Source organism: Anser anser (genome assembly GCF_964211835.1).
Source record: "Anser anser genome assembly, chromosome: 13".
Lineage (NCBI taxonomy): Eukaryota > Metazoa > Chordata > Aves > Anseriformes > Anatidae > Anser > Anser anser.
This window is the reverse complement of record NC_139734.1, coordinates 15818226-15930857: the sequence shown is the minus strand read 5'-3', so window position 1 is coordinate 15930857 and position 112632 is coordinate 15818226. Positions and strand designations below refer to the sequence as shown.

The 112632-nt window shown below is 44.3% G+C and overlaps 4 protein-coding genes and 1 long non-coding RNA gene across 18 annotated transcripts; 2 read left to right on the top strand and 3 right to left on the bottom strand.

Annotated features, from left to right (window-relative positions):
* Positions 1–704: 704 nt before the first annotated feature.
* Positions 705–20769, bottom strand: SLC9A6 (solute carrier family 9 member A6; the record flags this gene model as incomplete). The annotated part of the gene is made up of 16 exons (XM_083797228.1): positions 705–4042; positions 4235–4340; positions 4947–5026; positions 6233–6263; positions 6612–6765; positions 7001–7112; positions 8654–8767; positions 8985–9073; positions 9298–9394; positions 9606–9771; positions 12843–12948; positions 13121–13233; positions 14144–14220; positions 14882–14959; positions 15322–15521; positions 20043–20769. The coding sequence occupies 16 exons, from the start codon at positions 20767–20769 to the stop codon at positions 3767–3769; spliced, it is 2526 nt and encodes an 841-aa protein (XP_083653354.1). The 3' UTR covers positions 705–3766.
* Positions 20770–20772: 3 nt separating this feature from the next.
* MMGT1 (membrane magnesium transporter 1) lies at positions 20773–25301 on the top strand. The gene is made up of 4 exons (XM_083797227.1): positions 20773–20907; positions 21072–21124; positions 21959–22062; positions 23025–25301. Exons 1-4 carry the CDS (start codon positions 20826–20828, stop codon positions 23182–23184), a joined length of 399 nt encoding a protein of 132 aa, XP_083653353.1. The 5' UTR covers positions 20773–20825; the 3' UTR covers positions 23185–25301.
* Positions 25302–35034: 9733 nt separating this feature from the next.
* On the bottom strand, positions 35035–72977 carry LOC310880832 (integrator complex subunit 6-like). Of its 6 annotated transcripts, none has more exons than XR_014571944.1 (19): positions 72564–72966; positions 72380–72457; positions 55255–55404; positions 54472–54561; positions 53973–54156; positions 53024–53152; positions 50818–50981; positions 49595–49747; positions 48068–48200; positions 42604–42698; positions 41744–41854; positions 39941–40156; positions 39347–39470; positions 38779–38921; positions 38413–38644; positions 37339–37731; positions 36457–36550; positions 35674–36051; positions 35035–35306 (listed from the first exon to the last, which is right to left on the bottom strand). XR_014571944.1 is itself a non-coding variant. In XM_083797212.1 (18 exons), the coding sequence occupies exons 1-18, from the start codon at positions 72672–72674 to the stop codon at positions 35952–35954; spliced, it is 2700 nt and encodes an 899-aa protein (XP_083653338.1). In that variant the 5' UTR covers positions 72675–72966; the 3' UTR covers positions 35035–35951. The 6 variants fall into 6 exon arrangements, 4 of the variants coding, with proteins under 4 accessions (XP_083653338.1, XP_083653339.1, XP_083653340.1 ...); XR_014571945.1 differs by having other exon boundaries at positions 35750–36051; XM_083797212.1 differs by having other exon boundaries at positions 35035–36051.
* Positions 72978–76541: 3564 nt separating this feature from the next.
* Positions 76542–94206, bottom strand: LOC310880837. Its single transcript, XR_014571946.1, has 6 exons — positions 93891–94206; positions 91371–91433; positions 83510–85662; positions 82570–82608; positions 80861–81019; positions 76542–77439 (listed from the first exon to the last, which is right to left on the bottom strand). It is a non-coding gene; the product is annotated as an uncharacterized lncRNA (long non-coding RNA).
* MOSPD1 (motile sperm domain containing 1) lies at positions 93996–108764 on the top strand. 9 transcript variants are annotated; one of them, XM_083797217.1, is made up of 7 exons: positions 93996–94424; positions 99584–99713; positions 100023–100098; positions 103349–103575; positions 105506–105667; positions 106253–106356; positions 108097–108764. In XM_083797217.1, the coding sequence occupies exons 1-6, from the start codon at positions 94011–94013 to the stop codon at positions 106330–106332; spliced, it is 1089 nt and encodes a 362-aa protein (XP_083653343.1). In that variant the 5' UTR covers positions 93996–94010; the 3' UTR covers positions 106333–106356; positions 108097–108764. The 9 variants fall into 9 exon arrangements, with proteins under 9 accessions (XP_083653343.1, XP_083653342.1, XP_083653345.1 ...); XM_083797216.1 differs by having other exon boundaries at positions 103349–103578; XM_083797220.1 differs by having other exon boundaries at positions 94270–94424; positions 99584–99841; positions 103349–103578.
* The last annotated feature ends 3868 nt before the right edge of the window (positions 108765–112632 follow it).

The window sequence follows — 112632 nt, the reverse complement described above, 5'->3', positions numbered from 1 at the left end:
GCTTGGGCCAGCAGGTGCCGTACGCCCGTGAGCCAGCGCTGCACTGCCCACCTGGACCTGCAGGGTGGGGGACGCCCGTGTATAGGCACGGCTGTGTGGTGGCATGGTCCTTCCCTCCGCTTGCCAAAATCAAACTCACGGCTATGTAAAGGAGGAAGGTAACAGACCTCTGCACTGCTATGGGTGGAAGACAAGGGTTTGTGAGATTTCTGAGGCTGCCCTCCGGCAGTGAAGCGGAGCTACAACGTACTGTAATACCCTTAGAAAAGTGAAGGTTGCCCTTTTAGAAACAAAGCCTTCAAAAGCAGATTCCTGAAGTTTCCCAAATGACCTCAGTATTGAAAGACTGTAAAGCATTTGAACAACAAACCTCTTCTGCTGCTCCCACAGCACTCACAAAACCAATGCAGAGGAGCGATGAAGGGCAGAATCACCTCCAGAGGACAGCAGATCTGCTGCAATGATCCCAGCTGCAAAATCGACAAAAACACTGGGCATAAAAGTCCAGGAGAGCTCAAGACCCGGTTTTGCAAACGCCCCTTGTACTGCACAGGTCCACGCAGGTCTGCAGGGCGGCTGCAAGCAGCAGCACTGCCCCAGTGGGTTTTTGCTGTCCGCGGATGAGCGTGGGGTCAGCAGCTGCTGCCTTCCCTGGCTGCCAGCAGCCGTGAGCAGAGCGGTCCAAGAACGTAAAGCGGCACGTCTTCACTTTGCTACAGATTTATTTCCATGTGAATTAATGAAACAGTACACACAATTCCAGAAAAAAAAAAATCTTTTATAGGCCCATAATCCTTCTTTCACAGTACAACGCAACAGTAAAGGATTTAGTCAGTGTAAACAGAAGGTCCAATAGTGATCATCAGCTATCACAGATCAGCTGCACAAACACCACAACTACAGGGTTAATGCCATTACCACACAAATCGACAGTACTAGTACAAACCATAACTTTACCTACAATGCTTTTTCGTGTGCAAAAACCATGAAAATTCAATTTACAGAAGGAGGGCACCTTCTCTAAATCTCCATGTGAGCTGTAAACTGCCTCCTTGGGGCCGTCCTATCTACTTGGCAAAGGGTCTCAGGGCCTGATTCTCTACAGTAACCCTTAAAATCAAGTGCAGCACACAAACCATCAGGGCTCTGCATCTGAAACCCAGGCAATCATGTATTCTCTGCTGCAGCAGAATCGAGAAAGTAATCAGCTGAGGATGAATCTGAGTCATTTATTAAAATGCTCACGAATTGCAGCTTACATTCATTCTTTCACCAACGCTATTTGAAATAGCCCTGCTTATATGATGTATGGATCATAGCAGAGTTCACAGGTACCCCATAAAATCATCTCTTGTTAACTTTTTTTTTCTTAAATGTACTAATTGAACTGGCATCAAAAGCCAAGGCTTCTGGTAACGTGCTGGCAAACTTTCAGGACGTGGACACATTATTCAAGCGGGAGGGTCAGAGAAAGAGGAATGCCACTAAGGCTATGGGGAGACCTTAGGCTGCGGCCATCGCGCAGCACTCGGCTCCAAGTTTGCACCTTGGTTGGGATTGCCTGGGATGGAGCCCCGCAACGCCCGCACGCTGCTCTCCTGCCTGGAGCCTGGCAGCTGGAGCACGGGAGCTGCCGGCGGGAGTGGGACCCGGCGGCTGCACCAGCGTCAGCTTCGTAAATTGAATTCATAGTCTGACCATACAGGAAAAAACAAGAGGTAGTTATTTATCATACCTCTTCAAAAAGGCAAAACAAAACACAAAATAAAGGATGTAGAAATGATGCAGTAAACCTAAAGTCAACATGTACCTACTTTTTTTTTTCTTTTTTAAACACGTGAAGTTAAGTTACAGATGTCATATAAAATGCACACTTTATGGAATTCCTGCATAGCAGGAAACAAAGAGGCTAGCGCTAATCCAACAGCTACGTTAACAGCGAGACTGCCATTTATTGGTGCAAGGAAGATTTCCTATCTAAATATAAACAGAGCGTACCCCCCTTCTAGAGGAGACCTATGGCAACACCTATACATTTTTTGTTCAGAAGGAAAAAGAAAGGATTTTCTTGGGGATAAACTGCCAAAATAATTAGTTTCACATCCGTAAATTTAAGGCAATGTTACTTAGACCTGAGAAAATGAAAAAAAAAAAAAAAAAAAAATCGATTTTCTCAACTATAAATATACACACAAACTTTCGGTATTTCCTGTCTTCTCCAGCTCTCAGGTGGTGCTGGGGAAAACAGCTGTAGGGAAACTGCTCTGCGGTCTCAGGATCGGATCCTAAGAGATGCAGAGTTTGTTGCAGGGAAAGCTAATGGGAGCTGGGAGAGCTCACCCTCACCTGGCTCTTTTTCAAATATTCTCTTTTTAAACACCTCTGTTTAAGCCTTCCGGAGTGGGTTAACTCCAGAACAGGCTACAGTGCACCAGTAACCCTGAAAGGTTTGTATAACAAAACTGCAGCTAAAACAGACAATAAAACTACATACAGTAAATTTCTGTGCTTCCCCCCTTTCAGGAGGAAAAGAAGGATGTCAGGGTTAACAATTTCACTGCACCTTTAGCCATTCCTGTAACTACAGAGTAAATCCTGTAACACTAGTGTGAAATCACAAATTGTTCTGTGCTCTTCCTTGGGAAAAAAATAACAAAATAAAATCAACTTGCAAACGCGTTTCATTAAATGGTAAGAGACATGAGAGAGATCAGGTGGGGATTACTGACACACAGCATGCTAATGCTAAGGAGTTATTAAACAAAGTGCAATGATTTTGACTATACAGGAGGACGGACAGATGGACAACTCCCCTTCAGTACTACCTAGATGCTAAATACCTCACCTCTGGAGAAGCCTGGAGGTACCGTGTCAGTCTGCAACCATCGAGGACTCTGCGGTCCAGCATGGGCCGTGGCAGCGCTGCACCTCAGCTACATCCATGGCTTCAGCAGAGGAGCTTCACTCGCACAAAGACACTGTCGCTTCCCAAATGTGAATTTGGTTGCCAATTCAGGATTTGATGGCTGCTTCTACAAAGCTGCTTGTGCTAGAACCGAAAGACAGACTCAGCCCTAAAATCTGTGCACACCCTGGGCAGCTTCTGCAGGACCAGCTCCTTCTCCCAGAAGTGACTACAGCACGACCCATGCCTCCATCCCACTCTGGGGGCTCCCCCACTCACGGCTAGCAGCTTGACTGATGTCTGACATTAGCCTGCTAAAGCAGTGGCTTGGGCAGAGCTGACGGGTCACTAAAAAGCAGAAAATCTCTGGATCCCAGCTCAGGTTCCCACACAGCGAACAAGAGTCTGCAGTCTGACTTTTTGCTGACATTTCAAACGCAACTATCCAAAGATCAGAGGCAAAAAAACAACCCTCATCTGAACAGAAAGCAACTCCCACTGTTCACCAGCACCTCCCTACCCCACTCTCCCACGTTCAAAGGATGAACAGGGAGACAGCTCCTTTACTTACCCAGCTGGGAACTAAACCCTTCATCAAATCACACATTAAAGAAGCTCACTGTGTGCAAAAGACTCTTACGCTAAAACAGTTCCACCCTACACAGTGCAGTCAACACAGTTTTTAACTTAAAATCGCAGCTTGTTCTTTACAAGTGCTTGGCAGAGAATATTTATATTCTTCTGACACCATATAAATAATATTTATACAGCTTAGACATTTTGAGACATGCATTAAACTTTAGGTAGTACACATTTCTTGATCATATATGCAAATATTACTGTCAATTAAACCGAGCAACCTTATGCTGGACCATGTCTTGCGCTATCCAGGACGTTTGAGGGTGGCTCCGAATCGTCCATGGGAAGGACCAGGCGTGTCCCCCGGATCACGAGTTCATGGTCCCCAAAAGCCAGCTCCCGATCGAGCGCATCTTCGGAGCTGTTTCCTACGAACCGCCGCGACGTGCCGCTGGACGCAACCGAATCGGTGTTGACGGTGGAGTCCCCGTAAGTCAGACTGATGTCCCCATCGTTCAAAATGAGGTCAGAGTCATCGTCCTTCAGCTGCTCTTGATTCTGGGCAACAAACAGAAGGACAGTGCTGTTTAACCCTTTCTGAAGGGCTGTGTTTGTTTGTCAGCCCGAGTGTCTGGCCTCCCCACAGGCTCCCAGCTCGATGCAGCACCCAAAGGCTACACAGAACTGTAAACACATCAAACTCCACTGACACCACGACAGAAAGGACACCAAAGGTGGCATCGGACTCACTTCGTATGCCTGTGGACTTGTCAGGCACCGGGCAATCGGCCCGCAGCAGCCGGGGAGCGTGGTCGTGAGAGGAGGACCGCTGTGTGTCAGCAGAGGCTTTAGATAGCTGCAGAGAGGGTTAAGGAAGAAAAGGGAAGGCGGCGATGTCGGGGAGTCGAGGGGTGGGATGCAGAGGCAGCAGCAAGGAACTCAGTGTCTTGAGGAAAGAAACACAAAACCCTGGAAGCACAAAAATGAAAGGGATGAGCAACCTGAATCAAATGAGCAAGAGGGACGCAAGTAGACCAGGACACAATTCTGTTAAGAGGTTTTCCAGCGTCACTTGTCCTGTCAAGCTGCACCCTCCGCCTGGCAAATTACTGCTCTGCTAGCTCATGACAAAGCATTTGAAAGGGAGGAGAGACACTGATCCAGCGAGAGGGCTATAAATGGAATGTCCCTCTGCCTCCCTGTCCTCCTGCCATGGGGAACAGGGACCAGAGACCTTTGGAGACCCTTCCAGCCTGAGAGCCCAGCTTTGAACTTGGCCACTGCAGCATTTCCAGTAAGTGCAGGTGCAAACAGCCACAGACACAAGGAAGTGCAAGTCAGAAAACAACCGTGAGATGGGGAAGCAAATGCTGGCTCGTCTGCGAAGCAGGGAGGGAGTCAGCGGAGCCCCTCAGGCACAGGGGACCTGGCACGGCACGCGCTGACTGCAGTTCAAGGATACTTGTGATCGAAGTTGTACCACATGCGGAAGAGCCAGGCGCTTTCTGCCTTTGTGCTCCTCCTCTCGCTCTCCGGGACACCCTGCGAGAAAACAAAACGTTAACAGCGGCAGAGCAACGTACTGAGACCGGGTTACCCAGGGGAATGTAGGAAAATGCCTTCCCACCAGCTCTTTGGAAGAGACCTTTGGGCTGCAGCGAGCATAAGGACGTCACTCACACCGCGACAGGCTAACAGTGCTCGCAGCACCAGGCGCTGCATTTAGCAGCATCTGACGGCCTTAGAGAGGTGGCATCAAACCAGGGCAAGCGCAGAGCGACTGCTTTCCTGCTAGAGCCTTCCAGTTTCTGGCCCCAAGGTTTTAAGTGCATCGGAGCCAGCAACTGCATCCAGACATCGCGCTTAATAGTGACTGACAGGTCCAACCTCCCTCAAATCTCCCTTGAGATTTAATATGCAAATAACCTTGTGCCATGGGCATTCGTGGCTTCCTTTTAGCTGGAGAAAAACGCAAAGCTGTTTGGAGGGCACTGTGTACGTAACACAATTACATATTTCACAGAAATTTGGCTTTCAGATTTACGGCTCCGGGCTGCCTCCTGTATTTGGCACTTTCTCTCCAGGAGGCGAGCAGCCCGATCAACATCTCTGCACAAAACGAACCTCCAAGGTGCAGACCCCACACTGAAATCGATTAGAGGCACAGCCGCAGCACCGCCGGGCCGCAGACACACGGCTGGGGGCTACCAGGCAGGTAGTGCCCGGTGCCGCAGGGCTGCAGCACGTATCGCACCGCGGTCAGCGGTCCCCGCTTGGCCACGTAGCTGCTCGCAGCAAGCAGGAGGGCGCAACAGAGGTGACGGCAAGCCTGAAGATACTACTTAAAATGGGGCAGTGAATGGCATTTCTGTCCCGCACAGGACACTGGGATGAGGCAGAGAGCTTCTGTGTCATGCACGTTTTGATATTAACTTCGAAACCAGTGAGAGACCAAATGTTCTGTGGCAATAACGTGGACTGACTAAGCACTGCAACATTACTTCTAAGGCCTTCTTTCAAACAGAATATAGAAAGCCTCATTATAACTACAGAGGGCACAGGAAAGAGATGATTCCTACAGACTGCAACTTTCACCAGAGGAGCTAAAAAGCCTCCCTCCCCCAGCTGGAAGGGAGCAGAGCGGAGAGGAGCATTCACACGGTCCCAGACAACCCCTGTGCCAGAGGGCACAGCACAAACTCCCCTACCAGGACCGCCCAACGGCGAGTAGCAAAGCCCTGCACTCACCACGTTCTCCTGATCCGCATCCACGCCGACTCTGTGGAGGAGAAAACAAGCACACAGTGAGCACAGGCAATGCCAGGCGGGTACGTGCCACATATCTGGGGGACGGATGGGACCTTCCCATCATCTTTGGGGCAAGCGCAGCGCTTTCAGCAGCTGCTCCCCCTGCACAGGGGGATGCCCCGGAGGCACGTGGAGGAGCGTTTGCCAGCAACAGGCGCCACAGCTCCGCAGGTCCGTGCAGCCGGTCCCATTCGCCCATCTGGTGGCATCACTCCCACCGCCTCACGTCACGAAGCCGCGGGCGCCGTGCGCCCCGCAGCACCGCGCTGATGGGGCGGGTGGCGTGGCGGTGGCCAGGAGCGCCCCGCGCCGCGCTCACCTGATGTTCAGGCAGGACAGCATGGCCGTGGTGCCCCCGCCGAAAACCCAAACCGTGAAAAAGACGATGAGGAGCGTTGTGCTGAACATCATCTGCCGGGCGTAGGTGGCCGTGTCGCGGATGGCCAGGGCGAACGCCATGGCTCCCCGCAGCCCTGCAAGGGGAAGGGATGGCAGAAGGGCAATGTTAGCTTGTGGGACCAGAGACCACATTCACTGTGGGCTTCCCGGCCCGGGACCGGTGCCACACTGCCCAGCCTCCCCTGCCCCGCGTGGTCCAACACCAGTGAGCCCCGGGGAGCCCCGTCCTGCCCAGCCTCTTCTCCAGACGTTGCCCTAAGAGGTTGCTCAGGGTGAGGAATGTTTGGAGGCAAGGATGCATCAACGTACCAGCAAACATCATCATATGCTGTAAATTGGTTCCAATCTTATTTCTCCTCCCCAAATTCAGTAAAAATGACAGCGGGTAAATATTGGCAGCTCTTCCTAGGAAGATAGCAAGCTGTATTTGTACTTGTTAAGGAAACTGTTCTTCCTGTGTCTCCCATTGTATCCCACCTCTGCACGCTGAGCCAGCAGAAGCACGAGGAGCTTCACGAACACCAGTCCTTAGGATGCAAAGACAACAACCTAGCTCCGATTGCTACAGCAGCGCGGGAAGAGCATGCTGCTGCCTCACCAAAGCAAAGCACAGACTGCAATTCAGGAATATCATATAGAGACAAGCGCAAACATATAAGCAAGGGAAATGATGAGAGGACAGGTTAGACAAGAGGAGAAAAAAATCACTGTTTCCCACTGTACGCTCTCCCCTGCTGTGCTCATTTTCCACCACAAGAATTACTTGTCCTTTGCAAAGCCCAGGTTTCACGGCTTCCACAACCTCTCTGACATTCCCCAGCACGCCACACTTCACAGTTTGGCTTGAAGCTATAAGCCAGGTCCCATTCCCAAAGATTATTCAGCAAAATGAAAGCAGCAGCAGCCGAGAGGAAAAAAAAAAAAATCTAATACTCTTTCTGTTTTCATAGCCTGCGAGACACAAGAATCAGCAGCCCCTTCATATTGCTTTTATCTTCGAAGCTGTCTTTTAATACCAGCACCCAGATGGCAAAAATAATCTTGCAGCCAGTATTCAGTGCAGCCTAGAATAATATGCAAAATGCTTCCAGCTTTTATGTTCTTTCCTGAACATCATGAATTTGCATAAGAGATGTATTTCATGATCTTTCTCATGAATGAGCTATTTCATCAGCAAGCTAGCCGGTTCCTACTGAAAAGGCAGAGCACACAATTTCACTCTAACTACCCAAATGCATTTCTAGGCTCTTCACTCCCTTTACCCTACTGCAGCCTTGCAAAAGCTCATCAGGGAAATTCATCAAACCCCGCTGGAAACCCATGCATCAGCACTGGTGAAGGTAACATTTTATTTATCTGTATAAACCTGCTTCAGTGCAGGCAAAGGGTGAAAATAATTCCGCACATCTAACTGGCTTCCCTGTGAAACGAAAACAAAAATTCCTTCAAATCCTCACTCTTCTGAAACACATTAGGGCAGCGTCTCCGCTAGCATCAGCCGGCAGAAAGGGAAATCCTTTCTCGTTACATCATTCAGAGGTATCTACCGTAGCTCTAACTGTTATTTTGAAAAAAAGTATTTTTTTCAGGGTTAACCAAATGGAATAGCACAGAAAAGAGGAAACAAGGAGGTATCAGGAGGTCCCCATTTGCAAAGCTGCTCCTGCACCACGCTGCCACAGGACGAAGCTTGGCGCTCCAGCACCATTTTCACATCCAACACTGAGCCCCTCCCTCAAAAGCTGAGGAGACAGAGAAAACAAAACGAAACAGAAAAGCTGGGAAAAGAATCTCCATCTTCTTAAAATAACCAAAGGCACCACTACACAGAGAAACTCCCTTTTAAAAATAAAGCTAGACTGACTGGGAAAAAAAAATCACATTTGAATGAAAAACACACACTAGGAATGAGGCACCTCTCCCTTTCTTTTCTTGTTTTATAAAACAAACTCCAAAGGATACAAAAGCGCCCACCACGAAGGTAGGGTTGAAGACGTGGTTCTGGAAGGTGAACAGTGCAAGTCCCATGTAGGAGAAGATGAAGTTTTCTGCCAAGAAATTCAGCAGTTCGAACAACTGAAAGAGGAAAACAAATTAAAAATGAATTAAACATAACTCAGATTTAACAAGAAAAACATGTTAGCCCATCCACCACACAATGAATACTTCTGCAGGAGTGACTCCAGCAAAATCCAGCTGTAGACTGGCAGATGCACCTAATTCTGGCTAGAGGGAAAGAAAGAACACTGAACTGCAAATCTGGAGAGGATTAAGGGGACTGAGGAGCTCTCACCTGCTTTGTTCTGTGTTGGGATTCTGTAGATAAGTTGTTATAGGTATAGTGAGCCTGCGTGATCCCACAGAAGAGTACAGCCACCACACCTGGGGAGCAGAGCATCACGTTAGACTCGTGGCCATGAAAAGGGAACTGAGCTGCACCCAGCACTGTAGGGTTTTAAATACAATAACCCCAAACCCCAAAATAACTAAACTTATAGGAGCAGAGGGAGAGTCCCATCTGCAGCCAATACTTAGAGAAGCAAAATTCAATAGCACCATCATCCCTGCAGATTTCCATTCAAATGCAGGGCAGTGCTGGAGCTTGCCTGTAAAGCCACACGCCTCAGCCAGCAGGAACGTGCTCCAGGACATCAAGAAGAACAAGCCGGTCTCCAGCAAGGGGAACTCCCGCAGTTTGGTGAACTTGGTGACGTTGCAGATTGTTAAGGACAACTTGGAGAGAAACTGTAGGCTGAGGGGGATGTCTAATCCAGCTGCGTATCACAGCAGTACTGCACAGCCTGCCCCTAAAAAGGCTGTGGCATTGCCTCTCATTAATTCAGGCAAAAAATCTTGAAACGCTGGGTCCGGGTGAAATGCAGCATAGCAAAAGAAGCAGCCGTTATGTAAACACTTGGAAAAACAACAAAAAGGATATTAAAGCTGTCACAACTCCGGTAGCTGCTCCCATTGCAAAAGACCCACTGAATATCCCCAGGAAGATCCCAATAGACTTGAACATCGCTGTGACATCAAACGTGTGGCTGTTGTCGCCCGCTGGCTGGTACGCAACAATTGAACTGAAAGAGGGAGAAAAAGCACACACAGGAGCGAAACACTCCTTAGTCTGGAGAGAGGGAGATTTTCACAGCGCTGTGGGAGCTTTGCAAAGTGCTACGACCGCTGCAAACCCCGAGCGTGAGAAATCAGAGCATCGGGGAGGCAGCACAGCAGCAGCACGCTCGCCCTGGCCCGGAGAGTTTGGGCTCCCCCTCATCCCCAGCCATCTCCCTGCAGCTCGACCACCCTAAGCAAGGCTCCTTCCAGATGCTACAAAGCATCAGACCAAAACCCATCTCTTGCACGATCCCCTACAAATGAGTTTGCCAGGCGACAGTTCTTCATTTACGATGGCATTTTGGGGGCTTGGCGTCAGCTCTCTGGAAAGCCAGGCACTCTGGGACCAACGCATCCAAGCGGGAAGCCTACATTTCTCTGTCGACGCCACAGAGGCGGCTGATGTGAATATCCCCTGGAGAACTGCAAGTCACTCAGTTTTGCTGCGTTTAACGCGTGCTACGTTCATTTTGCACGGCCCTGGGTTCCGAGGGGAAATCTTGCAGGGTGGCAAGGCGAACGGCGCGGTGCCAGTTCACAACAGCAGCGCTGCTGTCTTCATCCACCAAACTTTCACGTTTCTTTTTGACAAGAAAATCGAAAAAGATTTTCCCTGGTTGGCAGATCAGACAGCCTCGCTGGCGTCCCCCGGCCCGTGCTGGTCACGCCGCTGAACGTGCCTCCCTCCAAACCCCTCAGCAGCTACCCAGAAAGGCCGCGATACAGGCGGGCCCCTACCCATCTCCTAAATCCTGTGTTAATACCGACTCCTTGTTAGCTTTCTTTGATGTAAACTTGCTGAGAACACTAACTTCCTTGTCAGCGATCCCTCGGCCGGCTCTGTTAAAACTCTCAGGCTTGAACTTTAACTAGTTGCTGTTTAACCTCCCGAGTTATGCAGGAACGGAAAGTTACCGTCTCACGAACACGTCCTGCCACCTTCCTCCCTAACAACCAGCCAACACTCTTCTGCACCGTGAGCGATAACCCTACCCCTTCCAACACGTAACGGGCCACTTCCCTCGCTAAAATTCCCTGCTTTTAATAAATTGTATTTTTTCTCCATTGTCTTTTACGCCACAGGCCTCAGACTTCTCCCTGAGATTTAAGTTCTTTTGTCAGTTCCATCTCCTACTTCCCACCCACCAACGCGGCCTCATTCTGGGGTTTTGTTGTTTTGTGTTCGTTTGTTTTTTAATCCAGCCTAGTTTCATTTCCCCTCCATAACTGACTGTGTGGATGTCAGTTTTGCACTTTAACCTACTGCAGCCTTCCTTCTGGTTTTGCTTTTTGCCCCACTAGTAAGAAATTAAAGAGGGAGAAACTAAACTGGAAGGAGCAGGTAGGGGCCCTGGGGCTGCACTGCTCTCTGCCCGCAAGCCGCAGCCCCGGCCCCGCGCCGCTCGCTGCCTTTTGGTTCTGGGTTCGATTCCTCTTTACACGGCCAAATCCTGAATCAGGTTCCCCGCCACCAACCCCACCGGAAAGCACCTCCTCGCGGGATGGGGAGTGGCAAAGCCCGTGGCTTTGTGTGTGTTGCTTCCTGCCAACAGCAAACCCCTGTGCTCGGCCAGACGCAGCTAGAGCCCCTCTTCACCCCAGGGCGATGCTGGCGCCCACCCACGTCAGCCCAGGTGTCCCCCCAAAACCCCCAAATCCTCCACGTTTCCAATCCACCCCTCCCAACCACCGTGCTGTGGAAGCAGAACTGCCCCAGCCGCTCCCCACTTCCACCTCTTCCATGCAACAGGCAAGTGCCAAGCCAAATTTAATAAAGGGGAACCGCAAATAAGAGCTGCAGAGGGTCACTTGTGCTGCTTGGAAGCCCTTGAGAAGTCAACACGCTGCCGGACCAGTCTGTGCACAAACCTTGCAGCAAAACAACGGCTGGCTGCAGCTCAGGGCCGCCGGGTTTGGTGCGAATTACCTTATTCCAGAGGAGGGGGGCTGGACTCAGCTCGTGCAAAAAAGGAAGGGAGGAAATCAGAGCTACAAAGCTGGGAGCAAAACAGTGCAAGGGGCAAATCAGAGCACACGGTGCAGGCACAGACACGCGCACAGACCCACCACAGACTCCACGGCTCTGCTGCTGAGCCCACCGACTCCCGGCAGGCTCCGAGCCCCCGTCTCCTCCCTGCTCGGTGTCACTGCTCAAACATGACCTGGCTGCGCAGAGTCGACTCTCGCGCCAGTGGTGACACATCCAGCATAAAAGCCAGAGTGAGCCATACAAACAGTTCTAGAAACATTCAATTTAGTAAATACAACCCAGGCGGGTGGCAATACGAAGCTCACAATATGTTACTTGCTGCCTCCACATCAGTAAAACCCACGCAATCAGCACGCCGGCATGACAAGTATTCCAGAAATACTTTCTGCATTAGTCTTAGCTATAAGTTAACCTGTCATGACTGCAGGTACTATATATTTCCAAACAAACTCCCATGATGGCAGCACAACGGAAATGCAGATAAAACATGCCCTACGTGCAGAGGACATAAAATATTAAAGAATATTATAAAACACTCTTTAGAAAGGCACCCGCTTTCCAGTTCAGGATACTAACTCCAGAAATACCACCTTTTTGAGGCAGAGAAAGGAGACAGCTGCTTTACCAACTATCTCCACCGAAACAAAAGCGGGTACTTGTGGATGGGAAGGCAGGCAGGTAGGAGCAAAGCCGTCAGCGAGGGGTTCTGGTGGGATTCTGTGGCTGAAAAGCAGAGGTGGTGCTTTTCACATTGCAGAGAGACACGAAAACTTCCTTCTGGCTGGGTCAGCAGGCCATAAAAGAAAAAACACAGCTATCCACCATGCGACAGGAAGCTGTAGCTACAATCCATGCTCTCAAACAGTGGTCTTCAAGGAGGAGGCTGATCAGAAGGTCACTACAGCTTCTGGGAACACTTAATAGGGAAATCTGCTCTGGCCAACACCAATGCTCCTATTTTTACAGGAGCAAGGCCAGGTGGCTCCCCCAACGCCTGACACAGAACATACATAACAATTAAAAATAAAAACAGAACACACTTACGAAGACAGCACTATGGCAACGGCATCATTGAGAACGCTTTCGCCAAAGAGAAGGGCATACAGCTCAACATCAACCTGGAGTTCATGGAATATGGCAAGAACAGTCACTGACAAATAGAAAAATAGAGAGACATTCAAGAAGGTGCCGTTATTGTGGTGTAATCAAACACAAAACATCCCTTTTAGAAAGCTGCCTTCCTGTGAAAGCCTTCCTTCCTTTCTTCCCCTCTTCACCAAATGTAGGTAAAACGAGGGGAAAAAAACAACCATCTAACATACCTGGGTCAGTAGCTGATACGATGGCACCAAAGAGGAGGCAGTCAGTGAAGTAGAAGTCTCCCCCGAGCTGCCCGGTGACCTTCATCAGCGCCACGCAGCCATACATGACGGAGCTGTGGAAGCAGGAGAGACAACAACTCGTACTTGCAGTGCAAGGAGTTCCCCAGAATCTGCCAATTTAACCCCTAAAGTTGTCCAAATACAGGAGAAGAATACACTGAGAAGTCGTATTGCGTGAGCTGAGCCTGGTGAAACAGCAGGGTCTCAGAGCAGAGAGCAGGACCGTGAAATCCAAAGCACTGACAGTGCAGGAGCAAAGCATGGTGCTGGGGAGGAGCAGGTACCACAACTCCTCTGCCAGCACAACAGGGCCAAAGAAAAGCAGCAGCTTGTGGGACAGACCATGACAATCACCTTGCAATTGCTTCACAATGCTTGATGTTAACACGTTTCAACGGAATGACTTTTCGGTTGGCCTGACTTTCAAACGTCCTAAACTTGCAGCTAGGAGCAGATAATGCAGGCGCTGAGTTTGCTTGAATCCCCCTGGATCTCCGGTGGAAAACACCCTACGCAAGCCTGCGCGTTGCTATTCAGAACGGGAATTACCTAGCTCCCTCTGTGCACACAGATAAATAATTTGAAACACAATCTGTGTTTGCTAGGCATCTGCTCCCAGCAAGTAAGGACAGGACATGCATTTACAATCCTGCCCTCTACTCGTGTGTCTCACACTTGTTTGGGCTCCGCTTTCAACAATTTCAAGTCAGCGCCTGTTTATTCTCAGGGATCCACAGAACTTGCCTTGCCACGTGTATAAGCAGTCTGTATGGGATACAGGAAAGCACTGGGTAATGGGGCAGCAGGCACGCTGTCCAGCCAGCAAAAGCCCTTCAAGAAGTGGCATTAGCTGCCCCGCTGAGCAGCCCGGGGAGGCCCCCGGCCCCCGCTGCAGGACAGAGCTCTGTGTCCACACACAGCTCGCAGCCCTGCCGAAAAGCCCCTCCGGCCGCAACCACTCACCCGATCATCAGGCAGGAAATTGCAGTGCCAAGAAAAGCATATGCCAGGATTGATCCCAAGTTTCTGAAGAAGTGCCTCTAGAAGGAAGAAGGAAACGAAACTGCATTACACTTTACTAACAATTTATTTCAAGCCATGCCAGCGGACAGATACCTGTACAGCACCCACAGCAACTTGTGCCTGGCTTGAACACCGTGAGCTGTGTGAGCTTGGCTGAATGGTGCCTCACACAATGGCACACGCAGCCAGACCAGCACAGCAAATGCAGCACTAATAAACAGGAGCGTATCACTTTCCTCATTTTCCTGTACTGGTGCATCGAATAAGGTGCTGCTCCGAGTCCTGGGGACTAATTCCTAACACAGCATAAGTCCTCCTTCCTTCTCCCAGAGCTAAACAGGATCATTTTCCTCTCCCTCCAAATCAGCACTTCAAAGAGCTGCTGCTTCCTAAAACCTTCCGATCTTTAAAGTGTTTCAGAATTCCAGATGGCCTAAAATACCCCTGCATAAACCCATGCTGGAAATGGTCGCAGCTGCTGACCCTTCCTGGGATGAGGGATGGGTGAGACCTACAGGGGCACTCTCAGCCCTGCCTCCTACCATCCTGCGTGTACTGGGAACACTGTACCCAACTCTGCAGCCTTGGCCTGCTGAGCAAGCATTAAAGCACTCTCAAGTATTAAAAATGCTCTGGGGGCAGAGGAACTGAAAGCGTAGGCACTGTAAAGGCACGTACCCTTTTTAAGCTGTAGCCTGCGTAAAATATAATTGGAGGAAGCAATATGTTGAAAAACACCTCAGGATCAAAAGTCACCTGTAAATAAATTTTAAAACAAACAAACAAAAAACAGTTAATCGGTTTGTTAAGATTTCGCAAGACAAAGCGCATAGAATGACATAAAAAATACCCTGTACTCCCACCAGATGAAGGGCTGTTAGGCGAGCATGGAGGAGTCAGGGCTCTTCCAGACGCACAGCCCAGAGCTTAAACAGCTCAGGTTAAGATCAGCTGAAACTAGAGCTTCATTACATTGTGTATTCAGCTTACAATTTATGGGACCAAAGTAAAAACGTAAAAACGCAATAAAAAAAAAATCACGTAATGCAGCAGGTACAGGATTTCTGCATTTGCGTGCACCCCGCGGAGCATCCCTCACCACGAAATCGCTCCCTTACCTTTCTCAGCATCTCGTTATCCTGGACATTGTTGAGCTCCTGGGCGCTGATTTCCCCCTTCAGGGTGTACTCGTAGAACTTCCCGCTGACGTTCACCAGCAGCGTGGCAGGACTGGTCTGCACCTGGCAGCTCAGCGTCACGTTGTTCACATCGCTGGGGACGTGGATGCCGTAGCGCAGGACCACACCGACCAGGACGCCTGGGGAGGGAGGGATGCGTGGTGAGACGAGCAAACCGCCGGGGTGGTCACTGTGAGCATTTGCAGCTGGAAACCTGACAGGAGCACGTATCGCCGGTACGGAAACGCACTAAACCTTTTCATTTTGGCAGGGGATTAAAAAAGGGTGCCAGCGACTCATGAATACTTTGAGGACGGTGAGCATCCCTCGTAAGACCCTGTCTCAAGCCGGAGAGAAGAGATGCACTCAGGCACTGGCCAGCACAGCAGAGATGGTTTTGGGTCACTTTTCTGCTGGTTTTCTGATGGTTTTTTTGGGTCACTTAACCCCATTTCTGAACCACACGTTTATGAAAAAGCTTGCAAACACGTGGGAGCTAAATGGAGACCGCAACACTCCGAAGGCTTCTCCATTTGCCTCCCAGGACGCTCAGGCTCTTCACTGCTGCATTAATTAAAATCTCGCTCTGCGTTTTCCTAGGGGCAGGGCACAACCCCGACCGACACCAACCTCCTTCCCCACCACAGTCCTACAGGAGCAGAGAACGGGCACGAGCTCTGCAGCAGCAGGGACGGAGACCACGGGACGCCCCCAGCACCTCCCGCAGCCAGTCCCCGCGTGCCACCGGGCTTTCACCTGCTCTTCCCTTGACAGCACCTTCCCAGAGCGAGGTTTGCTCATTTTGCTGACAGCCAGAAGAAAAGCCCCCACCTCCCCTGCCAGGGGATGTGATGTACAGCAGGGACACGGCTGGGGCTTAGCTCCTGTGAGCTTCCCGCGTGCTCCAGGAGTAAAGTAAGGAAATGCAAGGCAAGGATGTCAGGGGCATTGGGGTGCCTCAGCACGGCTCCATTTAAGCACGTGGCAGAGAGGTGCGCGACCACCACAGCATGGGGACAGAACACCCAGAAGATGACAAACGACCTCTGAGATTCCATGGGAGATGGCCAAAACTCTTCACTGGGGTAAAGTGAGCTTCAGAGGGTCCTTACATCTGCTTAGGACTATTAAGCAGCTTCAAACAGTTGCAGTGAGAGCACAGCGTAAAGTCACAGCCTCAAAAAAGCAGAAAGCCAGACCGGAAGGCTCATCCACCTCCTACCCTTGCAACTCTGCTCCTACAGCCTTCCGGAGCCACCCCCTTTCAAAAAAGCCAATTTCAGAGCTTCAGGCAAGAGTCAGAAACCTCCCACAGCAGCTGCCTGTCTTTTCTCAGCTGGAAACCCACCCCAAGGCACCTTTTGACGCCGGGGCTCACCGCTTTGAAATGAGATGCCCTGCAAGGAGGAAGGAGGGAGAGGCTTTGGTTGCGGCTGGAAATTTAGAAAGGATCCTGACTCACCCACCTCTCGCCTCTTAATCCTTGTCCCAGAGCAGGGCTACATCTGATAGCAGCCGTGGTCGGCCTCCCCGTCTCGCCTGCCCACGCAGCTGTTCCCGGCCCCGCGTGCCGGCCGTGCTCCGGCCGGAGCCGAATTCCCGCTCCGCCCAGCAATGGGAGAAGGGAAAGGGGACGGACAGACCTGCAAGAAACCTGCCAAGACCGCTGGGCTTGGGGCTGCCAAAGTTTGTCTTGCCCCGTAGCACACGCAGAGCTCCCTGCATGAAACAGAGCTGGGTGGGAAGAGACGTCTGCGTGCGCAGCCACATCCACACGCACACAGGGCGCTCGGGCACCCAGTCCGAGCCAGCCTCGCACCATCAGCTCCCAACACCGAGACACGACCGGAGTCGCCTAGAGGGAAAGCTGCAGGGTGCCGTGCCTGAAGCCGAGAGCTCTGGTGTAGGAAAAAGCCCAACTGTGGGCTCACGCTGACCTTCCCCACGCACCTCCCACATCAGGGAGCTGGCTGGCGGCACCCGGGACACACCCGACCTGCTAGCGGGGTTTTTCAGACCCCCAAACCAACCAGTCCTGCGCTAACGGGACCAAGGCCAGAGCTGGAGTACGTCCTCTTGCTGCCGACGGCCTCTTAGGAAGCGGTTGGAGCGCTGCTGGCGCTTGGAGGGCTGCCCTAGCAGCAACCCGTGAGCCGTGCCCCACCGGTATCAAAACGGATTTGCTGCCAAAAGTTTTACAAAAGGGAGCCCTGGGAGGGAGCTGAGCGGGGGGACCCGACACCAGGAAGCTGACAGCTGAAAGCTGCAAGGAGCGAGGGGCTAAAGGCGAAGCTGGAAAATGAACTGAGTTCTTCTGTGCAAAGTGCAAAAGATTATTTTCATTGCATTTATCCCAACTTCATTAAAAAGACCAAAAACCCGTGGGCTTTTTTTTTTTTTTTTTTGGTGCTACTGAACACTTCTGAGCTAAGATTTAAAACGAAGACTAATATATTACCGTTCCGGCACTTAACAACAATGGCAGCACGCAGGAACCCCCAGGCAGGCATTAATCTGGACACCGAAAGGAAAGAAAAATGCAGCGAGCACCTGAGAGCGTCACGACAACAGACAATCGGGACGTCTGCAACCCAGGGGCCAACCGGGAACCAGTAGAAGGAAACTAAACTTCTAGAGAAGTTCCTGCCACGTCCACCACCAGACTCCGAGAAGAAATGAAACAAGACTGCTCATTTCATTGTCCTAAATGTTGAGTACCCAGGGTACGGGAACCTAATTTTAAACACTGAAATGAAGCCCAGGGGCTGCTGAACGTGTATTGCCTATCACTGTGAAACAACTCCAGCTCCTGAACAACAGCTCTGAGCCAATGGTGTAATTTGTAAGGTAAAAAGCCACCCGAAGCAACAGCTTATAACTTGGGGTAAAAGCGCAGGCTGCGAGGAAACCCGGATGGATTTCAGCAGGAAGAGATGTGGAAGTTTGGACTTAGCTGCCGAGGTTTCTTTAATTAGAAAAAAAGACAAGCTTTTACAAATCGCTTCTTTGCCCAAATGTAAAGGTCTGTTTTGCAGCCTGCCTGCTGCAGCACTTCCACATTTTCCACCAACTTCCCCTGGGCTGAAAGCATCAGAGGGGGCCAGGCACAGCGAAGCAGAAGCGGCACCTGCTTTGCTCCCGGCAGCTTGCAGGCTGTTGCTGTAAAACAACAGGTCTCGACGCTCCTTTGGGAACTAACACATCCCTTTTCCTATGGAGGCTGTCTGACCTGAGAGGGCGATGCCAAAAGCCTTGAGAGCAGACAAAAAGTCAGGGTTTTGACCAGGCGGGTGAAGTTACTTATTTTGCCAGCAACTCCCTGAGCGCCGTCTGCAAAAGAGCAGACGGAAAAGATGCATTTTACGGATCATCGGGAGACCGAAATGTCACGGGGCTGGGCTCTAGGACCAAGAGGGGAGCCCACAGGGGCAAGGGAGAACAAGGGGAAGACAAGTGCAGCAGCAGGGGTCGGGCAGGCGCAGCTCCTTGCCGGGAGGTGACAGAGGTGCCCTGAGCAGCACGGGCAGCGCAGGCAGCAGCCTCACCGAGGGCTTGCAGGAATTTGTAAACGCAGCCCGGCGTTTTGGTATTTTGTGCCCCCGGGGCTGCAGCAAGCTTCTCCACCCCTTCGTTCCGAAAGACGCCTCCAATTAACTGAAACTTAGGGTAACAAAAGCCAAGGGCCTGAATGCACAAAGCCGCAGCCTTCAGAGCTGAGCTTTCCGCCGCGTGCGGTGCTCAGCCACACTTCTGCTCCCACCAAGCCCGGTCGCACATCGCCTGCGACCCGCCAGGGGAGGGAAAGCACCAAGAAGAGACGCGGACTCCAGCGCTCACCAGAAAACGCCTTTTCAACCCTATACTCCATTGACCTCGCCTAGGTAAGCATCCGTGGCTGTGTTAATCATTCCCCCAGCGCAACTCCCAGCCCTGCTTTGGTCGAACTCCAAGTCGTGCCGGGTGACCCCGGACGAGCCACGCGCTTTATCTCCTTGCCATGGCCGGGGCACTTCGGGAGGCCACGTCACCCCAGTCCCGGCAGCACCTCTGGCGACAGCAGTGGCGGGCCACCATTAAAACCCAGCCGGCGAGAGGCCCACTCCTCGATCCACGGCCCCACTCCAGGGGCACCTCACCGAGGTGGGAGGAGGACCAGGAGCCCCGAAAGCCGGAGCTCACGGCTCCCCGGGCAGCAGGACACGGCTGCCAGCCCCACGGGCCTCCGAGCGCCGCAAAGGGGCAGGCTGCGGGTTCTTCTGGAAACGGAGGTGCTCCGAACACGGGCTGCGAACCCAAACTCCGGGCCTGCGGCACCCCGGGACGTGTCCCTGCTCTCGGCCTGAGCCCCGTGCCACCGCTCCCTGACCCGTGGCCGCCAACCCCGAGCGGCCGCAGCGGGTGCTTGGCTGTCACCGGGCGAACCGGGACGGGACCCCCGGCCCCCTACAAGCCCCTCGCCGCTCTCCACCGGCAACGGGAGCCCCTCCGGGGCACACCTCGGGCACGCCGGTGCCGGCAGCACCGGCAGCGAGCACCGCCCGCCCCGTGCGGGTCCCGTTCCGGGGCGCGGGGCCGGCACCGCCCGGTGCCCCCCGGGGCCTGGGGGGGGTTGGGGGGGGTTGCGGGGGGGGCTCCGGCGGGGCCGTGCCCGCGCCCCTCACCGTAGATCATGGCGAGCCCGGTCTCGTGGAGGAAGCGGGCGCGGCGGTGCTTGAAGAGCCATATGGTGAGGATGGTGAGGGTGAGCAGCAGGATGAAGACGAGCAGGTTGGCGCTGTCCTGCCGGTGGCTCTCCTCCGCCGCCTTCTCCGACACGATCTCCTCCTCCAGCGCCCCGGGACGAACCGCCCCGCCCGCCGCCGCCGCCGCCGCCCGTACCCACAGCCCCGCCGCCAGCACCGGCACCGGGCCCGGCCCCGGCCCCCGCCGCGGCCCCGCCATCGCCCCGGCCCGGCCCGGCCCGGCCCGGCCCCGCCGCCACCAGGAAGCGGCGCTGGGCGCAGGCGCCGCCCGCACGGAGCGGGGCGGGGCGGGGACGGCGGCGCCGGGAGCCCGGATCGGGACCGGCCCGGGAAGGGGGGGGGGGAGCGGGGAACGCCGGAGGGGGCGGGGGGGGGAGGGAGAGCGCCGGTTGTCGGGGCACGGGGAGCCGGGCAACGGGCGTGGGGGGCGGGAAGGGCTGGGACAGCGGGCGGCCGGGAGGGAGGCGTGAAGGAGGGGCGGGTGAAGCACGGAGCGGGCAGAGCCCGGGGAGGTGGGGGGGGAGCGGCACCGCCCGATGGCCCCGGGCCCGCCTGAGGAACCGGGGGCCGGGCCGCGCCCCCTCCGCCGCTCAGGCCCCGCCCCCCTCCCCGGGCCCCGGCTCCGGTGCCGGCCCCGTGACGCCATCAGGCGGCGCCCGGCGGCGGGGGCGCCCCTGTCGGCGGCGGGGCGCGGCGGGCGGGATGGCGGCGGCCTCGCTGTGGAAGGGGCTGGTGGGGCTCGGCCTCTTCGCCCTGGCGCACGCGGCCTTCTCGGCGGCGCAGCGTGAGTGGGGCGGCGGGGGGGGCACCGCGGGGCTCGGCCGAACCGGGGGGGGGGGGGGTAGGGGGGGTAGGGCCGCGGGGAGCCGGGGTCGGAGGAGGCTCGGGGCCCGGTGCCCGTCGGCGGGGCGCCGGGGCCGGCCGCAGCCGTGCGCTTCTCTTCCGCAGATCGCTCCTACATGAGGCTGACGGAGAAGGAGGACGAGACGCTGCCCATAGACGTGAGTCGGGCTCCTGCGGGTGCTGCCGGGTGCGGGGACGGGAGGGGAGAAGCGGCCCGGGAGCCCTCACGGCGCGCTCGCACCGAGCTGCCGGCGTCAAAAAGAACTCGATTTCCTCCCCCAGCTCCCTCTGCCAGAGGGAACAAAGGGCAGGGCCAGGCCTCCCGCTCCTTCCCCAGGACTGCCCTGAGACATCTCGCCCAGAAATCCCCCGAGCACGGCTTTAGCCTCAGAGCGCTCCTGCTCTGCAGCATAAACATCCTCCTCCCTCTGCCTTTCTGTGGGCTGACATTTGTTTATCCGGCGTGGCTGTGTGCCCGTTTGATCCAGCACAACCTGCTTCTGCAAGGGTTGTTCGTTGTGGTTTTATTTATTTTTTTTTCTCTCTTGGTCCGTGATGGTTTAATTCCGCTTCAAGTATTAGCTGTTGTGTTTTTGCTTAATCTGAAAGCTAAGGAGATGAAACACCCGCCCCAACCAGGAGATTTGGACAGAGCAGCAACTGCCACCTCTGCGCAGCGTAGGCTGGCCACTGCCTCATTTCTCAGAAGGAGTATTAGATCCTTAAGCGCGCAAGAGCACGGTGCTTTGTCCTGTAGTTCCCGTAGCACAGCCTGTCTGCCAGGTGCCGTAAGCTCTTAGCTCTGCCACCATCTTGTGGTGCCACCTTTCCGTGCCTCAGTTTCCCTACTGTTGAACTGCCCGCCTCTGTAAAGCACTTTCTGTCACTGGATAAAAAGCGAAAGAGATGCCATTTGAAAGATGAGATTTTATTTTTTTTTTAAACAGTTATATTTAGTAATCTGTATGTTGCGTTGTTTTCCTCTCCTACAGATAGTTCTTCAGACTCTGCTAGCCTTTGCAGTTACCTGCTATGGGATAGTACATATCGCAGGAGAATTTAAAGATATGGATGCCACTTCAGAACTAAAAAATAAGTATGTTTTATTTCTTCTCTTCATAAACACGGGTATCTGTTACGCTCTATGCAAACAGCACGTCTGCAAAATAGCAGGTCTCTCTTTAGCTCAGCTCTTCTACGCGTGTTGTAGACGTAACACAGGAACAGTCACATCTGGGAAAGCCAACAATGTGTGGAACTTAAGGCAGAGTTAGATAACCGGAAGAAATTATATAAACTTTTTGCTTTTCCCCATCCAAAATCCTGCTTTGCAGATTCAGTAGAGGAATTAAATGTTTGCCTGAGAAGAGCTTAGCAGTCACAAACCGCTGTCACAAGATGGTCTCAGACCGCAGGGCGGTACGCCTGGCTCACCCTCTGTTGCACGTTGCTTCTTCACAAGAGTCTGAACTACTGGAATCTCACAGTCTCAGTCAAGGCAGAATGTCAGACATCTGAAAGATTTTAAGAAAGTAAAGAATTTTGAATTGAGATTTTGAAACAGATATGAAGTGGGGTTTGTAGAGAGAATCTTTCTGGTCATTCTCAAAAACCTAGGTAAATATGGAAACTGAACAAGTTGGCATTGCTATATTTAGTGCTTACCTAAAACCCTTAGCTTCAGGCGTGGAAAGGGCTGGGAAGCTGACAGCGTCAAGTTATTAACACAAGTGAGATCTGAAATAAGGCCGTCACGCTTGGTGCCTGTGTAGATAGTAATTGTCAGAGCTGCCCTTAAACTCGGGGAAGGAAAGTAAAGTTTGTCTGCAGCGGGGACAGCTTCTGAATATTGAGCAGTCAGTATTTGTCAGGCATGTTGGCTTTGTATCTCTTCTGTGACTTGGTTTAGGAGACCTACAAAGTGAGCGTGTCTCCCTAAGTTTTGGATTCAAACCTTGTATTTCTGTGTACGTAAAAGCCGGTATACCCTAGACTGACTCTTTCAAAGCCCCTGTTCTAAAGTAGCATTAACATTGACTTTTTACCTTTATTTTGAAGGACATTTGACACATTAAGGAACCATCCATCATTTTATGTATTTAATCATCGTGGTAGAGTATTGTTCCAGTCCCCAGACACAGTGAATTCTTCAAACCAAGATGCGTTGTCATCCAGCTCGTCACTGAAATTTCGAAAACTTGAACCTCTGCGCCGCTAAGACTTTTACAGATTATAATAATAATACAGGACACTGAGATGTAATATTCAAGTCGGGGATGTAAACACTTTTTTTTTAATTTCTGGAGCAGTATTTATATTGATCTTCCAGACTTTATAAAGTATATATATATAAACTAAGGACCTTCTTTGTACACTGTTAATGGAAATGAATTGTGAATTGGCAATGCAGTGTAAATTATTCTACAATTATGCTGTGAAACACATCTTCAAATTTTCATAATTAAAAAAAAAAAAAAGTTGCAGGTGACCTAACTTCAGATAAACGAAAAACAAGCTAGTTTTTACTGCGGTTACTGTTCTTGGATAAGAGGGAATGTTTGAGTGCTATTTATTTTCTCGGTTTGCTTGCACTACAGTTTATGGAACTCCTTCAGAAATACTGTGTGCACTGCATCACTTAACAGCAGAAAAAGGGCAGCGTCTCCTGTTCCTAAAATGCCTTGGAGACCTGCATGGTGTAGGCACAGGAAGTCAAAAGGTTGCTTTTGTTTTTATTTTTTTTAACAATACTGGAAAATAGTTGTGTGAAGGTTGTTGTTTTTTTTTTTTTTCTTAGTTTTTCATTATCACATTTAATTTCTTTGTTGCTCTCCTCTGTTTAAATGTAAACTGTCCTATGTTGCCCCAAGTTGCCTGGGATGTAGCTGTACAGCTGGTGGCTGTGTGGGGAAGGCAGCTCACTTCGGATCACATAGATCATCTGCTATGCTCAGCTTGTTTACCCACGCTATTTATGTTCCGTTTGGTTGTACATATAGGAATGTTCCTCAGATGGCTGAATGGTGTGTTAGTACCTCAAAATGGCACTGGATACTAGTTCCCAAGTCATCTTCTATGAGATGTATTTAAGTATCAATAAGAAATGTCCCTTCTGTAAATGTTACAGGGGTAGGGTCCAGCAGCTGTATCTGTTTACTGACGTTAGCACAGTACAGGTAATCAACAAGTCATGGTACCAGCCCCTTTTCCGTCAACAGAGCCTTTAAAATTGATATTGTTTTCCAGCTGAGCCCTGTGTTGATTTAAGTTGACTGTCCTGATTGTATTAGGACAGATGATATGGTCCTTAGCTCTACTGGCTTCTCAATTCTGACCTCCACTTAGGGGCTGAATCAATGCTAAATTTTTTCTTGGTCTGGCATTTCAGTCCAGAAATGGAACGCTCTTCTCCCACCTACCTGCTATAGCAGAAGAGATGGTAATTTGAGATACTGATGGGGCCAACTAGAATTTTGCATAGTCTGAGGATGTCTCACTGCCTCCGAGCAAATTCAGCCTTTTGTCCCAGCATCTGTTTTTTAAACTGCTAAGAACAGTTCAAGGCAAAAAGCTTAGCAAAAATACTGTGTAAACTGAAGCCTCTTTTTCTAGCTCTGCCCATCCTATGGAGTGGGTGCCCCGATGCTAGAGCAATATCCATAGCTGCTGCTCTTCAATCACTCTTAAGCAACTGGGTTTGGTTGGGAAGGGTGACTCTGCCAGCTGAAGCCTGAAGTGTTCTGGTTCCCTCCTAGCTGGTGTCACAAATCAGCTCGTGACAACTAACTGCTGTCACCAAAGGCCTCTGAAACGGTGTCAGGTCAGCTCTATTACAAAAAAACTTTCCTTGGGGAATTGGGCTGCTGTGGTAGCAGTCGCTGCAGGGAGAAAATGGCTGAACGTCAGCCAGCTGTCCCTGCAAGGCTCGGAGGAAACTGCAGATAAAATTCGTGGAGAGGGAGGGAGAGGCAAGGCAGAAGGTCAGTAACCGCTGTGCCAGACTGATCCTACAGCTGTGGTTGGCAGGGAGCCATTGGGAGAGGGTCTCTGAGCAGGGCTGCTCACCCCTTACGTCTGAGAAGCCCCATTTGTGCTACGGTAAGGCTGTGTGGACCTGCCCACGGTGGGTGGTGCTGGTGTGTGACAGCTCTAAGTCATTCTTGGAGAAAAACATTGCTTTTTCAGACTGTCATGCTAGGAGCACCCTGTCGGCTGCATCAGGTCTCTTGTGACGGGTAGCCTTACCCTTCAGCAGCAATGGTTATATCACAGAGCTGTACAAATTATTTTTTCTTATTGATCTTGCAATGTCCAATAAAAACAGATATCCTGAAAGTGTTTGGGAGTGGTCTGCTTATTTCTGACCTGGAGCCTGCCGCAGCAAGTCCCTGATGAGTGCATATTTAACAGTGCCTGCCTGGTATTGACAAGAAGTGATCGTGCCTTCCTTGTGGCAGCTCCGCGTGAAAATGTGTGCCTGGCCTGGCATTCAGTACTAGCAGATAAGATCAGTATAGGGAATGAAAATAACATGCTGCAAGTAGCTAAACAAGACGCTCAGGCTGAAAATGTTACTGGCCTGCGGTTTTCTGCCTTTGCAATTCTTAGTCAACATACCTAGTGGAGCTGACATGGTTTCTGCCTTCCATTTAACCATAGCAAAGGCTTTTCTGCTGCGCGCTAATAATCCCCAGCCTATCCGCAAGGACAGGCCGGAGCAAGGTCTGGTATTGCAACAGTTGCTGGGGAAACTGGCAGCCAACCCACGGGGCTGGAGATAGTTACCATCGCGGCCTTGAGCAAGATCATTTTTCGCTGGCTGTTCTGCTTTTCTTTGGGGGGATGTTGGAAAGTTATCAAAGAAGGAGCTTGCTTAACTACAGCATCCATCATGATTGCACCACAAAGAAAGCAGCAGTCACCCTTCATCTGCCTGCTGTGCTGCCACGGTTGTCTGCATCCAGCGCTGGAGACGAGCGTGTAAAAACCGGTAACTGGGATCTGAAAAGAAGGAGCACTTTAACCAGCTCCCGGAGGTACACTGAGCTTACCTTGCGAAGCGCGAGCATCGCAGTTCCTCACAGATAAGCTGCCCTGCTAAAGCAAACCAAAAATTGTACCAACAGCTTCTTGGGTCAGCCCGACTAGGAAGTTTCCAAGCCTGCCCAGCACACTTTTTCCACCATCATACCTTCAGCTGATTCGGCTGCAGGATGGGAGGTTTCTACTACATTAAATAGGAAAAAACATGCTGATAATTTGCGTTTGTTGCTGACACAGCAGGCTTGATCTGCCTCATTTTTGCTGTTTTCTCCAATCCTCCTCTCCAGCCAGCGTCAGTTCAGTGGGGAATTTGTTTCTTTAGAGGGGGCAGGAGTAGTTCAGACCCCAAACAGGCTCAGCGCCCAGCACCGCCTTTTTTGTCAGCTCCCTCACTGCTGCCGCCCCTTCCCCGCAGAAGCTGGGCGAGGTTTCTGGTGGAGAGCTCTGGTTCGGGGCGGAGGTCAGCGAGGGCTGAGCTGCAGCACCTCCTTTGCGAATAACTTCAATCACACGCATTAGTTTCCGAGTCTGGCAGTCACCGAGGCGCTTACCCTCCACGCACCTCCGGAGATGGAGCGCCCTGGAGCTGGCTGCAGTACGGGGAAGCAAAAACGCAGCCCTGAGATCAACCAGTGCTGCTCTGGAAGGCCGAGGCCTGGCGTGCCTTCTCCCCACTGCTGCAGGGCGCTGGCTTGAAGCCTTCTGGTGAAAGCTGGAGGCCAACCGCCCCTTTTTCCTTCACGAGCACAGGCACAGCTCTGCCCCTGGAGAACGCAGGAAACGGCAATCACCTTCTGCTCTGAAATGATTTTCGGCCTCCTTCTCTCTCGCTCCCGGCGCTTCGGGAAGCCCCTCTGGCCCCAGTGGTTCAAGGAGCCTGCAGCGCCCACGCAGCTTTCCTGCTGTCCCCAGCCCGTGCCTGCACGGAGGGGAAGGGCACAGAGAACCTATTTCGAACGTTAAACAATCAGAAAACTTTGGTACCGGCTTTCCTTAGCCAGAGCTGGTAGTGAAGGCGAAAGTCCCCTTGGCTGGCTTGGCCTTGAGGTTCACCTTGAAGCTGCAATCACCTGGGGGAGAACCACGGCGTGAATAAATTCGGTACTGGAGCAGGTAAAAGCCTTTTCATCAGTCCCACGTTGGTCTCAGTGACACAATGTCACTTCAAAACACGTTGGACTGCAACGAAAGCCATATTCCTCAAAATGGCAGCTAATTAATTTTCCCGTCCTGCTAACTTGATCCTTTCTCCAGCCAAGAAAGGCAAGTGGGAGCTCACGGAGCAGCGAGGCGGCCGGGAGCCTGGCAGCGCCAGCAGGACGCCTGTCAGAACACAGGCCCCAGGGCGCTTTGGCAGGGGCCCAGGCTTTGCAGTGTCACAGCTTATCAGGCCATTTTCGAGGGAAGGGGGGGGGGTAAGAAGGGTGAAATCTGAACAAAGCGGCGGTTTGTCCTATGCCAGCGGTCCAGGGGAACCCCCAGGCCCCCCCCCGAGGGGGCCGAGCTCACTATTTACTCGCGTTTCGGGGCCGCGGTGTAAGCGCGGAGCGCCTGGTGCTGGCAGTGCCCTCCCTGTCCTTGCTGGTGCTGCTGAACCAGTTTCCCGGGGATTAGCCGGAGGCGCAGCACGCTGCGGGAGGACTTCGCTCCAGATTTAAAAGAAAAGAAAAAAAATAAATTCCCCCTTCCCCCCCCCCCCCCCCCCCAAGGTTTTTCAGCTGCGTGTTTTAGAGAAGCTCAGGGCCAGCCCCGCAAGGCCGGCCTCGACGTCCTCGAAGGCCCAGGCCACGCCAGCATCCCCTGTGCCCCTGCTGCAGTGCAGGACCCACCGGGCGCCCGGCACGCCGTAAGTGCTGAGGCGGTGATTTACGCCCTTGTCCTGCGCTCACAAGCGCGGAAAACAGACGCTTGCATCAAAGGGCGGTTTTGGAGGAGACAGGTCAGCAGACAGGCCAAAAAAAAAAATCAGCTCGCAAAACCCCCTCGAGGCTCCCTCGCTTCCCCACGTCAGCCGCGCGGGCTCGGCCGCGCTGAGGCCAGCCCTGCAGGAAGGCAGCGGCTCCCTGCGCAGCCCGGAGCGTAGGGAGGGGAGGGGAGAGAAAGGGCAACACAACCTCCCCTCCTCCATGCTGCAACTGGTTTGCAGCCCCCCACCGCGTGCAGATCTCTGCCCAGGCACCCCAGCGAGATCGGTGATTTCAAAGCCAGAGCCCTACCACCACCGCGAAGCAGAAGCTGCCAAGTTCCGCCTGTGCCATTACTTCAGTGCCCAACTTAATCCAACAGCCCCGAACTGATCATAAAGGGAAAGCTGCAGCAGAGTGAGACCTACTCCCTTCTTGCATGGGATGGACCCACATATCCTATCGGATACAACAGCACTGGTTAATAAACCCCAATCTTCTGAAAGCATGGCCAAGCTTCTGCATTGGTTTGGCCAGGGCTGATGAGAAAGGACGACCTCCAAAAGGGACAGGGGGAGGCATCTTCCCACCCAGCACGATGCAAACAGAGCTCATTTCTTCCAGCATACCTGGTCAGGGAAGGCCTGCAAGGCTTTCTCCTCTCTGCCCTTGCTTCTCACATGCAAGAGGCACTCACACTGCAGAGCTTAGCAGGGCTAAAAATGAGTCTCAACGCCACGATGTTCCCAGCAGCCCTGGGAGACTTGGCAGGGATCAGCTACCACGCAAGTTAAGACAGGAGCACTGAAAAAACCGAGGTGAGTCACTGCAGATGCGGTTCCAGAGGAGCAGAGAGGAGGCCGGGTGCCCAGCAGCACAGCACCACACCGCTCACCACGCACTGACCCCAGCCCCACGCTGAGATTGTGCCAACGGCCTCCCCGAAGATGTAGGCTCAGGTTTCTGCCTTCCTGAGGAGCTCCCGTTCCGCACATTCGTATCCAAGGATGAACAGGACAAAGCTTTAATGGGCATTTTGGAACTCCTCCTGGTTTCCTACCATGACAAGAGCGGTCCCTTTCAGGTCCTTGCTTGCACGGCCCCGTCCCACCTCAGGAGCGGGCACTTTCAGCCCCGAGGCGCACAGCAGATCCTAGGAAGGGAAGTGCTCGCTGGTCACATCCGCACGAACGCAGGACTGTGCCATCTGGAACCCAAGCAAGAAACAGGCTTCCAGCTGCCCCGTGAAGTCAGAGCCTCCTTGGAGGCCCTGTTGCACGCACTTCTGGAAGAAGCCATCGCCCAACCTATCCAGCAGCAGTCTCCTTTCACAGCCCGGCCGTGAATCACCAGCGACCGCTTTACCTCAGGGGAATGCTCTGCCCGTCCCCAGGAAGGAGGCAGTCCGGCTTCCCTCGCCCCATCTCGCCCGCTGCAAGCCGCAGGCGCTCCGGCGGCAGGCTAGCATCCGTCCTTTCCTTTCCAGCACCCCCCGGAGCACGGCGTGCCCGGGGCCTGCCGCTGCCGTCGGTGCAGCACCGAGCCCCTGCACGCCCTGCCCGCATCCAGCCCCGGACAAAGAAAAATGCTGTTGCTGCAGCGTTTTAAGTGCCCACGGATTTGTATTCCTGGTCTCTGCTCCCGCGGAGGGGTTTGCTGAATGTGACGCATCTCAAACGGCCTTTTCCAGAGCTCACCAGTCCCCCACCTCCTGTGCCACTAATGACTGCTTTGGATAGCGGCTTCCACACTCTGCCCACTTGTTGGCAGAGGAAAGAGCCCTGACTCTGGGCACGCCGGAGGAATTTAAAACGCACTTCTGCGACGGCTGAGAAAGACAAGGTGCCAGAGCAGCTCAGGTCAGAAACCAGAACTCGAATTTGAAGAGGCGGTAGTAGCACCACCAGCACCTACGGGCTTTGGCCACGTCTCTGTAGCCTCCTCCCGCCCTCTTTCTGAGCTCCCACTTTCCTCCAGCTCCAGAAGCGCACTTCCAGCCCACAGCAAGACTGCAGGGAGGAGCCCACCGACAACACAAGCCCAGCAGCCAGCAGGCTGCTTTGTGGTGGGATTTTCAACACCGGAGAAAGAATTCAGCGTACAAGACCAAATTAGGGCACGGATTTTATAACCATCTTTGCTAGTGACACACTCTACGACCTTGGGTAAGTCCCTCCATCCATCTTCAAAGACGCCCTCAGAGGAGTGCCACAACACTTTAATTAGCAGCCCTGCAAGTACTCGAGATAGTTTGTCTCTTTTCCAAAATACCCAACTGCAGATGAATTGGAACAATCCTATTTTCAAATTCTGCAAGCAACTGGGATCCAGGCTGCTCTCAGATCAGCCACTCAAACAACGTAATCAAAGTTAAACGTGCCAGCTGTGCACGAAGGATTTTAATACGCTGCATGGACCAGAAATTAGCCTGGAGAACTACTGTTGTTTTTCCATGTCTGGGATGCCACAGTCAAGCAGCTGCATTATAACCATCTGCAGTCAGCAAAAAATTTATCGCTTTCTAGTCTTGGGGAGGAACGCTCGTTTTTCTTTCTATCCAACATACAAAAGCACCCTGGAATCCTGAGGCACCCGTTACCAAGAGATCAGGCAGCTACTGCGGCGATGAAAATCGGTAAGAAGTCCTCCACGTTCTGCAGTGAAAACCCAATTACACTGACAGGTTCCTAAGCTTTCCAAGTTGTGCACACACTAACGGCTCACGCTACCACCACCTCAGGAAACGGTACGTGCATTTCCACAAACCCAGGCGAAACCTAGCTCTGGTTGCCTGCGGTCATGTACCCACGGCTCCCCGCGGTCAGTCGGACGGCCCCGAGCAGTCCCTCCCTGCAGAAGACCTGAGCGCAGCCTCGCTTCCTTCCCCGCACAGCTGCGAGATGAAGCAAGAGGGGAAGCTTTCCAACTCCGTCCTTTCCAAAGGACCGCACATCTCTTTGATATGTTCTACATATTAAATATTTACAAATAAAATACAACATTAAAATATGCACGTACTTTGAACCAAGTGACAAGAAACAGGCAGACCACACGGAACAAGCTGTGCCCTTTTAACTACCAAACTGCTTTACAAACCCCTCCTCCTTTCCACTGTCCTGTGAGGCAGTGAGCATTTTGCAAGCGGGGGCACACCATCCAGATGCCTTCCTTGCAAGCAGCTTTCTGTCGCTCCTGGCAGCTGCTCAGCAGTGGCGAGTGGAGCCCCGGTACACAGAGAACTGCCAGAGGTGCTCAGTATCTTCAGGGACATCATGCAAGACTGCTTGCGTTAGAGGAATGACAGGGATTGAAATGACAGCAAGCACGTATAAACGCCAAGGATCCGGCTACTTCCACTGCTGTTGGAGCTGGTCCAGGAATCAAAAATAGCCATGAAACTCCCATTGCAGATGTAGAGATGAAACTTCCCCGTGCTCTCAGAAAGCAGATAAATCTGCAGCAAAAACCTGATTGGGGGTTTCCATTCCACTGTGCTTCCCAGACCGAACTGTACAACTTTACCATGAATTGTACATCAGCTTCAACTCAAGTGCAAAAGCTTATAAAAGGCAGCTTCTTTAGTAGCTTTCCAGCTCACATTAAAGGCTTATTTTGTTTTCTTTACATGGTTATCACGCAGCCCCCATTCCAGGCAAACCCATGTGGCTGCCAACCCAGGGAAGGCATATGCGGCTGTATTCTCTTACCACATCTGAAAACATTCTCAACTGAGTTGACCACAAGGCTGTACGAACAGTGTAACTTCTTCCCTTGCATGTTCTTTTTCTGAACTCTGAATAACCGGCTGCTGACGGTACCAGATTTGCACTCCCGGCCTGAGAATTGTCTCATATGCTTCTTAAGCAAAAGCTCTGAAGTGCAAAACCAGATCAAATGGCACCAGCTTTCGCAGCACGCAAGGCACACTGCCTTTCCCACTGACTCCACCAAAACCCCCTACCCACGGCTCTCTGCTTGATGGATAACAGCAGAGCTCTTGCAAAACTGCCCCACTGGTTAGCCACTACCAAGAAACAGTTGCAAGCATTGTCAACGCAGAATGAGAGAAGAAAAACATCAACACTAAAGCCAAGCCAGCAGGCTACTTTCAAGGATGCAACCACATGCCAAGTTGCAGCTGAATTGGAAATACGGAGAAAATCAGATACATCAGTGTCTTTGGTTTAGTCTTCCCTACCTGAAATGCCAGTCTAAAACAGTTAAAAACACTGATCACAAGATTCAGATTTAACAGTCCAAGTTAACAATTCCTGCAGACCGCAAGTTTTTCCTAAATCCCAAAGCGTTATCCTTCTCCAATTTCTTCCTTTTCCACTTAAGACAGACTTCAGCTTGTTTTTGCAGACGTGAAAGCAGAAGCTCCTTTTAAATCCAGCGACTACCATCCTTCCTTCAGTTCCCTGCCAAACATCGTTTCTGCCAGATCGTTTCAGAGGTGTCTTTGGCCTTGTTTTCAGCTTACCGAGGTTGCAGTATCTTCAAGAGGAGTGCTGCAGAGACCATTTGCTAGAGGTATGATATTGCCAATCTGGCTGGTATCAAACAGTACAGTTCAGCTTTATAGTTTGCTTCCGTTACCCAATCCATATCTAGTCTTATTTTTCTATCTTAAGTTTCTTAGTAGATATTAAAGAACATACAAAACCAAACGCAATACCCTACATCACTGCCATTGCAGCCAGAAAGCTTAGAGGCAAGACCTGGAGAAAATTACCAATAGGAAAAACAAAACCATCTTTTCTACCCTTTCCAGGAGTAGACATAGGAAAAGGAGATAGGAAATTGCTCTGCCACTGCAAGCCCAAACATAGCACAGTTACAGCCCCTCTGGCATTTATTTTGGAAGATAACAATCACTTTCTGATGCTGGCTAGGCAAAAAATACACTCCTGCACATCATAAATGTACAGCACATGAATTAGGAAGAGCAGCACCTAACAGAGATCTTCCAACCGACTGGACCCTAGGAGTTGCAAGGCTATGGGCTCACTTCAGGAAAGAGGAAAACTCCTTCAGTTTACAAGAGAAAACTAAAGATAATAAGCACTGAGGATGCCCAGTTAGGGTCAAAAGAGACAAAAAAAGCAAAATACATACTGGTATCCGGACAGTTCAACTGTGCTGCACTATTTTAACCTTGCGTAAGGGCTCAAAAAATTTAAGTTTGAGCAAAGCACATACAGCATCCCATATTCCATCTACACATCCATATGGATTTGCCAGTCTGTGCCGTTCCCTGATCCCATTCAGGGACACTCCTGGTGCTCAGAGACTGCTGTCTTACAGACACGCTCTCAGTAATGCAGCTGTTGCTTCAGGGATCACGGTCTCCACCCACAAGAGGGAAGGCCTGACACTAGGATAACACCTCGTGAACTGTGCCATTCGAAGTGTGTGGCTGTATATTTTCCAATGCATTTGCTACCCACATCAAGCATGGCCGCTTGTCTTACAAAGAATTCTCTGTTAATATTCTCCTTAACACAGGCGTGAAGCATCCATTGGTTTTCTAAGCAAGCAACGTTCCTGTTATGCTCCATTTGGGATGCAGGACTCCCAGATTTATTCCACTCATTTTTCTTCATCTTTTCATTGGCACAGTCTGCAAAGACATCTTGCTTTCTTCTCACGAAGACTCACGTCCAGTTCAGTGTAAGGCATCTTTCCCCTCCGCTGTTCTAATCCAAATTCAATTTATTCAGATAAAACAATAGTGAGGTAAGAGAAAACTGTCTGAGTTGAACAGATTTATTTTGTAGTTCCTGTTCATTTTCTGATGTATAAGCTTCCAAACAAGTGAATGAAAGTCACCATCTTCCTGTAGCTAATTTAGCAGACAGCTGTATCACATCAGATGAGTAGGTTTAGATACTAACAAGGTCACAGCCCCTGCTCAGGCACATCATGATCAAGTGAGTGCCTCCGGAATCAGGAAAGAAACGTAAGAATCAACTAGAAGAAAGCTGTCGAAAGCTGTCTCCTCTTACCACCACCTATTTAAAAAACAGCATATTACATGCAATTCTATGCACATAGCCTGGCATTTCAAAACCACGTACACACAGTATACCTGACCTACTGTAAATAAATTCCCTCTTACGAGTCCAACATTAGGCACGAGAGGTGTATTGTGGTGACATACGGCTGCCACGTAATGATTCTGAAGGGATGAATCGCCCTTTGTATCGCTGCATTCCAAGGTATTACTGTGTTTTTAAGTATGTTCAGCTGTACAGATGAGTACATTACTGCTACGAGAAGAGTTCAGAAATGTTTATAACAACTTCTTTCCATGGGTCACTTTTCCACGTAACAGCTTAACAAAGATATGCTGCTTTTGGACTTTATTTCCTTCTTGAATTTCACTGGTGTAATTCCAATGGTCAAACTACCTCTTCCACAAAGACAAGGCCACTGCTCCACAGGAGAAGGAAAAGACATCTCACAGATTCGCTAATACTAATAATACTAATAGGAACAGAAGTTCAGGCCACCAACTTAGATCTGTTTCCCTGCCTCTTGTGCTGGCTGGTCAAGTGGAATCCTTAGGATATTCGCAGTACTTTGTAAAGAGCTTGTTAACACGAGCACAACTTCAACCTGTCTTTTAAAACAAAGCTGTTGAAAGAGCAGGAGGATGTTTTTCAATGAGAACAACTGAAAACGAAATTATCTGAAGAGCCACTTACTACTGGCATATTATTGTTTAAAAAGAAAAATTTAATTACGTGCAGGTGCTTCAGTCTTCTTTGCATGTTCTGTGATACACAGCATTACCTTTGAACAAAAGAGTAAGAGGAACGGAGGAGAGGATATTAACTCAGGTAACCAAGGATTTGGTAAACTGGAACTTGGTGCCTTTAATACTTTCGCCTTGGAGCAAAAACGTACACCCTGCACAGGCTGAGCTGACTGATGGGGCAGGTGCTCCAGGGTACATGCTATTGGGAGGTACGTACAAACACATTCTGCAGCTATTACCATAAGCGGAGTTTGAGGGTGTGCAGACTGGTTTCACAAAAAATATTAGCAGTCTGTTGCTAACAGACAAGTCGAGGAATTCAACGCTGCCCGCTACAGACTCCTCAGATTAGCACTTATTAAAAATTAATAAAATGGTTTATTTTATATATACATATGTTCCAAAAATTTTATACAGTTAAAATATCAAATTAGTGATCTGGTAACAATACTGTTCAAAATAATCTCTTTTGTATGAACATTAAAATACACGTTTTTAAAAGCGTTTCCTTTTAGTGCTTCCAAAGCACAGCGTGTGCCAAGGCCACCTGAAGAATCTCCGTCCTCCTCACAGGATGAAAGAGAACTGAAGTCGGGGACCTGGGAAGCCTCAGGTGCACTTTCATAATGTCTGCAGACAAAACAGAAGAGAGTCTGAGGTAGATTGTTTAGTGACCATCAGGTGGTAACAGTCACAGGGCTGTCTTTAGCTTTCATTAACACAATAGCAGTTTCTTTACTCTCAATCTACACTGAATCTCAAGTTTAAAGGCATGGCTAGCAGTTCTCGGGAACAAGACCCTTGTCTCTGTGGTGGCAACATGCAATATTACCAGTGCAGGTGTTTCTGGGAGGTTTTTTTTGGGGGGGGAACACACGGGATCTCTCCACGATGCAGACAGTGTGTGCATTTGACAGTGCCCCATTTTAGTGCAATCTGCTGCCTATAGCACGTAAAATGTCTAATGACAGTGTTCAAATGAGTAAATTCTCATCACCTGCAGGAGGGGCAGCAATGGTTATTTTCTTCAGCCTGTTGAGCAAATAGCACCCTCCACAGGAAAAAAGCCACACCTTTCATAGCAAATCCTTAAGGTTATAGCCCAGCTTCTGCCGATAGAGGTTCGTAAAGTTAAAGCTCCACTGCTTCTTCTCAGACTCTGACAGTAAAATCACTTGACTGCCAAGATGGTGAGGGCAACAGCTACATCCTCTTCCACTCTTCTGTGGCACAGCAAACTCATTCCTGGTCCGTATTCGTCTGGCTGGTACACTATTATCTACTGTTGACATGATTAACTCTGTTGGGTAGGCTGTTGAACTCTAGTTCCTCTAGTATTCTCTCTAAGTGTTGTATTAAGACACGTTTTTTAAACCTAGGGAAGAGAAGGGAAGTAATTTCATTTTTTCTTCCAAAAATAACAGTTAAATAACTCGGTATTATTTTGCCATGATAAACAGTATTACCAGAGGCTCTCTGTTTCCAGCATGGAAGAGCTTCCTTTATTTCTGACATCAGAATGGAAATTTAATTTGCTACAGCCATCTTTCCCCAACCCAGGCAAATTCTGGGTCTTTCTTCCATAACCACCCACCTTTCTATTTCACATTTCAACTCTAGGTAACGACCATTTACTCCAGAAAATACAATGGCAGTTTGACCACTAAAACCGCAATAATTTAAGTATGTCAAAACGAAGTACTTGTTTTGGAAAAGATTAAGATTTACTATCATGAACGAAGTTAGCATTTAACTCTGAATCATTTATATCTATACAAACCTTGCTGCTTCCTTTATAGCAAATTCAATGAAATACTTCTGAATTTCCATAGGTCCTTGTACCTCCTCAAGAAGAGAGAAGATTTTTTCATAATCTTAAAGAAAAAAACCAAACAGATATTAGAAATGGATGTTGCAAATGCATTTTCAATAAATCTTAACAGACAAAGGAAAAATAACAAAACCTAGAGTTTCCCATTTCTGCATACAGTAATGTACGTAAGACAAGAAAAAAAGCCAGCATACCAATACTTTGAAGTGATATTGATTATCTGGTATTCAAATGTAGCACTGAAGAATTTTGTTCTCTTAAAAGAGCAGTATCTAGAAACACCTGCCCTTGGAAAATGCAGGCTAGGTTTAATCAGCAGAGAAGCCTTTTATCTCCATGAACACACTGCCATGACTAGCAGTTAATATAAACAAAGGGATACCAAGCCACGTTTCAACCTAGAGCTGTCATTTTTGAAAGCAGAGGTTTAAGATAATTCCTCTTTCTAAGATGACTAATCTATGTGGAGCAATTAATATGATTGTCTTGTATAAAATTTAAAAAAAAAAAGTAGTGCAAAAGAACGAACTGGACACATTAGATCTGAAACAATGGTATTTTTTCATTTGTTTCCGTATTTTCTTATCTGAATCAACTATGAAAATATTAATGGTGCTGACTAAGCCTGCTTAAGAGTGCTGCAGCAAGTATAGTGAGGATATAAAGTCAGACTGTGAATACATGTACTTCCTTTCTTGTTCTTTCTCTACTCATACACAAGTAATCAAAAATCATTCAAAATCTGAAGTTTTATTTACAAAATAGATCCTCATTTCAAGAAAAATCTTCTATATCCCTAGCCCATTTTTAATATACTAATAAAGAACTTACTTCTTCCAGGTTTGCGAACCTCTTTCATCACTCTAATTTTGATATCAGCATTGCTTCCCTCCAACATCGTAGGTGTTATTTTAAATGAATTTGGCACAGATTCAGAAGTAGACTCCATCACCCGTTTTTGGTCATCTCCGCCCACACTGTAATTTAGAGGCCCTCGAACAAGTGCATTGGTACCAGGTTTATGATCCAAGCCATCTTCATTTAAGCAATTGAACTCATCGGGTAGAGAGTCTAAGTCATTGGGTAACATTTCGTCTTCTCCCATAACAGCTGGAACCGAAGAAGCCATTTGCACAGACAAGCCATCAATTTGCTTTTCCAGCAACTGACAATTTTCTGCTTTCTTCTCTCCATTACCATCTTGGACAATACTGTTACCAGTGTCTGAAAATTAAGAAGATGTATCTTAATATTGCGTAATTGCAATATCAAAAACACAGAAGGAAATTATTCTGCATCCCTTCTTGTTTAAAGTACTGTGTAGAGAGTTACTCAGCACTGTCAGATCACTTCAGTAGTTTTATTCACCCTTTGACGCAACCAAAAGAACACCTCCTTTTGGACTGCTACCATCTCATATGACTGTCTTGAAATAATTTTCTGTAATTCCGTTTCAGTGTTATGACTTCCAAGTAAACTTAAGTTTCCCCTCCTTTGCCCAGTTCCAGCAAATTTTTCTTTTGACTCTGCTGCTGGTGGGTAAATTAGTATTTGTGAGAAATGAAAACACTTTTTTTTTTTTTTTTTTTAAACTTTCCTTTCTCACTTCTCCCTTCCCCACTATAGAACTAAAAGCTGAAATGAAATCCTTGCTACCTCCAAACCATCGTGGTGAAAGGTTTCAGCACTTCTTAAAAACAGTTCAAAATTATTGCTCATTCAGGACTTCACTAGCTATAGCAACAGCCTGTTTGTCTAAGCCAACAAAAGAAATTCAGTCCTAATTAACTCTAAAACTTATGTGTCCTTTTGATTTAACCTAGAAAGCACAGAGACCTTTTTTTTTGCACAGGTATTTCCAGTTATGACCACACAAGCTCCTGTACTACAACAACTCCAACATACCTTTATTTGTTGGCATGCCTTTGAGGTTCAGATATGACGGAGATCCAGCAGCACAGGGTGGCCCTTTCCCACCAACATGGTTTGTCACAACAGGTGGTGACTGTGGCCGTCGCAACAGTGGGGACATGCTACGCCTTCTCTTTAGTGATGCTGGAGTATTGGGCTCTCCAGGACGCTTGATCTTATTCTGAGGCCCAGCAACAAATTCATCTGCTTCGTCTATCATCATACCCTGAAAAGACATTTTTTTTTTAAAACAAGTAAAAAATAATTGCTTCATCAATTCATTACTAGAGTAATTGCCTCTGTGTTACAATTCAGTTACTTTTCAAATAATGACACAGCAGATAGCAAGACTTCTCCTACCTTCTTATCCTGTTTGAACGGATTGCCAAATGTATGAAGCCTTTTTGGTTGATCTGGATCAATCTCCCGAAGGGGTGAAGGCATCATTTTCAAGTACTCCTGGTAATTTCCCATTTGAGCAACAGGAACGCTGTGAAGGCAGTCTGCAGCAGAACAAAGTATCTAAATTTAGTCTACCTTAAAACTAAGGAAAGACAAGCCTCATATGCTTCCATTTCAAGTGTTAGCATTTAAGAACTAGAAATCACTATTTCTTCCCACTACAAAGGAAAAGCAAAAGGCAAATAAAGCCCCTCTTTCCTTTCAACATCACTATAAAAACATATACTGCATCCTGTTGTATAGGAAAGCTCACCCATGAAATTTATTTTTAAAATTCCAAGCATGCACAACATGTTTTGTGACAGAAGGCAGAAGTTTCATTCTTTTCCTTCAGAATCTAGGAAAGGACGACTGACCCAACAAATGATGCAAAGTCTACTTCCCCTCCCACACTGAGGACAGAAACACTACTTAAGTGAGTTAAATAGCTGTACCAGACTGTTAATAAATAATTGTGGCAATTTACCTTCATCCTGCCCCACGATATGCCTGTGTGATTTCAGAAGATTGGTTCTCATTCTAGTTAGCTGATCTAGAAGACTGCGACGAGGAATATCGTATGCATTTCTGAATGCCTGTGGCTTCAAATCCTGGTTTTATAATAAAACAAGTAACTTTCAGTTAACCCACCAGTTTTCGTGCGCAAAGAAATTAACTGTAATAACGTTAACTACTAAAAAAATATTCTGAAACAACTTCAGATCTTCCTAATTGGATACAGCAGACTCAACCCTTTTCAACAAGATCTTTTTCAGCATTATCTCTTTCAGCTTTATTAAAACTAAGCATGTTAATTCCTGGACTAACAATGCTAGCTGTCTTTTGCAGAGGTTGTCACTTTCATCACAGTTGTCTTGGACTACTACCGTGGGATTTTCAAACTGTGTCCCAAAAGCACGTGCTAAAAATTGCATTTGCTCCTCTCACTACTTATGCCTATGGCACATTCTTCACAATTCAGCAAAAAGTACTTACTTCCTTCTTCTATGTTAAGTCTATAAAAGTTACCCATTTAAAACAGATCAACTGCTTAATCATGCAAGATCTCTATCCTGTTTACCTTGTTTAAGAGTCCTATGTGGAAGCCAGCAAATTCTTTAACGTTCATTTCCGCCAGTCTCAGTGGAGATTCCCCAGTGATCCCTTGCAGCAGCTGCTTAAAATCCCTACTGTGTACCAAGGAGAGGCCACTGGAGTGATTTTTCACTTTTATTCCAATTTCTTGTGGAACTTTCTTACCCACTGAACCTATTATTCGTTCCGACTCTATTTTTGTCTAAAATGGAATCACATCGTGAGTTAAAGAATCAGCATGCATTGCAGATTTCCAGTATAAAACACATAGTATATGAACAGAATAAAACTACAACTTAGTTCCCAACCACTCAACTACCTGCCCGGGGATATATTGGATATAAAGTAGAATAAAATCCTTGTGCTAGCATACAGAAAAAATATTTAGCCAGTGTATCTAAATTTATATGCCAGTAGGTGGTCTGTGAACATCCCTGATTTTGCTGCAAGTCTGTGACTTCATGTGCTCCTGAAAAATCATCTTTAAAAGGAAAGAAAGAAATAACTAAAGGTGTGATACCTTAGGTTACTGTCAAGCAACATCTAAAACCGTATTCAGATACAGTAACATCAGATTTCATTTCTGAAACAATCTAAGTACTAAGGTTTGCAACAAGATGAATAGTAGTAGAACCTGCATGTAATTTGCTTCATCAGTAAGTTTCTAAAAAGATGTTACTTCTCTAATTAACACAGGTTTCTTATTAATAGCTACAGACAATTCTGCTGTATTAAGCTTTAAGTGAATTCAAAGCAAGATTTTTTTTAAACCACTTGCAATACCTCAAAAACACCACAGTGATTGGAACCCACTTCCCCCACATCTCATCCTCCACAGGATTTGCTTTATTATCTGTGGGAAACTCTGAATTTAAGGACAGCAGGAGCACTACACAATTCTGGCACTGCTTGCCCCTACATAGGAGCCTATCATGCATGCAACACATTTAAGCTCTTTCACAGGTTGAGAAAGTCTGTGAAAACCACAGTAGCCATATCAAGCCATTCCAACTCCATATTGCAGATAATAGAATTTGCATGTCATTACTGAAATACCCCAGGAAGCTTTATATCTAATAGATGCTCAGTCATTCTGAGGCTTTTGGAACATAGTTTGTGCATTCTTTAAGGAGGAGGATCTTTTCTTTGTAATTTCTAAAGGCTGCACTGCTTTGCCGCTGACTTCTAGATCTTGAAATACTGTTATAGGAACTGTTCATGCTAAGGAGGCATGGCTTTCAGAGTTACACCTGAAAGGGCATTCTTGACAAAGACAGAAAGACATGTAAGACTATTTCCCACCAGGTCACACAACACACATAATGGATTTGACCTGAAGGAAACAGGAAGCTCAGACATAAAACATGAATTATGATCTTATTCCCCATGGCCAGGAATGTATACTTTTTGGAATGTACACACTGCCAAGGCACCCGTGGAAATAAATATGAAACAGAGCAAGCCTCTGACTTCAGCTGTGATGAATAATAGCAAGAGCAGTCATAAATCCAATTAGTGATAATCTTTGGAATTTAAAGGTCCAGCAGGCACTTAAAATGTAGCTAAAGTTCTCCTCACTCCCCTCCACCGCTTACAGAAGGCACAATCACTGGCTATATAGTCGCTCTAGATTCATCTGCATTTGTTGTGGAAATGTTCACCCATCTTTGATTATAATGTATACTGCACACCCAAATGAACTCCCACAGGGAATAACTGTGTTATAATGAGATTACCACAAACTAAATAATCAACGCACTTCTAATTGCAAAGGTTTTATCAATACTACCTGTTGGCTGAGTTTTTTAAGGTAAGAGATAACACTGTAACTAAGTCCACAATCTAAATTATCTGATATCAGATTTGGAGCTCCCATCATCCTTAGGGCTTTCTTTAATGGCTATAAGGAAAACAAAATACACAATAGTAAGAGAGTAAGTCTTTAAAAAAAAATTGTAAAAGATCAATTACAGGAAGCTAAGGCACATGGATTAGTGCTCTAGCTTTTCCACTTTTGGCAACTAAAATTCAAGTCTATTCAGATACCATGTGACATGAGTTTGGTAGTCTAACTAGCTTGCAATGGACATTATGCCACATTACCAAGACACCGCACAGCATGGTGCCACTGGCAATTTCCACTCAGAGGCTCAGTACCAGAATAGCCGGGATGATGCAAGTCCGTATTGAGGTGCATTGTCCAAGCTACACGTAAAAGGTGAATGGTTCCTCCCCCCCACCCTTATCTGGCCCAGCCAGTTCTCTTAGTGTGAGTTTTTCGAGTTCTAGCAGTTCACCCACATTAAGAAACAAACAAATCTGTATCTTCCTTACCAAGTTACAAAAATAATGCCAAATTTGATTACAATCTGAAGTGTACTAGATCAAAGCTCATTTAATATTAAACGAACTGAAAGCATTTAATATTTTAGTATCATTACTATTGCTCAATATTACTAGACATGTATTTATTTCTTTAAAAAAAAGATAGACCTGATCTACATACCTCTGCAAAACTGAATGTTTACTACCAAAAATTTCATCAAATTTACGTAAACAAAATTTACTAGGAAGAGGTATGATGCACAGGATTCTGGTCACACCAGCCATCATTATACCCAGCAGCACAAAATGAGAAAAGGAACATACCAGTAAGTAGTAAGGAGGCATTGTTTTTAAGTAGTTGTCAAAAGCCTGTCGCCACTTCAGATTTGGCTTAAGTTTGTGAACCTTAAACAAGTCATCTGCAACAAGGAAAACAAGAAAAGAAGGTTTTGTTTATAGAGTCCCAGACCGTTAGAATTATCCAAAATTCAACTGCCAAGTTTCCTCCCACTTTTCCTCTCCTTCCCCCCATCTCCCAATGGGGCTTCCCCACAAAAACTGGTCTTAACCTTAGGTTTGAAGGGTTTTGAATCCCCAGTCCTAGCTGTAGGAGACGCTCCAAAACAGTTCCTCATCACAGGCAAACTTACAAGGACACCAGACTTAAAAACTGCACACAACTACTAGTAACATGGTAGATGCAACAGATTCTCCTCTCTTGCATCATCAAAGACTCTCTGTATTAGCCGAACAACATTCATTTGGTTCAATTTCCATTTTCAGCTCAGCTGTCTTTTGTTCAACCTGTATGATGAATTCTGGTCTTCAATAAAAAAAATAATAATAATCAGAGCAGGGAATCCTTACGGCCAGCTTTGCTGGACTCTGCTAACAACAGCGAGCATCTACCTCCAGCAGACAAGGGGTGCACCTTCAGCACCACTGCCTCTTGCCAGAGCAGCAAACTCTCCCACAGACGCAGACGAGCGAAGGTAATTAGCTACAAAAACTGCTGCCTGTTAAGACAGGGGCAACCAGACAGATTATTTCCTTTGCAAAGTCTTTTAGAAATACCTTGTTCGCTCTAGAGGTGTGCATATTGCCATTTAGAAATCACTGAGTTGAAGCACGTACTCATTTGCTGTGCATGCTATAACAGCGATTTCTAAACATCAGAAGAGAACACAGTATCCTGCAATTAATCATTTGAAATTATAAATTATCATCTGAGATCCAAGCTTCTCCTTAGTAGGGCAATAACATGCTGGCAAAGGGAGGCTAGTGGAAGTAAATACAGAACTGGAGAAAGGGATGTCCAAAAATTAACTGTGGAGAGCTGCAGAAGATGGAGATGCACACAGAGGAGGGTGCGAGAAAGACAGATGCAGCAAGGAAATTGTTTTCTCCAGATTGAGCTTTCAGGAAGATATATTTGGAGAAGAAAATTTGACTTGCATAGCATTCTGCACAAATGGAACAGATGTTAAGATACAATTTTCCAAGTTCTCATAGCCAAACCACACTTAATTACAGGTATTTTCTAATCTAAATTAATTCTGTATCACACAAAAACCACACTACAGATGCTCTGGTTCTCTTTCCTGGCCTGAAGGAAGTGGGGTGCAGTTTGAGAGAACAAATTAGAACTTAATTTTACATCTCAATATGCTTAGCGCTATTATCCAAAAGAACCATGGTAGTACCATGAGGGAAGTGGCAAATAGGAAATAATACCCGTTCTTATCTTATAAGCCCATTAGCTCTTTGCCGCAAAAAGGAAGCTGAACTATATCTCCCTCACAAAATTAAAAATTAAAAATACCAGTCCTGTAAAATATTCAGTGTTAGAGCATCTTAATATTTTAAAGCCTATGAGTTGGTTCTACGTACAGCTTGAACCTTCAGCTCCGTAACAACAGCTTACTACTTTCTCAGTTCTTCCTCCGCGAAGGTTGTTCCAGCATATAACCCCTGAAGTTTGACGGCACAGCCACTCTCAAATGGCACAGATTTTCATAATACATACTGGACCAACTACCTATGATTCTTAATCTGCAGCATGGCTGCAGTCTGAGAAATCAAATGCAGAAGCACCTTCCTGATCTTTGCTATCCAGGTAAGAAGTTCTCAAATCTAAGTAGTGCTTCAGCGAAGATTTGTCTGTCTTATCTACAGAGAGAACTCCCCACAGCATGAGCTTCCTTTAAAAGGAAGAAAGTCACAGTGATAAACATGGCCCCAAGTCAAGAAGAACATCACCGTCAACATCTTACCTGCCTCTATAGCAAGAGTTTGAGACATGCACTGTCAACAGATTGCAACACAGGCACTTGAAATGCACTCTTTCCACCGTGCAGTGGGCTGCACATAATCATTTATACACGTAAGGAAACAAACAGTAACTCAGTTAACTAGTTCATTCATGGATTAAATCCAAACCTTTTGTAGATAAAGTCCAAAAGCACTGAAATCATCTTTTCTTAGTTTTAATCCAACCTACAGATTTTCAGATACTGCTCTGTGTAGTCCAGAAATCAATACCATACTCTTTTCACTTCTAAACTCAGAGGGAGCCAAAAGCACTGGATAACTGGGAAGATGGCAATAGAAACAACCAGTAAAGGGCCACACGTTGTAGCAATTCCAAGAGAACAGGTAAAACTGCAGGCAGATCAGTTAATTTGTGCTCCAAATGCTCTTTACCACTTCAGACTAACGTACAAAACGACCGAATCATGACACACCAAGATAGCAATACACATCTTCAGTAACCAGTACCACATAAGGGGGCTCGATGCACTCCCAAACTCAGTGAACAGAAGGGAGAGAAAAAGTGTGCAAGACAGAAGGGTCAATAGGCAATTTTAGCAGTTCAGCAAGAGCCTAATTACCAGAAGAGATCATTCGACATTCTAGTTGTGACTGTTTATACCATGTAACAAAAAAAAGTTTAAGTTTTTATTTTGGTAATATCACTACCCATGCTAAATTTCACCTGAGCAAGTGCTGGTCACTCCCTGAGCTTTCTAATGTCTCTGCACTAATAGATATGCTCGTTTGTTTTAAGCAGTGGGAGACTCGTGCTTTTACATTCAAGAAAAGCAATATTCTTCCCTGCAAAAAATCTAGCCTAAATATAAGGAGCTACAACGTAAAATAGTATCCAACACTAAAAAAGGTATCGTAATTTTTTCCATCGGTACAAAATGTTTGGCCCTCCCTCCTAGTGCAAGAGCATCCTATGTTCGCATTTGTGAAAAAGGCGACCCTTGGTTTCCAAAATATAAAATCACTACTTGCAGGTTCGCTCAAACAGCCTGTAAAATCATCAAAGGAAACGATCCATATTGCAGTCCTTCACAGGCAGACATTTTCTAAACGCTCATCCTTCTGCATATTTAGATCCACACAGAAAGGCTACTGACCACCTTCTCATGGTATTTTCGTAATAGCCGTTTCAATACTACTTCTGCTGACCCTCCCAGTGAATAATCACTCCTGCTGCCCAGCAGTACCGGCCCTTCTATGAAAATCAATCAAGAAAGCATCTTAGTAGAGATGAGATGCAGCACTGCCATCTCTATCCCCTCGTTTGACTTTTACTTGATGAACTTGGCTGTGCAATTGTTTTTAAACAGTAGAATATCTTAAGTACATGAGCTATGCTAGTATCAAAGGCAACAATCCTTGAACGGGAAATCTCTAACACATAAGCCAAATTTACTCGGCATCAAAGTATATCCATGTATCTGTGAAAAGTTCTGTCTTCAGAAGCATCTCACACTGAACACACGAAAATCCACTCTTGCAAAAACTGAGGTATAAATCATCAAATCTATACAATGTGACACAGAATTTGTCTCCTTCCATCATGGACCACAACTTGCTTCGGTTGGCTCAAGCATCACCTGCAAGCTCCTTCATGCATTACCTACCCTATCTTTTAGGGCTGTCTCCTATACTTTTTACCAGAAACAGGATTAAGGCTTGCCCTGCTCAAGAATGCAGAAATACAGAAATGCAAGAAAAAAAATCTTCAGCATCTTGTGATCTGTTTATAATGCTTGAACACACATAAGTCACTTGATACGACAGTACAAATGATACAGTTGTGTTTTTGACTTGTCTGAAAGAGACAATAAAAAGAAGGGAGAGATACTATCCATGGTACTATACCAGGACAAGTCCCACTTCTCCAGCACAGTATGGGTAGTAGCCACTAGAACCTCAACTGGTGGACCAACATTGGTGGGCTGGATACACTAAGTTTCTCCTTGGTTTGGAAGTTCTCACATCCTTTTTAATCTGGGTGAGAGTAATAGAAGGGGCTAAATCCGCTTTCAGGTTTAGGTATATTCCACAGAACTTCATTCCACCATGCCTTAGAGACCAAGGATAAACAAAGTTCTGGAACAAGATCTGAAGGTAACACTTCATGTATGCTTTTGTGTTACCAACAGAGAATGCTGTGCGTTCGCAGTCTACAGAAAACACCCATTTTACAACTTGCACAACGTGGAAGCTCCACATTCTCCTTTAAACAGCCTTTGCAAACTTAAGATGTGGGATACCAGGTGGATGTGAGTGACCTGAAGAATAGCATTACACGTACTGAAAAGGTGCTTTTTTTCCAAAAAAAAAAAAAAAGCAGGAAGAGCTTTATAACCCTGCAAAAAAGGCAGGAGGAAGACATGAGCTCCCAGGGAAGACACAGTAGAACTGCAAACAAACATCAAAAGAACATCAAAACAAACAGGGGAATTCTTTTAGTATCAGTAATGACTTTTCAGTAAGTGGACCTGCAACAGTAATGCATTAGCCACCAGCTTACAGAAAATGCTAAATTAATCTTGAAGGATCCTGCTTGCACACTTTAAGACAACTGTTAGGCTACAAGGATGATTATATAAGGCAGCCACCTTACACAGCAAGCACAAATTTCTTTTTCTGATTATGACCAGGATTAGGAAAAAGCAATCCCAAGTTGTTTTCCAGAACTAAATGCAACAACCTTGTGCAGGAAAGTAATAATCAAGTTTGTGTTCATTCTCTCCAATTTCCACTTCTATTTTCTATCTATATAAATTTTATTTTCTATCTATATTTATTTTCTATCTATATAAACAGAACAAAAAACTCCTATAGCATCTGCAACTAAAAGGTTTGGCAACACCCAAGAAACTCTCCTCTCTGCTATTACCTTTATGCCAAAACCCTAATAGACATAATTATTATGGCAGTTACTCACACAGCACCTTTTCATACTGTCTTTCCTGTAGAAAGTAGTTTATTGTGAGTATAAAAAACATTGGTTCTTTGGGCAGGGAAGAACTGTAGGCTGTTTCACTACTCTATTCCTTCTTACTGCTCTAAACAGCATCAGGGAATTCCCTCTTCCCAACACCCATAACACTGAATCTCATCTTCCAGAAAAAAAAAAAATTAGCTGCTACAAGAGCAACGGCAAAACCTGGATACACCACACCCTAAATGAGGGAAAAGAATGGAGGTTGAAGCTTACTCCAGGTTAAGGAAGAGGCTACGTGTCTAGGAGGTGAACAGCATCAAACATGCACTGGAAGCAGGTAGCTCTCCTCCTCTGCTGGAGAGAAAAAAAGGGAGAGGGGGTATGAAAATCCTCTCCTCCCAAATTTTATTAAAGAGTTTGCAACATTCTCTACTCTCCATTCTCCATTATTTTATAATGTCTCAAACTAAGGCAGAACACTAACCACTTTTTTTTTCTCAAGTAGCTGCATCGGCAGTCCAACGTAAATTTATTACCTACCTAACAATGGAAGTAAAACAGGATAGTTGTAAGGCATCACAAAGAGGTTTACACAGGTTAGAGTAGTGCTTGCTTTTAAATACCCAAATGGATGACCAAGTTCACTGTATTTTCCACTGCTACTCACAAATACCTGATAAAGAAAAAAATATATATATCAGTATTGGAAGAACATGAAGAATACTAAACATAGAGCATTTTAAAAACAATCTGAATCTTACTGCATTAAGGCAACAAGTTATCAAGAACAGCCAAGTTTGAGGTTGCACACATCAGGATGAGCATGCACTGGCACTTCCCAGTCACAAAATGCAAACATGCAATATATAGCATAATCCCAGTCAGTGCGGAAACGCTCTTCACAATATAATCTTTAGTGCTTTAGTGAGCCTACTTAAGTGATGCTCTGAAAAGATTTTGAAATTATTTGAAATAGGTTAAGGGACATCTGTGACCGTTACGTTAATAAACAATGCATTTGAAATTACTCTTCTGACCTGTAAAATAGCAGGACTGGAATTTACAACACTGATTAAAGGAAATCTAAAATGTCTTACACATACTATCAAGCATAACAAACAGGAATATTCAGGAAACATCTTTCAATCACATCAAGTGTCCACACTCTTAATGTTGAGCCCGTTTCCCTAGTATGCATGGGTCTGCTGTTAAGCAGGTGGGAGAAGAAAAGCAGTTTTTGGAAAATAGCAGGAAAATTTAACAAGATTGTCTGGAGAACTTAGGCAAATAATTTATCTATGAATGCTTTAAGACCATTTTTGAAGTAAGTTTATTAGAAGTAACTTCAATTTTCCAATTAAAACTAACTTCAAAAATACATCTTATGCTTTCAGTTAAGTTTTAATATTTATTAGGCAAACAAAAATAGAAGATAGACTTCCAGTCCCATCTTTCCGGGTAAGATCCCACACTAATCAAGCTCCTCTTGTACCTATTAAGCTACCCTTTACAAGAACACCATTTAGAAGGGATTTACAAGCCTTATTTTACAGAGGATGCAGGAATACATCACTTATCCAAAATCACAAAAGAGCATGTGACAAAGGATTTCAACATCAGAACTTTGGCTTCTTCTAGGCCAATCTCATCAACAAGATCAACAGTTTCCACTCAATTCCCCCTAGCAGTTTCAATCAATTAGTGGAAATTGTAACCTAATCAACATCTGCAGCTATGATAGAAACTAGCATAGTTTCCCCAAAAGCAAATGAAAGCCTACAGAGAATTTCAATTTAGCCAAGAATGGAACCTGTGGGACACACTTCTTAGCAAAATGAAATGGACCTAGAAACAGAATTAAATGAGATTACAAAGCCTGTAGAGGGATCACTCATTCTAACTCCTGATAATTCTATTAGAACGAAGGTAACTGAAACCTTGACACATTTCTTCTCATCAACTGCAGACTCTCACACCAGACCCCAACTCTCCAAGGCTTACAATAACCAAGGTACTACCACTTCAGGATACCCATTTATTTGACTGTAGAAACGTAAGGGCAAATACCTGCCAGCAGGTATGGGGAGACTTTCGTTCCAAGATGTACTGTGTTAAGGGCGAAGGCTCAAGCTCATACTTGTCAAAAGGAAGCTTGTCTATTACCATTGGCTCACAATCAACACAGGAGAATCTCACAACAGGGTGAGCTGTGCGTGGAGGCTAAAAGGAAGTGGAGAAACACATCAGTTATCTAGTATTTACGGTAAACAAATCAATGCTAAGAAAACAAATTATTCATAAACATACATTTTACTATCTTGTAAGCTTAAAATTTCAATTTCCAATTTATTTCAAAAAAGAAAGGGGACAAGCTCCTACAACAGAATATAAATTAACGTAATATTTCTCTAACTTAAAAACATACATGTGCACACAGGCACACGCATTCTTCCCACAAAGAGAAAAATATGGTTAGCATTCCACTATTTATCTTGATATTTAGAAGCCTCCACGCCAGTCAACCCATATCATAGATGGGTTTAAAGGAAACTTCCAACTCTGCTTCTTAGCTTGATGTTCATAGAACTGAAGATGTGAAACTGCTCACTTCACAAAGAATATCCTCAAGATACTCCCTGTTGAGTTTGAATTTTTTTCTTCTTGAATCATGGGTGGGGGGGAGGGAAACTGTATCTTGAGCAATTGCAAAGTTTAGGAAGAGAACATGCCTAGCAAGAGAGACACCTAGAAAGCCTAGCGAGATAAGCCAAATGCATGATTGTTTCATTAAGAAAGGATGAATGAAGTTAATGATCTTTTTATCTCATTTTCTGAATGGGTAACTCTTCTATTTCAGTTTTAATTCCTTCTGCTAGTGAAAGAAGAGTCCACATCTGAAGTACTAAAAAAATAAATATGGTTGATCTATCCTCCTTATCAAAAACAAATACTCCGTGTTCCATCCAAAATGGATTTTTTATCACAAATTTTAGTCAGAAGCTTTATATGAAGTAATTCGGAGTTCAATTTTATAATCTTTTGAAGATTTTTTTAAACCAAACTAATCAACCATATACATGGAAGTAATGCTTCCAGATAAAAAAAGTAAAATAAAAATCACAGCATACAGAATCTACATTAGATTATACTACTCTGTTAAAAAGTTTTAACTATTGTTTTCAAGCAAAGACAGATTGCATTAGCAAACACAGAAAGTCAAAAATTCCTTGATTATTAATTTTCAGTCTGTTTAAGTAGGTGTAGAATCTTTTTTTCAGTTCTTGACTTACCAGTGTTGGTGAATTCTGATCAGGCCAAAAAGATTCTGGGATTGGCCAATGCCCAACAGGAACACCAGTTTTAGGGTTAGGCCGTACATAAATGAGCTTATGACAACTATGCCACGGTTGAGAAGCAAATGAATTGATGGGTCTGGATGAATCAACAAGTCCATCTAAAATTTAAACAAAGCAAAATAAAAAATAAAATAAAAAGCTACATGGCATGCATTTGTCTCCCAGCAAAATTTTTCTATTAGCAACCAATACGATGTTTCACTACGACTGTTTCAAAGACACAGGATCTTCACATCAGCGGCTGAAAAAACCACCTATCAAAGCGCAGAACAGCATCATCTGAGAAAAAATGTAAACATTTGCCCACATCCACCCTTCTGCTCCTGTGGCACAGCAATTAGCTGATTAGTGCAGCAGGGTACTTTCATATTACGGAAAACGTTATTTGGGTCTGCTTATTCACCCAAGTTCAGTACTTTGACATACATCTGATATGCAACAGCAAGTCTACCATTTTCAGTTCTGCTGCACCTGTAAAGACCGGTAATTTGCATTTACAGCCTTTCTATATGGGATGCAAAGCTCACTGACTGATGTTGCCACTCATGGAAACTGAAAGTGAAGAAAAGTTTCATGGAGAAGTCAGATGCATCTGGCAGGAGCAGCTTTTGTCACATTTTTAATTAGTAAGAAGTCACAAATCACTTAAAGCCCACTGTCCACTGGGAAGAGCAGTGTTCTGTCAGTCCATTGTGAGGTACCAGCACAGACTTCCTCCACACTGAGCACGAAGAAGTCTGTAGCAGTACAGAATCTCAGAATTATTTTTCAAAGACTGCTCTTCAAGGCAAGTGACACAGAAGGGATCATGTATTTCAAGACTCTTTTTCATCTGAAGAACATTTTACTCTACTGAATTGCCCTGCTTTAAACAGCTAGCCAATAATACTGTGCAAAACACCTTTCAGTTACATACCAGTTTTATTTCTCTGCATTGTATGTACAGTGATTTTTAAAACTTTGGTGAACAGCATCGCATTTCTCTTCAGTTGATGATTTCCACTATTTATGTAAAGACAGAAGCTCTCAATCTTTTTGTGCATATGTACTCACAGCACATTACCATTTAAAATGTGACAAAAGAAAAAAAAAAAAACATTTCCACCAGCTGTTGTGCCACATAGAAGAACATTTGTGCCAACAGAGACCCAAGAATCTGCTGAAGTGCTACCCTGCAAGGCCTTACAGGAAAGCCTTAAGCATACTTACAATAGAACGACATTACTAAGCAAAAAGAGAAAAAAATATATAAAGCAAGAAAAAGGTGATTAAAAAACGAAAGGAAAGTAGGGGTAAAACTGGCTGTGCTAGGATGCTCGGGGACCCTAAAAGCTATTAAGCTTCTGACGTTCCAGAAACCTCCTCATTTCCTAACTATAAACTGGTCAGCTCTCTCCTTCCTTTCAGCCATGAAGTTCTGCAAATCCTAAAGATTTGTCCACATTAAGAATGCATTTTTCTATTCCGTTATGTACTTTACTTGCAGCTATCAAAATAATTCCTTGTTCTCTGCACTGAGTTTTTCACTTGCAGCTACGAACACTCAATTGAAGTTTACTGTATTTCGGATCAATTAACAGAACGAAAATGTCCAGCAAATTCAGCGCTGAAATTACTTCACAAATGATTACGGACTCAAATACACTAGTCCCAAACTTATTTCATTTCAAACAAAGTTTTGACAGCAGCAATTCAAACTTTACCACTTCCTACAAATATTCACTTCCCTGTTACTTCTTTCAGCCCTCCAAAAAGAGAGTTTAAAAAAAGTGACAGGAGAGCTAGCAGTAGCAGGCAGGTAGATTATCCATTCAAGTCCGTGCAAACATACAGCACTTTTTAACTTACCGAGTTAAAATATAATGAAAAATGTAGCTAAGACAAGGCTAAACAAACAACCCTAAAGTTATGAAAAGTACATCCACAGTGATCTGGGGTAATTAAAGAGAAATCAGAACTCTACCGCTGAAGCACATAAGCTCTATAGCTTAATCACTTTTTTAGACTAGGCATCTGATAAATCCTGTGCACTACAGTGAAAAGCTAAAAGGAAGAAAATTTAAGACACTAAAGGGGATTTACATGCACATACAACACTTTTTTTTTTTTAAACATTAACAGGAACAAGTGGTTACTGTACCTTCTCCAATAGGAGCTGGATCTGGTCCTGATTTTTCAAAGTTAATAACAACTCCACTTTGGACTTTCTGAACTAGAGATTCTAAACATTGATTCAACATTCTTTGTGTCCGAACACAGTAGGAACGACCTATACAAGAGATCATTAAGATTACTCAGAGCTTGCTTTCATATTTCCCCTCTGTAATTTAAGAAAGACATTTTGTTACGTAAGCCATACTGCCAAGACTTTCAGCTTTATCTAAAATAATAGCAACAAGATTAGTAGTAGTTGATGTTAAATACTTTTCAAATGCAATTAAACCAAAGAAGGAAAAAAAAAACAACCTGCTTAGATTTTACTATTTGCTTAAAAAATAAAAAAGCCATGAAGGCGAAATCAGGTTGGACCAAGGCCAAGTTTATAAAGGCCCTTAACAATCTCCAATTTCACCAAGTCTGCATGCCCTATCTGCTTTTGTCTACCCAAACTTAATCAACTCCAATACATCCCCAAACTTCCTCTCCCATGCAACACTTTCAAGCACCAATTTAACAAAAATTCTGATGACGATCTTGAGGAACAGACTCCAGAATTAATCATTTTAAGATTAAATTTAGCTTAATAGCCCTTTAGCAGAATTAAAATCCCTGTAATACGTCTCCACCTCAACATTTAAATAACAAATCTCATGAGTGAGCAACATCAACTTCTGAAGGACAATCCAAGAATTTTTCAAATCCCTCCTACTAGTGCTTGAGAAAATGATCTAGATCTAAAATATGAATATGGTTTTATTTTAAAGTTCTCCTGTGCAACAGGAAACCAAGCTCAAGAAGCACCACACAGATTCAGATGGACACTGAGTAATTCATATGAAAGAAAGCTAGAGGTGAAGATTCATCAAAGGGAAATAAATGTTTTAAGGCAAATGACAAACATAAGCCAAAGCAAAGTAATATCCAGTTACCTCCTGTAACTTCACACATCTGTGTGATAGCAGATTCATCGGTAGGCACACTCCCAAGCTGCTCTGGTTCAGCAGATGCAGCTCCGGGCAAACGCAGCACTAGAGCAAACAGTCTTTGATCCCAACGAAATGGTTCTTTGGTTAGTTCACTTCCAGGCAAAGGAGAATTCAAAGGAAGATGAAGCTGTTAAAGGAAGATTTAGGAGTATTTTCATGTATTTGACAAGACATCTAAAAACATAATATCAAAATTTATCCATTACTCTGCAAAGGACTCCGTTTCTCTTCTATCCACTAGTTATCTGAAGCTATAGTTTGGAAATCCACCTGGGCTATGAATTTAGGGGTTTGGGCAACAACAGCATAGCTAGTTGCTCTTCTCTGTAGAATAGGCTGATGGAACAGAGGTACTCTTTGCAGGATAAAAACAATTAGCATTCATCTCAGCATAGTGCCAACTTGCAAGATCATAATTCGAAAGAATTTAATCCAAGTTTACCTCCTCTTGAACTCCAGCTGTATTTGTCAGTTTGTTTCCATCTGTGATGGTAATCAAAATAGATGGCTCCAAAAAGAATGGATTTCTTCCCTAGAGACAAAAGCACAGGAATGCCAGGAGTAACCTTAACACTCAGTTGTAGATTATTGTCACTATAAAGTAAGCAATAAGATGAGCAATTTTTCAGAACCCTGAAGTTTTCTTTCAACAGGTGTGGAACCACACAGAACTATGTGAGAAGTGCTAGTCTGCACATGCACACACAGGCATTCTAAACACATTTTTAGAATTACTAGTCTTTTTCCTCCACTAATGGCTACAAACCCTTCTACTCCACAAAAGGAATAAGTTAATACATAGCAACGCAGTGAACTCAGTAATTTATGGTGGCAGTGCGGAAAAAACAGAGTACTCTTAACTGGAATTTCCAAATGTGAGAGAAGGGAAAGGCAGGACAAACTACAGACAGAATAAAACTGAAAAGCAGATGTGCTGCCATCCAGTGTACATGCTCCAATGCAGCAACTGTACATCTATACTCTGGGTTATTTACATTACTGCTTTGTAGTTCAAAAAGAAAAAACGTGCTAGTGTATTTCATGGTATGCTCAGAAAATGTAAACCGAAAAACAATTTACTTTCAAGATTTAACACACAAGCTATCCAAAAGAACAATCACAAAACAGAAAAAGCAAAAAGATATACTTGAACCACCAAAATACCTCCCTACTATAATTGAGAACCATACACAAATAAAAAGGAAGACTAGAAAGAGATTGTTACCTGTCCGTAGTTGTCTATTCCAGACACCAATCTATTGAGATTTAACAAGTCAAATGAAGATCTGAGTGCCTGACCAAGGGTTGTTAGTCCTGATGCCTGCAGATTTTTCAGTTCATTCATAAACGTTGCGTGGTTTTCTTTCCACCCAGCCTGTTACATAAAACAAAAAAGCTTTTCAGTTTTGCAACAACTAGAATCAACTGTGAGTTGACAACAACCTCCCTTCCCACCAAAAAAAGGATATCCCTCATTGTTCAATCTACTGCATCACTTACACATTACACACACCTAATCCATGTCTGCAGAACTTGATGTGAAATATACAGTATATATACAATGGGATACTGACAAAATACACACATTAGTGCTTGAAGAGCACTAAAGAGCAACGACAAAAGATACAAGCAGCAGCGTCTTTGCTTCTCCTGTCTTATGCCCACCTCCCTTCCATCCTTTCCTCCACAAATCAAGACTAGAAGAAAGGATGCACATGCAACGTGCATATACAGGAGCTAAAAATCTAACAGTAACAGTTAAAAAGAACGAAAAGAAGCAGCAGTAACGACTGTCACCTTTGCTCCCTAGTGACATATTCTCCCTCCCACAATTTCTCCAAGTAGGAAGTATATAAACATACGAGTTTAGTTCATATGCTTATTTTTAATATACCATGTGACTCTTGCTTAACTTTACTGTTTTTCTTGTTTTTCTTCCCCATGGGTTCATTTCATGGCATTTAATTTAATTAAGTTCATTTACCACTTTTACCATTTCAGTTACCATAAGGAGAATTATCAGGAACAGGTTTGGGTCAGGTTTGCTTTCCTCAACCAAGTCAAGAGTCGTATCAGTGCAGGGGGAGAAGAAAAACACTGCACTGGGCAAAGGAAGGACAAGACTGGCTTAGCTTCATCACCAAACCGCACTCAAAGTTCAGAGGCACTGTGCAGCGTGGGTTCAATCAGACAGGTCAGTGTCAATAAAACACCATCCGTTCCCTCCCAGCTGTGCCTTAACAAAATACAGCATCTCATCAGCTGGGCCACTGCAACTCCCCACGCATGCTCTTAGCCCAAGGCAAGCAACAAGTGCCAACGTGGGCTCCCCCTTTTGGAGAAGCATTAATCATCTTTTACCTCCACCCCCAAAGTACACCACCACCAAATCCCAACAAGATGTGTTATCCTAAAAAAATCTTTAATGAAAATTTGCAACTAACGAACAGTGTCCCTAGCTTATCTCAAGTCTCAGGAAAACCCCCCGAGAGGTCACTGCCCCAGGAGTATTCATCACTTGCTGTTCTGCCTGTCCCGAGGTCTCCGACGGCAAAGTCCCCAAACGCGCACTTTGAGTACCTCAGCTCAGAAAGCACAGAGGGTTCCGGATCTCCAGATGAAACGTCAGAGCATACATCACCCCCTAACGAACAACTGCCGTTCTTCAGATCCCTAGCTTTGTCATTCTGAGTGAGCTCTGTGCCAAGCTGGGGAGGGTTTCCCCAGCCAAAATCCAGAACTTCTCCTTTAAGTGAGCAATTAGAAAAAACTTCTTGTATGAACTCTATAAACGCTTCAGTGCAAGCGAAACTGCTACATTTGGTCTGGTACAAAACAGCTATCGAACGAGTCACGTTTCTTGGGAACTGCCAGGTTGCAGTTCAAAAGGTGTTTTTCCACCAGACTGCTATTTGAGTTGCCTTGCAGCAAAGACACATCAGGGAGTAAAACATTTACAAAGGAAACACTATTCCTAACCTGCAACTCTACATGTGAACTCTAATGAATTTAAGAGTTTATTTTCTAAATAAACAGTATCAGGCTTCACCGATATTTCGGGATTCTGCTAATTTTCCCATCCTGAACACATTTGCTCGGCTTCCAACTCCCACCGCGTTTGATGCGGCTGCAGTGCGGTCAGCTAACCGCCTGCAAAGCGGGCAACCAAGCAAGCTGAATATACAAGGAGGAGCTCGTCACCAGTGGCTTGTCTTCGAAGGAAACTACTTTTCATTGTAGCACCCCTCGGAGGTTCTTCGAAGATAAACCAGAGGAGACCTGTACCTTTCGAATAAACAGGAAAATACCAAAGAATTTTTAATTACGTGAACAAGGACAGCAAATGCAACGCTTCCTGATTTCATACACAGTTTTAAAATAAAGATATGATAAAGTTAACGTACTACATTCACTAACGTAACGTCAAAAGTTTTTGTTTGTTTTTTAATTAAAAACACCAGAGTTAATGACAAGAAGGCTTACTTCTGTAAAATGGGTCTCCCAGAAAGACTCCGCTCAATGTGGGTAATCAAACATGTATTTCAGAGACAGAAACTAGAGCCCAAGAAACCCTAGTTTCTCTTCTCCATACATGCAGTAGAATCATTCTTAGGGCAAAATAAAGAGTCAAGTATGTAACACAAAGCATATGGATAACGAGTTCAACAAAGCACTTTAAAGTGATTAAATAATAATCCTTCCTAAATTCAAAATACTACCACTAATGCTGCTTAGAAAAAAAAAAAAAAAACATTGCTTTTATGAAACACTACTTCCACTTGCCAGCAGAAATGCTAAGCAGCAATTTAAAAACAAACAAACAAAATCCACCACACACAAATGTTAAGACCACCAAACTCAAACACACCCAAAACACGTATCTACAGGTCAGTGATTTGTAAGTCAAAACTAAGTATCGGTTATTTTAGTTGTTTATGAACCAATTCTAACATGGAGTAATTTCTCGTTATCTTCAACATTACACTCCCACTTAGCTTTATGCCCCGAGTTTATTAATAGCAATTTGAGCAGCCTTTATCTTGCTACCATGTTACGGCGTTATCTTTTGCTAGTTTAGATGAACAAAGCAATTTTAGCCTCTATGTAAATACCAAAAAACTTTCAAAGACAGTTGCGGGGGGGGTAAGACAACAAACCACCTCAAGTCCCGTAAGCTAAAATCTCACCCTATTTGCTTATGTCAAGAAGGGGCAAAGATGCGGTGTCACCGAGCCTTCTGTGCTGCCAAGTGCAAGCTGTGGGTACCACCTCCGACGCCCCGAGACCTGGAAGCTACGGCACCAGGAGCAGCAGCATGCTGCCTCCAGCTCCCGGCTTTGGCCTTTGCAAGCCCTCATACCAAAAACTTACATACCTCAGAAGCAACTCTTTTTGTTGTGGCCCAGTTTTCAGACAAATCTATGCCCTGCTCCGTTTCGCCACACCACTCCAGCAGTGCTTCAGCAGCTTCAGAAAGCAGGTGAGGTCAAATGGCTTCTTTTGTGAGTAGATAGCCCCGCATTATATAGGATTCAGGCAAACACCAAGGTGAAAAACCTAGCCAAGAGGAGGTTTTATTTACCAGACTAACAGCATCAGAAGGAATAGAGCTGAGCAGTGGAAGAAAATCCCACTCATAAACAGTAACTTAAAGAGAACTTCAACACACTGAAGAAACAGAAGAATATTTCAGTTGCAAGGGACGGGAAATAACATCTTATAAAATGCTTTAGTAAAGCAAAGCAAACTGCCTCCAAAGAATGGCTGCCTCCAACCGTTTCTTAGCGCGGTTCGGCCACCCTGCAGGGGCAGGGCCAGCCACCTGACATTAGACCACAAGAACCCCAGGTCCAAAGCACTCGCTCCTGATTTCGCCAGCTCCACGAAACCCGGGGAGCTGCTGCTGTGGAGCCTTCAGGCCTTCCTTCTCGTTGCTTTCACAGGAGGTGCCGCACCGCAGAGCTGCAGAATTTATCGTTCACGGGACCGCTTTCACATCTCATTCAAAAATTGTGACATTACAAAAAATAATATTCCAAGTTAGGAGACAATTTGCAATCTAGCATGCCAATCACAACAGCCTGTGTTATAGTAACTACTCGGTATTTATTTAAACATACAGATATTTGTAGTTCTGCTCGTGTTTCCCCAATAAGAAACTGATTTTAGATACTACAACACGTTTTAAGTAAGTTTTGCAGTAGTTCAAGGTACTGACTGCATCCATCTTAGGAAAACAGAGGCTAGTTCAGCATACCAAATCTGAGGCACGCTAGGCTGTCAGGGACATCCATTTGGAAAAAGTAAGGTAAGAAAGAAACTGGTGAAATCTGAAACCACTCCTGCTAGGAATTTCTAAGTGCCATGTAAAGAAGGTGAAACCAGCTGATTATTTTGCCTCCCAAGTCACTGAAATGATCAATTTTCAAGTTACCTTTCTGTTCACTTAGTAACTTTGTGATCACCACTCAAATTTGTTCATGTCTGCATAGGAATCAAGTATTTCTGTCCTAGGGAAAATAATTATTCTTTTTGACTCCCTATAATGTCAGAGGTTGCTTCTCCAATTTCACTTCTTTTTAGATCTCCTGAACACAGCCCCAGCACTGCTTTGTATGCTCTGCAGAAAGGAAGACCCTCCCCTATATAATCTAAAGCTTCCCTGCCCCAGCTTCCCCTTGGAACGGGATTTCTCTCGACTACAATCTTCATTTTTCAAGACAGCAACACTGAGAACTGGCCAACCCAGCTTAGTTATGACAAAACTTGCCAAAGGGGGAGAGGAGAAGAGGTCCTGGTACCGTTCGTCTCCCTTCTGCACATAGGGCAGGGTAACACTGCTCGGAGGTACAGAAAACAGCCAGTGCCTACATTACACCCCCTTTTTTGGGTTGGTGTTCAGAGCTTTACTAGCTAGAAATAGCTCACAGTGGAAGAGAGGTGCTCTGAAAACATCCCGTACCATTTTAACATTTAAAATTCCTAAAATGAGCCACTATCACACAACCTGCATCACCTACCAATTTCATTCTCTCAAACGTTTCTTTGCACTGAACAAATGGGTCAGGAGCAGCAAGAGCTCCAACTCACAGGCAGAAGACTCCCCTCCAAATACTTGGGAACGCCACTGGAGGCAGCAGAGCTCTCAGGTCCCGTCCGTACCTCAGCTGCAGCAACTCCTCTCTAGTTTCAGGCCCTGCGCGCTCCAGTTACTTCCATGCAACCCACCAGTCCTGTCACTGCGCGGTACCCAACAGCCCTTAGTGAAGAGACTCCTGAGATCAATTCTTTTTCATTCTTGGCACAGGCAGTGTGACACCGCCTGTCTCTTAGAGCAGAACACCTCCGCACCAAATGCCCGCAGCACACAGGACTGGACTCGGCTCGTTGCCGGGTGGCACCCCAGGTAAGGGTCTGAAACACAAGCAGCTCTTACCCCAGGCCTTCTCGGAAACAAATTGAGATCGCAGGGCAAGGGGGGGGCATAAAGACACGTATGTTTTGGTTATCGAGCCAAGGCAGCTCATCTTTAGGTTGTCCCATAAAAATCTGGTTTTGCAAAGCAGAACATGGAACAGAGTTTCAGGGTAAGTGTTAGACATGACCCTAACGCACACACAGGAGCGACAAGCTCTGGTCACCCAAGTCACTGTTTGCTGCAAGCCCAGCCTAGAAAAAAACATCTTTTCACAACTTCTCATTGGAAGAATATCTTAACTGAATATCTTAAATTCACAAGTTTAACTCTTCTTCCGTAAGCCCAAACAGCATTCACTTACAGTAAGCGTACAGAAGGGCCACTTGGTCCTTCCTATGCTAGAGCTACTGAGAAGCAGGTTAGTTTTAATGCTACTGCTGTGTACGGTACGCAAGTTTTTTTCTTCCTGTCAAGTTATTTCCGTTTTTGTAAGGCACTCAGACTGAAACTTTGTGGTCAGGTGCTTCTTTAAATACAGAGCAGACTTTTGACAGGCAACAATAGTCAACAGAATAAATCTACATAACATATATATATATATAAAATATACCTAAGATGTCTCCAAGAGAACGTAAGTATGAACTATTTTAATACATCTTTATGAAAACAAGATACTCCAGTAGAGGATTCATTTAATCCCACACAGTTGACACATTGTGACTCTTTTTTTTTTAAAATCAATGCTGTCCTTTGTCCTCTACCTCCACCCATTTCCAGGCACCACAATTGTTCACTATTTACCTTGATATCACACACAAAGTCCTTCCTTCCCTCCCCAGGTTTTTTGTTTTTTCTCCCTTCACAACTTGAAACAGTTTAAATGCAAGAAAAACCATGTTATTCACTGGCCGCATTTGGGCCAGCAGGCAAGGCAGCACAAACAACAGGTGGTTTGCAGAACAACAGAGTCGTCTCTAATGAGATGACATCCACATTACTGCATTTCAGGGTTTTACCTCTGAATATATATACTTCAGCTATCCGATCGCATTGTCCCGTAGACCTATCATAACTCAGTAACTGGAGTGCATCTTCCAGTTTTGTTTCATCCCAAAACAATCCCATTCTTACACGCCAAGGCAGGTCTTCAAAGTGAACCAGGAGCTCCCCCTCCATCACACATCTCCCATCTGAGCTCTCCTGTAGGTGCACCCACTGAAGACTAACTCATTTACAAAGACAGGCTGCACCAGCTTGTTTTCTAAAATATGTGATATTAGTGAATACAAACAAGATCAAAACTGGACTTTAGTGCAATATTGTCAGGCGGTCAACTACACAGATATAATTTTCATTTTATATGGAAAAAAATATTTCTCTACGATACTCCAAAAAAAAAAAAACCAACACACACACCTTAGGAAATCAGCTCAAACTACGTACGGTTCACTGCCCTTTTGAGATGAATTCAATATTGAAGATATAGAAATGCTCTCTCATCAAGAAAAAAAAATCAAGATGATTATATAAAAATGACTCATTAATCTTTAAGCATAATATCCATGAAAAATACTAGCAGATAGGCTCTTAAGGTCCATTAACAAAGCAAGAGCACTGCAGCCTTCTGTTAATGCAAGAATTCGAAGCAAAGCAGCATCTTCTCCTGTTAGAAGTGTCAAACGGAGATGCTATATGATCACTTAAAGCTGTACGCTATGCCTAGAATCAAGTGATAATAATAATCAATGCTAAGGAAAAAAAAAGTCCAAGCTACCTTTCTATTCATTACCTGCTGCTCCTGCTTTAATCCATCTCTGGATTCGAGCTTTTTGGTCAACAATATTTCATGTATTTCTGACAGGAACACTTGCTACACTTTTTGCTGCACAAGGATGAAAAGACTACACACGAAGAAAGGGAAGCATAAAAAGCAAAGGGACCATGGTGCCACCCCATTTCTAAAAGCATTCTTACCTAAATGAAAGAACACTACCCTGACATAAAAAGGCGCTATTCCTGAGAAATGCTCAACAGGCTGGGATATTTCAGTACAGAATTGAACCAGAACAAGATACCTTCCATGCAACAGCTTAATGAAAAGGGAACAGATTTAATCAAACAATCTGCAGCTCTCATACAGTAAGCAAAACAAGAGGCTATGTGCTGCCGTTCAGTAGCATAGCAGTCATTTTAGGAATGCCATTATAGGTGTATTTAAAAAACACTACCGAGTGGAACAGCTGAAACACGGCTGTTTCAATCAGGAATTCCCGTTGACTCGTAGTGCCCTCTGCTCTTCCAGACCACCAAACCTGCCTTCAACGCCAGTCAGCCCCTCGCTCTGTCCTCCTGGCCCCTTCCTACTCTCAGCATTGCTGGAAAAGTCACAAGGAAAAAAGCTAAGAGGTTACAGAGCGTGCTATCATCGCAACGGATTCTTCATGGCACGCTGCTGGAACTGGAAGAATTACTCACGATCCTCCAGCTTTACAGCACAGAGCTGAGATGACACAGCATGATCCATGTTCATTTTGAAAAATCTCACACTCCTCCCCCTCCTTCCAAAAGCACATCACAGAGCCAGTGCAGCTCACCAAAGTGTTTCATGTACTGCAAGCTCATTCTGGATCTCAGGAAAGAACCAAATCTGAAAGAGGTCATCTAATCAACAGATTTCCCCAATTTGTATCAAAAATATTATCTAAGGCACTTCTACAAAAAAAAAAAAAGACTTTAGTTCACAATTAAATACGTGTACTCACTGAAGGGAACACAAATTGAAAAATTCAACTAAATAGCCTAGCCAACTATGCCAACTTTGATATGGCAAAAAAAATCATGTTTTGGAGGAGTTGGTGGTGGCCAGGTGTTTGTTGGTTTGATTTTAGAGGAGGGTAAGCAAGCTTTTTGCTCTGGAGCCGTCCAACTCAGGAGCAACTAGCTGAGCTTCAGAACCTTTGCAGGACTTTGGGGCTGAAGGAACCGAGTCCGGGCTCAAGAGATGCAGATGTTCCCACAAACATTTTTTTTATTAACTAAAAAAATCTACCAGCTCTACCACTAACACGCTACGAACACCGGCACTAATGCATTATTCCCACTTACAAACCCAGCACAGCAACGTCAGCTCAGGCACACTGCAGATCTTTGTTTGCAGTTAAGTTAGGCTCTTGACAACATCCATCTCACCAAGATTTGTACTTTTAAACGCTATTTCACACTTTCAAGAGTTTAAGAACATCCCAGAAACCAAAGCCAAATTAACGACTGTCTTCCACTTTCAAAAGCAAAATGCGGGAGCTCTGAAGCACTGATTTTAACATTTAACATCTCCTATGCTGCTTTCTTGGAGGGTTCTCATAGGAGCCCGAGCGGAGAAACACAGTAACTGAGTAAGAAGTGAGACTGGCCTCTTAGTTTAAAAAAATAAATAAATAAATAATCATTTAGAAGAAAACAAGGCTCTGGCTGACTTACCTGGTACGAAGTAGTTTAAATTTCAGAGATACTTGTAGGTGCCAGATCTTACACCAAAAGAAACTCTAGTCTTTGAAACACTGCAGGTTGAGCACACAGACCCACACAGCTTTATGGAGAACCACAGATTCTGATCTGCACAAGAACCGAGTTTCATTACAAGAACGTACTTTTTCTCTTGGCACTTTACTAAAACCTTAACCCTAGAAGAACACACTTATTTAAGATGTATTACTACACAATCGTTTTCCGACAACTCTAAAATTAACATGAAAAATGCAAAGGAAAAGATATTTTAATTACTCCCTACTATACATTTTCGGTGGTGGTAAAAGCGTAAGAGTTATATATTAACTGGTACGTTGTAAGAATAAGGTTTATGAAGGAAGAAAAGCTTCCAAGCCTAAATCACAAGAATGAATTTCATGAATTTATTAAATAATAAGCTGCATTTAAAATTCAGAACAGCAACTGCCCATTCCCTTTTGTGTTTTTGGTAGCCTACATCATTAAGTAAAGCCAGGAACATGGGCATCCAAAATATTGGAAGAGAAGAAGAGAATCACTGGCTGGAGACATCCAGAATCTTCTCAAAGCGCCCTTACACTTGCACTGCTCTCCCCTCTAAAAGCACTCATCTTCCAGAAGACATCAAGCTGCCTTTCAAAGTCACACAGTACAGAAATGACTTGTTTCCCCCACCCGATTGCAACTATCTGAAGTATGAATATACTGTAGGAGACAGCATTAAGTTTTGTCTTGTCCATAACAGGCTCGGAACATCACTCTTGCACCGCTGCTCCAAATCACTGTTCCTTCTGGCAAGCTTTTTCAACAAACTGTGCAAGGATGAACACTGTACAAGTGTCAGCAGCCTTAATTACCTTTTCCATTGTTGCACTAAGTAAGATTCAGCATTTTAAACCGTATTAGCTAGCTTTTCCTGAAGGTTAAAAATAAACTCCCATTCTGAAGACATCACAGAAGTATTTTGTGCCTATTCTTAGTTATACCACAAAGCCAGGCTGCAAGGCCCAGAACTTCCACCGTAAATATCAACAGAAATTGGAAGATGCACACGCAAAACCAGAATACAAGCAGCATAAATGGGAAGGAGGCAGCCAATGAAGATTTCACTGGGCAGAAATCGATTTCACAAAGCACCTTCCTTCTTGCAGATCTCACGACAAGAATACAACTAGAGAGATCCAACTTAACTGTTTGATTACACATTTTAAGCTTCTATTTTTAAAATAAAAGCGACCTTTGCACTGAGGATGAGTTAAGCCTCTTAGTGCAAACATATCTACTTTTGTCTAGTTTATCCTGTAGTCTTAAGGGCTTACATCTTTGAATGTGTCCAAGATCAAATAAAGAACCAAATAAAAAGATGAAAAAATAAATTGCTACTGTGTCTATGAACAACAGATGCTGGTTTCCATTCAAATTCTTTGGCATCTCCCCCACAGTGCGGGGGAACAACCTGCTTCAGATGAAAAAGCAAGGTTTTACTTTACGAACTCCAATAGGAACAGAACTGGTTGAAATAGTTTCATTAACAATTAACATCGCAGCACAGACTCTCCCTTCCCAGAAAGGCAGGTAGTTGGTGAAAGCGCATGTTCAAGTATTTAACTGACTTCCAAAACTAAGGGTGAAAGTGACAGCCAAGCAGAGTTTGGTCTATCACATCGATCAAGAAAAAGTTCATTTGTGAACTGCCCTCCCATTTAAAATCACTTTCCTTCAAAAATGATCACCTTCTTGCTTGAACTTGAATTTTTACAAGAGACCTCAATTTCAGACTGTACCAAACTGTTTCTCTCTTTTAGAACGAATCACTCTGAATTTTACTGTCATTGAAAAAGGATATGGTACATTAGCATACACAAAACTCCTCAGTACAGCCTTTCTCCTTGCCATACCAGTTCCTGCATGAGCATGTTGACCCTAAGTCCCACACAAAGGCAGATAGCGTGAAGCAGTCACTCAGGACAAGAAGGAAGAATAGCATGTTTATACGTGCTTAATAGCATGCCTGAGCTTTACCCAAAGCATTATTTCTCAAGAAAGGGAACGTGCTTTTTAAAGGATGCTGTCTGCTGAAACCCACTTAATGCGACCATAAGCTAAGAGGGGCTATAATACTTCATTGCATGCTTGCTACAAGGACGCCAACTGATACTCAAGTTTTCAGTAACGTAATTCCAGAATTTTGATTTCACCAATAAAGTTTTATCTGTCTTTGGCCTTACTTGTTCAATTCTAAGATAGAGGCTTAATTTAAAAAAAAAAGGCCTTTTTGCATGCATACACAGTGCACGCATCCTGCATTCGAAGACTTGCATGATAAAGCAGTTAAAGAGAAAGGAGAAGGTAAAAACTGGTGGGGGATTCTCAAACAGCACTGTGGCTTTTGTTTTGTCCTCAAAAAGAACTAGACAATCGGGATTTGCCTGAGTGCTTCTTAAACAAGTAAATGACATGTGTTTGTTTCTCTTCTTAAATCCATTGTGTCTAACAGAGTAAGTGCAATTGCTGGTTTTAAGCTACCAGTCATTTACGCTGAAAGTCAGTCCAGTGAAAATAGACAAACTCCGTGACAAAAAAACAAACCAAGCACAGTAGAACCGGTATTGGAAGACAGGAGGAGAGGTCTGCTTAGTACGTCACAGGCAGTGAAAGATGTGTTGAGACACATGAGCAGATTAAACATTGCCCGGAATGACTCAAAATTTGTACGGAGGAATTGCTGATGTGAGAGGATTGGCTGCATATCTCCAATAAACAAGCACAAAATGTATGCTCCTGAATTAGTTACCAATAACACACTGTGTAGCCCACCTAGATGCCGTCCAGTCCTTCAGTACTATATTCTGCCTGTTTTTTTTCTCTTCCAAGTAACTCTTGGCTGGTAGATTCACTAAGTCTGTATGGTATTTACAGCATATGTGGAGAGAAAGATAGGCCTCTCCCGCTTACCTCAGCCTTCTTTCCCTTTTACATCTATCCAAATAGCAACTTCCCTCTTGTTCCTGTAGCTGCCAACCTGCCTGCACACCTCACTAGCAGCTTGTACCCTTCCAGTCGTACATACCTCCTTTTCCAGACAGGTCAGACCACTGAGTGCTTGCATGTGCAAAAAGCCAGCCCTGTTAATATATAAAACTGAAGATTTCTGGTATCTCCAAATTCATGTAAAAGCTTATCAATTTAAGATCATGCTATGCATTTGCTACGGGCATTCTTCTGGTTGTCTTCCTTAACAGAAGTTAAAACACCCACAAATGCACCTCCTATCACTTCAGGCAGCCTTCCTGAAGATCTCTGCCTCAAACCCAACAGGTTTCACAGTCGGGTTTCTCTGCAGCTCAGAAAATGAGATAACAAAGTTCGTCTCCCTGAGCCTGACCTTATGAACTTCCAGTTTTGAAGCACTACTTCAGTATCCTAAATGAAGAGGTTATCTACACATGCCAAGTACTCTTTGACAGACTCTTACAGCCCTGCACAAATTCCTATTCCAGCCTCTAGCGTACCCCAATCTGGCATCAAAACCTAAGGTCATCGAGCTCAACCTGTTAGGAGGATTTCAGGGAGACAGGAGAGGTTACCCAGACAGTACGTCATGAAGGCTGCTCCCACACATTGCTCCTTAGCTCTAGAGCACACATTCAGAGCAGCAGGATCAGTGACAGACACGGAAGGCATTCCATTAATTCCTGTTTGCATCTCAGGTACCTCTCTTTCACTTTCTTTCTCCTGCCTACGTGGCACATAGTTTCAGGCTATGGCTATCAATCTTTCTGCCTTCCCACAGTACGTAGATAAAGCTTCCAAAAGCATCTATCACTTCTAGTCACAAGAGGTGGCCACTCAAGAATTTCTTAACACTTGTTCTCCCCATCGCTTACCAGTATATCCCAAAAAAGCCTAATACCTCCCCAACATGGCTCGCAGTGATCGCTCTTCCCTCAGTAAGTGCCTTAGTGTTTTCTTCAAAGTCACAGCGGACACTAATCTAAAGCTATCACCTGCAGGCATTCCGCAAACAGCGAAGTTTCAAAGAGCAGTCACACACTACTAAGACTTTTGAGCTAGTTCTCAGACAGCTACATACGTCCTTCTGGACCCAGATTCAGGGAATCTATTTATAGTGCAGTCACAACTGACTCCTGAATTCAGCCTAGGACACAAACAGAAAAAACGCATATAATTTCAGATTCAGCAGAATAAATGTAACTTAAGTTCTCCCAGTCCCCAGACTTGTGACCGAATCATTTATGGAAGTCATTACAGAGCCTCAAAAGAACGTTCAACAAAAGTTGTAATTCTATGACCCTGCCATAAATAATACTCCTCAAGCACTGAGGAAAGGCCGTGTCACTGTCAGCAGCCAGGTATCAGTCCCATGGGAACAGGGCTGCCCAGTTAATCAATAACTTCACGTAAGACCACCATTGTTTTTTTCTGGGACTGAAGTAGCCATTTGCAACACAAATCCACAAGCAGACCACAAACCACAAGATGGGAGGTTTAACAAAATCAAGACTGGAGAAAAAAAGAGCTAAATCTTGCTTTCCTTTTCAAAAACTCTTTTTAGGCAGGGATTTGGGCACAAGCTCCATTTGCAGAGAAATCTAGATAGATCTTGCTGAAACCTCCCCTCCCTCTTGTCTGAATTGCTGGCAAACAGCAAAAGCTTGGGTTAACTAGAGCAGGTGAGAAGACACTCCCCTTCTCCCCGTGCTTTTGTTTTAGCACCCCTAATAGAGGAAAACCCAAAGAAACCGGCTTAAGATCTTTCCCACTTAAATCATGACACGCACTCAGCTATAGAGCAAACATCTGAGGACGCTAGAAGTCCATACAGCTTCAAAAAAATCAACTGAGCAAATGCAAAGAAGGAAACGCCAAAGAAGACCGTTCCTGGTACGCCAACCCTTAGCGTGTCTCTGAGCTGCACGCTGCGGGGAAAGCAGAACTGCAAGTAATCCCCTCGGCTTGTTTTCGCTCTCCTCCCCGCTCATTTGGTACCCAGCACTTTTTTTGCAGAAAGGGGTAGGCTGGCACGCTTGGGAGGTACAGCGGTATCTGGTCGATGCGCGGATGGGATGGAGCAAGCTCCAACAGCCCATTAATACAGGCATCGTACTTCCTATCACAAATCACCATCTCTGCGTGATGCAGACAGCGAGAGCAACGCAGCTGAGGTGGCTTCGGAGGCCTTTGTGCTGAGTGGAAGTTGTTTAAGGCTCCCACCTCCTCCATCTTACTGTCCCCACCTTCCTAGGACAGTACCCCGTCCCCTCTTTAGAGGGGTGCCACCCCCAATCCTTCGCAGAGCCACGCTGCAAACTCAGTGACTAAGTAATCCCATTTAAAAGTGACACAGAGCTATGGGCAGTCATGTAACAACAAGAACGACTGGGAGAAGAGCCACAGGTCTCAAATCATTTCAGACACTTTTCGCTGAAGACGGTTCCAAACACACCATCTTAGCCAATCACTTGTGCTACAGAAGCACAATTTCTTTCATTTAGAAAAACACCATTATTTGTGTGACGTTTTCTAGAGATGTTCTTTTCCACCAAAACCAAAATCAGCATTGATTTAAAATACTTTAGGGCTACAGGTAAATGAACTCTGAAACATACAACTCATCTCTTAGATAACTCATGTAATTACTTCCCTCAGTTAGTTCCCTGCTAACCTTAAGAACTATCTGTGATATTATGATTTACACTAATTAAATTACACAAAGAAAAAAGAGGATAAAGCAGACATTTGACAGAAAACAGTTGCTAATGCACATATTTGGAAAGCAGACTTGCAAAATACGTTCACTTGCCAAGTTTGCTTACTCCTTTTCTAAATCAAAAGAGCCAATAAGATATCTAACTACAGCAGCGCGTGCAGAGAAACTGTATTTTATTTCTTTTACAAGCACATTTTCTAAGACATACAGAATCTGGACTACACTAGAACATTTTCCTGGCATAAATATGGTTATTAGGATACACTAGAGAAGGGCACCATAAATACCAGCAAAAAGCCTTGAGAACACGTCTTCAGCTCGGAGAAGAATCACACTGTTGCTGTAAAGCTCTCTCTGCTTGAGTAAGAGACAGGGTGACAGCCTAACCATGTTAATTTATGTGGTGCCGTGAAGCAGTTGTGTAATAGTTAAACTGAAGTTGTGATCTATTAACTATTATAAGCACGTATTTACTAGATTCGCCGCCTGTTACCACAGATTACTGAGTTTTGGAAAAGCATTTTCACATTCTTTAAGGTCCAGTTTGAAAATCAGCACACTAAAAGGAGAAAGAATTTCTAAAAGAGATAGGCACGGCATGTCACAAGAACCAAAACATCTGTTTTCTTGGTCGTTTACTGTATTTCAAATATGATTTAATCTTACAATGGGTACCACATAGTCCCATTTATTTCAGTCATTATCTACTAGAACTGGGAACGCAGATGCTCATTAGGACCTGGTGCTTAGGGACATGGTTTAGTGGGTGATACTGGTAGGAGGGTGATGGTTGGACCAGATGATCTTGCGGCTCTCTTCCAACCTGAATAATTCTATATTTATTTAAAGCATAAGACTTTTCTTCAGCAGATCTGGCGTAAAGCATTTGATAACAACCTGCAGCATTATCACGCAGATCTCCAACCAGAAGAGTCACTTTTAGTAATACATCACCAGTATCCTTCCTAGCGCTGCAGTGGAAAGGTTTCTTCTTCAAACAAAAAAATGGCCTTCTTGTAAAATACTTGACACAAAACTTAAAGGAAAAACCCTGAACACAGGAAATTCATGGTTAACAGTGAGGTAACAGAGACTCTGCTTTCGCATCTAGCCACAACCAAGGATGGGGAAAAGGGATGTGTTATATCTTTAAAAAATAAATTAAAAAAAAATAAAAACTCTCTCCCCAAGGCAGACCAAGGTCTTTTGACAAACTCTAGGTTTCTGTAACTGAAATATGGTGGTTCCAAGTCACAGAAATATGAGTACTTCTGGTGCCCTCTTCTAAGGGAACAGAAGAGAAAGATGTAATAACAACACAATGTAAAGTTGTAATAATAATGTGAAGGCCTAACAGCAAGTGACTCACAAAAGCCACTTATTTCCTCAGAAATCAGGCCACACTTTTAGTTGTGTAAATATATTGCTGATGGAAAGACCCAAGATTCACAGGTCTTGATAATTAACTTTCCTTATTACCAAAAGATGCGGACAGACACCATCAGCAAGCACAATTGTTTTGCACAACTTTTCTTCCAAGTTTTACTGGGGGATCTAGGCAGGCCCGTCTCTTCTTCCCTGGGATAACCAAGAACAAGTTTTTTATGTGGACTTGTCGCACACTGGAACAGGCTCCCCAGGGAAACTGTCACTGCACCAAGCCTGTAGGAGTTTAAGAAGCATTTGGACTGTGCACTTAGCCATACGGTCTGAATTTTTGGGTAGACCTCTGTGGTGCCAGGAGTTGGACTCGATGATCCTTATGGGTCCCTTCCAACTCGGGATATTTTATGATTCTATGGCCTTCATAGTACGGGTCTAAGGCCCAGCAGTTCCCATAGAACTACTATATTGTTCAGGGCAAATACACTATTCCAGGATTCCTCGAGAGGATTCTAAAGCTCGGGCAAGAACCGTGTGTTCTGTAGAATGCTTTGAACACTCTAAACGTCAGCTGAATGCCTGCGTGTGCGATTTGGAGGCTGCAATTTAAGCGTGTCACCGTTTTTTTCTCTTGCCGTAACCTCGTGGTGCAGCCGCCGTGACCCATGACAGGCCTGACGTGCCTCAGCGCTGAGGAACGAGGAGAGGGCCAGGAGCCAGCGCCCGGCAGCTCGGCTCGGCTCTGCAGGAGGCTGCCTCCCCGAGTCGCAACCACGAGGGCACAAAACTGGTGCGGGTTATAAAAAAGCAGCAGGAAAAGACAGGGAGATGGAAAAATAAAAAAAAAAAGGAGAAAAAAAAAGAAAAAACACCCACACCGCTGCTTCCTTCTGTCCGACCCGCGGCTGGCGGCGGCGAGGGGCGGCTCGGGGCCGGGGCCTGGCAGCGGCGGGGGCCGAGGAGAGGCGAGGCGAGGCGCGGCCCCTCGGAGCCGCCTCACGGGGGGCGGGCGGGCAACGGCCGGGGAAGGGGAGGGAAGGGGGAGGCGGAGCCCGGCTCCCGCCCGCCTCCTCGGCCCGGCCCGGCCCGGCGGGGCGGTGAATCACGCTGCCGCCCGTCTCCTCCCCCCCCCCTCCTCCATCTCAGCAGCGCCCTCAGCCTCTCTCCTCCATACAAAAGCAAAATGTCCGCCATCTTCAGCGGCCGCTGCCGCCGCCGGCCCGGCCGGGGCTGCGCCGCGCCGCCTCCCCGCGGCGGGCGGGCGGGCGGGCGGGGGGGGGGGTGCAGCGGCGGCGGGGAGGGGGGCGCCGTTACCTTGATGCAGTAGGGCGGCTCGTCGAAGGTGACCAGCATGTACCTGTCGCCGCGGCTGGCCGGGTCCCGGGCCCGCAGCTGCGGAGAGAGCGGAGAGAGGCGGCGTGAGCGGGCCGGGGGGGGCACGCGGTGGGGGGGGGGGGGCGGCGGCGGCGGCGGCGGCTGCCCCCGGCCCCGCACTCACCTTCATGAAGATCTCCACGGCGCCCTTGGCGATGTCCAGGTAGCTGGTGCCCAGATACGCCCGCTGGTTCATGGAGGCGGACGTGTCTATGAGGAAGAGGAGGATCGGCATGGTCCAGGCGGAGCGCCGGCCCGCCGGGCACCCTGCGGGGAGGAGGGGGCGGCTCGCTCCCCCGGCCGGCCGCCGCTCCGCTCCGCTCGGCTCGGCTCGGCTGCGCTGCGCCCTGCCCTGCCCGGCCCGGCCCGGCCCTGCGCGGCTCGGCTGGGTCCGGCTGCGGCCGCTGCGGCTCGTTACTGAGCTGCTGCCTGTGTTCGCCCAGCCTCAACTTCTCTTCCCTGAGCTTCCACCAGCACCATGTGACCAGCGCGAACGCCATTGGCTGCCAATTATACCCGCATTTGCATATTCATGGCGGAGGGGAGCGGGGAGGCGGCGGAGCTGACGGGGGGGGGGGGGGGAGGCGGGAGGCGCCGCCGAGAGCCTGCGCGCGCGCGCGCCGCCGCACCTGTCAGCGCGGCCCGCCCCGCCCCGCCGCGGGGCTCCCCGCCCCTCGCCACAGGGGCCGCCCGCCCCTCACGGCTCCTCACGGCCCCGCCGCCCTGCGGCCGGGGGCTGCGAGGGGCCCCGGGGGCTGAGCTCCCCGCTCCCGGCCCCGAGGGGCTCTCCCGAACGCTCGACCCCCGGCCTCGCCCCGCTGCTTTCCAGCCGGGCAGCACCCGTGCCGCTGCTCCCCTCGCACCTCCCCGCGCCGACCCGAGGGCCGCTGCGCCCACCCCCTGCCCGCCCGCGGGGAACGTCCCGGCCCCACGGGGAAGGGCCGGAGGCGGCCGCACCCCGCACAAAGACACGCAGGGCCGGGCCGCGGGGCAGGCCCCAGCCGCCCCCCCTCCAGCCGTGAGGGGATGAGCGGGGCTGGGGAGCGGGTAGCGCCGCGTCTGCCTCCGGGACCGCATCCAAAACACACAAAAGCAGCACTGTCGACATGAATCTTAGTTAACAATAGTAATTAAGGAGCTAATAACATTCTCCTCTCCAATGCTTTTACATTCGAGGGCTCTTTCCACACTTTTTCCTCCCATCTTAATTTGAACAATAGGCAAAGAGTCAGCCTTGGCTTTCACCCCAGTACTTAGAATTATTTGGGCAATACTGTTGCTTCACAGCACCACAGGTAAATTCCGAAATCCCCGTAACAAACCATTGCAAAACGCAAACATTTGTAAAGATCGTTACCTACCTTGATCAAAATAATCAGAAGTGTAAATCCATTTAATTCAGGGATGTACTTCGCCCTTTTGTCATTTAAAAAAAAATCCAAATACAGGACAGTGGCAGGTCTCCATATTGTTTTTAGAAAGACATTTGTGGCAGTTGCTTTTTAGCCTCTGCAAATATTTAATACACTATTACGAAATTATTCAATTGTAGTGCACCGTAAGTGGAGAAATTAGTAGTTGAGAAGCAGCTTATTTTGAAAACAAATACTATCAAACTTGGAGACTCTCCATTCCATTATCTAGGCCTTCTCTGTGAGTTGTATATCTGTGAATGCAACTGGGATTAAAGTTTCTGAATGTCAGAAATCATAGCAGAAACTCCAAAAGGGATAAATAATTTTATGTATTAGTGCACACCAGTGGAACCAGACTATAAGAACTGGGATTTCAATCTCTACAAATAAGACAAAAATACAGATACCATGTGGGTTTTTTTGTTTGATTTTTGTTTGTTTTTGTACTGCTGCATGTCAGTCTGTAAAGACAGCTCCTAGATATGAATAGATTTGCTAAGGACTGAATGGAAAATAAACTATTGGTACAAGGTGCCAGCTAATACCGCTAGGTCCCTGCACTGAGAACTTGATGAGGCCACCTATGCATTTCTCTCACATCAACGAGATGAGGTCAGAGACTAACTTTTGATTCCAGCTGACCTCAGCCAATTCAAACTGGCAACCCAGAGGCCCCACGTCCTACAGTGTCCTCAAGTCAGGCTGTATGAAATGCTAAACAATTAAAAGCTCATACTCTCACCATTTTTTATTTTAACTCCAGACTGCCAGAAACCTAAAAGCCAGTTCTCTCCCATCCAAACATAATATTTAAAGGTCAAGACAAAACTCTCTTGTTTCCAGTTTCAGAGGCTGACCTTTCCAAGGGCAGCAGCAGGCGAGGTTCACATACTCCTCTGTTGAGGGTTTTAGCTTTTGGAGCTTGCTCCTGCTGGACACCACAAGAGCTGAAGTCTAGCAATTTTCTGGGCACAACACAAGACATCTACTTAATTTAATGAGACTTTCTTTATTCCTGAAAATAATGGACACCATGGTTGCTAATGTGCATGAATGCAGCTAGAGTGGTTCTTTACGGCTACTCTGTACAAGCTGTGTTTGCACTGCTGACTACCTGGCAGCTATGGTGACAGACATTTGCTACATCTATAAAGTTCAAACTATGCTTGATTTTCAATTGAAATTACACTCATCTTAATTTCTTCAGCTGTGATAGGTAAAGAAATTGTCTCTATGGGGAAATTAATCAGAACAGCTACTGCAGATTAAGCTCTCCTACAACTAAGTATTTTGAAATCATTCCTACCTCGATATTCTATCCCACAGTAAATAGGAATGTTATCCTTTAAGAATGGTTTTGGTCAATTTCTGACCGAACAGATTGGTGGTATTTTTCCCTGTTGTGCTGATAAATTATTATTTTTCTGTTCCTTGTCCTAACACAGCTTAACATCTAAGCTGTTGGCACTAACAGGATTTTAGCTCTAACAGTCTTACTTCTTAACACTTTTGTATTCCTTCATCCTTTTTTCTCACCTAGCTATTTTCTGACTTGAACAAGTAATACACCTGTGAGACTCTAGCCATGCTCCTTTAGGCACTAAAGGTCGTCAGCTTCAGCACCAATTAGCCATCTGAATTTGGGACACGCTTGATACCTTAGTCAGAAAATATCTACTGAAAATCTGGATCAACAGCTAAATCCTGCACTCCCCCCTCCACATCTGTGGCTCCCTATCTCAGCCTTGTAATACAGCTGCCCTGATGACTTTCCTGCTTGATTTAAAAAGCTTCAGGCCAGAGCAGAAGCGGTAACCGTTCTATCACTGTAAAAATACTGATTAATTCGCTCAGCGAGTTGAGAAGTATAAGCCCTATTATATAGAAAAGCAGTTGCCACCAGGGCTAAGGGACTTGCTCACTACCACACAAGATAAAAGTTTCAGTAGCACAGTGAGGTTTCACAGGTGCTTATCTCTTAGCCAGCCATAAGTCTATACTGTCCCTGCCAGAAAGATGAAATCTCTCATTTCCATAAAGAATTCACGTGCAGTATGAAGGGTAAAAAAATGTGCTAAGTAACTTCCTCCTTCCACAGCTCCAGTAACTACATGGCAGAGTAAGAATACAGAGAATTATATTTGAGAGGGCAGAAGCTGAGCAAATTCAAGCCCTTTGATATTTTGTGCTGTATCAGGGATAAGTATTCTCACCCATCAGCAGTTAGCCACTCTTAAGCCAGACAGTAGAACAGGACAGGCTGCTTCTGCCAGTCTCATACGGACCCTTCTGAAAAGAGGAAAAAACAAACAAACAACAGAACAAATAAACAAACCAGCCACAACAAAAGCAGACCAGTATGTTCCAGGATATTGCTCAGCAGCCCCCATTGTTTGTGTGATTTTGTAACTACGCTACAAACTTCCACAAAACTGTAACTCAGCCCTTACAGGTTTCTGCCCCCTTCACCTGCTCCATACCCTTTCTGGAATCATTCCACTAAAGATGACAAAGAGTTTGAGAGCCTGATCCAAAACTTGCCTTAATAGCAGCCAACTCTCCTCTGCCTTCCAGGAGTTTGGGTTTACAAGTTAGAGGAAAGTAACTGTAACTAAGGTGCAAATCCCATATTGCTGTGGGCCTCCCAACTTTGTGTGAATCTCACATTTTCACAGGCTTCTGTGAATTCAAAAATTCCATTTTCAGTGTAAAGAACAGACAACAAATACATGCCCTGACTGCAGCACATCCTCTGCTGATTTATTGACTGTACACAAATACTACAGTGTAATTGTCATTTTTAACCACAAAAAGCGAAAGCTGTATGCTTAGGAAAATAATTCAAGGAACGTCTGAGAATTTCATTAAGTCTTGTCATCTCTTCCACTTACTTCAGCAAATGAGGCCTATTAGCAAAGGGGTAAAGCGCAGCCAGCACCATTTTCTCTCCCCACCACATGGGTTAAGCCTTTGCCATGCATGACAGAGCCTGGGGAGGTGGGGTGAGCATGCACATCAGTCCAGCTGGTACCATGCTAAGGAGAGATGTGAATCTCCAGTTCCTAGAAAGCTGCTGCCAGCAGGGTACAACGTGAGGGCAGTGACAATGCACAAGCACAGCTCCACAAAACAGACTGTGACTGCCCCATTCTTGGCTCTTTCAAAGCCAGGAAAGAAACCACAAGCCTCAGGCCCTTGCAGGGCTGCCAGATGCTTCCATCAAAGCGTATCACGGCCCAAAGGGCTCCCAAGTACCTTTGGAAGGTTTTCATGTGAGCACGGCTAATAGTGCCCGTGGTCCAAAGGTGAGAGACAGATCACCACAGCCTGCGTAACAGCAGGCACAGTTTAATACCCATTTTGCTTTAAAAAATAATGCAAAGACTATGAGGAAGCGATTGGTTGCCTAAGATGGCGGATCATTTTGCAATAATGGTAGATAAGCAAAATTCTAACAAAACGTCTGCGAGAAGACATAAAATAAATCCACGAAGCAGCACTTTGAACGGCAAAACAAGCTGGAACAAATTTCCAGACAGGCAAAGCTTTCCATATGACAGCTGGTTTCAAAGTCCAAGAGTCTCTCTAGGGAAGAAAGAGCACTCAAAGTTTGAAAAAACAAAACAACAAACATTCTGATACTGCAAAAAGTAGTAAAAACTTAATTAAACTTAGTAGTCAAAATTCAGTAAATTTAGGAAGCTGGAGAAATGAGTTGCTATAAATACAAAGATGAGAAAAAGAAATTAAAATACTGGACATACCTATACATATGCAAAGAGATACAAAACCAAAAGCATGTTCTTTAGCTCGGTACATCTTTGTGATCAAATTGCAAATAGCATCCGAATAAGACCCTGTATCTCTCACTGTGTTTTCCCCACAAAACTATTCTCTCTCTCTCTCATACATGCTGGGAGACAACAGAGCTTATTCTGGGGAGGAGAAAGGAACGGGAGAAGGATTTCTGGCTGTCTGAGGCAGGAGCTGTGTGCGCCAGGCAGTCACAGTTGCAGAAAACGGGGGCTCAGAGGCTGCAGTACAGGAGCCCTGGGGATGCTCTAACCTGTAGGTGCATTTGAGTTGACAACCAGCCAAGAACTGCGTGAAATTCCCTGTTACTTCCTTTTACTGGTCTTATGCTAAGTGTTGCTAAGCTGTACCTGGGAACCGGGCCAAATCAGCTTGGGATCTTTGGATGAAAGGCATTATAAAAAAATCCAGAGTATTACCCATGTGGAAAGCAACAATATGAATTAAATGAATGTGCAAAGTAGCAGGATTTGTTTTTTATTACATTTTACAAGGCCAAATATAAAGACAGACAAAAGAATTGCGCCATGTGAGGAAAACTACATCTTTCTGCTACCAAGAAGTGAACACCACCTCATCTATTATCAGTCGGCATTTATGACAGAGAGTACTCACGTAGGTTAGAGACCTACTCTGAACCAACAGGTTTCATCATGAAAGTAAAGCCTCGCTTGACTGTTTCACTTCTGGACACAGTTATGACTTTCTACTATATACATGGCTTGCCTGCAAGAGAAATTCTCCCTTACAGAGTTCAAAGTATCTCCCACAGAGAGAGTTTACCTAACCTGACCGTGCACTCCACATCCTGCTTGCGCCTGATCCAAAGCGGACCAGACCCTACTGTGAGTCAGGGAGTCTCAAACCTCATCCAGACCCGTGATCCTCCAATTTTGGCTCTGTAAGTCACCCTTCAGCCCTCAGCATCATTTCAGTGCATGGGGGAACACCCACTGTCTCCAGCTGGCATGGTGCTGTGGCAAGAGGGTAGTGTCTTAGAAAAAAAGATAGGGACATTCTCCAAAATACGTAGGAACACTACTGCATGGGATGTTAACTCTGTACTTAGTGCTTCTTGACTCGAGAATTACTGTTCTTGAACTGGAAATCTGATATATTAACATTTCCAACATTACTTTAATAGATCATTATTATCCCCTTGCTGGAACTGAACTCTTTCAGGCAATCAATAAATACATTTATCATCAGAAAACATCCTGCAATGAAAAATGCTTATGGTTAAGTACAACACCTCTGCAAAATATTTCCCCCCCCCCTGAAAAATTCAAAGTTTAATACTAATGGCCATTCTTCAGTGAAGACAGTTACAGAAGCAGAAAGAATCATCTACTTGGAACACAAGTGAGCTCTCACTGTCCCTGCTACAGACCTTCACCAGCATCGTCTATAGTCACCTGGCCTTCCTGCCTTGGTTTCCCCAAGCTGCGCAAGGGCTTATTTTGTTGTTGTCGTTCCTCCCCCCACCCCCAGTCCCAAAGCCACTCAAAACTGTGCCAAGCCCTCGCTAAAGAGGCAAGAGAAATCAACCCTGCCCTGTAGTTCTCTCAAGCTAATTTCAGACATGATGTAATGAGTGGGTGGTAACAATACAACAAGGCAGGACAGGAGAGAAAGGCCCAAACAGCACTGTTGCTGCTAGAAGGAAACTGAGCAAAGAGCAAGTGCAAGCGAGAATAAAACACAGATTCTTTCATTCTTCAATAACGTGGCGTTTTGTTTTTTATATATAACAAGGAAGAGGAAGCAAACGGTCATCTCCTTAGGTATCTGGCAGGTGTTTGGAAGAAACAAGTTTCCAGAAAGAACTTACTAGGCAGGGATACAGCCTTTGTCTTGCTAGACCAGCTAGCTCTGTGCAGTGTTACATGAAAAAAGGAGACGGCAGGAACAGGCAGTGCAGTGCAGCAGAATTGCCAGCAGGACAGACCGGATGGGAAATTCAAAGAACTGAGACACAGCAGCAAGCAAGAAATAGGTCTGCAGAGTCTTGAAGAGTCGGCTTGGATCTGATGGAGTAAGGAAAAAAAAAAAAAGGGCACAAGGTGGAAAGCCTGTGTGACTGAAAGGGCAGCAAGGTGTTCCCAGCAGGTGCTTGCCCCTGGGTCTGAAGATATTTGCATTTGCCTCTGTCAAATTGGGTATTTATGCCAGATAGGAACATAGATGAGATACCGATGCTTTATGTAATTTCTCTTTTCTGTCTCAAGATTTACCCGTGACAGAAGATGCTGTACTTATTCTGGACTAAGTGGAGGAAAACCAAACCAAAATAAATAAATATTCTGCCCTCTCTGTTCCTGTTCAGCGCTGCTGACCTTGCTCAGTACAGCCTGAATTGCTGAACTTCCTGATCTCTCAGGTCCCGATTTTGTCACTTCCTTGCACTTGCGCAATTTGTGTGTGTGTTAAGTTTGAAGGTTTGCTGGCAGCAAAGGAGAACTTCAAATCCAGACACTTCTCCTGTTTACTTGCTGTGTGCTCTTATCTCCTTTTGGATATGAATGCAACCTCAAACTGGAGAGGTTTACAAGAACAGAGTTTTCACTTCCTTTCAGAAGCTTTTGGCAATTTCTAAGAGCTGAAAGGTAATTATTTTGGCACAAAGAGGCACCAAAGAATCTTTTAACTATGGCATTCCTGTATAAGGTTTCCTTGACACTTTTGTCAGAGAGGAAAGAAGAAAGAAAGGAGTAATAAAAAGCCCACATTTATCTTTTTGAGATACAGAACAGCTTCACTACAAGAAGGAATTAAATAGGCAAGAATTCTTCAGGTTGGGAAAAAAAAATGACTGCAGAGGGAAATGATAGCTATAAAATCCTGAATGGAGAAGGTATGTACAGAATAATTGTTCACATTCTCTTACAGTATAAAAGCTGAGGGGGCATCCAACAAAGTCATTAAGCAGCAGGTTTAAAACAAACACCCAAAAGGATGTATTTTTTCATACCGCCCATAATTGCATAGTGGCAGTCATTGCCTTAAGAGACTGTGGAGACTGAAAATGGATTTTAAAAGACATTACGTAAATTCTTGGGGGACAGTGTGATCAATAGGAAATAAAGTAGCTAAGATGAAATGTTGGGGTTTTCAAATCCTTACCCTGCTGATTTCTGAAAGCCAAGAGGATATACCAAGCCAAGATTGTTTTACGTGTGTACTTTTTCCTCACCTCTAACCATCTGCCACTGGCTGATCCTGGAAACAGCGTGGCAGTTCCTGTTACTCAGTGCAGAGCTACAAAGACAAGTGTTGCACATCAGTAATGAGCAGCGAACAGTTCTCTGCATTCTCCTGCTTGGCTCTTCTGTATCTTCTGGCAGGCTTCTTCCTAGGGTAGGAAATACTTTTGGCAGAGCTTCACAATCCAACCCTCCCCCCATTTTCCCTGCTGCAACCATACTAATAATTGTGCAGAGAGAGAATATTGCATTCACTCTTCCTAGTGAAGTGCAAATCTCAGATTAAAAAAAAAAGGAAAGATGTAATTCTATGTTTTCATATTTAATTGTAGCCTCTGTATCTCATATTCAGTTTTCAAAGGGTAGAAAACGCAGCTGTCCTCCATTCTCGGTGGGAAAGCTCCCCAGTCCCCAATAACGGTTTGATACTCTCCACAATACAGTAGAGACAAATTAAGGCCATCAAACAACAGCTCTCCATAATCCAGTGAAAGTAACAATTTACCTCAGACAGCAAAAAGACAAGGAAAAATACAAACAAAAGAAAAAAAAAAGTACCATGCTGAAGTTACTCAGTTTCATTTTTAAAAAAGTAACTTTAATGAAAGATTTTATATTCAATATTTATAAGAGACAAGAACTTGCAATTATGATTATGCCCAGCTTTTTTAAAAAAGCTGTAATAATGCCAATTCTCTTCCAAACAATTTCAGAACAGTCAGAAACATTTTCAAACTTCAATTATTCCCTATTCAGCTAAATCTATTGTGTTTGCAAGGAAAGTCCAACTGAACTGGGAGTTTGTGCCAGTTATTTCCCATGTCACAACATGCTCATTTGTCACCCCAACACTTCTCCAGCTTTGCGCAACGCATACTCTACAGCCCCCCCGAGCCGAGGGCAGGCAGCTTGTCCCTTATCCCCCAGCTGCCCTACCCTTGCCTGCTGCCCCCTTCAATCTCCCCTTCCTCCCAACACGTATTCCTCCTGCTCCCTCATTTTATCATCTAGCAGCAGGGCAGAAAAGAAGTAAGAGGAGAAAGCAGCAGAGAAAGGGGGAGGGAACAGGACATGGTGGGTGATCGGTGCTGGGCACAGACTTTACGCATACATAAGAGAGGATTGAAAATTCAAGGGGGAAGACCACAAAAGCCTAGTGATGGTCCAGCACAGCAGAAATACACGATGAGCCGCTGATGACTCAAGGTTTCCATAGCACTTGTATTCTCAGCTTTGGAGCACACTAAACAAAAAATACAAAGCAAGTGGTACTTGCACTAAGGCAGGGGGGGTCCTAGGTTGCCCAGTGCTACGACAAGCTTGGTTCCCCTGGGAAGAAAATTGCCAGTAGTGGACTGGGCCTTTTATGGGTTAGCATCTCAGTGCCAATGATTTGGATATTCCTACCAGGACCACACAGCCCTTCTGTCCCTCTCCTCAGTTCCTACTTGTATTAAGCAACACAGACAGAAGAGAAAGTAAAACTGCAGGAAAGCAGAACTAAGTAAAAAGTAAAACAGGGGAAAACACTTGAAAAAGCAGTCCTGAAAAACGTAGATCAGAAGGTGAACAAGCACAGAAAGAAGCACAGTTCTAACAAGACTCCTATTTTTTTAGAAAGAGACAGAACTACACAAAATATATAAATTATTCAACTGAAACCATAAATTACCCTTTGATACGCATAACAGGAACTTACCTGAAGCATGCAGCAAGCACCCACAGTCACCTTATGAATCTAAAACAAGCATACAGGTAGAAGCTAACTTTCTTAATTTAAGAATTATCACCTATATATATTTAGCTATCAGACTAATTAACACAAAAATTAATAACATAGAGTACTAAAGCACACCACTTCAGACCCCCTAGCAACAAAGGAAAAAGCAACCTCAGTCTCCCAAAAAGAATTTCAGTGAAATACAGACATTTCAGTTAATGGGCTTTGGCTGGGGGCATTTTTGCTCTAGGCAGTTTAGCCTAGTGGACTTTGAGCTTAATTCTCGGAGGTATCAATCACTTGAAGCTCCTAGATGAACCCAATAGGATCAGGGCCAGCTGCCCTGAAATGGTTAATCAAACAGAGGCACACAAAAATGTGAATCCACCAAAGCTTTGACAGCTGGAGATTCATCTGTAGTAAGACTAAAAGGGCAGCAACAGCAGGACCCTAAGATCCCAGGATACCCCCTGTACCTCTGTCAGAGTGATAAATAGAAAGGCTATTGCTCTGACAGTGATATCCACCACTGAGCATATTATTTTCCAAATGTGGCACAAGTTGCAACACACAGTACTCCAGCATGAAGAAGAGCAGTCCCTGGGCCTGAAGAGAGAGCAGGACAGCACCTGTAGCTATGTGCGTTGTGGCTCCTGCAAGGAATGCTGCTATGGCTGGGGCATTCCTCATTAATTAAGTACAGTCCCTAGGCTGCCAGCCAATTATCCCTATAACCCTCCCGTGGCTATGTTTGAAAACCTATGGTCAAACAAGGGATACATGGAGAGTTTAGAAAGTAAGTAAACTCAAATTTAAAGTCCTGCTGCGTACCAGATAAAATGATAATATTTTTCTTACTCATTTACTATTTTCAAAACACAAGCAGCAAAGGGTATCTGTTATCAAGCTGAACTCTTACTTCCTGTCTCACAAAGCTGCAGCTCACTTGCAGAGACTCAGGAGGCCGTCCCCTGGCCCTCTGCATCCAGGCTCTGGTACCAGCACACCCACGGCACCCCAGGACACCAGCAGCTGGTGATGTGGCAAGCAGGGAGGGCACTAAAACAAGGTAGGGCGGTGCTACAGCAACATTACGGAAAGCTGCTGTGCTCAGTGCAAGTCTAACGTAAACTCTTGCAGTCGGCGCACCTCTTAGCTGAAGTACAAAATGAGAATCTTATCTTTTTCAAAGCTTTTCTTGAAATACTATACAGAGCTGTCTGTGTACGAGCATTATATTCAGCTGTTCCTTTTCCCAGTAGATAGTCAAAAGAGTGCTATCTAATTTCATAGACCAGGGCTACGCTATGGCTTCTGTCTCAAAATGGAATTTTCCCCTAACTTCATTAAAATGAAAGAAGTCCATCTAAGAAATGAGACTGAGGTTAATGAATGACTTACAAGCTTTAGGTTTTTGCTAGCTGTTCTTTCCTACTGAGATTTATTTTTTCATCATAGCCTAATCATTAATTTCGTAGAGGTATACAACATATACATGCTCAGCTGGCAGTGGCCACATCCTGACTCTTGCCAAAATCCACTTATGGGGATCTAAACAGGCTCAGTAAAAATCCTCACTTTGTGACTGCTCTCCAACCAAGAAAGCAGGCAGAAACAATTCTGTCACAGCCAGGTCTTTCCACAGACCCTGCTTTCACGTTAATTTTTATTTATTGGCACAGAGGAGTTTCCTGCATCATGGGCTGGAAATTGCCTCTGTTGCACTTCCAAAAGACTTCGAAGGATTTCGGTATCAGTCACTGTGTCAGGCAGGCCATAAACCAAATTTTAACAGACAATAGCAAAAAAAATCCTGAATCATGAACTAGCATGACAGAAACTCAGTCCTCCCTCTGAAAACACTACTGTTTATTGCTGCCTAGGTCGATGAAACTATAAGCGAACTGCTTTAGCAAACCCCATAAATTTACATGTGTCAATACTCTGCATTGTTATTTCTGAAGATATCTGAAAAACAATTAAGATCAAAAGCAGGTGAGCCTCAAATATAGTAGCTGAACAAAAACTCAGTGGTCTGTGTGGCATCGAGGCTAACCTGTGGCTTCTCCAACAGATTCCCATGCTATTTGAATTTTGGATGGGGGAAATAAACATGACAATTTTCAGGGATCTCCGTGGAGAAAGTGTAAGAATTTTTGGTTTCAAGGTCTAGGGGCTATTTTCTACTTCCTCAAGAGGACCAGACCTTTATCCAGTGGCTCGAGCCATGCCAGATGTCCATCCCAAAATCCTGGAAAAATGTCAAACACCTAGCCTGGGTATGACAGGGTCCAGTTAAATCCCATTATGGGCAGACTGGAAGAAGCTCTCTGGATGAGCTCAGATTTGGTTTGGGATTTTAACAAAGTGAAACTCTTCTGCCCAACCATAGTTACAGGCATGTCATAGAGCTCTAGTAACAAATTACTAATTTGTGTGAAAGTCAAGCCTTCTGTATCTTATCAAAAACAAAAGAGGCGAACATAAATGACCAGCAAGATTGAGAATCAATGATGCTTTCGTATTACTTGTGTTCTTGCCAATAATTTGGCTTAGTGACAAATATTAATCCCAACTGTTAATAGTCATATAAACTAACTCACATCCAATGGGCTTCAAATGGTTTAAGTGTTTTATTCTCGTTCACTGAGGGAGAAATTAAAGTCAAATTAGTATGAGTCAAACGCATTTTTGTCACTGAAAATCACAGTTGACTGCTGTGTGCCTCATTTTCTTCACCAGTAAAGAAGGCATAATTTTGACTATTGGTTATGTTTGATTTTTTTTTCAGAACTTTTACACTTACTGCCTTTTTAATTTGAATTAAGTGACAATTGCAGTCTGGTCTTAAATGACTTATGCAGGGCCATACATTGAGTATAAGAAAGAAATGAGAACAGAACCTCTATTTCCTTACTTATAAATCATGAGCTTTAACCACTCTTCAGTGCTGCCTCCCTTACTGAAATAAGAAACCATAAATGCAGGCAGTTCCAGTTTTCAGATTATATGATCCCAGCCTTCCTCTTTTGTTGTTGCTCATTCATCCTTTTTATGTAACTGTTCCCTTAGCTGTGAAAAAAACATAAAGGTCAACTTGACACTGAACTGTATCATTTGGAAGAATTATCAAAATTGTGGAAAAAGCTTAACAGATTGTCACCCATTCTCTTGATTTTGGGGAGACAAGATGTTTTAACATTATTCTAAACACAATTGCTCCAGTGAACTACATTCAAAACACTTTTGCTATCAAATTTTCTGCCTACGATTGTGTGTGCTACAGGGGGAAGCTGTAGATAAATGGCAGAGCCTTGCTAATGATTGTACATAGGGCAAAAGTAGGGTCAGATAGCAGTGCTGTTGTATTCAGTAAATTCAATGGATCCACTTTATATCTCGCCTTGCTATAATTTCAGTGGTATTACTTTATTGACTGTTATGCTAATATAATCCAAAGTATCCCTACTTGTAGACTGTTTCTCCTAGTCAAAAATTTCTTAAGAGTATAGTAAAACTACATTGAATGTATCAGTATTACTACAAAAAGTACAAAGAAACTAAAATAGAAGACATACCAAGGATACACCAAGTGCTGTATCTATGTTTTCTGCATTGAACTGTGCTGTTAGCATTGTATTTGGGAAAGGAGCAACCCAAATGCTGCACTAGACCAGAAGTTTTATGAGGATCTGTGCATCAGTTATGCTGAAAACACCTTTCTCATCATAAGCCCACTTTTACTGTAATTGAATGCTTCAAGAAAACAGTAACTTTGACAAAAAATCATTGTAGGGGAACAGCAAAAATTCTGAGACCGCCCGGTGTCATTTCAATATTTTCCCTTCAAAATAATTTTTCAGTACTGGACCACGCAGCACAGTGCCTACAAATATTACAGGGCAATACATCATATTACAGTACAATAGAGACTAAATTAAAAGAGAAGTTTCAATCTATCCATAACGCACATATTTTCTGAAAGTTTCAGTTTCGCTGCAAATAACAAACTAAATTTCACGAAATTCGTAAGAGAGATCTCTTCTTCCAGTACTCATCACGGAATTTCCTGTTTTTCCATTTCCCCGTGCTGAGCGGGGAGTTGGGTGGGCGCAGTCCTGCAAGGGGAACATGGCAGAAAGACTGCTTGTGGGCTCGCTGCGATGGGAGACATTTGCAGTTCAGGCGAGAGCTCGAGTCACCGAACTTCCACCGCGCTCGCTCTCGAGCTGGCACACTCTCGTCCCTTCTCAGCTGCCGTCAGCGTGCTCAGCGGGCAAAACTGAGGAGGGAGGTGAAAGGCAGCATGTGGCAACGCCAGGCTGCGTGGCTGCAGCGGGAGAGCTGCCGAGGCCTCAGCTCTGCAGTGGCACAGCGGGCAGTTCCCACAGCAACCCGCAGCTCCCGGCCGCCTCTGCGCAGGCAGCAGCGAGCTGGCAGGCTGCTGCTGAGCATGTCGGAAATTCTGCAAGAAAGGTTACCAACTTCAAACAGGCGGAGATTACGCTCCAACAGGGTTGCAGCTAGTCCTACTGTGGCCAACCTCTGCCTCCCCACAAAAAAAAAAACACCTCGGTGCAGAACCGTCCCCTGCGTTGCGCTCAAACTGTGCAGACGCTGCAGGTCCACGATTAAACCCCAGGGTACACCGCAATTCTCCTGCCACTCCCAGCGGGGACATGGGAGCTTTGCTGCTTTGCAAGCTTTTCCTTGTCCCCACTGACATTTGCATGCGTTTCCAAAAGGTTATTCTATCTGAGTGGCAGCTGGTCATCACACACATACACAAATTAAATTAATTTAATATCAGATTTTGTTATGTTTGCATTTCAGAATAAACATCATTCTGCACCAGAACAACAAGCAATGTGAAATGAGATTTACAAATGTGCTGGTACAAGCTTGCACATGAGCCAGTTGCAGATGATTGATATGATGACTGACACTATAATTTAGCTTTTTATGCAGCTTAAATGAGCACTCAATTCTGTACCCTTTAATCACAAGGTGGCATTTCATCTCACAAGTAGTCAGCTTTAGTTCAATAAAAGAAAGAGTGCCCAACAGGAATAAGCAAAGTAGGATGAGGCCTCAAAAAAAAAAAAAAAAAAAAAAACAGATCAAAAGCATTATTTGAAAAATGAAATATTAATATGGGCAAGGCTTCCAACTAAATGTTTCCTTTGGTATTTGCTCAAGTGAATGTTATACCTCTAGTGGCAGTAGAAGTGAATTACTTAGTATAATGACTGGAAAATTCGGACTACAGTTAAGTAGTTTCTACATCTTGGATATAGGTATGTACATACAAAAACGTACGTCATTTTTGAAAAATGAAATCTTAAATCCCCATGTCGGTAATTCACACAGCTCAGAGCCTGACAGTCAAGCAAGAGACATGAGTAGGCCTTTCCAAGTTAAATACTGTAATTTGTCCAAATAAAATGACAGAACACAGACTCACACCCTATTTGGATGTGCCTATGGCTTCTGCTTAAGTTACCAGATATGTCCATTACCTACTCTCAAAAGAAAGTTTGTTATAAAAATGCTAATGTACAGTTTGTCCCTTCAGGCACAGGGGAGGGCAAACTGGACGCTACAGTAGTGCTGGAAGACACATTGCACTTGAGAGGGAGGCGTAAGGCAAGACTGGTTTACACTGTGACAGTGCCGGGAGTCTGTCTGTGGACACCTATCTCCTCCCAAATCCAGCTGTGTTGACACAAGAGTCCTCCCCCAGTCTGCCCAGGGGCTTGTGAGCATTGCCCTGTAACAGGTTACCACCCCTCTGATCCGGATATACTCGTTCTAACACTCCCTAACCTATTTCAGTGAATATCAGCTGGGCCAACAAACCCTTATTACTTCAAATGTTAGGCCATGGTTGCACAGACATTTTTTCTTCCCTGCAAAGCAAGCTCCAGCTATTTCTACTCCCCAGTCTTTGGCTATGCTTTTCAACCTCTGCATCTCCTCCACCCACCCACCTCCCCCCTTGTTCTATGCACTATTTCCTGGATTTCTATAAACTTAAATTGCTATTTTTTTGTTTATTTTTCCTTTGTTTTGTTTTTAAGCTGGATTCGCCCCACACCCCTGATTCACTTACCTAAACGTTAAGGTCTGTGCTGACACAATGGAGGAGATGGCAAGTGGCTGGAAAAAATGGCCATAAGGTTCCTAAGTCAAATTTGTCTCCAGAAGAAATGTTTGGAGAACCATGGCCTGATACCCTATGATCTCCCTCTGAATTTGTCCTCTGGAAACTACATGACTTGTTTTACAATCACCTCATTTACAATCTCAATCTCTTATTAGCATCATGCTCTCCAGATCCACCACTCAGTCCGATCTCCACAAAGTTTTTTCCTGGCCTGGGCCTTCACCTAAGTAATTCAGGATGTGGCTATTGCTGAGTTGTACCCTCCCATACACAGTTCAGAATATGTCAAAGGCAGCTTGCTTCTAATGCCTTGGAGTCAAAGGAATCACAGTAATACCAGATGGAGAAATAAGCTCTAACCACTGTGTATGTAATCCAAGTACTCGTAGTACCTGTGCTGATGGTGTCATGTTCAAGGCAGTGCCTATAGATTATCTACACTATAAACTCCTCAATTATTGGAGGCAGTAAAGCCCAAATCCAAAGCTTTTTGAATTTCCAGGTCAGAGATCAACTCTGGCCCACATGCCTCCCAGATTTCTATTTTCTGCAATGTGTTTGCAAAGTACCAAAGGCTGCACAAAGAAAATCTGCTAGCAGCAGTAACACTTGCTTGTTCTCAGCTCCTAGTTTTTTGAAAATGCTTTGTCTTTGTCCTGCTGACCATAATAAGGAACGAGTACAACAGGAAGGACAAGTGGCTTCCAGAGTAATTCCCAGCAGAACTCCATGAGGGAGCAGGTCTTGGCGCCATGCTCAAGAAACAGAGCATGCGATGTAAAGAGTCCTTCAGAAAGGAGGCAGGATCAGAAAGAGAAGGACAAATGGTACTTGTGGTCAACTTTTAAAGTCAAATCTAAACATAGGTATCGGCTAGCAAAGTAGCAAAGCCCTCAGTAAGGCTGCCCTGTCTCCCCTATACAGCTGCACAAAGACTTAATAATTTGCACATGTAGAACGCTTGAGCAGCAGAGGTGCAAAATGGATTGTACTGAGTGAAGCCTTTAATAAGATTTTGATAACAATAATTTTTATGTTAATCTCCAAAGAGTTTGCTTTTGTAACATTTAACTGATAAGCATATAATCTAGTTTTAATTTAATCTCTGCAGGTGTTTCCCAATGGTAAATGTTAAATTTTTATTGCTTCCTTAGGCAGTAATAATAGGGAAAATCACTGTGAGGCTCCTACTTGTCCATTTGTATGCAGATAGCATCATATTTTATAATAGCTGTAAATCTGTCAGGCTGACCTCTTACTTTTGAGATGACATTATTAATAAGTGTCAAAACTGAAGTAAACATGTTTGGAAGGAAAATGAAATAGAGATGTTATTAGAGGTCTAATGAAACAACCGTTAACTGCCTATTTCCGAGAGATGTGTGCGCACATCCTCGAAAGAAGCGGAGACCATGCTGAGTTTGCAGCTTTTCGATGAGGAGGACAATGAAGATTCTCAGCAGGGTCCTACAGACAACGCAGAAATAGATCCTACACTTCATAAAGATGATGACTGTCTATAAAACTCTAAACGTTTGCTCTCTCTGAGGTTTCTAAATGATTATAAATACTGTGATGTCTAAGACCCAATTATGGCTTCTTTTATACAGCTTCACGGAACAAAGCATATGTCAAGAACTCCTACATGAATAACCATAAGCCCAGACACAAAGTAGAAAGAAGTGAACCCTGATACCTGTCTGAAGTACAATACAAGTATACTTTGTGCAAAATTCACTCAGTATAAGACGTGAGCCAGACAAATGAATGCTTAGATCTCACACTGGCCTTATTCTCAAGAAATGAGCGTGCATGAAACCTGCCCTTGTTTAGTATTTTAAACTGAGCTATGCTTTAGGCTATACTTTTCCAAATCATTTTATCTGTTCTGTAGCAAATATGGCTTTCTGGCATGCCGTACTCACCATAGGCATGTCTCAGGGGCCATTAGTAGGGGCACAGAGCTAAGGTAAAGGACTTCTAAGCTGGACTGGCTTGCTTCCAGACAGTCTGGAGCATGGGCAGTGAGAGCTCTGAGTTGTCTGTACTCTCTTGTATAGACACGTCCTGAAAGGGATTACACTTTAACAGAGGTTTAGATATTTCCTCAATGGTACTTAGATATCTGGCTCCCAAGGTCCACATTATTAGTCATAAAAACAAACAGTCTAACCCCTGACACAAAAAAATACATGCTAGTATGTTGAAGTCCCAAGTGACGTAAAATGGGAATGCAACGTGCTGCCACTGGGGGGTGGAAATTTGAAAAGTTGCCACAGAAGCAAGTCAAAAAACAAACCACAAGTTTTAATAGATGAATTAAAGGCAAGAGAACTGCTTAGACAGTTAGGCTGAACAATTCTTGCTTCTACTGTAAATCAGAATGTGTATGCTGCCTTAAGGCGGTAGGTTGAATGCCGTATTTTCTTTCTTTGATAGTCTTTTAAAAGGAAGAAATCTTTTATGAAGTTTTGTTTGTTTGTTTTAATAACATTTTTAATTATTTAAGTATTTTAATTATTTAAGTATTAATTATTAAAAAATCATATTTTCTACAGAAAGATGAGATAAAAACATAACATGGGTGTGAATGGAAATAATACAGATACGTCACCTCATTTCCTGAGGTATCTGAAAGGCGAAGTGGATTTTCACTGCTGTGCCATGGCGAAGGCAACTGTCAAGAAAAACAAAATTCACAGGGATTATATCAATTATTTCAAAAACAGAGATATTACAGTTTGCTTGGAGGAAGCACGATCCTTTAAAAACACAACAAAACTATTAATTATTAAGAATTAAATGTATTACAAGCTATGGGTAAGACAGAGATACATAAAATGTGCTGCACTCCTGTCTGCACACCAGTTCTTTTCCTATCAGACTTTGTAAAAGTACAATTTATTTTGTGTAACTGCTTCAGACTGAGAATTCATTAAAGGAGGCCCCCTCATAAACTGTATTCAGTGAGCCTGTCCAACCGCACCACTGAAACACATTTGCCAGTGTTACAGGCATACCGGACTAGCAGTAAATACAATTATCTTTCTGCCATGACAGATAAGGTAGAGTTTTTGCTACACAAGTGTGAAAACTACAGGAATCAGGCATAATGCTGTGTTTCTCACAACTTAAGAAAATCATCTCCTCGATAAATGGGTTGAGAATCTCCCATATAAAGTATTTAAACAGATGGATAATCACCACAGCAACCAAAAACACTTCCACAGAAGTCATTCAGGAGCATTCTGCATTTGTAGACTCCAGTCTCAGGTTTCTGGCTGCAAGTAGGCCATATTTTATGTAACGGAAGACTAGCCAATGTTTTTAGGTAACTCACAGTGGTTTCCACGGTAGGTAAAAAATTAAGAGGGCCAAACATAAGCTACAGAAACGGAATCTTTTTATTCCTCAGATTAAGCTTAAAGTGACCTGACAAGCTTGTCACAGATTCTCTACTGCATCTTATGTCTCTACGCCTTTGGATCTGTATTTCTGATTTCCTCCTCATCCACATTTTTTTCTTCGCTTTTCCCCACCTTACCAACGTTGTCACAAGGACTGCAACCTCAGCCTGCCTCTGATCCCAGAAATAATTATTCAGGCAAAATAAAGTAATGTGAGGAGAAAGCAAAATAAATAATAACCTAATGATAAAGAGAACTTCCCACACATCTGACATAATTCTAGTTACTGCCACGCATGGCAGTAGTCTCCATCTTCCACATGTCAGATGAGCAGTCTACCACAGCACATGGCCTATGGGCACAGCTGTATACTCCTTTCAGTATTTTTTTCATCCATCTGAAGTATTGGGGGTTGCTGGCAAGGCAGCGAGGAGAGCGTCAGGACTGTACCAATCCAGGCGTTGTGCATGCTCCACGCCAAGAAGCTCAGCATCAGCGAGTTTATCAAGCAGCTCTGTGACATTTTTGCATATGTCAGTGCTGGTTAAATAGTGATGGCACAAGCATCCCTTTAATAATGCCCAGTATGGGGCACAATCTCTCTCAAGGGCCCTTTATTGCAAAATTGTCAATGATGTGGAGTTTGTGCTGATGCATCAGGCACAAGAAACCAGGGCAGAAGAACATGACTCCTACTCAGACATATACAATAGTTTCCACATTTAACTGGAGTCAACACGGGGCTTTTAAAATACCCGAATAAGCTAGAAACAAACCACCGTGATAGGTGGGTGGAAAAGAAAGGAGTCCAGCGTGATTCCTGATTTTCAACAAGTGGTCAGTAAATGTGAACGTTATTTTATGTGGGAGATAAAAAAAGCGAGAAACCAAAGCTGAGTCCTAGGAAACTTACAAATGGAGATCTAAATGTACTCTTACAGATTCTGAACTTTCTTTGTAAATGAGCTGGACAAACTGGAAAATATCAATTTGGCTAACTAATGTGCTTCTCAGTCTAGCCATTTTAAATTATGGTGGTTTTTTTTTTTTCTAATTTGATCATTTTGTTTATTATTGATTTGAATATCTCTGAAGCGTGTTTATGTCTGCTACACTAGGAGCCTTTCCTGAGACAGGTTTCCAAAATCAGCAACACCCTTTTAATACTCAGTAAAAACATTGTAATTTTCTAAATGTATCCTGAAGACTCAAGTCTGCAAGTCCATTTGAAAACAGTAATTCCAGTTTATTTCTAAACATTCAGAAATACAACTATTAGCCAATTGAAACTTGTCAAGAAACAAACAAATTACCAGTTTTCACTGCACGGATTTTCAGAAACTCTGACAGGATTTCTAATTCCTCTCTATTTTAACTGTAGTATTGAGTAATTTGTAGCCATAAAACTAAAACTGCTCATGAGCTACCAGCAACTGTAAGACCTTCAGAGGGAAGTATTTGGAAAAAGATCAGTGCTAACACACACATCTTGGCTAAGTTGCAAAATGAGTAACTTTGTTAAGCGTCTTCCATGATTTTAAATAGACAAAATATGTTACTTCCTGTCCTGGATTGTTTCATGATGATATTGTGAAATACTAATGGCTGCTCTGTTTGTTTCACAGGAGACGTGTGTTCGTTTCACTGCCGGGTGAAGTCTGGTAATGGGTAAAAAGGTTTTGCAATCCTGCTGGCTGGAAGGCTTAATATAAATCTTAATTATTCACCTGGCTTAAAAATAATAATAATAAAAAAAAAACATTGCGGTGTTAATCTTACAGCTGGAAACGATCTTATGTGGTGAGTGTAGGGCTGCATTTTTTGCGTTATACAACGCTTAACAGCCCATGACAGAACAAGGCAGCAGCGAGAGCACCGGAGGGCTGAGGGACACTTCGGGGAGGGCGTCAGGCCGCAGAAGTCGTGAGGAGAAATGGATTATTTTTAAGATAACAGCCTTCCCTACGAGGGAAGAACCGCGCCGGCTGCACCCCGTCCCCGGGCGTGCTGCCGAGGGGCCGGGCAGCCCCCGAAGGCCCAGCCCGGGGCCGTGCCGTGCCGTGCCGGTGCCCCGGCCATGGCGGCGGGGCGGGGCGAGGCGCGGCGCCGTCTCGCGATGGCTGCGGCGGGAGGCAGGCGGCCGCCATCCCGGCCCCATCCCGGCAGCCATAGCGACGACGCTACCGGCGGGGACGGGAGCAGCCGGGGGGGGCCGGAGAAAGGGGGCGCCGCCAGGAGCCCGCACCCAGCGGCCCCGAGGGGTGAGTGCGGGCCGGGGGCGATGTGGGAGAGCGAGCACCACCACCACCCCCCCCAGCCACCCTTTTCCTTCCCCTGCCCGGCCCCGTCAGGCCGAGCCTCCCCGCCGCGCCGCTCCCCTCAGCAGGGCCGCGAGGGGCGGCCGGGCCGGGCCGGGCCGTCCCCGGGCCGGGGGCTGAGGCGGGGCCGGGGCTGGGCTGAAGGTGCCCTGGGGTGCCGCTGGGGCCGAGCAGGGCCGGCGGGGGGCCGGCTGCTTATCGCCGCCGCCAGGGCAGGGCAGGGCGCCGGCTGCGGAGAGAGGCCGTTAGAGAGCAGCGGGAGCCCGCACCGCTGCTGCTCCTCGCCGGGTAACGAAGGGGGGGGTGAAGCGAGTGGGGGCAGCCGGCCTCGTTTCTCTGCCTTCCGTAGGTGCGCCGCAGGAGTCCAAGCGGGCTGCCTTACTGCCCGTGCTGCCCTTAAGGAGTGTTTTTCTCAGCTAACCTGGCGGCCTGGCTGAGTGTTTGAACGTGGTCTGAGACAGGGAGAGCGACCGCCTAGCGCTAATGGACACAGGACATGTTTAAGAAACGGTTTGGTACGTTAAGCACAGCCTGAAAGGGAGAAAATGCAGGGTAGAGCAGATGTGCCCTTGAAAGTCTTCCGTAGGACTCTTCTGATAGGATGGATCAGAAACAATGCACAGCTGTTAGTCCAGATTTCCCTGGTTTCGCATGCCTCTACAACCGTACTGCAGTAACATGCGTGTTATTGTCAGCTTTTCAGCATTTGAAAAAAAAAATAAAGGGAAAAAATAATGCAGACCTAATGAGCTTTGCTGTTAGTATCAGCATGATTTATGCATGTTGTAGTCATCCGTTCTAATAGGTAACGCTCTGGGACTACTTCATTTTACAGCATCCTGAAGACAGTTACCAATTACATTTCTCACCGCCCTGTAAGGAGGTGGACAGTAGTGTACTTCATCCGAGGCTGTGCAGAGTCTCAGAGTGGTTCTGCCAGTTCGATTGTGACTGTCCGCCTACTTAAATACTTTGCAGAATGTGTGCCTTCATAGATGAGCAAATTGAGGTGAGGTTAACCAACTGCTCAAGGTCATAGAGCCGGTGACGGAGCTAGCAATAATGGAACCCAGCCGACCTGACTGCTGGGGCCGTGCTCGAATCGTTGGATGACTCTCCCAAATAATTGCAGGTAGTTTAAACATTGGATTGCGTAAGTGCATTTTGAGGCCTTCAAAAACTTTTGGAGAAACAAAATGTTAATAGATCTGCTTCAGATCGTATGCTCTATTTGCGTGTAGCTTAAAGGTAAGATAATTGCTCTGCTTGGCATAGGGAGGAATTTTGAAGAAGACTTCATGGCTTATTTTGTAAATGTGTGCTCAAAAGGCATACGTACCTCAGTCATGAATTTATTGAGTTTATGCAGTGTAGAAAAGCTTTTTGTGTGGATTCAGGGGGTAGATTATGAGAGAGAACAAACATAGATTACACTGTAATTACACATTTTTAATAAAACAATGTGGAGACTGACTGTAAAGAGGTTACCTTCTGAATAGTGTTTACCAGATGGTATTCTGTCAAGTTATTTGACAGAAATAACTATATATACACATATATGTATGTATACATACGTATGTACTGGGAAGCCATGGTGATGACGCTGTTGGAAGTTAAAGTGGAACAAAAAATTTCCCCACTTGATTTATTTATTCAGCAGATACTTGTTAAATAAAAACAAATCAGAGCTGGTGTTATTTCTGAGCCTAAAGAGAAGTTACGTTTCACTTCATGGTGTTTTTTTTTTTTTTCTGTCAGGTTAAATTTATGAAGAAAGGGATTTCACAGGAAATGCTGGCAGATCTGTGCTATTGTGACACAAGCATTATATATTTAGTAACTTCAGGGAGGAAAAGGGAGAAAAGATCCTTACTGAGCTGAAGAAAATATCAGTGGAAGCGGTTTGTCTGGGCTTCAAAGGGTGTTGGAAAGCAATCTGGCGTTATTCAGGTGTTACACTTCAGCCCCTGTCCTGTAATGAGCATTGCATTTGACAGATTACTGCGGCTGCGTGGAATTTCATTGGCGGTACCAGAAGTCCATCTGCACAGATGGTCACAGATTAAGACCACAGGTCTCAGTTTTGTAAAGAATTGTTTGTGCTTCCCTTTAAGTTCTGAAGTAATCATGGTGACCACTGACTGAACAAAAGAATGCTGCGTGCAGTGCACCCCTAGAACAGTGAGGGACAAGTTTCTTTTACATGAACTGGCTGGTGTGCCAGAGGGAGCCAGCTGTGTAGCTTTATTCTGAACATTTTTGAGGAGTGCTTCTTTGGGTTTGAACTACGTAAAGAAGTTCTGATTACAGACGTTCTCTGTAAAAAAAAAAAAAAAAATCTTTACAGCTTCTCATTGATGAGTGCTGTGTGAAAGATGCGCTATTGCTAATACTAAATCATTGGATCTCCCCAGTGTCTGTACAAGTTATAATGCAGTCTTTGGGAAGAATATTTTACTGACATTACTTGGTGAGGTACCCCAGCAAGGTGACTTCTAAGCCAAAATAATTCTCTCAGAAAGGATGTTTGTTGCTTGCTTAGAAACCTAGAAATTTACATCCTGAATGACACTGCTGTGTCAGCAAATGTACCTACCATAGACCTGGGTTTGCCAGGTTTTACTTCTGCCAGTTTGGAGTGGAGACTTCTTGTCCAGCCAAGTTAAATAAGAAAAGGAAGCAATAATGGGATATATTCTCTTCAGATTGGTGGCTTTGAGCCTACAAGTTTGTGGATTCCTGGGAGGTTTGTGCACTGTGTTATCAATAGATATGTAAGAAAAACAAGACTGCTGGTAGGCTTACTGATCCACTGTTCTGCTAACATTGTGATTTGTGGGGTTTTGGACACCTGAACTCTTGCTGTTGGCTGAACTGAAGAAACTAGAGTTGTGGTGTGATACCAGGAATCAGAATGAAACCTGTGCAATGTTAAAAAACAAAAAACAAAACAAACAAACAAACAAAAAAAAAAAAACAAAAAAAAAACCTTAAAGCATCAAAATTGCATTAATGATTACAAATAACCGTCTGTATTTGATTAAATCTAGTCATGTTAGAATATCTAGTAGTAGTTTGATATTGGTTGTAGAGTAGTTTAAAACACTTGTTAGGGAAAAAAAAAAGTTAATTTCAGAAGATGGCCTATATTTCTGTTATATAGCATTTATGCAGCATGAGAACCAGTGGTTCTTGCATGTGCTTACTGTATATTGCATTGAGCTAATTCCAGTAAATTTATTTTTTCTTCTGCCTATGAGAAAGAAGAAATGATTTTGTGTGCCTATGATTTGGCAGCTTTTTTCATGTTACATCTTTGTATAGTCTTCATATATTTGAATGGAGCAGTGAATCTCACTTTGCAACAGTACATAAAATTGTTCAATAAATAATACTTACAATTGCTGCACAAAGTGATTTTAGAATTCATTAATTCTTCTGAAACAAAACAGATTTACCAAAATTCCAAAAGCACTGTAGAACTCAAACGGCTACTTACAGATTTATTTCTTTTTCTAGACCCTTCTTAATAAGGTAGCAGAACATCAACTTGGAACACTATCATTGGGGATTTGTTTTCAGAATATTATTAGTAGCGTTTCAGTGAAGTGGAAATAAACCTCTGCTCTGAAAAGAAGCTGGATCTGGGGGAAGGACTTTCCAGTAAGAACCATAAATTTAAGTTCTCCAAGGATGAGTTGTTATTTTAAAAAATAAAGAGATTGAGAAGCTTAGTTTGTGAATAAGAATCACAACCTGTAAGTCTGAAGATTTGACAGGGACTACTAAAATAGTCTAGGTAATGTTCAGTAAACAACTAAATTTGTGTCATGTTTCAAGTATGAAGCATGTATCTGGTGTTTGGCAGCGTGAACAGCATGATATTTAGAATGTGGAAAATAAGCATTTATTTTTTGTTTGTTCTTAATGCTAAGGCGATTCGCCGCTAGAAATCTCAAAAACTAAATGTCTTATGTTGCAACGAGATCAGATTATTAGTCTGGAGAACAGTTTAAATGGATGTTTTATAAAGCTTCATTGGAAGTGAAAATTATAGCTAATAAGTCAGTGGGAACTTTCTGTTCTTCTGATGTTTTCTACTGTAGAATAAAGTTAAGCCTCAAATGACACCTTCAGTTTGATAACTAACCTATAGGAGGTACAGTAAAATGTGACATCCTTGGGGAAAATATATATGTAGCTATTTCACTTGGTTTTGTCTGTAGAGTGTAAAGTCAGTGACACGCATGCTGAGGAATCTGGCCTTAATTTTATTTTATGAATTGCATTTGGGATTGTTGCTTGATCAGGTCATAGGTTCTGGTTTTAGTTCTGGAATGCCACTCAAAATAAAACAAAACTGTGGGGATGGTAGAAGGAGAATTATGGTGGTTATGCTTTGTTTAGAGACAGTGGTGGTAGAAAACGTTTCTTGTTTTTTAACCCAATAGTAAATCCAAAGTCTGTTTGGTGTTAATCATCCCAGTTATTTTTCAGTTCATTGCCAGTAACTACCATGCAAGCATAACAAGACCTGAGTTTAAACAAAGCATGAAGATGTTCCCCATTCCTTTGTTCTGAATCTGTAGGGTTTGACATACCTCAGTGCCTATGCGAGCAGATACCTAAGTTGCTGTGCCTCATCCAGGAACGTTCTGAGTAGGTCACCACTGCAGTGAGATCCTTGCCCAAACAGTGACTGCTGCTGCCTTACACCTCTGTGTTTCCTCATTTCTGCTCTTTTCTCAAATGTTAGTTATCCAAGGCAAGAACGGCATTTATTTTTTTGTTGTTTGGTTTGCGTTGCAAATGTTAGTCCGTTATAAGCAACACTAGGCATAGACTGGGACCCCAGAATCTGTTATTCACTGAAGAAGTGCTTATCCATTTATTTTATAGCAGTTTGTTAAATAGGTATACATCTGATTCTTTTTTTTTTTTTTAATATTTCCATGTTTTTAAAGAATTTAAGTATAGGTAGATACATAACCAAGCATCAAGTTTTTCATTTTTACACGTTTGTTGTCTGTCTCAGTTTAGTATAGATTCATGGAAATAATCTTGTTTTTTTTTTTCTCTTTTTTTCCCCTTTTTTCCTTCAGAATTGCCAAAATGCTTTGGAATTCTTAAACGATTCAAAAACTGAAGTCCCCGAAGATACAAAAATCATAAGAACACAAGAAGCAGCAAGGAGGATTCAGTGCCAATGCAGCAACAAAGAAGACAACCAGAGTTAGTGGAAGGAAATCTTCCTGTTTTTGTTTTTCCTACAGAACTTATATTTTATGCAGATGACCAGTCAACACACAAGCAGGTGTTGACTCTATATAACCCCTATGAGTTTGCCTTAAAATTCAAAGGTGGGTTTCTTAGGTTAAGTTCTACTTAAGGATTAGTTGGTGATCTTGAAAAGTCCAGTTTTAATTCATGTAACATTATATTTGTGGCAAAACCAAACTTGTGTCTTTACATGCATCTGTTGATGAAATTAATGAGGTAATAATTCATGACTTGTTACCACTGCTGTTCTTTTCTTTGCAGTTCTTTGTACAACTCCAAATAAATATGTGGTGGCTGATGCTGCTGGTACAGTGAAGCCTCAGTGCTGTGTTGATATGTAAGTAAAAGTGTTTTTGTTTTTTCCTAATAGTAGGATATTTGATTACCTTAATTTCTTTTATTATTTTAAGAGGTAGTAAGTGACAGCATGCATAGTATAAATTAAATTCTATAAATATTATGTTTTCCTAATCTCTTGTATTCTTTTGGCCACCCCATCTTTGCTATCCTTTTACTGTAGGACAGAAGTAACAATTTGGAGATGCTCCCTTCTTTAATTTTGTCTTTAAGCATAAATAAAATGCTAGTAAATGCATCCTGTAGTATACTGTTTAAACCATCAGTGAGAGTAATACGAGCCTCCTCTGAGTACTTTTGTGTTAGTTCTAACAAGAAAACCAAGACCCCCAGGGTTGGGATTTCTTTGTGAGAAATATTTGTTTGCAGATTTGCAAAATGAAAATGTATGAAGTTCTACTGAACACACTTTCCTGGGACATATTTAATAAAGGTACTTTTACCTACCTTTCACCCTGACCACCTCTCTTGTTCTTTCTTCCTCTGTTCTCCTCTTCCCTCCCCTTTACTTGTTTCTCCATTCAGGTCCCAACCCAGTAACAGAGGGAAGGTGAACCCTGGCTAAGTCACCACAATATTGTGTAGGGCCTGTAGGCTGCTGTAATTCAAAGTGGAGGAAGCAGTAGTTATATAAGCTAGAATAGCCCAACTTCTTTCATCATCTATTTGCCATGTTATTTCTGTGCTGATGTATAGGTACAGCTGAAGAAAGGATGACATGCCTAAAAGAGTAGACTGAGCTTTCTGACTAGAAATTTGTCAACTGTAAAACACCAGGACCCTCTGGTCAATTAATGTCCATAAACAAAAACCCTGCTATTGAATGATTTGTCTTTTGTCAAATAAATAATAATGTGCTCGGGGAATGGCTCTTTCCTGTAGGCTGGTTTCCTTAGGTGTGATTTGGAAAATTCCAAGGACTCACCAAATAGAAAGGGTATTTAAAATATGGAACTAAAAAGTTTAAATGGGCAGGGGCAATAATCCTAAAAATGGAACAAAGTTAATATACCAACGTGTCCGTCTGTAAACTACTCTAGTCTTTAGTAGACACACAATCTTGATGACATTTGTTCATCTTAAATGTCTTCTATTAAATAAAGAAAAATAAGGTGTATCCATGTTTCCAAGGGAGTTTTTGTGTGGCAGGAAACCCATCTCATTCCGTTGGTTGTTGTCTAAGGGCAGTGTTTACTTCCAAGATATGAGCAGTACTATGTAAGTATGGCCATTTGCCAGATAAACAGATATTCTACAGAGCTTCTAATTATGCAATGGTCTCTAAAAAGAAACAGGAGAATGTATCTGTTTATAAGGGTCTGCAGAAAACATCTCTTTGCTTGGCAGCAGATGCATGTTCTCATAGCACAGTGTTACATAAAGATTCTGTTTAGGTTAATTGGTACTATGATACTAAGAGGAGAGAAAAAAATTAAGAAGGAAGTCCCAAAGAAATGGAGCTGAATCTGCTGTTCTGATATGCTCAGAGTTGGATGAATTAGGATTATCGGGAAAAAGCCTTTTTGCTTCAGTGAAGGCAGTTGCCCAGCCAACACTCAGCTTCCTGAAAGCCTGTCATAAGCACACTTTTAGCTTCTGAAGTGATGTAATACCACAAACATTCCTGTACCTTTCTAGCTTAGGATGACGTAGTTTGTTTCCTTGTTAAATAGACTGTTCAAACCAGATATCAAGTATTAGCACTTTCTCTGTTTGTGATTGTAGATCACTTCAGGTGATACAACTCCTTTAACTTAAGTCTGAAACGAGAATCTATTTTTTGCAGCATTTAAATCGCGTATGTTTGTCACAAAGATCTTTTTTGAAACAATTTTAAGAGCACTATCCTATATTACTAAGGAGAAAATCACTTTTTCCCCTCAGGAGATGGCAACCTTCTTGAAGTCACATCACTTACAAATAGGTATTTTTTCCAGGTTAGCTATTATTATCTTAGAAATTTAGAATAGCCTTTCACCAAAAAAAAAAAAAAAAAAGTCCTCCACTTTGGAAAAACACTTAAAATCTGTATTAACCCTTAAAAGCTGATACGACTTAAAAACTTGCATGTTCTAGTTTTTTAGTGCTAAATATGGATTTTCATAATGAATCATAAATGCAGAGAGGAGGCAGGTGAGCAGAACAGTGTGCAGTTCTGTGTTGACTTTGATCAGTGTTATTTTAAAACTGCCTTTTATAGGCCCTGCATGACTTTTTCCCATGAAATAATGTAAAACTAGAAGCAATTAACAACTATCACCCTGCCTTACTATCGAAGCCATCTTGGTCAACCTGTTCAAAACAGGTTCAGAGTGGTTGCTGGACAGTATCAAAGTTGATAAAGGAAAACCCAGACTCTCCAGGTATGACTCGGTGTGTGCCTACACTGCAGGCTATGTTGTGATTGCAGCTTGGGTAGATAAACCTGGCCTAGCTCTTGCTAGCTAGTGAAGTATCTACAGCAGTTCAGTGCTGCAAAGTATTCTCAAGGTAGCTACTAGATTGATGAACAAGGCTCTAACAGCTCTGCTGTCTATCTCTGTATCCAAACATGCTTACTGAAACACAGGTGAGAAAAGTTTATGTAGATACATAGCTGTAATTCTGACTGCAGTTTGATGCTCTCAATCAGTGGGTTTCTGATTTTCAAAATCCCTTTACAGCTAGCTGACTCTCATCCACAGAGACAATGAGTGTAGCATCTGGGAAAGTATAATTTTAAAGCTTCGAGCCTGCTTTCCTCAAAAAGCTAGACTTTTGCCATCACCTTGTCTGTCCAAGTGTTCAGCACTCCTACTTTTCTTTTCTTTCTTGTCTGCCCCAGCTCCCCTTATACCTTTTAGAAATCACTTGCCAGCATCAAACAGTTCTGCTAAAAGAGTTCTGAAGCATCTTTGAAATAATGAATGTTTCATGAAGATTGGCAGATAGGTGCCAGATTGAGGCAAAGGTGTGTTCTTAGATAAAGAATTAACTATTCTTTTTGGCTAGCCAATTGGAGTATCTATTTAGGAACCAGAATACCCTGTCATAGTGCAATGAACGTAGGGAGGGGAGAGAGAAGGCAAGACCAAATCTTCAAGAACATTGTGTGATGGAGGATGGAATGGGGATCTGAACTGTGTGGGGGGGAGAAAGGGGAAATGTTGGGGTTGTAGGACGTAATTCCACAGGAGACATAGACTAGACAAACTAGTTCCTCTGTTTGAAAATGTTGTTTTCCTCTGCAGTGTGATTCGTCACAGAGATGTTCGGGCTGCTCACTACGGTGTGATAGATAAATTTCGTCTGCAAGTGTCTGAGCAGAGCCAGAGGAAAGCACTAGGGAGGAAGGAGATTATTGCTACTCTACTTCCATCTGCAAAGGAACCACCACAACAAAAGGAAGAGGAGGAAAAGCGAATAAAAGAACACCTGGCTGAAAGTGTCTTTTTTGAGCAGACTTTGTGTCAACCAGGTAGTTGAAATCTTTTACCCCTCCTGTCCTCTGAGTCAATTTGGAATAGCTCAAGTGATTAGAAAGACTAGATGAAAATAAACTTCAAAAATAAAAAATCAGTCTTACAAATAAATAAAGAATTAATCACTGAGGGACGATAGCACTCAAGAACCAAACTATGGCAGTACTGCTTGTGCTGTCTTGATTAATCATGACTTTTTTCTCTTCCGAGTTTGGTTATTGTACCTTGGAGAGTACCCTCTATATTCTTCTGGTGCAGCAGTTCTGTTACTGCCAATGGGAATTTATCTGCAAAAGGATCAGTTACTTTTTTCCTCGGTCTCTTTCAGAACACTTGCCCCTTCTGATTTTGTTCCAAACCCTTAATCCTCCATTTCCTGATGAGCAGGAAATACTGCCAAAACATCTGAAGTGCTCCTTGTTTTGTGCTGTCTCCTTTGTCTGAAAAGTACAAAAAAATCAAAATCGCTAGCTGGGAATGCCTCATTTCATATATGAGGAAGTAAATCAACAGTCTTGGGCAAAGCCTGGACCAAACAGCTAAATCGAAGTAGTAGGGAGAGAGATAAAAATTATTAAGGTTTACTGGAAATGAATCTGATTGGATTCGTGACTTGACAGTCTACTGACTTATAGTGTAATCTTGTTGCTGCTTTCTTTTTCATGACAAGAACAAAAATAATTTCCAGAAAATGGATTAACTTGCTTGAGAGTGTTCCTCCTGTTATAAAACCATTTCAGCATTTATACATAGTTTGTTGGCTGGTGAAATACCTTACACTAAAAAAATCCTCAAGATGGATAGTAGGAGGATACGTGGTTAAACTAAACCTACAAGTTCTCAGGGCTCACAGAACAAAATGTTACTATGACAGTTGTTTCAGTACAGAGGGTTTTAACCATCCTGAACAATCTGATACTGGTCTTAATCCAAATGCTATTTCACTGCTTTAAAACATTGTTAGCTAAATTATATTGCTTGCGTACAGAAAAATAATAAACAGAGCAAGTAGAGTCTTTGCATATAACCTGCAACCTGGAAATAATAGATCAGTAGAATTAAAATGGGACACGCACTGCTAGTCACTGTGAGGACAGAAAACCTTGATAAAACACTTGCTAATTTCTGATGGGTCTGAAGAATTTGGTTAGAAATACTCAACTAACACATTAACAGCTCTTTAAAAAAACAACTATGCAGTGTGTCTTTGAGTAGGTTCCAGCTATTAATCTGCAGCACAGTAAAGAGCACAAAGGACAATTTAGTCTATAGTTTGCATTTCCTTGTTCAAGTGATACTAGACTGCCATGGCAGTTCACTCTCTCAGTTTCTACAGCAAATTTGAAATGCTGCTCATCTGTGGCACATAAGCTTGTTCTGGCAGGTGCAGCCCTTGAATCTTCCTCTAAAAGAAATAAGAGAAACTCCTCTGGCCGAACAGTTTGTGTTCTTGCTGGAGCCAAGTTTTGTTCTGGAGGTGTAAGCAGAGTTATCTGCCTGTGCACCTCCTCTAGGTGTTCTTTCCCAATTGACTGTTAATCGCTGAGGGAACATATCAGTGTCAGGAGTCAGGATGCATGGTGAAACCTCCAGCATTGCTGGAACATCTAACTGTCATGAGTGTGTGTGTATATATAGCTACTGAGCCTGGCAGGCTCTGTTCCTCCAGAAGGGAGGGGTTTGGAAAGTCATGTGAAAACAAGTTCCAGCATCAGCTTTGGAACACGGAGCAGCCTTCTTCACTGCAAAATGCAGAAGGCATAGGAAAGCGGGTTTAAGAGTTGTTTTCCATCCCCTCCAAACTCCAGAGGGAAAAAGAAAATTTTGAGATAGCGCAGCTCTGATGTACTGCAAACACTTCTGCAGAATATTTAACACTTATATGCGGTAGATATTCCTTACCAGCGGTACTATTTTGTGTTTCAGAAAACAGAACTGCCTCGTCGGGACCTAGTTTACTAACAGTCTTCCTGGGAATAGTGTGTATTGCAGCACTAATGCTACCTACATTGGGGGAAATGGAATCCCTGGTGCCTCTCTACCTCCATTTAAGTGTGAATCAAAAGTTAGTTGCTGCTTATGTTTTAGGTGAGTATTTTGGATTTTGTTAAGTATTTTATTGCAACTTCTGTGATTCGAGAAACTTCTCCTGTGTTTGTCAGTGGCTTCAGGAAACTTAATGGAGACAAAGCACCGCATCCGTTTTCTGTTGCAGCCCCACTTATATTTTAAGTTACAGCCATAGTGGTATCAGGGGAAAGTGGTAATTGTAACTATTTTAGACCAGATTTTACTCAATATTATACAGGCCCCTACACGCTGATTTTACCTTCATTTGGTGACTGGCCAAATTACTAACACCTATAATCATCTGCCAACAAAATTAAATGAAATGTGCTGTTGTTTCTTTCTCTTGTATTGAAATAGTTACTCTACTGCAGAACTTAGAACTCTTCTGATTTTATTTCTCTCTTCAACCCAGATGAGCTGTTCTGAAAGGCTCCATTCACTACCCTCTTGATAAGCAGTTAAAATGTTTAGAAATAAATTGTTATAAACACTTGCTAAGAGATAACTGCCGTCCACAGCTCTTCCAGATTGCTAACTTCCTCCTCAATTAGCAAGCATAGATAAGTTGCACATTTAATTTGACTTTTTCTGTAACTATTTCAGATTTGAAGAGCAGTCACACTAAGCTCAGTTCTCCTGTCCCACTACGTGGCAGAAATGAGGATTTAAAGGAAAGGAGCTAGGCAGCTTCAAACTGATAGCTAGAGGTGAGGTAGTGATAAGAAATGATGCAAATTCGTGGTGGTTAATGCGCACACTCAGTTTAATGACTGACTTCTGAGAGTCAGTCTGCTGAAAAGGTTTTAAAACTCACCCGTTGCTAACCAGAAGCCTACATCTCTATCTGAGCTGATGGTAATGTATTTTCAGATTGGGATCTTGCAGTAATCCTTGCTTTATTTTTACCTCTAGCTTTGAGAAACGTTCAAATTTCTGCTGTTGCTAACTATAGTATTAAACCATTTGCAACAACTTACCTGCTTATAGATGCATTATGAAGTCCCTGTGCATCTTGATCCTTCGGTAGCAGTGCTGTTAATACTCAGGAAGTGTTGTGTATAGCACGCTTGCTCATCTAGAACACAAGTTGATTGCCCTTAAGAAGATGAAACTACTTTCTTCCACAATGAAGTACAATTGGATTGTTTAGCATTTAATTGAAAAAGGAGGTTTATGCCGTGACAACTGGGCCATATGACATTTGAGAATTTGCTTTACAGAAATGAGTTAAACCCTTTCTCACCTGAAAATGCATACACACATGGTACGGGCTGTGCTGTAGCACCTTCCAGAAGCCTGTTACTTCAGCAGTGATTCAGATGATCCAAATTAGGGCCTGCAGCAGTACTGGTGGTAGTGATTGCCGAAGGTAGTGCAGACCTTAACAAACAGCTGAACTATAATTCCTCTTTAATGGATAAAATGCTTATCTAATGGAAGGCAGCGTTACAACTCTGTTTTTTCATACTTTTACCTTTAATGTCTTTATAAAGTTAAATCAGTATGTAGTGGCAGGATAACAAAATACTCTCAGCAATTTCTTTGTCTGTAGTGAGATCTCTAGACTTTAGCTAAGATCTCTGCTGTGAAGAACTATTATACTAACATCTTCCAAGCCTGAAAGAAAATAAGATGGCCTAAGAACTGATAAATTACTATTTTGATGTTACATGAGGGTGGGATTCCAGGAGCCCTTATGTTTTTCCATATGCCTCTTTACCTTGTACTATATAAACTTATGGATAAGAACTTGCAGACTTGTACTTTTTTCCCCTGTATCAGCACGTAATTAAAGTGAACTCTTCAGTGTGGCATGAGTAGTTTATTAACCCTGTATTTTTTTGCTTTCATCCCTGGAGCTTCTGCTTCTTCTTTTTATTTTTTTTACCTCCGTCAGAGCAATTCCTCTTTTCCTTCTCCTTTTAAAGGTCACAACAAAGTCTGCAGAAAGCTCCCTATGCAGACTGATCAAAGACTAGTTTTAGACAACGATGTTATTGTCCACAGAGCAGAATAAAAAATGGCTTGGAGCTTTCAGCTAATCTGTCTTACTGATGATTCGGCATTTAAATTACACTACCCTTAGCTAGCCCACATCAGAACTGGGGGTTTGTGTGCTAGTGTTATACTTAGCCAAGTCAAAATCTCAGTATTAAGATTTCCAGCTGTGAGTTTGGTAATCGTTTGGAATGGTTATAGCTTCTTTGAAGTTTAGTTATTAGATAGCGCTTGAGTGTAAGTTTATATGCTAATTTTTATCTGCATCAAAATTTGGAGCAACACTTCTGGTATTTAAGTGATGGATGTATATAAATTCATTCTGCTTGCACATATGCATTTTTACCCGTTTTTTTTCTTGGCCAGTGACAGGATAACTGTCTTATCTCTATTTTGAATGTTTTATTCAGTGAAATTAAAACGTCTAGTTCTTAATTCTTGTCTTTCAGGTCTCATCACCATGGTTATTTTGAGAACATGAGCAATGACTTAATAGGATGTCAAACACCTTACTGTATATTCACATCATGAATGTGGACTGCCTTTTATTCCCATTTGGCTCATCAAGATGCTAGCAAAACCGTTCAGTGATTTAAGATACCTTCAGAAGTGTAATATATTTTAACTATGTATAATAAATGAAAGACTCAAAGCACTTTTAGGTGCTTCTGTAACAGACAGCTATGAAATGTTCAGTGATACCTGTGAAAATAATTTGAAAAACTTTTATATTTACACCTACTGTAAAAAATCCTTATTAAAGCAACATTTGTTATTTTTAGTCTATGTTCACATTAGTGTGTGATCACTATAAAAGCAAACTGTCTTATGTAAAACATTTATTTGGTTTGTGGTTGTATATGCTGAGGCTGGTGCCTAACACTTCTGTATACATACCAGAAGAAGGGTGAGAGTCATGGCTAATCATTGAAGAAAATGAAAAAATTCATCAGTGAAACTATGAAATAAACCATTAAATTTAGGTGAAGAAGTAATTCTCAAATTCCTTACTTCATCATTACAAATATATCACTGAGTGCTCATTTTCATACCTGGGGAAATAATTTCTTCAACAACTGTTTTGTATCACAACTGTAGACAATAAAAACAAGTTCTGTAATCAGATCCTTTCATTTCTTAGGGATGCCTGCGACATGTGCACTAAGTGGCATTAACAGAAGTTAAACTGACCCTGCACACTACTATAAAACTCAGCATTCTTTTCTACTTTAGAGACCAAACCAAGTATAGCAGCGAAGGCATTTGTCCACACTTTCCCACCACCATCCCTTACAGCTAAGGCAGTAGATGGCTTTTGCAGCAGGTTTTTTTTTTGCCTGCTCAAAAGTTAAGTTTTATATTCTAAGTGAACAGGTAGGGTTCACATAACAAGTATTTCCCTTCATTTAACATTTCATTGTAGAGCTGTTTAGTTGTAAAATCTTATTTCTACAAATCTGATTCCTACTGAGGACCCATTATTGCTGTATTTGGCTCATACACACAAATCTTTATAAGTCTATAAAAAAACAGTTTTGAAATTAAGCCTTCCCACTGTCTGGGTGTTGTGTGTCACTTTTCTGTTTATGCATGGAAGCGCAAAGAAACCATGCACATGACTGTTTAGTTTAAACTTTTTTATTATTATTTATCACTATTTTTTCTTACATATAATGCACTAAGTCTTTAAAGGGCAATAAAAATGTTACTTTAACTTGATTCCCAGAAGAACTGGGGTTGTGTCATCTATCGGCATCGGATGATAAAGAGACAGTCAAACATTAACATTTCAAAAAAAAAAAAAAGTGTTATTAACTGGTTTGAGAACTCGGTGTTCCAGGGCCCGTGCTACAGACAATGCTCTCTTCCAGTTACAGACACAGATCTTGTTTGGGTCAAAGTGTTTTCCTGCCACTGTAGAGCTGCCTTCTTGTAGTTTTGCTTTTGTTCTTAAGTATCTACACCGTTAATTCTGAGTTTCATGAGGTGGTTTAGCCGCCTCTTCCTGATCAGATTTTAGGGAGATAAAACTGACTTACTAGCGTGGCTGTAGTGTATTAATACATGGACGTTTGTCTGTGGGCAACAGGAGCAGGACTCAATTCAGCCATAGTCCTAAATGCCTTTTTCCCGTGTCCCTGAAGTGCCAGTCGCTTGTCAAGCACTTGCAGAAGTACAGGAGAACCCCCTCACCTGGAATCCCAGAGTCGTCATAACCGCGTCTCGACACCAGCAGCATTCTCACTCCTGGACAGTGCACACACAAGACTTCAAAAGTGAGACCACAGGACAACAGGGACCTGTATTGCCAGGGTGCCTTTCAAGGAAGTTAAAGAGAAGCAATTGGTTTCAAAAAAAAAAACACCTTGACCAAAGAAATCAGTAACAAAGAGTTATCAGCAACTAAAAAAAACCTAAAACACTGGAACATTTCTTTTTCAAGGTCGAGCAAGGAGCACTACACAGATAAAGATTAAATGCACGGTATAACTTAGCAGCTGTAGCTAAAACTGGTGCTTGGGCAGCACGAGCGTGAAAAAGTGTGAATTTGTCTTTTCTGTTTCAGAGAGATTACAGAGCACTGCCAAATCACAAATTTATTCCAGCATTGGAAAAACAAGACCTGAGAACAGCTTCAGTTCACAATGGTAAGGAGGAATGGATCAACTCATGTAACAGCGTAGTCATAGGGAGACACTAGGAAGTTTTTACTATGTGGATATACAAGGATAAACAAGGCTTGTAACGTTTTCTGATGCCTATACGTACATATATATGCACACGTACCTCTGGTACCTTGAGGCTTATTTAATAAGGTTGTTGAAAACACAGAATGCCTTTGGAAATAAGACCTGAGACACTGAATATGCTTCCTCTTAGAACACCGGGAAAAATAGTTAAGTGTTCACGTCATTTCCCATTCCTGACTCTTAAAGACAAAACAAAACAGTCATTTCCTTGAAAAAGTATTTTGAGCAGACAGGAGTGCCTTAAGATCATCCAGTAGAAACAATCATCTTGTTTACCCAGGACTTGCTATGGCACTGATATCCCAAACCAGCAATGCTGGCATGCAGGAAATGAGAGCGCTATTAAGATCGTTTTCAGCAGTGTCACTCCCGGTAGCTACAGGCTGGGTACATGATCTTCTCTAGGTGTTTGCACTTGTCTGGAGCAGAAAATGCTTAATTTCCCTTTTTGCTCTGAAAAAGTCAATCACAGAACGCTTAAAACTACAATTGACCCAGTGTAACTGTTCCAGAGTTCCAGGGACAGACGGCTTTCAGACAACCAGTTCATTCCGCCAGGGAGCACAGCTGATGGGTGCCCCCTGAGACTGGAGAATGGGTCAAGCGACCCTGTGTGGGAATCACCTGAGAACAGGCAGTGGCCGTATTTCTCAAAACATGCCTGAGGAACACAACCAAACACGGTATCAGGTGGTAACGGTTCCTGCTCTTATTTTAACAGCTTAGCGGTGGTATTTGTGGCAGCTCACAGAGAAGTCCATGCACAGAAGTGTGCTTTCAACAGCAAAGCAAATAAATTCTTTCTGGAATCAGCTAGTTAAGAATTTCCAGTCAGCTGTATATTATTTCATTTTATGTTCATATGCAGCAAGTATCTGATAACCAACAAGCCTCAACTAGAGAGAGGCTGCCAAGTAGGTTTGGCAATAAGTCACCGTTTGTCAGTCCTTGTTTTTCAATGTATACCGAACATGCCTGGCTTTCCTTATAAATGCCAAGTTCCATCACCTGTTTCCTTCGTCAGCTGTATGAATCTCACACTTAATCACCCAACACCTTCTCCTTCTGATGTGCACTGGCAATCCATCCCACTGGCGGGGACGCTACAGGTGGGAACCTGTCAGGGCCGGTAGACCCAATCCTAGAATACTTTGTGTACAGGACAAAGTTATCAGGTGCCAAGTGACACATTTCATGTGTTCTGTGGTGATCTGGGGCAACCTCAACATTCAGGAACCAAGCTGTGTAGGAGGTCTTAAAAACTTTAAATTGTCCTCTCTGCCAGGAGCAAGGTTGAATCTTGGTCAGAGCAACTCGTGCTTTTTCCTCTGAACTTCTGTGAAGTCTCCCCTGGCCAAAAATACTAGAAGTACTAAGGGAACGGACCGTAATACAAATTAAGACTGAAACCACTGAAGGAAAATAAAGGATGCCATTGCCAGCAGCATATCACTTGCATAGCACTGCTCCACATCAGCTAGCGAGGATTCGGAAACCACTGTCACACAGTCTAGCAAGAGCCCTTTAAAGATACCGAACATATAACTGAAAAGAGCCTAGAGAATCTGTGTATCCTCAAAAAACAAGTAATGGAGGTAGGAACACAGGCAGGGAGGCAGCACAGTGTAACAACTAAAGCCAAGTAAGGGGATACACTCGCTTTTTGGTCTATTTTTGTCTTCTATAGAACACAACCTGCAGGAGCTCGCTGCTGTAAGCTAACTAGCTGTTTACTTTATATGATAAACTGTAGCTAGTGTGTACCAGCTCTTGAAAATTTGCAAAGCTCTATAACCACACTGACAATAACTTGGGGAATTACATGCAGACAAAGTAATGCATTCCGGTCTTTGAAGTAGCAGAAAGTAAATAAGCAAAGGAGTATTTTAAGCAAGAGCACAATCATGCTTACAGTAGCACAATCAAAGCGACGGCCAAGCTCCCTACAAAGAAAAAGCTAGTAAGGTGGCCCACCTGAGTAACAGGTTCCCTTTAATACCTGTGTGGTGGAATATAAATTCAAACACGTGTAATTGCGGTCATCTTGATCCTAGCACATCACGAGATACTAAGAAGGAATTAAAATGACAGATAAATTGCATGTCAAAGACACGGAATAAAGAACTAGGAGCTTGTAGTGGAACTTAAATCCATGTTTCCGCTTAAAATAACTACAAAAAGTTAAACGAGGTTATTCTCCTTTAGTTTATTTATTTCTCTCACGCTTCTACCACA

Coding starts and splice junctions, on each gene's coding strand:
- MMGT1 (XM_083797227.1), top strand. CDS start 20,826: ATGGCGGCGGCCTCGCTGTGGAAGGGGCTGGTGGGGCTCGGCCTCTTC. Junction 21,125..21,958: donor ACGAGACGCTGCCCATAGAC/GTGAGTCGGGCT, acceptor CCTCTCCTACAG/ATAGTTCTTCAGACTCTGCT. Junction 22,063..23,024: donor ACTTCAGAACTAAAAAATAA/GTATGTTTTATT, acceptor TTTATTTTGAAG/GACATTTGACACATTAAGGA.
- LOC310880832 (XM_083797212.1), bottom strand. CDS start 72,674: ATGCCGATCCTCCTCTTCCTCATAGACACGTCCGCCTCCATGAACCAG. Junction 54,157..54,471: donor CAGCTGGAGTTCAAGAGGAG/GTAAACTTGGAT, acceptor TTCCTTTAACAG/CTTCATCTTCCTTTGAATTC. Junction 36,052..36,456: donor GCTATAAAGGAAGCAGCAAG/GTTTGTATAGAT, acceptor TCTCTTCCCTAG/GTTTAAAAAACGTGTCTTAA.
- MOSPD1 (XM_083797216.1), top strand. CDS start 94,011: ATGACAGAACAAGGCAGCAGCGAGAGCACCGGAGGGCTGAGGGACACT. Junction 94,425..99,583: donor GCACCCAGCGGCCCCGAGGG/GTGAGTGCGGGC, acceptor TTTTTCCTTCAG/AATTGCCAAAATGCTTTGGA. Junction 99,714..100,022: donor CAACAAAGAAGACAACCAGA/GTTAGTGGAAGG, acceptor TTTTCTTTGCAG/TTCTTTGTACAACTCCAAAT.